Source organism: Lagopus leucura, unplaced genomic scaffold, assembly GCF_019238085.1.
Source record: "Lagopus leucura isolate 7727_CA_CO unplaced genomic scaffold, USGS_WTPT01 Super-Scaffold_100001, whole genome shotgun sequence".
In the NCBI taxonomy this organism is placed as follows: Eukaryota; Metazoa; Chordata; class Aves; order Galliformes; family Phasianidae; genus Lagopus; species Lagopus leucura.
Window position 1 is genome coordinate 95,687,818 of NW_024962262.1, and position 140,049 is coordinate 95,827,866.

The window sequence follows — 140,049 nt, forward strand, 5'->3', positions numbered from 1 at the left end:
AGACTGGAGGTAGAGTGCAAACCAAACAACAGACATAGGCAAGGAGTCGCTAAGATACCAGGACAAGATACAACATTCAATCTGTATTTTTCTCAGTCCTTTAGGCACTGTGCAGCTTCTAGTTCATCTCCTGGCTTAGGAACCCTGAGAATCCAGTAAGTAATCTACCACACCACTCCTTTGGTCCCCACTGAAGATGACAACCTCTCAGGTGTCTGCCATTGAAACTCGCTCTAACGGCTGCCTTATTCAGTCTGCCCCCACAAGATTCTTTAAAGCTTCTCACCTTATTTGCGCTTCCTGTTTTGATGATCTGCATCCCTAAAGCCCTAGGAGTAGGGACACCAACCCTCTAACATCCTCCTTCCTTATTTAACTGTGAGGTTAAATATTAGCCAGCAGTAGCTCAACAAGGATTTCAAATTACCATTTCGGTCTAATTACTTGAGGGAATTCCCGAGGAAGGAAGGATAAGCTGCACAGCTACTCCTGGGCACTGTGAGACTGCACGTGAACTTGTGGTTGGGTGCTGTCCTCCCATTGCTTTCCTCCCTTTCCTGGTGCAAGCATACAGCCCATGGCAGAGGTAGTGGTGAGCCTTCAGGTGAGATTTCAGGCTCACAGTCACTGCAGGATTGTACTTGCCCATCTGAGCTCTGAGTGAAGAGCAGTTGCATGACTGGTGAAGTCCATGCCTTGCATTTCTGTTGCTGTGCCTATTTTGCCTACCTCTGTTCTCTCATGTGCTCTGTGTCACAATAGGTACCCAGTATATAACAGTGCCCTGAAAACTTGCCCAGTAAAGATTGCAGCTGCAGCCAGACTGTGCTCAGAAAAAGGAAGCCCAAGTAAGCCACTTGCCACTGACCTTTGATTCAAATGCCAATGTTTAGCAAGCAAATATTTAGAAGCACACCATTAAGCAGGGAGGCACAGCTTTACCACAGTGAATGTCATCAAGGGGTGCCTCAGGAACAGGCTGACAGCTTTCTCTTTCTCTTCCTCTCCCAGTGGAGCAGCCTGTTGCAGCCACTGTCTCTGCAGTCAGGCTGCCTGCAGCAACTGGAATGAACTCAGTATATGCCAGCTCAGCCTTAGGACCTGATCCTAACCACCGTCTGTGGTTGGAACCCACGTACTGGGCAGTGTCCAGGAAATTAGTTGGTATTGGTCAGGTGCAGTAATAGGTTCAGCAATAGTGGGTATTTTTGCCTCAGGAGTGGCTTAGAATTAGCTGTGTTGGTCAGTTTATAATTAGATATTTGTATCTAACAGGATTATTTTTCTGTTAGGTGTTTATAGTTTTGTTTCTTCTTTTTTAAATATGATAAATAATCTTTATATATATATTTTTATATATATACACCCTGAAAGAATATCTATAAAAAGGGAGAATCCTTGTCGGGTGGATGCTGCAGCAGAAAAGCCCAAGCCACAGGCAGGGCAGTGGTAAGCTTCCCTTTTCCGAAGCCACTCAGAGGTTAACCAGGGTCTGTAAGAAAACAGCTTAGTGAAGGAACACAGCTTAATGCTGGGGCTGCCTCAGGGATGCCAGCCCCTCGTGGAGCCACTGGCACGAACACAAGGGCAGCCCTCGCCCTCAGCAGCACAGCAGGGAGCCCTTTGGGGAGGTCTGGGACTTGGCTGGGACTGAGGGAAGTCGCAGGAGGGAGTGTTTCTGTCTTGCAGGCGGACGCAGGCAGATGTATATGCATAAAAACCCTGGAAGAGGAGGGCTGTTGAACACACCCACACCTCCGTTTGCTTGGCAGCACTGGGCTGCTGAATGCCAGTACAGCATCGTACCGGTACCGAGGAGCTCTGCCCATGGGCTGGCGGCTGCTGCTGCTGCTTCTGCTACAGGCAGGTGAGTGCTACATCCCACACTCCATCCCTCCCCCCCCACCTACCCTGGACAGCTTCTCCCCTTGCTGCCACCTTTGCCTACTTCACCCATAGTATTTGCACTGCCTTTTTTTTTTTCTCTTCAACTTTGTAGTGTGGGACTGTGTAAGCAAGCTGTGTGCCTGTTTTGTTTCCATGGTGGCTTCAATAGCAAAAACACAGATTACTTTCTTTTGAGGATAATTTTCTGCTGCAAGGTTGCTGGTGTTGGTGTTTTTTTGCAGAAGTGCCTTCTTTCTATGTTTCTGCCCAGTGAGCCATCTTCGTAGAATCACAGAATGGTTGGGTTGGAAGGGACTTCAAAGCCCACCTAATTTCAGCCCCATACTGTGAGCAGGGTTGCCACCCACCACATCAGGCTAACCAGGGCCTCATCCAACCTGGCCTTCCTTTCATGCAAAATTCAAAACAAAAAAAAAATCCTTTAAGAAAAGCAATGAATCTGCTAACATAAAGACCTTGCACGCAATAGCATTGTGACAGTGAATTGTCTGAGGTTCTACCTGTGCTATCACTGTTGGGATTCATGCCCATAAGAACACACAGTCAGAATTCACACAAGGGTCTCTATTTTAATTCTGCACAGAATTAGGTGCCTGGTGATCCTTTGCAAAGCAAGTACCTCTTGAATGGAAGTGAGGTTATTTACATGTAGCTGTTAAAAAAACAAAACATTTTTCTTTACAGTATCTAATTGGTTACTGCATTTCAACTTCACTGGGAATGTGTATCATGGAGTGGAAGGCTATAGATTTGGGAAGGAATAGCTGCTGTCCCGCTTTAATCTCATCTCCTTAATGATAGGTGTATTTTTTAAATATGCAGTTATGCCTTAAAGAACCAGAAAGTGATTTATAGGACACTTTCTCATCCATTCTTTTTGATATCAACACATCATTGTATGTTTGCCATACTTGTGGCTAAATTGTTTTTCTCATTCATTTTTTGCATATCTGTGATCAACTGTTTATACTTGTGCTTGGCAAACTAGAATTTCCACCCTTTGAGACTGTTATGTCTACTTTCTTGTCCTGGTGGGCTGTATCTGTAGCACTGTTTTTAAAAAGCAAAACAAAAAAAAAAAAACCATTGCCTTAATCTACAACAAAGGCTGCTTGTCTCAAAAGGAAATAGCAGGTTTAAGTTGTCAGACCCACCTCCTCTGTCTCCTTGCAGGTATGCTCCCTGCTGAGGCTCCCCATTCATTGTATAGCTAATGATAGACCATACTTTAATGGGGGTTGTGGCTGATTTCAAGCTGCTGGGGAGACTTGTCTCTCTCACTGATTCCACACGTTTTGCTTAGCTGCCCAGCATAGAAAATGCAGTTTTGGTTCTGCTCCAGTTATTAACTGAACACTTGATAGTGAAATTGCTTTCTAAGGCCAGCCATCAGCTACAGTACCTTGCTGCCAGCTCTAAGCCCACCCAGATTTCAAAGGATAAGACAAACATCAGATGCTGCCTGAGTATCTTAATTATGTCAAACTCTCAAGGAGTAAAGCTTAAGGCCTTTCTTCTGGACTCAATTCCCTCTGGGTCCTTTTCTCTGCTTTCATAAGTAACTCTGTGCAGTAATTACAGTTCCTTGATCCTCAGAGATATCCCCAGAAGAAGAATAGTCTTTCTTCTGGGTGAGGCAGTTACCTTACACCAGCCTCTGTTTCCAGGCTGAGTCCAGTGGTCCCACCTTAAAAGGTCAGGAAAGATGGCTGAAAAATAAACCAGGCTCCTTCTCAGGAAGAAGGTTGAACACCTACAAAGAGGTTTCTGTTGGAATGTTTTTAGGTCTGCAGTCTAAAGCAGGTTGTAGAAGTGTGATTTATTTTATTTTATTTTATTTTTGCCTGAAATCCAGAGCAGTTCAGCAGTTTTGGTGGCGTTACTTGTGGCAGACCTGCAGCTTGCTGCTGACTGTGAAGCATCCACTGTTTGGACAAGGGAAACAGGTCACCACTTCACTTTCAAACAACATGGGTTTAATGTGTTTTTAGCACAAAAACTGAACACTCAAGTAGTGTTCAGGTGAGGGGAGTTGTTACTTTTTCAGGAATGTGCATTTAATCCCTGAGGAGTGCACTGGAAACATAAGGAGGCTGTGTGAAGGCCTGAGACAGGGGCTTCGCTCTTCTGAGCTGGCTGCAGCTAGCTGCTGGGGTAAAATGATGACAGAAGCACTGGGGGCTGGGCTGCAAGCCCTCCATTAGCAGAGAGGAGCAAATGGACAGATTGACAGTAATGGGGACAGACCCACATTGCCTTCAGAGGGGTTTGGATCAGACCCAGAAAGTGAGCTGGAGTACAAGAGGGTAGAGGCCCAAGAGAGGGGATTAGATGACTGGGTTTTAAAAGGAAAGTAACAGTTTTAATAATAGTATTGAGTCCCCGAGTGGTTTAGGGGATTAATTAACCCGTGTTTGCACAGTACTATAAAGAGGTCCAGCTCAGGGTCAAAGCCCTGCTCTGTGTTGTGAGCTCCTTCAGGCTCCAGAATGCTGAGAGCTCCATCCTAAGCTCAGGCCATGTAACAGCCAGGGGGCAGTGGGGCCAATGCTGGGGAGCCTGGCAGCACCTCCAAGGGGTTTGGTACCAGCAGTGAGCTGCTCAGCCTTAATGGGGATGGGCTGTGGTGCATGTTGGTAGAGCCCAAAGTACACTTGGTCGTTCATTGTGAGCCCAGGAGGGTAATCGCTAATCACTGCTGTTTGTTGCATTGTTATTGTGATAAGCATCAAAGCTCCTATCGAGCTTCAAAGTGATTTATGTGTTTGGGGCTGATACTCTTGGTTTCTGTAACAGTTTCTGCAACTAAGTTGGTGGTTCTCTTTATAAAGAAAAAAAAAAGTTTTAAATTAAACTTTTGAAATCACGATATTATTTGAAAGATCTGTAACTCAAAAAAACTCCAGATTGGCTTAGGTGGTTGTCTGAACTTCAAGTAACAAAGAACTTCTTGTTTTTTCCTGGTTGTTTTTTTTTTTTTTCTTCCCCAAATTTCTGCAGCCAACTTAGCATTATGACTTAAGTGGACTGTAGTAACAGAAACAAATGTGTGTTGCCAGTGCTTCAAAATGCTCATAAGAAAGCTAGGATGTGTGGATAATGGCTAACGTAGGCCCTCTGTCTTGAACAAAGTATGCCTTGCAGGCCTGAGGGCTTGTAGCTGTTTCTGGATGAAAGTTAGTAGTACTGTCAGCTCTGTATGATCTGGAAAACAAGTTAAAATATCATGAATAATACAAGGCATGTTGGGCAACAGAGAAACCTCATGGTTTGTTTTTTTTTTTTTTTCTGTGGAGTTAGGATGCAGTCAGGCAGTGTGGTGGCTCACTGCTGCTTCACAATGCACCAGGATCTTTGCCTAGCCAATATGCTCTGCCAGGTTGGGAACTCTACAGTGCAGTGAACCTACTTGGCTCTGCATGGAGCTTGCATAACCCCAGCCAAGATGAACTTCTCAGATTCCATAATGTGCAAATTTGGGCATGCAGCTTCAAATTGCAAGGTAGCTGCAGATGCAGTCTAGCTACAGTCACACACTGGTGCACCAGAGCAAGGAAGTCTGGCTTATCTGAGCTGCCTATATGGAGTATGTTTGCATATTAGTTCCCTTTGCAGGGTGAACATAATGGCTAGTTAGATTGTTGAGGCTCGATCTAAATAACTAGTCAAGGCCAATAATCTCCCTGTGAAGGTTTTAAGAAAATTAGCGTATTTTTAATCCTTGTGTGAAACCATGTCCTGTCTTTGCAGTTTGGAAAAGTACTCTGGGAAAATCCCATTCACTACACACCCGAGGAATCATTGAATTAGCAGGAGCTATATCATGTGGCACGGGACGGTCTCCCTTGGCATATATTGGCTACGGATGTTACTGTGGACTGGGAGGACGAGGCTGGCCTAAAGATAAAACGGACTGGTAAGAAGAACCTCAACTTGTACCTCTCAGTACAAGAAAGACATTGAGATTTTGGAAAGGGTCCAGAGGAGGGCGACTAAGATGATCAGGGGGCTGGAGCACCTCCCCTATGAGGACAGGCTGAGGGAGTTGGGCTTGTTCAGCCTGGAGAAGAGAAGGCTGCGGGGTGACCTCATTGCAGCCTATCAGTACCTGAAGGGAACCTACACCCAGGAGGGGAGTAAACTCTTCAAAAGGGCTGACAACAGCAGGACTAGGGGAAATGGTTTTAAGTTGAAGGAGGGAAGATTGAGGTTGGATGTTAGGGGGAAGTTCTTTACTAGGACAGTGGTTAGGCCCTGGAACGGGCTGCCCAGGGAGGTTGTGGATGCCCAGTCCTTGGACGTGTTTAAGGCCAGGTTGGACGGGGTCCTGGGCAACCTGATCTGAATGTGTATGTTTGGTGGCCCTGATAGGCAGGGGGGTTGGAACTACATGATCCTTGGGGTCCCTTCCAACCCGGGTGATTCTGTGATTCTGTGTGATTCTGTGATTCTGTGTGTCTCCAAAAGCAGTGTAGATCTCTATATTCTTCCCTATCTGCACTCCTGTGCCTCTAAGAACTCTCTACTGAGGAAATGTAATATTTGTCAACTATGAGCAAGGAGCCGTGTACCATCTGGTGTTTGAATGAGGGCCTTGCCACCTCCTGGATGAGAGCAGAGCTCCTGGGACCTTGTACTACGTGGGTGGAGGGCAAGGAAGAAACCAGGATATGAGCTCATTAAATAGTACATCCTACAGAAGGCAAGCCCTGCATGAAGAGATAGGAGTGATTAAAAGGTTTGGATGATTAATTCATGTCATCCTGAAAATGGCAGTGATGGGAATATTACTGGTCACCCTCTGGAGGGATCTAGAATTTTGCAAGGAGTTAATCAAACCTGTTGTCTTCATCACCTGTCTGTTTAAAGCAAATCAAGCAAGAAAAACAACAGTTTAGAACATGGTAGTACTTCCCCTTTTCCTTGCTGTGCTTTTTATTTCCAAGAGTAAAAATGAATTGATGAGATGTTGCAATGAAAGGCTTCTTGTACTTTGCAGTTACCATACATGTAAATCTTTAATGTGATGGACTTTGGTGTGCTCTGAGCCCTTTACGTGCAATCTGGTCTCATTTAAAACCTCAAAGGCAGAGCACGCAATTGTGTCTGCTTTTATCTGCAGTCAGCAAGTCAGGTGTTATCCACACACTAGAGCAGCTTTTTTCAGAAGGGAAGATAATGCATAGCTCACTGGAAAGGAAATTGCCTGAGCTTTCCAGGGTGCAAGATGCCTAGGCTAATGACCGGTTCCTCAGTGGGCATGAAGGAGCAAGGAGCCATTTAAATTAGTGCATCTCTCTTCATTAATGCAGGGGAAAGTTTCCCTCCCAAAGCCATTTTTTCACATCTTTGGTTTATGGGTGCTGTCTGTGAAACAGTCAACATAAGACTTAAGAAAAAAAAAATGAGTAGCTAGCAATGATGTGTCCTAGGTTTCAGGCCTAGAGATTACTGCTAATGTTTAATAGTACCTCTTGATATGCTTGTAACCATCTACAGCTGTGATTGTAAATATTTTCATCATTTTTGTTAACCTTTATAATCTCTTATCATCAAGACTCTTACAGTCAACTCTTTGAAGTAAAACATGACTTCACTAATTTGAATACTTCATTTGCTGAATGCCCAGATGGAGTCACCTAGAAGCCATTTTCCACAGATATTCACTGATACCAGGTTTTGGTGACATTGGGTGATGCAAGTGCTCAATACTCCTGAAAAATAGAGAGCAACATCTGATCAGGTATTCATTGGTGGATGTTTCTGCTGCTCTTTGATTTCCATGGGATGTGAATTTTATCCTAATGGCAGAAAAAGGTAACTCTGCAAATGGAAATGTCTCTAAATACCAGAGAGTTAGGTATTTAGAAAGCTTGATGCTCTAAGAGCATTCATTATTGTTGCATAGCAGTAATGCTTGGTGAAAACCAGAAAGATTTTTTAGTTTGATTCTCAGCTAGGAAGAATCAGCAATGACACTACATTTAGTTAGAAATGTTTCCAAGCTGTGTTCACCAGAGAAATCCTCTGATACTGCAAAAATCATTGTGGCTGAGTATCCCATGCCGGTTACAGTGACCACATTATTTTCCATATTTGCAATTCTAGAGAAGAAAGATGCGGAGTGGCAAAGCTACAGGCCTTGAAGGACACACACAGTTGAAAATGACTCACCTCATCTTTTAGGAGTTACCAGGAGTTTTAGGAGTCTCAGTAATAAACCTAGGAGTGATTTGCTTGTGAGTAATTCAGTCAGTCTGTCTAGACAGGGCTAGAGTGCTTTTCAGCATCCCTCTTTCATGGAGGAAGAAAAGGTGCTACTGAGTGGGTAATGGTTTTATAACGTTTATTCCACACTCTGACTTCAATACGGTGTTGCCAGTTTTTCCGTTTGTTCCATAATCTCTTCACTTCTAGTCATGATGGCATTTCTTTTCCATAATGTTGATAGTTTGGTTTCTCCTTCCCAGTTCTGTTCCTTGCATTGCTGCACCACAACTGAAAGGACTGCTGCCATAATGTCTGCATTTCCCTGGGCTTGTCGCCTTATTTTTTTCTCCTAGAAATGTGATGCATAGGATTTAGTGCACAGCTTGGACATGGCACCACCCTTCTGCTTGAGATTTCCTGGAAGGAAGCATCCACATTCCCACTTATGCAAAGCAAATCCATAGAAACCCTGAGGAGAGGTATTTAGGCAAAATCCATTTTGCTGAGCAGGACCCAAATGTGCTCAGAATCTTCCCGAAAGCATTAGTGACATGAGGGGCAAACTCAGTCCTGGCAAACTGGGAGATTTCCTCTCTGTTTTTTGTGTTAAAGCACCATGGGGATGGCTGAGCTGTTTACATGACAAACACAATGTGACAAATTCTTACCTTGAAGGTGGCTGTGCTCACTGCAGGGGTCAGATTGGGCCAGTAGGGTTGTTTGTAGTCACTAGGGCTGTCTGATCCCACCAGATGATGTGTCAGTTGTTTGTTAACTAGATGAACCCAGTTGTTTTTGTCTTTTATAATTACTGACCAGTGCTCTGCCATACTGTTGGCGGGCATTGTTTGCTTTAGTGTGACTGAGCATTAGCAGGCTATTAAGAGTTCAACGCCACATTCTGACCCAGATGCAGGAAAGGGCATTTCCAGATAGAACAGATGTCTGAAGATGGCAAAAGGATGATAGACTTCCTCACTCTTCATACCTTGACAGTCTTTTTAAAGCAGCTAAAACATGAGTTAGTCTTCTCGCTTTGTGTTGGTATCACTCTGTGCAGGAGGAAATGGTGTTAATGGAAGCAGAATTGTGCCCCAGTTCCTGTGGCCCTGCAGAATTCATGTAACTGCCCCGACTTTCACTAAAAGAGCTAAAAACAGCTGGCTTTCACTGCTAGCTGGCTTACCTCTTCTGCTCTCCTTTTGTTGTCTGATTTATAGACAATCTTCTACCTCCAACAAGATCTTGTCTCAAAAATCTATCTCTCGCTACTTTTTTTTTTTCCTGTTTATTCCTTCTGTGACTCTCCCTGAAGGGCAGTTTCATTCCTTTGGGTTGAAGAAAGCTGAGACTTTCATGCTTTCTACAATGAATTCTTTTCTCCTTTGCCCTTTCACTTCCAGCATCTTCAGGACAAGCCCAGGAGTGAGGTGCTCCTGGACCAACAGAGATCTGAGCCACATGGCCATCGTGCCCAACAGAGCTGGGTCCGTGGGCTGAATAAGCTTACCTGCTGAATTACAGAAACTGTTGTCACTCTTAACAGGAAAACCTGTAGGTATTTATATCCAGTAAGGCTGATTTCCATTCTGAAGCTCTTTGAGGAAATGTTTGTTCCTCTATAGCGTGCCCATAGGACAGCTTCTGGAAACAGGAGATGGCTCTTCCCTGACTCCAGCCTTTGACGTATCACTCTTGCTGAAACAAACCTTGTTACTCATCATAGAATTTCTTCAATTGCTGAATCTTTCACTAAATTACTGGAATAAAATTCGAGTGGGATGAAGTTTTCCTGTGTATTCTGAAGCACTTAGCAGAGCAAATGTCCTTCCTGAGTAGTCTTGTTGTACAGACAACAGCTGAGCTAGCCACCTTCAGCCTTCTCTATGGTCAGTGACAAGCAATCAGTACTTTCAAATGTGTTGTTTTTCACCTGTTAGGTCCCTGCAATATGATCATGTGAACTGTGCTCTTGATATGCACGAAGGGAGCATAGGTCAGTCCCTTGTGTCCCTTTATGCTTATGGTTGTAAAGTCAACTGCTATGAATCCCACTTCTGAGGATGATGAGTTTGTAGCCAGCTGCTGCACTGATGCCAAGGAAAGTGAAAATCATCCTGACACCAGATTCTGAGATGATCGGAACCTCAGCTGGTGAGCCATGGTCAGGCACCTCATCATAATGCTTCAGCTCCTTTCAGTATGGCAGATTACCATGATCTGGGGACTGGCCACACCTGTTTTTCTGAAGGCAAAATCATAGAGAAAGGAGAAACGTGTGGTATTCATGAGGACAAATATGGCATTAATATGCTCCCAAGACAAGAGAGCATTCATAGAAATGCCATAACATTGTTTGTTGATTTACTGACAGAGCTGTAATTAGCGGTGGGTGAGCGGAGTAACCTTGCAATGCCTGAAAACACCAGTGAGCAAAGTATGCAGGATGCCCAATCCCAAACTCTGCCTTTTGTTCTCCCTAAGGTGCTGCCACAGGCATGACTGCTGCTACGACAAGGCAGAGAGAGAGGGCTGCAGTCCGAAGGCACAGCGCTACCAGTGGGTGTGCGAGCAGAATGCCGTGCGGTGTGGTAAGGACACAGTAGCCTGTGTTAGTTCCCTCCTTCCTCCACAGAAACACTGACTAACACAAAAGCTTTGTGTGCCTCAGAGATGGGATTTTGAGGCTTTCAGAGTTGAGTGATTTCAAGTGCCACAGGCACATACAGTGTGTGTAGGCTTGCTCAGCTCTACAGCTGGTACCAGTCAAGGAGGTCTTGGATTGCACAGTAGCAGCCCGTCAGTAGTACACACCAGTTTGTTTTGACATGCACCAGATGACTTGAGTCTTAGAATTTGTCACTTCTAGTTTGAAGTCTTCCAAAAGTCCCTGATGGTAAAATCTTTTGTGTAGCTCTTTGAAAGTTTGAAAAGGAATGCGTGAGAGTAAAACCTGTCCCCATGCCATCAGAGCTACTTGCTTGAAAACTGAGTTATTTCTACCTTGCTAGAAGATCATATTCTTCCAGTACAATTCCCAGCCTCCCCGAGCAGCTGAAAATGCCAGCAGACAGAGGGTGTGGCACCACACATTCACTGTATATCCTTTCCCAGTTCAAGAACCATCTATTAAACTACGTACTGGCTAAGGAATATTTTGCTAGACATTACTGCTCTTTTGATTTATCCATTCTTTATTTTAGTAGCTAACTGATATTTTCTGCTAGCTATTTCAATATGTAACTCATCATTTTTGATGTGAGGGAATGATCCTGATTGCAGATGTGAAGTTTATCATCAAACATGTGAGACATGCAATGCTGTCCCGTAACAATGGGCTGCACTTGTTCCAGCCTGCCTCATAAGCTTTAGTTAAACAAATGCTGTATATTCCTTAACTGATGTCCAGGCAAGGCCCCATGAACAACTGGTAACTGTTCTCCCTGAATAATCAATAAACTTCACTTTCTCTTACATCCACGATGGAGAGGAGCAATGGAAATGTTCTCTGAAGGGTTATTTCCTACCCCAGGCTGCAGCAGGTTTCACTGAGGTGTGAAGGTGTGACGTCTTACTCAGTTCAGACAAAACAAATGAAGTGTTGTAGTCTGAGGCACATTTACTGGATCTAGAGGAATGATATCCAGAGAAATTACAAGCAGAATTGCTTTCACTGTGCATGCTATGAAACAGGAAATTAAATGCCTGTGGCTTGGCACTGGATCCTAAACTCAGATATTTTCAGGTAAATTAAACAGAAACTCATTTTACCTGGGATTTCTCTCCGTCGTTTGCTACTGCTATGCAGTTTTGCTTGTGAAATGGAGAGGGGGGAAAAAAAAAAGCAGCAAAGCCATGTATTTCAGTTAGGCCATCACACATAAGTATGGTAAATATCTGGAATACAAAAAAAAAAAGGGGTTGAGCTGTGGGGTCTGCTCAGAAAAAAATTAAAAGCAACATTGTGCTCTTAGAACTGGCTTACAAGGCAGTCTCTCTCTGACATTAGGCTGGCAGTGATTGGCATAGCACAGGAAGACCTCAAGAAGCAGTGGGCAGGGAGAAAACCAGGCAGTGTTGATAGCTAATTAAGAAAAGGACTTACTGCTGAGTCCTTGTGAATGGGCCCATTGAAACCCTTCAGCTGTAGACACATGATTCTCCTCGGAAAATCTTTGAAAGTAGGGACTCTGTGTATTTATTAGACACAGTGTTGATCCAGTGAAGTCCAGTGAACTCTGGAAAGATTTCTACTCATTAGAGTTAGTTTTGGAGCAAAGCCTGGGCACACATGCATGAAATTACACTTTAAACTTTGCCTACTGTAGGCTTTGGAGGGTGTTAGATAATCAATAGGACCAGCTTCAAATAAACAAGGCACTGTGCTTTTAGGTAATATCAGCTTAATGTTTTTAAGATGCCTATAGGTGGGATGGGATTTGTTATATGAAAATCAGTCCTTTGCAGTGCATCCACCTGAGCTAATTGCTTCTATGTTCCCTGTGCTCCTTACCTAGTCATGCAGTTGTATGATTACATTCTATATAGCTTCATGTATATGATTTGGATCAGCTCCTGTAGATTTTGACCAAAAGAAATCAGATAGCTAACCCTGCTGCTGAGTTCCTTGCTTCTTCTGCCTCCTCCCATGACCTGTATTCCCAATAAGAGCTTTGCTCACTCTTACAACTGCTCATCCCCTTGATCCAATATAGAATCTTTCATCTCTTGTTCATTTTCTTTTGCAGATAACCTGACAGACCCATGTGAAAAAATGGTGTGCCTGTGTGACCAAGAAGCAGCCCAGTGTTGGGGAACAGCCCCTTACAACCCACAGTTCGTCCTCTGGCCAGACTTTTTATGTGGGCAGACTCATCCAACCTGCCATTTCAGATATGGAGGGTCAAAATAGTTTTTAAAGGAACTTTCTTCTAATCCTTTGAATCTGAACACACTGGAATAAAATTTTACCTCTTTTACCAGAGCTAACGATAGCTTGAGAAAATTTCTTTTAGGCCATAATTTATGGGAAGGAAGAATAGGGTAAGATACATGCATCTTCTAACTTCTGAGGGAAGAATAAAACCCTACTTTCCTATCTTTTTTCCAAAAACATGTTAGGACACGTTGCTTGTCACTAAATGGCTGTTTTGTCCTTTCATAGCAACCTGATCTTCAGCTCCCATGCGTTTGTACATCAATTAGAAAATAGGTAGAGGCTTCTGCTGGACTTGTTTTTTTAAAAAAAAAAAAATGAGAGGGAAAAAAGTATCTGTAAAAAAAGATGATTTTGAAGACCCGGGGCATGTCAGTGTTGAAGTACAGTGATCCACTTTATCTTCCTGGAGCTGCAGGAGCAGAAACAACGGAAAGGGAGGGATCCTGAGTATCTGTTATGGGCACTCAGAGAAGTGGCTGAGCTGCTTCCTACCAAAAGGAAGAGAAGAGCTCTTGCTCAGGGTGCAGCTCTCTCCCTTCTTACAGAGTCCACATGTTTCTGAGCTAACATAGCCAGACATCTTCTGTCTTATGTTCTTGCCTCAAGGCTAGGGACACTTCAGGGGAGTTTAAAAGAGGGGTGACCTAGACTGGATATGAGAAGAATGGGTTTTTTTTGGTTTTGTTTTGTTTTTTATTGTAAGAGTAGTGAAGCACTGGAACTGCCTGACCCGAGAGATGGTGGGTGCTGTGTCCGTAGAGTATTTCAAGGTCAGGATAGACAGGGCAGTGAGCAACCTGATTTAGCTGTGGATGTGCCTGTTCATTGCAGGGGAGTTGGACTAGATGATATTTAAAGGTCCTATCCCACTAAAACGATTCTATGATTCTATGGTTTTCTATGAAAAGGTAAGCAAAGTCACACTGAAATATTTCTGGTGCATGGGTTTCTGACTTTTACCAGGAGGATCACCTACACTGTGAAAAAGAGCATGTTCCTCACATGTCATATGTGTGTGCTTCAGTCACTGATGTGCAGCTCTGCTATACAGTTATGGGCACATTCCCCTGCCACTGACCTCCTGGGGACCAACTGCTGTCATGTCAGGGGACTCAGGCTATAGAGAACATTATTTACACCAACCAAACCTTCAATATTTTTTCCTTACGGTTTATATATGAACACTGTGTTTCGTGCTGGAAGAGTAAAACTAAACCCTATTTTTTCAGCATGAGGTAGCATTCAAGTGATCCTTTGCCTCTTTGTTGCAGAACTGTAGGCTGGAGCAAGCCAACTGGACAAGAGCCTCTGCACCAAGATGGAAAAGTTTCTAGGGAGATGAGAACACCCCAGAAGTCACACATTCTGGGCAGGTAAACAGGGATACCCCTGGGCAGGTGTTAGCATGTGGAAGCTTTCATTCTGTTCGTTTTGAAGCAGCGCTGTCAAGCTTGGAGTACTTTTGAGATAATATGTAATTGTAGGGAAAGATCTGAACTATCCCATCAGAGTCCAGATAAAGAGATAGGTGGCCAGATTGAGTAGGCCCTCAGTAGATAACAGTACAAATTCCTTTTAAAAAGGTTGTTTTGCTCTTCACGGCAGGAGGCTGTGGGAAAATAAACATATTGCAAATGCCAAAGACAACATGTGCTGAGGCAAAAGCTTTTATTACGTCTAGAGCCTCCTTTTTGGCTTACAGGGCATGGTAAATTACTTTGTGTTTAGCCTTTGCATCTTCTGGTGTTTCGTGTAGCTCTGCAGATCAAGCTATGCTGAGTAAGAAGAAAAAGAAAGAGCCGGGTTAGTGCAGCACAACAAACTCCCCCAAGGCAATCTGGCAAGGCAGTGTGTTGCGAACTCCGCTCTCTCAGTGTTTTTGCAAAGGGCTGATGCTGTGTGGGCAGAAATGGACTACGCTGTGCTCAGTAATGCTGCGGGGAGAGGGAGCAGAGCTCCTGGCCGCTCCTATGTCCCCGTTTCCACTACAATGGCCATCAGAGGGCGGCAGCGCTCCAGTGAGGAGCGAGCGCAGCTCAGCGTGGCTTCTGCGCCTCGGTTTGGTTTGATTTCAGCAGGTTGAATCAGATTTTTTAGTGCTGGGAGAAGAGAAAATAAAAATGGGTTTTTCAAGAGTCCTGTTTAGCAAAGTTTCCAGTGAGCTGAGCTCATTTGTAAATGCTGACCGCATCTTGGGTTGCACAAAAGGGGAACTAAACTTGTTTTGAAATCCAGCCTTTGGTGTCAGCTTACTATTATTAGACCGGATGACTGACCTGGAAAATATAGGTAAGCTTTTGGGTACGCCAAACTCTCCTCAGGTGACCTCTGGCTAGTGGTAAGTAAATGTCTAATTCCAACCTAAGTTTAAAAAGGCGTCTTTGGAAGCAAGTAACTTCCTAGCAAGTTATGCCAGATTTTGTTTTGTGCTCCATACCTTGTTGAGAGCCTTGTTTCATGCAGAGGACACATCTCCTTAGCTGTGGGGTTAAAATGATGATCAGAACTCCTAGGCCTCCGATACCAGCTGCCACAACCCCAATGATTGTTCCAATAGATTCTTCTATACCAAACAAGCCTGAGGGACAAAAAAAGGCAGAGAGCAATGTAAAGTGTCTTTCAGGCAAGCAAATGCAATGCAGCTAGCACAATTTCTGCAGTGTCAATAGGGAAGCTACTTACTATGGTATTGATTACACAGATGTCTTGCCTGACATGACACTGCTGGCTTCCACACAGGAGAGAACGTATTGCACAGTGGAGTTGATTTTTTTCATTCCTTGGTAGGAAGCTGCTATGTTTTCTGGGGAATTAGTGATAGGACAGTTTCCCTTAACAGTCAAGTACTGTTATGAAACAGCATCTAAAGGTGTGCAGAGCTCTGCTGCAGTCCTTTCTTTTATTTGTTGTTCTTTGGGAACACGGTAGGGATAGAATTATCCCATTTTCTCTGAGATGCACACTGGAATCCTACCTTTGTTATTTGTTCAAACTGAAGGATGATTTGGGAAGAGCCATTGGTTACGTTAGCACACCAGCATGGTCTCTGACAAGGATTATGGAGTGTACTGTGAGAAGCACCTGCCCTGTGATGCAGAGCTTGCTAGAGGAAAAGTGTACTTGTAGAGAGAGGGAACTGGCTGGACAATGGCACAAAGACTGATCTGATCAGATTTTAAGTGACTGCCCTGTGGTACTCATTGTGCCAGGTGACTCATCCAGGAAGGATAATAAAAGAATACTTTAAAGCCTTTCAGTTTCATCTGCCCTTAGAATACAATCAGGCATTCATGATATATGTGAAACTAGTTGTGTTTAAGCTTCACGAGAAAAATTGGGTAGTGTTGTTAATGTACTGACTACAAGACAAATCCTGAAATCTTTCATCAGTTTTAATCAGCACTTAATTAGTCTAACTCAGGACACCTACCACCAAGTTGCACAGGCAAGACTGAGAAGAAGCAAGGGTCCGTACAGAAAAGATCCAACTGTTCTGGTGACCCTTGTCTTCATGCACATGCTTAAGACAGACCCACCAATAACTATAGCTGCATGCCCAGTCAGCAGTGATAACCAGAAATGAAAGCTATTGCACAGATTTCCAAACATCTGTTCAACCATTCATAGGAGAAGCTGCTACTCTCTGCTACCTTGATGAATAGATGCACACTCAGCTGCTCACCAGTGAGTGAGCTGTAGCTCACCAGTAAAAATCCAGCCCTCTCTTCCCACCTATAGAGAGGTGTCCTGCAGTTAAAGTTCATTTTTGCGGCTGCTTGTTGAATTGGAAGGACAATGGTGCTGTAGAACCATTGCTTTCTTCACTTCAAAATATACGTAATTTGCTTCACGTAATGGAGAATTTAACATTGTCATCTAATTTCTCCTTTTCATTTTAGATGAATTGGGGGGCAGTCTTGATCTGTGGCACAATTCATTTATTTGTGAATTATATTTCTCATGTTCTCTCGTCCCCTTAATTTAGCTGTAGTGCAGAAATGATGCATTTCATCTTCTCAGGAACACAAAAAGGCAATTACATTGGCCAGGGAGCAGACACTGCAATCGTAACATGCACTACAGAGAATATGAGATCAAGCCAGTGGGAGACCTCATAAGATACATGGTCAGGTCCTCATGCACACCTTGCCTTGTTAGTCATGTTTTAAATTGAGTAGTTACGTAAAAATTAGTAAGGGAAGAATTCAGGCTCAAAAGGGCAAAGGCCTAGTGAATATCAGTGAGTTAGAAGTTCTAATAATAAATAGTGGGGAAATGGCACTTGCATGATATGCTCTTGACACAGAAGGTGATACTTTTTTTTTAGTTAGATAATGAGATAATAAACCTTTTGATGTATTGATTTGTTGGGACTGAAATGTGCTTAGCCTTTATAAAAAGGAGAGCTGCTTTGACATTTCCAACTGATAAAGGCAAAACAAGCTATCTCCCTACTTCATATGCCTAGTGTATATTTGTGATGCTAAGAAAATATAGTGTGGCAGTTTTATAGCTACTTTGATTTTAATGGGACTGAAGTTAAGCAGAACTGATATAACGTGATCCTTGTGCTTCACTGTGAGATTACTTATGTCATCCAGAGTTAAGGAATGAAATGTAGATTAGTGCGTTGGGGAGAAGTAATGTCAAAAGAAAAGACTTGGAAGCTGTTTCCTGAGGTGATATCCTGATACCAGCCACTCAGAGGGGTTCTGGCAAAGAGAGATGTGTACACAAGAGAACTTTTCTGACAGTTTTGTTCTTAGTGCTCACTAATTTTAGTGACAGAACTATTTCTTCCCTTTTTACTTGTAAATGATCCTTGTTACAATAATACTTGTCTGATTGTTTCTAGGAGGAAGCCAATCAAAATTAGCTAGCCTGAAAAAAAAAATGAGAAATCCAACTATGTGGGGACATTCCATTACACTAGGCCATATGTCCTAGAAACCAAGCAGACTAATTTCACTCCTTTGGCAAGTGCTTAGACTAGTTTTGGAGGAGGAAGAGGGAGAAAAAAAAATATACAAATAACATCAAATATTACCTAGAGCCCTCCTGATCCTCAGCTTTGTCCCATCTCCTGTCATCACCTTCTCATCTGGAAGTGTAACCTCACAGAAATAGATACCGTGGTCACTGGTTGTCACATTGAGGATCACCAGGGAGACAGTCCCTTGGGACAAGTCTCCGCTCATGAAAACCCTAGAATTATTTGGCAGCATGGTCACATTGTTATCTAGCAGGTTTGTCTGTCCCTTTTCATCTTCTTTGTACCACCTCACTGACAGACCAGTCAGGGAAGGATGCTGTGGGCTGTTAAAGTGACAATTCAAGACCACAGTTTCACCCTCTTTGGCTTTTTCCTTGGCTGGTGTTTGAGTCACAGAAAATTGCCATTGCTCAGTCAGCAGTGGAGCCTGTGTTCTGTGAGATACCGTTGCATTCTCTTTGCTTGTGTTTCCATCACTAGCACCGACATCTGCATCAGAAAAGAGAAGAAAGAAGAGGGTTGAGGGCAATAGGATAATAGCTGTTTGTTCCTGACCCATGATCATGGAGAGGAATGCCTCCCAGAATTAGGACCTAAGGGTAGTCACTGTTATGGCAATAGCGTTTCTTTCCCTGGTTCCTGCTAAGATTATGTTCATGTGTGCAAATATGAATGATCCTCATTTCCTGCTATACTTGGGGAGCGCTATTGTCATTGTCCAATGGCTTTGGATGAAAGTTAGAATTTATTCAGAACTCTGGCCTGGAATTTTAACCTCCCACTTTTTACTCTTAAAGGTCTCAGGATCCCAACTGTTTTCAAGGTGCAGAAAGAAATGTACGTACCGTTACACAGAGGCAGTTCTGTTCTGACAAGTACAGAGAACTTGTGTGTGCCTGAATGCCTGCATCCCAAAACATAACGTGAAGTTCTTAGGGGTTTCAGCATGCACTTCCAGTTCCAAGATAGGAAAATCTTGGGACCAGAGGAAGAAATCTGCTTTGTTAGGGACTGAGCTCCCAATCGATGCTCTCAGCAACCTTGGGGATGGCATCTTAGTATGCTGCAGGTATTGATACTGAAAATACTGGTGTGAATGAGTTTTTCTAGAATGGTTATATGCTTTGCTCTCAGGACACAAAGATTTTATAATTCAGTAATTCCCAAAGACAAAGTTTAATCAGTTTGAAGAGAAGATTTTCAAAGAGGCCAAAATTGAGAAGTCAGCAACACTCTTTGCAAGTGTGAAAATAAATTCCTTGCTGAAGTGTCTGTATGAGAATATAGAAAGCTGATGTCAGAGGGAGAATTAAAGGGAGGAGAATATATGACCTGGGGAGCCAAGGGAAGCTGGTGGTGAGAGGTGCTGACTTAAGTGCATTACACATCTATTTTACAAATAGAGCAGGAAAGTACAAAGACGGGACTTGATTATTTGTTTGCCTAGCAGGAAGTTAGTTAAGCCATTCTGCCTGGGCAGTCCACTTTCTGTAACTATTTTTCAACAACTTAGAGCTACTGTGAGTTTTGTCCTGTTGGTTTCGATGTACAAGTTTTGAGCTGTTGTGAAAACACTCACTATATGAAATAGCCAACTCCATTTTGACAACCAACATCCTGAAACACATAGAAGGCACACCTGAAGACACTGCTGTTTTATTGTATTTTTAATTAAGAGGATTTCCGTCACTGGCTGACATCTATTCTCTGTGAAGGGATTACTTTATCCTGCTGCTCTTTGTTATAAAAATATAGATGATATGCCCATAATAGAGATTTAAATCTGCCTTCTTTCACACAACTGCTAATCATAGTATCAAGCAGGCTTGAGCTAGGAGCAATGCAAGTAGATCTCGTTTCTGGAACCAAGCCTGGACTGAGAAGATGAGAGGAATAGTTGCTGTCTCAAATCCCAAGCTGGAACAAAAAAGAAGGAAAAACAAACTCTTAACAATAAAACTACAGCATTAGCCAAGAAAAAATGCAAACCAATTTTTGGAAAAAGTTTTTTTCTGTTGTTTTTTTTTTTCCTTTACTCAAGTCAATGCCCTCCCTCCTGATCACTCTAGACCATTCTAGGTGAAGGTCTGGATTCCCCAGCACCCGGAGTTGTTCACTGCCATGAAAATGATGTGGGATGTTGTTGTCTGGGCCTGCTAGGGTTTCTCAGTGACAATAGTCTCTGTGCTTCAGTGACAAATGCCTCAAGGCAATGGAGAACCAACTCCACTGATGGTCGGTTTGAGAAGTGCTTGAATGGCTCCTCCAGGCATGGTTGGGTAGGAAATTACAGTTGTATTTGTAGCTATTGTCATTTATGAGCTGTATAATCATAAAGTAGGACTGACAGTTTCTGTCAGAAGGCAGGGTATTGTAGTTCTATGTGCCTTATAAAAGGATGATGTACAGCATTCACAGTTCAGTTATTGGACAACAGTTAACTCACTGATCCAAAAATATAGAAAATACAATCTAGCTAAGAAATCTGGAGGCAACAACACGTGATGCTTCTGCTCTCCTAGGATGGCTCACAGGAGCTGCCCACATAAGATGATAAGTTGTGTGAGGAAACCCCACACCATAAGGACCAGAAGAGAAAAAAAAGAAAGACAGTTTTCTGGAACAGAGCAATTTTGTGAGACAGTAACAGTTTCCAAAACCCTTTGGTCAGGAATGGGTTTCAACTCCAGGTGTTGAACATGAGGGAGAAGACAGATGAAAGTAGCACACCATCAAATTCATGAGTGGTTGGAAAGCAAATAATTAAGTTTAACCATATTCTGAGTGTTTTGGGTTCATTACAAATAGATAACGGGAAAAGGGATGGGACCAGCTGATGCCTCAGCCTGGCTCACCTCACAGTATGCCAGACCTGGTGTGCTAGGAGGGCATAATCCTAAGGGAGAGTATCACCTACACACCTGTCTGAGCAACTTTTGCAAGTAAAAGAAATAGACATCCTGAGAAAACTTCAGAGATGTATGGTGCTTTGTGCTATTAAGTCAAATGGAAATTTTTGGCCTAGTACCTGAATCACTGCTCAGTGGCAGCTGCAGCCTGAGAACCAGGAACCCAAGCACTAATGTAGTTCTGAGTCCCTTAAAATAAATAATTCATATCAAAAAGACTGGATGAAATATTATCCTCGTGTCTGTGCATTATCTTACCCATGAGCCCACTGGAGCTATTCAGAGTAATCTGTGGTCCAGATATTCCCTGTCCAACTGTACACAGAGATAGTGCTAAAGAGATCATAACAGTACAGGAACGATGTACTTTGATGGTGCCTCCGGTCATCATGAATTTTATTTACACTACCTTTAAGAAAAAACTGACCTTGTCATCTGTGTTACCCCACATCTTTGATTCAATAAATATTAACCTACAGCTTAATTAGGAAAATCAGAATACAAAAGGAGGAAGCTATCATTTAGTCGCAGCTCTGGGCAGTTCAATAGGAAGGTCACAGCACAGCTTCTATTTTCCTACTTTTCTTCTGTTTTTCTTTTGTAAGGTTACAAATCAGGAACATGCTAGTTCACTGGCATTTAAATACACAATGCCTTTATCATATTGGCATTTGGCAGCGTACTAATGCCAAATGCCTTGTTGAGTCTGCTTCAAAGCTCTTTCTAAGTTGGTTGCTTCATTAGCAGAATGATGTGTGGATCTCCTGTCAAGTGGGTTATAGGACTCAATCCCCCATGGAGAGAAATGCAAGGCTTTATGGTGAAAGCACTTAAGTTAGGCAGAGTACCTGTGGCATGAATGATCCTGTCAAGATCTTGAAAAATGATTAGATGATCTAATAGGTCACTGTAATATAAAGTCATTAATTCATGGCCAGTTTTCAGCCAAAGGGGTGAAAGCTCTCTGGAACTTTCTGTAATGTGACAACGTGCTCCACATTTTCCAGTCACAACAGGGCACCTACTAATCTGCCATCCTATCCTTTACGCAATCCACAGGTTCATACTTTCCCATGTAGGGTCATATCTTGGCTGTAACTGCAAAATACACAAAGCATGGTGATAGAAGGAAGAATTGCAAAGAAGTGATTAAAATATACCCATTCTCTCTTCTAGTCCTGAAACCTCTGACTTACTCCTTGCAAACTGGAGTACACCAGAGCAGCTGTGCAAGCTTTGCTTGCTAGCTGCCGACAACATCAAGGAAGCAAAATAGAGGCTGGAGGTCAGTGCACAATATGACATTTCTTGTTGTGCCTCCTTTCCTTTGTTCACACTCAACAGATGGAGAAGAGGGCAAACAGGACTTCCAAAACACATAAAAATCCTCACGCCCTAGAACGACCATATTTTGGATGGTTTTGTTGGCTTTAGAGCTCAACTTCATACTCTGCTGGTACCATAAGAGTGCTTTAGAAGATCTAACCGGTTCCCAATTGTCTGTGATTAAGCAATCAATGACTGTTCATAGCTTATCTCAATTTATGACTTCTGCCCTGCACTAGGATTGATCTTCACAAGTGGATGTGAATAACTACCTTGGGAAGACAACTGGTTGCTAATACATCAGAGAACCAGAAATAGAAATGAAACTTCTAACAATGATGATACGCAACCTTTCTTCTAGAAAAAGACAGGCAAACCTACTCTTTCTGGAAAGATTTCCAGAAAGAATTCTATCCTGGGGGTCAAATTCAAACACATATTGACATAAACACATATTAACTAAAAAACAATGTGCTAATAAAACATGTTTTAATGCAATGCCCAACACTGGATATAGATTTCCTGCATCCTGAGGGAGCCCTCAGAGGAGAGTGACTTTCTGAAAAAAAGGAAGAGAAGCTTCCAAGTCAATCTCTAGGAATAAACTGTATTTCTTCTAATGAAGGAAGGCATTTTAGTACTCACCCACCAGGAGGAAGAAAAGGAACAAAGTCACTGCAGATCCACAGGGCTTCCCAATGTGCTGGCTCATAGCTGCTGAAATATATGATCTTGCTAGTAGTGTGGGCAAATAAATATGTGTATGTTATTGCAACAGGACCTCACATTCTGCCCCGTGAATGTCACACTTACTAAAGTTACCACAGCTCTCTGCCTGCTGCCTGGATGGCAGCCATGTCTGAAGTCACAACAATGACTTCCTGGGGGCTGTCCTCATCTGTCTTAGAAAAGATGCCGAAAATGTTCAGAGAGCAGTGGGAAGATTATCTTTTTTTTTCTTTCTTTCTTTTTTTTTTTTTTTTAATTGCTTTGATGTCATTTAACCAGAAGTTTGGGCTTACAGAATATTCAGATGTTCAAAAGGAGATCTCTCTTTGGCTAAACTCCTTCATAGCAGAGGCGAGTAAAGAGAACAATTGGATTGATTTTTTGAGCAGTTGAAAAATAAGCATCCTTATTCATCATGAAAGGAAGTCATGGGAATTTAGTATTTATTGTGGACACATACATACTCACAGGTAAAATATATTACCCCTTTTTTTTTTTTTATTATCCCTCAGTGCCATCAAAAAGTTCATTACTTCAACTCCATTTAAGCAAAGCTTGTCCATGTCATCAGATGGAAGGGAATACTGGTAAAACAATTGGCCTACCTGCATCCAGAACTACTGCTGCACTCTGGAAGTGGAAATCTGAGCTTGCAGAAAGGCAAATACACAACACTACTGTGTGGGAAGCATGCCAGCAGCTCCAAAGCTCCACCTGTAACACTCAGCCTGGCCAGCAGCACAGCAGCTGTATGGAGCATATGCCACTCCAGTTAGCTGGCTGACACCTCTCACAGTGCACCTGTTCAGAAGCACACTCATCTAATGATTTTGTTTATCTTTAGGTCTCTTCAGATAATGGAACTGTACTTGAATATCCATTAAAAACTCAGCTCCACACCAATCAAAACACATACACTGCACTAGGATTACTGCTTTTCTTATTATTTTGAAGCAAAAATGACAAACGAAACATCCCTCCCCTCCCCCCCCCAAAAAAAAAACAACCCACATGTGACTACAAGACCCTACCACACCTTGAGGAAAACTGTCTGAAGAACCCAGAAGCAAGTATTTCTTCTGTGCTTTAAATGGGTTGGGGGAGTGGGAAGATCTGGAATTACAAGGTAGGAAGGGAGCTGGGTCTTTGTGCAGAACAACACAGCACTTAGCTGAACACAGTGAAAGCTAGATTGCAAGGCTCTTGTATTAACTAAGTGCTAGAGAGCAAAGAAAATATCAAGAAAGGATCAGGTCTTGGGAATCTGGAGAGGTTCCAGTCAACCAGAAGCTGACAAATGTTGTCACAGTTTTCAAGAAGGGCAAGAAATAAGATCCTGGTGTTTACAGAATGGTTGGTCTCACTTCAATGCCTGGCAAAATTATGGAGAAGATTATTTTGGGAGATACTGAAAAATACCTGACAAACAATGCAGCCATTGATCACTAACAACATGGGTTGACAATGGGAATGGTTGACATGGGTTGACTGACAAACTTAATCTCCTTTTATAAGTTTACCCAGCTAGCTAGCCAAGCAGAACTGGATGATTATTTCAGTAAAGAACTGTGTTTCTCACAGTATCTTTCTTAACAAATGTGCAGTATATAGCTAGACAAAAACATAGTGTGGTGGGTGAAGAACCAGCTGACAGGTTTGGCATAAAGGGTTATAGCAGCAAACTGGGTTATATCAAGCTGGTAGCAAATCACTAGAGGGCTTCTGAAAGTCTCACTTTTAGGGTCAGTTCTCTTTGTTTTCATTAGTAACTTGGATACAGGGCTCAAAGGTATACTAAGAAAGTTTGTGGATGATAGTAAATTAGTAAGACCTGTTGACTCCCTTACAGAGATCTTGACAAATTTCAGAGCTGAGTAATCATCAACCACGTGAAGTTTAACATGGTAAGTGATGGATTTTGCATCTGAGATGGGGCAACTCTCGAACTATATACAGACAGTGGGGGTGAAAGGCTGGAGAGCAAACCTGCAGAAAGAGATCTGGGGGTTCTGACTGATGGCAAATTGAATGTGAGTCGGGGCCCGAGGGAACGGCATGGAGCTGGGGTTAGGGACAGGGTCTGCACCAGAGGGCGCTGGGCAGTTGGCACGGACCCAAGTGCTGGAGTACAGGGACTTAAGAGGAATCAAAATCTAACAGGATTTTGAGGACTGAGTACTGACAGCAAAGTCAGAGGTAGATGTAGAGCAACCAGGGCAAAGCTACTAGCCGTGGCTGCATGGCAGAGAAGATGTGGGAAGACATAGCTGGATCAAAGAGATTCCAGACTCCATCTGATGTAAACTCAAGTACGTGTACACTTCTAAAAAAAAAACTCCTTAAGCATGCTGTGGTGGATGTTCTACTGTTGTTTTTGCAAATGGTGTTTGTGTTCATGTTATCCTGCGACAGTAATTCTGCCATGAATCCACCCTTAAATAGGACGTGACTGAGCAAAGCTGTCAGGCTGGCCAGTCGTAAGGGAATAGAAAGTGCTCTCGGTGCTGCTGGCAGCTGTCAGTTGAAGCTTCTCACATGGGATAACTCAGTGAGATTAAGAGAGAATTCCAACTTTCAGATGAAAAGGAAAGATGGTCCCCTGGCTGACGTTGAGAAGAGTTAGGAAAATGTGGATTTCGGGTGTCCAAATTAAGAAAGCAAGCAACAAAAGAGAACTAAACAATGTGTTCTTTATTACACCTTCTTGTACACTTTGGAGACTCTCTACTGTCGGCACACAGCTGTTTTGTCCGGGCCCCACGGCTGGGAGTGGACGTCGGTCACAGTGACTTCTTCCACCCCGGCTACGTCTCTCCCCCTGTAGGTGTCCCCCTGGAGCGAGCTGACCGTTTAACGCACAGCCCCGCTCCGGCCGTTACCCACAAGGGGGGCGCGGGGCCGGCCCCGCCCGTCTCCCCCGGTGCCTCCCGCTGTCAGGAGAAGAGGCAGCCGCGGCCCAGCCGCATCCGCCCCGGCCGCACTCCTAAACATTCCCCGACTCCGCGCAGCCCTCACTACGCTCCCTAAAAGCGTCGGTGAAGCTGACCCCGACCCGCGCGCGTGTGGGCAGGAGGGAGCGCAGACCCTCTCCGCCCACCCTGGCAGCCCCTCGACGCGGGCGGGCGGCCCCTAGCCCCGGCCCGGCCTCCCGCTGAGCCGCTCTTCCCTGGCAACCGCCTCCCGTCCGGGTCCTCGCCCCGCGGCCCGGCGGGCGCCTGCCCCTTTAAATGGCGGCCGCGGCCCCGCCGTGCGCCCCGCTCAGGCAGTTCGCGGGCGCCGCGCCGCTCTCGCCCCCCTCCATGGTAAGCGCCGCGCTCCGCGCCCTCCCCGCCGGCTCGCCCTTGCTCTTCTGCGGCCCCGCCGGCGAGCTCCGTGCCCCGGCCGTCGGCCCGCTATCCCGCCAGCCCCCCTAGGGCTGCGCAGGTAGGGGCGGCGGGGGTCCTTCCCTGGGGGACTCCTCCGCCCTTCCGGAAAGTTTTTGGGGGCGGGCGCGGGGAGGAGAGGGCCCGCAGCTTTGTGCCCCCCGCTGCGGCTTCGGCCTCCTCTCGGGGCTGCGCGGGGAGGCGCCGGCCGGCCGCCCGTGGACTGGCTGCGGGGTGCCCGGGGCTTAACTGAATTATAGAGCGGGTCGGGAAGTCTCTCTGTGGCGTTAAGATCTCTGCCTGCGGCGTGGGGTGGTGGCGCGGGACGGCTGCTGGATGCCGTGGTGAGGCTGGGCTCCCTCGGGGCTGAGAACGCGGCTTTGCCTTTTCTGTTGCCTCTCTAGATCACCGCTATGGGCGGTGGTTCCTTTTGCTCCAGTTTGCTGTGGGGCTTGGGGCAAGTGTCTTCCCCTTTCTGGGGCTCAGCTTCCTGTCGTGAAATAAAAGTGACCTCCCCGGTGGAAAAACGCTGTCAAAAGCGTGCTTATTTTTGTAATAAGTGATGCAGGTAGAAGTGTCTACCTGTGAAGCGCTGCATCTCATTGTAGCAAGGTGTGTGTGTGGGGTGGCAGTCTTCTCCCAGGTACATAGTGGAAGGATGAGGGGGTAATGGCTTCAGGTTGCACCAGGGGATGTTTGGGTTGGATATTAGGAAACATTTCTTCTCAGCAAGAGTGATGAGGCAGTGGCACAGGCTGCCCAGGAAGGTGGTGGAGTCGCTGTCTCTGAAGGTGTTCAAGAGCCATGTAGATGTGGCACCAAGGGACATGATTTAGTGGGCATGGTGGAGATGGACTGATGGTTGGTCTTGGCGATCGTAGAGATCTTTTCCATCCTTTCTGTGATTTCTCATGGCTTTTCTCGCTCACTCAAAGGCCCTTCAGATCTTAGAGATGCTCTGTATGTTATGTGCTGGTGTCTTGTGTTAATATTATTCTGGTGTTACATGCCTGTGTGGCTTCAGTGTGTAGGTTGAGGTGCTGCTGAGGAAATAATATACTCTGATAACAATGTAAGTAATAATTAAGTACAGCATACTCTGTAAAAACAATTAAAAGCCTGTCAGTTGGGAGTGTTTCCCTGCCACTCACCTAGGTAAATCTGGCATGTCAAGTTTTGTTTAACACACGGCTCTCACATGAGTTAAACGTCTTATTTCAGGACCATTCTCTTCCATTGTCCAACGACATTGTTTGCTTCCTTGTTCACAGGAAGTTGATGAAGTGGATCATGGTGTTACTAGCCAGCTGGTTGCAGATTCACAGGAGACTCACAGCTCGTGCACAGAGAAGATGCAGGTTCCTGCTCAGTATAGCTGGAGTGCTGACTGGAGCTTTTGGGTAATGTTTTTTCCCAGTTTGTTCCTCTGTCTATATCCATGTGTTTACATACTAGCTTTATATCCCTTCTTCTCAGGTTGCTTTGTTGTCATGAATTAGTGAAGTGTTCTCCACCTATGTAGTGAGGTAGATAATTTGTCATTATCAGTTTTCTAAAGTGTAAGCTGACACTGAGAGGGAATGAGGTTGTTTACCTGATGTCATGTATCAAGTTAGTGGCAGGACTTCAGACCTCTGTGCCTAGTCCTGTCTCCAAGTTCCTTGCATGGTTCATGAGCCTATCCAGTGTCCCTATGCCTTTAGAAAGGTACTGTTGATGCTTAGTCTTGGATAAGCTTCCTTTGTATCTGTTTCTTGCTGGGTAAGCATGTGTTTTTCATGAAAGTAGGCTTACTCTGTAGAAAAGGAATTTGTGAGTAGGAAGGGCAAAAGGGAGCAGATAGGGGAGATTCCTTTTGCTCTTCTCCAAGGTGCTGCTTCAGTGGAGAACGTAGTAAGAAATGCTATCTTTAACACTGTGTCCATGCTTTTAGTGGTTGTTTTTGTGGTTGTTTTTTTTGTTTTCCCCAGTATCTTGACAGAGAGTAAACTTGTAAATTGTGGACTTAACAATGTGCTTTATTGTTAGTTCAATGGATGGGTGGTTGTTGGATAGGAAGGGGGAGCCCTGTGTGTTGTATACAGCAACAGGTGTGGTAACACCTGATCTCATGAGGTGTTTGGATTCCTTTCCTCCAAGATCTGACAGTGTGACTCAGGTTCTGCATCAGGTGACCCCAGAGTGAATTATGTGCCTTAGCTTGTGCACAGGGACATCCGCTGGACCTTCACATCGTTGTCCTGATGAGTTCATCAGGGTGTTCGTTGTGCACAGCAGATGAAAGATGAAAGGCCGTGGGGAGTCAGTAGCAGAGCTGGGACCAGGACTGTGGGTTTTCTAACTCTTTTTTAATCAATCTAATTTGTCTTTTTATCGCTTCTTTTCAAACTGAGTGGATGTTCTCACGGTGAGAACACTGATTTCACATCTCAGATCCCAGTATATACCAAACTTGAGGTTTCTCTGAGTGGAACTTTTAGGCACGTATTTTGCGCTCGGTACATTGTGTGTCCTCACAGTGCCATTTTCTGCCTGCCCACAGCTTCTCCGGAGATCTGGATTCTTTAGTGCTCTGGCAGCCACAAAAAGAAGTGGGAAGTGTTCTCTGCTGTGTTTAAAAGGTTGCCATCTGCTTAAGATTTATACTTGAAGGCCTTGGTATTTGTTTGAAGTTCATGTTTATCTGGATAGATAAATATGACCTTGTACTTAAGAGGCAGATATTGACACAGTTCTCTTGTAAGGTAGTGCTGTGGCTTGTAAAGTTCTAACAGTGCTGTTCATGGCACTGATTAGTTTTAGAAAACCTCTATTGATCTGTTTGTGGGAGGCAGTGCTACTCATATTCTTAGCCTCAAGGGGACTTAGAAGTAGCATTAGTCAGAATGTCGCAGAAGGAAGGCAAGAAAGGTGTCTGCATCTTCTAATTAAAATGTTATGTCATTGGCATCTTTCCCTCCTCTTCTAGACAGAAAATGCATTTTAATAACTTGCATAGTTGATGATCAGCTGCTTAAGTATACAAACAAACCATTAAAACTCCCTGAGTACTGAGTCACAGTTGATGTGTAGGTGATAGCAGGGAAGGCAGCTTGCTGCAGTGGGCTAAGTGTGTATCATTAACACTTTACTGTGGATGATCTTAGTGTCATGTGGCAGGTTTGGATTTATTACTCTCATTCCTACCTTTGAGTCAGTAAAATTAAGAAATTGTTACAGTAGCAGGAATAGCCTATGGTGTACTCAGCTATCAGCTTTGTTGCCTGGCTTGTTTGCTTTCAGACACTCTTTTTTTTCTTTACCTGAGTATGTATTGTTGCTTCTCTGATGGAAGCCAAATGTCAATGGTAAAGCCTAACTGGTTTGACTTCAATTTTTCATGGATTTGAGTGGGAGTAAACTGTTGTGCCATGCCTCTGAGAGTCGGGCCAGGTATCATTAATTCTCTGTATGTGCTGTGAGCAGATGCAGTTAACAGCAGACTCTGATGGGAGCTTCTGGGTTATAATCTCTCTCTCCTGACTGTGGTGAGTGGGGAGAAGGAAGAAAGGGAAAGAAGAGAACATAACAAACTCATCCTATTATGCCCGTCTTTTTTCCCCCCCCCCCCATCTCTAAAGCAAGAACGGTCTGGACAGCTTTATTGGAAAAAATGTGAGAATGAATTTTCCCAGTTACTGTAAGCAATTCTTAAATTAGCAGCACTTTGAATCCTTTCTCCAAGATTTACAGCATTTAGTAGTGCTTGCAGTGCTTCTTTGAGGATATCATTTTCATAAATACCTTTTTAAAATGTTGTTTTGAGAATATATATATGTATATATATATATGGTGTTGTGGGGGTTTTTTTGGTGGTTGTTTTTTGTTTTTTTGGGGGCAGGAGTCTGTTCCCCAGCTAGAATTTTGTAATCTCATGGAGTAAGAAAAAAGCTCACTTGGAAGTTTCATCTGAGGATTTTCCCTCTTTACTGGAACCTATAAGACTTGCATCTGTTTTTGATTATGTGGTTCTGGTGTCTGCAGGTACAAATGAAACTTAACTTCCAAAGACTCTTTGATTGTCATCATCTGGAAGTTTTATCTCAAGACTGATTTTTTTTTTTTATTTTTTTTTCCCCACCCTTTTTACATTCTTTGTGTTGAAATATAATTAAGTTTAACATCCTTGGAAGAAGAAATCTGTTTGAAGTCTTGACTTTTCCTATTGTGATGAACAAAAAGATAAAGATGGACAAGGAAACTAGTGAAAAGGATTATTGCATCCAAAATGAGCATATTCTGTCTGGGAACTCTGTTTTCTATTAATAAGCAGTCAAAGAAAGTTCATATATGTATATCATAAGAAGAATGCCAATGGAAAAAAGGAATAAAAAAGTAAGTTCTTCCCTTGTCACAAAATGTTTGGTAGAAAGAGCATCTCTCTGGGAAATGCTTTTATATGGGAGGCTTGTTTAAGAGCTTGGAAATGTGAGTGCAAGAGAGGTGTTGTAAAGAAAAGTAGTAGAAGATGTTTTGAAGAAGAAAACTTGAATGCAATATCATGTTGAAAGAAGTGGTCAGTGTGAAGGCATGTGACAATGGTAGCAAATGAGTGATGCAGGGAAAAGTTAAAACAGGAAATCTTTTATTTTTCATAATACCAGAACAAGCAAGGTTGCACAAGGCTTGGAAAAGGATTTTGAAGTTTGGCAAGTGTGGATGTAGTTGATACAAGGAGCTAATGTATGGGAGTGTGCACATATGTTCTCAAGAATACAGTAAATAAAGCTCAAACCTGCACAGGAGGGATGCAGATACATACATAACATCCAAATGATAATGTGTTGCAGCACAGATGTCCACTGAGATACTTTGGGGCCTGAGACTGGTAAGAGTTAGCTGAAGTAACTAGAGATGCAAAAAATAGTTTAATACTCCTTTCTATGCAGACTCATGTTCACACTAGGGATGAATTATTGGGCTTGTTGTATCAGTAAATATATTTTGGCAGTCTCCTATTTAAGGTCCTCTAGTCACTTCATCTCCAATGTTGTGTACTTGACATGATACTTTCTTTTTCTAAATAAAGCTTTCTGTTCATCTGTACCTCTGAATGCTTGGCTTATGAAGAAGAGACATCTCTGCTTGTGACATCAGGGGAGGATTTTTAGTTGCCTCATTATTTGCTGGTATAAAGCATTCTGGTCAGGAGAACAAGAATTAGATGTAGATCTCTGAAGAGAATAAAAAAATAAAAAAAGTCTTAAGCTTATGCTGTTTTCTTCTGAAGTGCCATAATGTTGGTACAAATAGCTTTTGCTTTACTTCTAGCCCTTTTAGTTGTGTTGACTTACCTGGAATCTCTAGAATAGATGCTTTTAACCCTGTGATAACACTGCTTATAGCAGTATTTTAAAAGAGCGAGGAAAAGGCAAATTGTATTTCTAACTGGCCCTTGCACATTGTTTATTAGGTTTGTGGGGTTTGTTTGTTTATTTGGTGGTTGTTCCCCCACACTGCTTATTTTCATCCTGGGAATCGCTCGTTGTTGTTGATGTAGCTCCAAAGCGAGCCCTAGAATAGATCTGTCTGCCAAAGAGTTTCAGCCTGTTCCGAACAAAGTCTGGCAGTTAGTACCCTGTCCAAATATGCCTTCCCCAGCTACAGTGGTTTAAAGCTATATCCAACATGTATTGTCACACTCATCTGAAGAATTAACTGCCCAGTTAACAGATCAGGAAGAAAATACTTCAGATTCATGTGATCTATTTATTAGGTCACTACAAACAAAACAATTGGAAGTGCAGCATCGTTTAGAAAATCAATGTAATGTTGGTTGAATGATCATATCTTTTTAATGGAAAAGAGCCTCACAGTTTGAGGAGTGAAAGCTTTAAAAGAGCTCTAAGAGACAGAAGCTCTTGTAGGATCCTTTTGGAAGGGAAGAGGACAGATAAACAGAACTACATCATGTGTGGTTGTGTAGTGCTACACTTAAGTCCTTAGCAGCGACTGGTGGAAAAATCTCTAGGAAGCGTTTAAGAGGAAAAAAAAATCAATCTGGAATCTCATGTAGGTGTTTAGATGATTTGGGACACGGACTTGCCTTTCTAAAAGCATAAAAATGTTCAGGGTGAATAAATGGTTTTGGTGTTAATGATGACTCTGGAAATCATACTTTGTCTCATCCTATGTAACAGATGGCTATGTCTCTTTATGTAAAGACTCATTAGTGATATCAGCCATATTTTAGAAGTTATACGGAATAAAAGTGCTTTCTGAGTAGTGCTTCCTGAAAATTGCTTGTGAAGTCAGTAAATTGGGATTTTCTGTCACAGCTTTTAAGTTTGATCATGTGGTAACGGATATGCAATCTGATCACAACACACCTGTCCTCCTTCCCTCCCTTCCACTCCCACTTTCCCTGAAATTCAAGGAAATGGGAGTCATTCAGAACTTCAGCTTGCTTGTGGAACTTGTCAACTCCTCCTGTTTTCTGTTATTTCTGCCCAGCAGAACCCAAGATATCAGCCCTTGTTTAGAGCGAGTGGAAGTCTGTGATCATAAATTGTGATCATACATAAGCTTCCGTAGCTCTGCTTAGCCTGTACTGACAAAAATGTCTTCTGATAGCTGACCCTTTACATTCCATTTTATATAAAGGTGAAAAACTGTGTTCTCTCCTGGTGAGAGTGATTCGATCAAATCCAGTAGCAGCTCTTAATGTAGCAATGGGTAGAATCTGCATTTGACTTATGAGGCAGAAAAGGAAGTCAAATTAGATATATGAAAAATATCTGTAGGGTTAATTCAGTGTTATTTTTCATGCAACTTCAGATGCAGTAGAGCTACTCATTGGCTAAATGAGATGACCACTGTTAATTACAACATCATAATTGCTGTAGTATTCTGTATTCACTATAGCATAAACTACAGCCATTTACATAGTCTAATACGCTTCTGCAATCTCTCACTATTGTCCTGATCCAAAATATTTATATATCCTTCTATGACTTGCTGAAAAGCAAATGACAAAGGTCAGTTAATGCATCTGTGCTAAAGGAAAGCAGAATTAATCTTTTGAAAAGTCATCACCTCTTTTTTCTGACTTGAATACAAGTTCAGTTGCAGTCCCAAAATACAAATTGTAGGTGCCAGAGCCCAGTTCTGGCAAAGTAAGGGTGGAAAAGAACAACTGAAGTATGAAGGGGAAAGGATTACTTGAATCTTTTAATTACATCTTTGTAATCAGGAAAATATACAGACTGACAAACTTCTCCTAAACCAAAATGAGGATAGGCACTTAAGACCCTTGTCAATTTGACTTCTATTGGTGTATTGGGGAGACAGTGTGAAACATCACCTCTAGAAGAAACGTTATAGGCATAACTTTACTACCAGATCTAAAGAAGTTGTTGCCAATCAATGCAGTGTGTTGATGAGGTTGCTGAATAAATCAGATCTTGCCTCCTGAAAGCTAAAAGCACGTCGGGTTTCTTTTCAGAGCTGGCAAAAGTATTTTTTTTTTTCCTGTGGAAGAGTCCAAATCTTTGCTTAACTTTCATCTTTAGAAATCAAAGTGTTTCATCTGACCTCAGAGATGTTTTGTAGTAGTTATATAAATAATTATAGTTGAAACTGAAGTTCCCATCCTTATTGTGAAGTGGGTCAAACTTCCATGCTTAGGTGTTTAATCAGATGGTGACTTCACTTTATCAACAGGAAATGAATGCCCTTAAATTTCTTTGTACTCATGCTGCTTCTGAGATCTGAATCACACTGGCATCCAGTGTTTGGCAATACCTTTCTGAGGAAGACCAGAGGACCTAAAGTGATCTATGAGGAAGAAATTGCCAGCAAATATTTTCCTTTATAGCTTTTCCTCTCAGTGCCTTGCTGCTCTTATAGAACCTTGAGATTCCCTGTTACGTGTCTTATCTTTGCCTTGGGAAGGGAGAAGAGTTGCCTTGTTTTTCTGGTGAAACCAGTTCCTGCTATTTGCTCATGCAGCTGATCTTGACAAGGGGACTGTGTGCCATCCAAAACGTCACCACTCTAGTAGGTGCTTAAGAGCAGTGTGTATCTGTGGTTTGTAAAATGACTGGAAATATGTGCCTATTGTATTCAGTTGTCTTCTTCTGCAGGCATTTAGATTTCAATCTGGTTGTTAGAATGATAAAAATGTGCTGAGATCAATTTTTTTTTTCCTCTCAGTTCCCTCAGTAGCACTGCACTAGGAGAGGGATGTCGCTTTGGTGAGTCATTAGTTGCATCTTCAGCCAGGTGCTCAAGGGTATCTTCTCACTCACAGCCTAGACTCTTATACAGTGTCACAAAGTCATCTGCCTCTTGTCTTTTGTCTTTGAAACCTTATGAGTATTACTGTAGCTTTTTGGACAGAATGTTGAAGCTGGGGATGCATGGCTGATATGTAGCCAAAAAGGGCTGTGCAGACTCTCCACACGTCAGTGGCTTGCTGGCAGCAAGTGATGCTCACAAGCAGCCCATCCTTTTCTTCACAGTTGGGTTTTGCTTCCAGAACGTCTCTCTGCAGAGGTAGTCAAAGCCTGACTTCACATCATTACCTGCAGAAATGCAACAGGCAGGCCCTAGATGGGACGGGCAGAAAAATATAGGGAGTACAAAGGAAATAGAGTAGTTATGGGCCTACTATTCCCCTTTGGGAGCAAATGGAGAGTCCTATTGGGTATGCATAGCCCTATAACTTCACAGCAGCTGTTCTATGCCTGTGAAGAGCTGAGCTCCAGGCAGCAGTGTACTCATTTTGGCAGCTTGGCCCTGTGTGAAGCATGCCTCAGTCTTCTCCTCTGATCCTCTGGAGCTCTGCCTGAGGAGGCTTCTTAGCAAGGCTGTGAAGACTTAAAGAAGCAGGCAAAGAGTGGGTGTTGTGCCAACCTAGGTTTGGTTGCATACTAAGTTAAGTGGTGTAGACATGGTCTGTCTTTTAAGAGTTGTGTGCAGCTGGTACAGGGATTGTAGCTGTCTGATGTAGAGAGGAGGAGCACTGAGGACCAAGTGCTCCTTTCAGAGTTGATGTTTCCCTGGTGATGGTAGTTTCCTCTGCTGTCCCCTTTGGGACTTCTGTGAACTTGAAGTGACCTATGCAACTTCAGTCTGCGTTCCAACGTCTTTTTAAGATTATGGCCATTTCAGGTTGGAACTGAGTGGCTTTACATGAATGTAATTGCTGCCTCATTCCCCTTAAGATTTGACTTCTTTTTGTAGCATTTCTGTGCTAGTTCTGCAAAGCCAGCGTGTTTCTGCCCATTTTCCCTGCTGGTGTGTGAGCAGAGGCTGGCAGAAAGCTAACTGGTGCTGCTGGCTGGTGTCCAGCGCTGGCTCTGAGAGAGTGGGTGAGGAGAAGAGAGCTGCAGAGACTGCCTGAGTGTTGGCCAGGACACGATTGGGCTGCAGTTAGCTAGAGGAGGAGGTATGTGTAGGCATGCACTTCTTCTGCCTTTACATTAGCTTCATGCTTCAGTCAGCTTTATTTCTGAAATTGAACATATGCTCTGCTCCTCGCTGTACATGTCAGACTTGAGACTTTGCATCCAAATCAGAGTAGTTATAAAAGTACATTGGCGTAGGAAAGTATATCGCCATTTAGGAATGGTTCAGAACACTTCCTTGCATAAAGAAAATACTAAACACTGCAAAGCAAGTGCTTCAGGGTAAGCATGGAGTATTTTCAATCTAAACAGTGTGGTTGTGTTTGTTTTGTTTTTTCCCAAGGAGAAGTTTATAGTGTTCCTTATGATAAGAGGCTCTCTCATATTGATAAGAAGGCATTTCCATCTGTAATGTGTTCCCAGCAGGCTTTGTTTTTTGTGTGCTTGAAGTGTATTTTCTTTTGTGTTGGCAAGATGCATTATTCAGTAGGCACTGTTCCCTCTGGATAGCGGGCTCTCATGAAAACTAGGCTCTGGTCTGGTAATGTGCATAGTTAAATTGCTTCTTTATTGAGCAGAGAATAGAGCCCCATAAGGTTAAATATAGACCTTGTTAGAGTAGCTTTTTGCTGAGTCCTAATTCCCTGATATATTGTGGCTGGTGAAACTAAGCTGATTCTGAAAGGAGTCCTGAAGGAGGAATTTTGCAGAGGTTTTCACAAGTTCTAAACTGAAACACTTTGTTTCAAGATTCTTCCTACTGTTCTTTGGTGGTTACTGGGGGCAGGGGAGGAGGGAGGAGGAGAAGTAGAAAACTTATCTTTAGTTGGCTGTGCATCTGTGAAGATCTTTTATCCCCCGTCTCTTAATATCAAACCTTTTGAGTTGCCTTTCTGCTTTGGAAAAAAGCCAGGTTTCAATTTTTATTTTTTACAAAAATTGCAGCTTTGATTTATTTTTAATTGTGTAGCCTGGCATTAGCAATGTAGTTTGCTGTAACTTGCGTGGTGCTAAGTTTTTTTTGTCTGTGGGAACTGTAGTTATGATGACTTTGGTTTTGGACTTCATAGACTGTTTTCCAAGCTGTGCTCCAACATGATCTGATATTTATATTGTATAGGCACCTATCAAGCACGAAACCTTCTGTCCTGCTCTTGAAAGGAGAAGGTGGTTGGTGGAATACAAGAGACAATCAGACCTTTGTGAGCAGGATTCCAGGCCAGCTGTGTTCATATCACACCACATGGTAAACAGTTGTGATACAGCCTTCCTCTTGAGTAGACAAGCAGAACTGCTTTTCAGAAATGCGATGCTTTAGTCTGCATCAGGTCAACAAGGGCTTGATGCCTGCAGTGGAGCTAGGTAGGGCTGGACTGCTGTTTGAGATGTGGGGCATTAGTGGGTGAACTGATGAGGCTGGGGGACATGACACAGAGCTTCTAATGTACTTGACCCAGTTTTTAGTCTCGCTCCAGAAGTACCTAATTCAGCCCGTTTAATGACACTGAATGTTTTTCAAATACTTCTTGAGAGTTTGTCCAGTATCATGGAAGCTCTCCATAATGAAATGCCTCAATTTTCTTGCTATGTGTAATTTTGGAAGCTACTCATATTAAGCAGAAAAAATCAGTCATCGTTTTTCCTGTGCCTGTCTTATACTTCTCTAGAAACTATTTAATATTACTAACACTTATTTTAAGGGGAACTAGGTACTGCCTTGCTTATGCTATCTTAGTTTTTTGTTGTTTTTTTTTTTTTTTAAAAAAGCAAAAACCTAGAAAATAACTTGATTCCTTGCTCTTTAAATATCCCTTCTTTGAGATGTTACGTGGTGTATTTCCAACAGAAGGTGCATACAGCACAGTGAATTTCTCTGCCTATACTCAGATGCTATGGAAAGACTGACAGTGATTTGCTCTCTGCTCAGGCACTAAGAAATTTTAAAACCTGTTTCTCATTCTGCCTCTGCAAATAAGAATGGGGCTGGTCCACAGAAGGGGACATCACGACCCAGTGCAGGGCCATGTGTCTGCCAGTAGCTCAGAAAAAGAATGCTGTGTGCTTAGGAAACTCTTCTTGCCAGAGAAGATGAGTGAGTGAAGAAGAGCATAAAATGAATGCAAGTGAAATTATTTAGGCTCCTTATACTCTTCTTCCTTCCCATTGTGATTGAGCTAGTTTCCATTTCCTTGAGAGCATGGGATTTTGTGGGGAGCAGATACCTATAAATTATAATAGTTAAAGTGCCCTAGCAACTTGCTTTTCTTCTTATTTGATGTGAATCATATGACCTATTAATTAAATAAAACTGTGTAGATAATGAGGTAAGATCAAACAGTTCCTTATTTAAAAAAAAAAGTAGACTCTGTACACACTGAGTCCCAAAGTACACGATGTACTGTACACATCACAGTAAGTCACCTGAAGTCCTGTGACTAGTGCTTTCTCTGTGCAGGTTTAATATCTTTGTTAGCAGCAAGTTACTGTTAGTAAAGCTTAAGAGCACTCAATAGTTTGGAAGTCATTTCTAACCTAAGATTTGTCTGTGATTCTGTTAAGGTCTGATTAGTGTAACTGGATCACTGTAGAGGAGTGGATCTGTGCTGTTTGCCCTTGATAGGGTGAATTGTAGAACAAGTCTGGCATTCAAAGTACAGCCTCACACTCATTTTCAGAAGAAATAGAAAACTGTCCCAGGATCCTGGAAATATAAGAGTCTAGTCGTCATGTGAACAGTGAGCTTCCACTGTGTTGCCTAGTAGCAAACATGAGCCTTGGATATATGTGTTTGATGGGATTCCTGCAATGTTGTGTGTATCTCAGTAGCTTACAGCTAAAGAAGCAAACTGAAAGTAAGAGAGAATTCAATAGAGCATGTAAACAAGTCTGAAAAAAAATCTTCTTGGCAATAGAATAGAGAAACTTAATGTCTTCCAAAAGAAGATAGAGGGTAGCTTTCTTGCAGCAGTTCACAAGATGAAGGTAACATTCAATCTGTAGCTAGGATAGATTCTCCACCAGTGGTGATACTACTTATATCAAGAAGATAAAATGAGTGTGTAATTTTTTTCTTTCCCAAGAGGAAATTTAATCATCACGGCTCCAATTTTAAAGCAGGGGTTTTAACAGGAAAGTTGTGGCTTGTGCTTTGTAGGTTAGATTGGATGGTTCTAATGAAGCTTTTCAGACTGAAGAAATGACTGTCGTGGGATTGGTGCTTCATAGATGAAAATGCTTGTTAGCCTCAGTGGAGGGACCATTGCCCAAATGTGCTATGGGAATTGCTCCATTTTTTTATAGGTAAGTTTTGCCTGTATCTGCTTTGGAGGAAATAAAGTCCTAGTTTGGTTGCATTCTTCTGCTAAATGAGACTTCTGTTCAGGGCTGTTGACACAGGTAGGTTTCTCATAGCCTAATGAAACTTTAGACTTGGAAAGTTTAGTGTTGGATTGCTTTTTACATTTCTCCTACAGATAAGTTTCAAAAATACTTCTGACTTTTTTAAGCGCTCTTTGTGTAAAATTCAACTCCTTTCCCACTGTGTGTTGTCTTCCTGGAGACTTTACTCTTGATATTAACTAGAATTTTAGATATAGCGGAGGAGGAGAAAACCGTACATTCTTTAAGAATACAAATATTTTACCAAGGATAATTAATGGCTCTTTTAATGTGCTAATGTAGGATTAAAAAATAGTTTATTTTCAGCCACACCTTGGAACTTAATAGGAAAGAATAGGTCAAGTTTGTCTGTACTTGGGGAATAGCACGTCGGGTGGTCTTTAAGAGAGGTGGACAGCATTAACTCCCCTTGCTTGTGGACTGGAGAGCAAAAGCAGTAGTCTCATTGGCTGTGTTTTGATGCTTAAGTGAGGCTTCTGAACATAAAAGGAGGAAGTCAGGCAGCTTGTTCACAGGCTTATTTGGATGTATGACCTCAAGCACATGACAATAACTGTTTCCAGGACTGTGAAATTCATTGGAAGCTTGTGTGGATCTCTTAAAATCAGGTGATGTCCAAGTTGTGTTACTCTTCGTGAGGTCATCTGACCTGTGCTCTCAGCTTTTTGTATTTACTTCTGCATGTCAAAAACACAAACTGCAAATTGTCAGGTCGTGTGTAGTTTTGTGGTGTTTCAAAACAAGGGCAAAATGTTAACAAAGCATATGCAAAATTATTATTGTCATTAGTATGCTTTAAAAATGTGTATGCAATTCTGCTGAGGTTGACTCTTTGCATGCATAGCTATATGTGCAAACTATTTCCTGACAAGTAGCTTTTTTTGTGGTACCTTTGGGAGAGGGTTCAGCTTAATTTTCCTCCTTGGTTTCCTAAGTGCCTCAAATTATTTGCATTGTCCACACTTTGATGTTGTAAGTGTGAAAGGACACTGTTTTTAACAAGCTTTCATCATATAAATAACTCAGGTTAGTCCTGTTTAGGTTGACCTTATTTCTGGAACTTGGCTTAATATAGTTGGACTCTGGTCCATTTCTGAACAAGGTGTGTTAATCTCTTGGTTCAGTGTCTTCAGGTAGTACCTGATTCTTAAGTAACTGCCTTTATAAAACTTTCTGGATGATGCTGAAGAGGTTTTTCTGCTTATGTTGTTTTACAGACCTCTGGTGTATTTTGTGGCTTCGGATGAAGAGTACTAGTATGTTGTTGACTGGACTTAATGGTTTGCTTAGTGATCAAATATAGCGTGCCCAGAAATGCCTAAGATTATCCTGAGGCAAAGTGTTTGCCTGATGACTCATAATTAAACTTAGAAATATACACGTATTAAAAACTGCTGTTTTCCTCTGTTAAGCTCTATAGTGCAGCCTAATGTCAGCCTTTCTTGTTTTAAAATCTGATGGTAAGTTTTGTAACCTGGAGGGGTGGCAACCTGCCTGAAACACTGCTGTGTTATGAATATTTCAGTGGTGATATGAGAGATGCTATATTCACATAAATGCAGATGTCTGTTTTCTTCTTTTGAAGGAAATTGGTCTTCCCAGTTGTATTAAAAATGCTCCTTTTGTTTCCAGAGTCCATTGACTGATGTCTTAATCACCAAGCCACATGCTGAGCGCATAATAATTACAGATCTAAGTGAGCTACTCTTCATACAAAATAAGGAAAAGATAAGGTTAAAAAGCTTCAATATGCTCATTTTTCTTCTGCTGATTAGATAAGGATTTGGAGCAGGTTCTTCATAAACATTCTAAGAGCTTCATAGAAAAGTACAATTAATAAGAGTGTTTCTTATTGCTTATCACTTGACAAAAGACACTCGTCAGTGGCAGTAAGGGATTCTCAGACAAGTTGTAGCAGGTTTTATGCTCTACAGAAATTCCATTTCTAAGTAAAACTCAAGATTCTTGAGGTTTGGGTTCTTACAGCTCTTGAACTGGCTGATTCAGGCACTGGTATAAAAGTGTTTGTGATTCTGTAACAGCTTGATTCTCTCTCCCTGATTCCTTTTGTCTTGTAACCACAGAAATGGTCGATTTTGATATAGCTCAGTTCTGAGAAAGTTCACCTTCCTTTAAAACATGGCTACGTATGTCAGACTGGAAGACTTTCAATTTTCTTCTGTTCTCATGACAGATGAGTTCTTTCCCTCTTCTCATATTTGAAGTAGTGTTATCGAGTTAGTGTTATTGAATAGGTTCAGACTTCAGTCTGACAGTTGTGGCTATGTAACGTGTATCTCTGCAACTATAGGTGGAAACTTCACAAATTCGAGGTAGCTTTTAATTCTTTCCCATGTCTTTTTTTTTTTTTTTTTTTTTTTCTTTGGAGTAATTGGAAACAACCCTTTCTTGATGGGATGCAGTCATTGCATATCTGTTTCAGGTGATCAGTGAAAAGCGTGTTTCATAGTATGATGTGACAAGGCCAAGAAACCACAGCTCATCTACGTTAATAGATGACATGTACTCCAATAATACAGCACTTATAACTTCAGAAATAGCTATAATGAAACTGTGTAAACATACAGCTTAGAGGACGTGCCTTAGATAGCCCTGTTGGGGCTCCCCTTTTGGGAGAAGTATCTATTTTCTCTGTCTCCCTCACTGCCTTTTTCATTACAGTGCTCAGAATATTAGTGGACAGCAAGTGTGTGCTCTCTTGAGGTCAGACATAAAGACTTTCTGTTATTAGAGGTAATATGAGGTAATATTTAGGATAATTTACTCAGTTATTATTTACTCAGTATCTTTTTAAGGCTAAACTGAGTTGGAAACTTCGTCCTTGGTATATTTTATTCACTTAAACATCCGTACTTGTGGCCTGCGAGTTGCGTTCTGAACTGTAAAACTGAACTGTAAAAGCAACCATGAATGTATCTAAAGGGTACTGACCAACTGCTGTGCTGCAGGAGTGTGCCAAAACTGGGTGTCTTCTAGTAAACATACTCTAAGGTTATATGGTCAAAAGTGGTTCTTCTGCTGCCCTTCTTCCCCCATCCAGAAAATAAATAGCCACTGATCTCTTAACAGAAATGAGTTTATGATATATGCCAGGTTCTAGAATGAGAAGGGTGCTCCAAGGAAGAATAGCAGCTGTATGCTGTCAAGATTTTCAGAAAAGCTTAACTGAAATCAGACTGTTTAAAAAACAAACAACAGCAACAAAAGAACTTGTATTGCTTGAGAGTGACTTCTGCCTGTCTTAGCTATAATTTGACTGAAATGCTGACTTATGCAGCATTTCATCAGGAAGACCTCTAGAATAAGTGGTGAACATCTGTTAGGGAAAAAAATGAGACCTCATTATGTACAATGAAAGCTAGTACAGTGAAAAATTGGGCTTTTACAGCAGAATTGTTTTTGGAGAACATGTGGAGGTTTTTTCATTTGAAAGGGAGCGTGGACATTGATTTATAAGAATGAGAAGTTAAGGGCCACCTGGCTGGATGTGTTCTGCTGCGAGTTTACCACACAATTTTCATCAATGATTTTGATCTTATTTTAAAATGCATGATGAAGTAGCTCGGGTCTGATAATCAAGAAGTGACAGAATGGTGCTGATGGTTGTACATACAGAAGGAAGCTTTGACTTTTATTCCTACAGGTCTAGTTATAGCAACTAGCAAAAATCCCTTTTATAGTAACATTTTTCTTCAGTGGCACTCTAATTAGAAATTGGTGTTGTAGGTGGTGTCCTGTCCAGCTGGTGGCCTGTGTGAGGACCTGATCTGCTCTGGCACCTCTTGTGCTGTGATTTTGCTCTCTCTTCACTGAGTCTATGCTAGAAGAGACTTAGCCCTGCAAGGGCTGTCTTGTGTTTTTGAGTGGAATAGGTTGACATCAAGCAGCTGTAAAATGCCTTATAACCGGCGTCTGGCCTCGTACAGCGTGGATCATCCTATCCTGAATTCTGGGAGCACAGTCTTGTATAAGGGAAGATTGTGGCTGAGACACTGCCACATTTAGATACCACCTATTCCTTATTGCTCCTTTGATGTTAATTTGGTCTTTCAGATAAAGTTACAGATCTAGTACGAAGACAGTTAATGGCTGAAAATAAATCTGTTTGTTTAACCTTTTGCCGTTCTTTGTTGCAGCTCTCAAGTTCCACTTACAAATACAGGAGTGAGGAATTCAAGAGGCAGTTTTCTCATCTGCCAGATTCAGAGAGACTCATTGTAGGTAAGACAATGACACCAAAAGCTCTTATGTTAGGCTGATAATTTCTGACTGCAGCTGTACCAAGGCTTTTTTTGAATGGCATATTCAATCTGTAGCTCAGCATTTTCTGTTCTCCTATCTCTAAACTACTATCAAATACCTGTAGGGAAAGCCTGGCCCAAAGTCCTTTCATGTACTGCCTACTTTTGGAAAAGCTGGACTGTTGTTTGGGTTGGGAAGTGAAGAAAAATATACAGAATTATCTGGTTCATCCGTACATTGGGTGAAAGCTTCTTGGTTTCTTTTACTACTGCTACTTTTTACTGAGTGACAAAATACCCACTGGAAGTGGTGAAGGTGTGACTGGTGCATGTTAGCTGACAAGCTGGGAAGAAGGGGTTACTCTGTAGGATCACGGTGAGCACTTAGCCTGTGAGTATAATATGCTTGTATTGAATTGTGCAATGCAAGTGTGAGAACAGAGGTAGAAGTAAATCCTAAGAGCACTGGATTGTTTTATGTTCTTTTCAGAGTGAATGACCGACTTGGTAACTCTTGAAGCATTGTGATTACTCATTTTCCTATCCTTTGAGTGCGTGAAGAGTCCTCTGTATCTCTTTGAAGAGGAAATTAATTATGGTTGAATTAGTTGTTACAGACGTTGTGAGAGAAGGTAGGAATTCTGTAGTTGTACTGGCTTTGTTTTGAGGATACAAAGGCAAGGAGTGTTGCTTCATTGACCCAGTTAAGCAAGTAGATCATCCATTGCCTATAGCATTTCCTTTGCTTTCTGGAAATAAGCCTGAGCCATTGTGCTTGACACCTTGACTGGTGCAGATTCCGGGACTGAGAGTGACATAGTGGGCACCTGCAATTTAGGACTCTGAAAGACAAGTACCAGCTATATGTTTAGAAGACAGAAAAACTGGTAATTGAAAGGAAAATAATTGATTACCCTTGGAAAACCAAAGACTTTTTTTACTGCCCAAAGTAGCTTATCCATAAGCTGAGCCAGCAATGTGCCCTGGTTTCTAAGAAAGCTACACTAAGCAGAGTATTGCCAGCAAGTTGTGGAATAAGACCTTTCTCCCTACTCAACGTGTTGCACCTGGAGTACTGTGCCCAGCACAAGGCTTCACAGTACAAGAGAAACGTGGACTTACTAGAAAGAGTACAAGGGCAACCAAGATGATTAGGGGATTTAGAGCACCTCTCCTTGGAGGAGAGGTTGGGACTGTTCAGCTGGGACAGTTCAGGGAGAATCCCTTTGATGTCAATAAATATCTGTAGAAAAAGACAGTGTAGCCAGGTTATTTTCAGTTGTGCTTGATGCCTGGACAAGAAGCAGTGGGCAGAAGCTGGGGCAGAGGAGGTTCTTTCTAAACGTTGGGAATCATTTCTTTACTATGTGAGTGACTAACTACTGGCACAAGTTGCCTGGAGAGGTTATGGAGCTTCCCTCCTTGGAGATCTTCAAAAGCTACCTGATATGGCTGTCTCTGCTTGAACAGGAGGTTGGATCTAGTGGCCTCCAGACTTCCAATCTTAACTGTTCTGTGGTTCTGATGACATGGCTGTAGGAGTAGAAGTACAACTCAACTCAAAGTAGGAGTAGTGAGGAGCGTGGTGCAATGTGAGGTGTAGGGAAAGAGAGGCATCTGGCAAAGAGTTTTGGCCTATAGTGTCTAACTTATCACTACTTTGCTTCTTCAGAACTCTACCTGCCTGTTTTGCTCCATGAAAAAAAAATCAAAAGGTGACAAGCATAAAATTCTACCTCCTTTCCCTGCAGTGATGCACTTTATTCCATTTTTATTTCTTGCCTTGCAGGTGAGTCTATTTGTGCTGCCTGAGCATTGAGTAACAGCTGCACTAAGAGCTGAGCATTGTTTTTATACAGAAGCAGCATTGTAGCTGTTTCTAAAGTTCACATCTCATCTTTTGCAACCTTCAAGGCAGAGAGTATTGAGAGGCAGTATATGCTTGTTGCATGCCAAGTTCCTTCCAGGTTAATGAAAGAGAAATTAGGGCTTTCACTTGCATGGAAATGGTTAAATCCTTGTATTCTCTGTCAGCTCAGGAGGCAGTTACACTCTGAAATATCTTCCTCGTTTAAAAATGTTGAAGTTCAGTACAGAAGTAAGACAAAAGAAAGCATTACTTCCAAGGTTTGATTTGATGATCCTCCTTGCACAGGAGTGATTTAGAAAGCAGTGGAGCAAATTCTGAAGCACAGTTTCAATCAACAGAGTTAATTAACAGTTAAATTATTTGGTAATGATTAATGTCAACAATATTGCATTTTTCTCTCAGATGCAAAGTTACTATTTTATAATTTTTTTTTTTTTTTTTGTTACTCTATAACATGTTGCCACTTAACTCTTGCATTTTCCATGTTACGAGCTGTTCTTTTGCTTGATTCCGAGAAAGATATCACAGGCTTTACACTCCTCAAAGAAGCTGTAGTTCATCAAAAGAACTGTAATGATTCCTGCTTGTAACTTAACTGTTTTAAAAAGCCAAATGCATGCAACAAAAAAAATATTCTGCTGTAATGAGCAAGAACTGCTCATTAACACCATCTATTTTATTATGTTGGCCCACAGTGTCAGAGGTGAGTGGTGGTATGGCTGAACCTTCCTACCAGTATTTCCTTACATATTGTTGCCATGAGGCAGATGGCAGCAGAGGGGCAGTCTGACAAAATGGCATCTGACATGGAAGTGTAGATGAAGCAAAGGTGAATTTCTCCATGTGAGGGGAAAAAAAAGTCACCTATTGACCTATTCATTGGCTTGCTGAATATTTATGGGAACTAGACAGTGAATTTAAGGCACAGTGAGGCAGTGGGTGGTGCATTTCAGCAGTAGTGACTGCAACATGAAATATGGTCCGTGTTCTGGATCAGCTCATCAGTGTGAATCAACGGGTTGTGCCCAGGAAACTCTGTAGAGCTGAATCTCAGCTTCAATGTATTAGAAACCATGGTGGCAATGTTGGAATATCACAAAGTTTGCACCAGGTGAATCCCGTGAGTGTTTACCCAGAGCAGAAAGAACACTGTAAGCAATTTGTCAGGACCTCTTGAACCAATATGAGGCTGAAAGTGAGTTTCTGGGTTGCATCATTACTGGTGTATGAGATACTGGTAAGCCACTATAAGCCAGAGTCGGAACTACCATCTGTGGAATGGTGACATATGAATTCCCCACTGAAGGGAAAAGTTTAAGATGCAGCTCCTGGTGAGTAAAGTGATGAGTACAGTGTGCGTACCCTCTTCTAGGGTAAGAGGGGGATAATCCTTCTGGGTATCCTGCAGCCTGGACAAACTGTTGGTGCTGACTAAGCTGAAAGCTCTGCCTTAAAGAGTCCAGCCAGAAAAGATAACCTTTCTGTTGCAACATTGTAACATCAGGCCTCATACCAGTTTGAAGACTGTGGAGCATGTTGCCAATCTTGGCTGGGCCATTCTGTCACGTCCACTGTATAGTCTGTCTAGTCAAATAGATTTGGCACCTTTCAATTTTCATCTGTCCACACTGACGTGGGCAACGTTTTCCTAGTAAAGATGCTGTCACAGAACGTGTGAAACAGCAGGCCATCTCCTTGATGCAGATTTTTGAGTGCAGCATGCAGGCTCTTGTTCATAGCTACTGAAAATGCATAGCTAAACTGTGGTGACTGTGCTGAGCAGTAGTGTTTTGTAGCTGAGAATTTGCTGTATCAAAGTGTAGTTGTGCTTTATAGCTGTTGTAATGTTCATGGAAATAAATAGGAAGAATTAATTTTGGAGCAAACTTTCAAAGATCATATGAAATCATTCTATGATAATAAAAGGTTTAGACTTTCAAAATGGGAGTTTAAAGGAGTGCCACTAACTTTAATTTGTCTGAAAATTATTGTTTCCAGGTAGCATCTTAAGTTACTGGATCTGATAACACAAAAGGAGAAATGCTAACCTCTTCCTTTGTTTTGACATTGTCTTTTGTAGGTAGGTCATGGTGTTGCTTGTCACTCGCCCAAGCCTCCCAGGGGAGTAATTTTGTGCTAGCTCTGCAAGAAAGGAGGAGTATTATTTTGGATATTGTTTCTAGTATGGGTATCTGGCTAGTATGTGGATGAGGAAAAAGTAGTAAGGTGCTCCCATAAGGTGCTAGATAGTACTTACAGGTTTAAATAAGAGCCAGTCTTCCAAACATAAAAGTTAGATGGAAACGTTTTGATATTAGTTTCTGGAAGTCCTTAACCTCAGACTCTTGCTGCCTTCTCTGTCTCTCCAGGACTTCGGTTTTGGACTTTTCTTGAATTTTAAACGTGCACTTGAAATGTATTCATTTGGAATTTAAGTTTGTGAAATTGTTTGGGCTTGTACATATGCTTCGTGCATCTTGTGAGAAACTTTATTTGTACTCACTTGAGGGAAAATCCAGGAGATTTACCATTAAGTTAGTGTGATGAGAGACTTCTGAACTTCTTGCAGCTTGGACAAGAACCGTGTTCATCTTTTTGATGCATACAAAATAAAAATGATAGGTTGGAAAATAACAAAGTGTTTTTCAGAATAAAAAAGGAGAAACACTTTGATACTTCTACAGTTGAAATCATTCTGTGTGAACAGATGCCTATTATGTAAGAAAAAACAGAATGTAACCTCTAGGTTGTAGCTTTCAGAAGCGGTCTGTCTGTCTGAACTTTCTTTCTGTATGACTAAAGAGAACTTTGACATTTATTTCCATATCCTCACTTTAGTGCTGAGTGCTTCTGGAAGAGTTTGAGTCTTCAGGCTCTTGATGAAAATTCTCTCAAAGACTTAAAAGTGCAAGCAAATCCTCATATCTCAGTTTTGATCAGCAGGTATCTGATGATGGGTAATTGCATTCCAGATGAAAAATATTCCTTAGTAGGGATGTTTTGGCCTGAGGCAGTATCATAATAAAAACAACAGTCAAGTGATGAAAATATCCCCTGCCTAAAGAACTGGATTGCTTCAAGCTGTCTTTTAATGTCTTACTCTGCAGATAGCTTTAGCTAGTGATAGGATCTGTTCAGTGGAAAAATCATTGCTGTACTACAATATATGAATAATTGTTACGTAGGAGTTGGTAGTGGAATCTGTTATACTATAAATTGTCTGTGTATTGTTTTATTTAGGCTCTCTAATGCTTGACTAATGTTTGTGACTATTTTTCCTATGTATTCCTACTTCTTCTCTGAAAACACAGGATAAGGCACAGGGGGTCAGTGTATGAAATATTGTCTTTATACAGGTATTTCTATTGACTCTGACTTTGAGGTGTTTCCAAACAGTAGTTTGGGTGCAACCCAACGCAAGTCTGCCATCAGAGTTGAAAAGAGTTGAAGAAATGCATTTTGATTTGTATTGTAATACCATTATCTCCTTTTAAGTTAACATGCTTGGGTCTACTGAACTGCAGTAAGTGAGTAAACTTGCTCTTTCTCTCTATATGCAGATTATGCTTGCGCGCTCCAGAAGGATATCCTGCTGCAAGGACGCTTGTATCTCTCTGAAAACTGGCTCTGTTTCCACAGCAACATCTTCCGATGGGAGACTACAGTAAGATTTCTTAGCGTACTTGAAACCCATTTCTTTGTCCTTGTAGTATCAGGATGTAAGATCTGTTTGAGGGACTTTTATCCTGTCCATCTCGTGCTGAGCCTATATTCCTGAGTGGAAATGCAAATCTGTTGCACCATAAAATGAGGGTAGTCTTAGAGATGTCTGAGCAGAAATAAGCCTACTCAGTCATTCAGTATAGGAAGACATTTGGCAATTGTTTTCTTCTTAAAGCTGATCTTTTACAATTCTTTAATGATTTGCCTTGTCATATATATTTGTATATATAAAGTATCAGCATCTAAGAATAACTATAGGCAATCTGAAAAATAACTTTGATACAAGTTCTCACATTGTGGTGTGTAGCTTTTGATCAGTATAAGCAGAAGTAGATATTCATGATATATTGGCTCTTTTTCTTGAAATTAGCTTAATGAGTTAAGTTTTCATGAAAGCAGTTGTTGCAACCTGCTGAATAAATAGCATAAAGAAGTGAAGAGAAATGGAAGGTAGCCTAGGTAAAGGTGATGGTGATGTATCAAAACATGCAGCTGAGAAGGCTGACAACTTAATCTCTTGAATTCTATCTGCTTTGACATATATATAGTGCAGGCAACAGGTAGTTTGTGTACTTAAGAAGGTATGGAAATACTCAATTAGAAATCAAGCTTAATTTCATCAAATCAATTTGATGATCAAAATTTTCTTGTAGACCTGATTAAAAAAAAAAAAAAAAAATCCTTTTGAAATCACAGCCTGTATGGTTTTATATAGTTGATATTTTGCCCTTCATTGTGGAGTGCTGCTGCAAGGGTGGAAGGAAAGAAGAGAGAGAACAACTTGCTTCTCTAATCCTAATATGAAAGAAGAAATTGTTCTTAAATCAACTTAATTTGCTACAAATTTGGGATGCTTGCTGTGAAGGTTAGCAAAGGGAGACAACTGCCTTCAAAATCTTATTTGTATTTCATTCTGGTGTTTGGGATTAAAATTTGAATTCTTCTTGTGTGTTCTATGATTCTGTAAATTGGAAAAAAAGCTTAAATTTAAAAAATGTATTTATTCTCTTCTGCTTAGATTTCTATTGCTTTGAAGGATATCACTTTCATGACAAAGGAAAAGACTGCTCGGCTCATTCCAAATGCCATACAGATAGCAACAAAAGGAGAAAAGGTGAAAACCTGAATCTAAGTACATTTGCCTTTTAAATGATAATTTCCAGAACTGAGCACTTCTGGTTTTGAATATGTAGCTTTCCCTGACAAGTTTTTAAACATTACTAGAATTAGAAGGCAGACTTGAAAGCTGGTGTGCAGAGAGACCAAACTATCAACTCTAGCTTGATTACAAACCCCACTGATAACACTGATGCAGTAACCTGAAAGGGGAATTCTTGTCCTACTGGTTATCAAATTCTACTTAAAAACTAAAAATACAGGAAATGAATTCAGAATGTCTTTGGATTTGTTATTTTTGTGCTCTCATCAGATTTAAATGTTCCATAAGAAATTGCTGAAAGTGAAAGGACTGTGATACATGGGCTTTGAGTCATGGAGAAATCTACATGTAAACTATCCAATTTTATTTGGTAGAAATAGTTGTTTTCTGGGACTTGAATTTGGATGAAACTGAAAACTGTGATGCAGAGTGCTCATGTCCAACGTGTATTTCATGATACCTCTTCTGGCAGTGTCTCAAAAATGAGACTTCTTGACTAGATACAGAAGATAATTTTTCTAGGATGATTCTGGAGCTGTTCTCTCTGAAGGGGCTATGACTCCTGTTGTTCCACATTTGGCTGCTCCCTCTCAATTTCTTCTAAAAACATTAACTTCTTTCATCAAAGAAGATATTTTTCCTCTACTGAACCAACTTGTAAATAGTTAAAACTACAAATGACACATTAATTTGATTTCTGATTTTAATTATTGTAATTTCATGTCCCAGGTGAAAAGATTTAATAAAAGGAGTATATAGAGGTAGGATGGAAAGGGCTGTGACCTTTAAGAAATAGGCATATACATCTGATTTGTTTCACTTCCCATTTGGAAGTGGATGAAAGCCTTCGTGTATTTAGTTGAGGGGTACAAATGGTTGCAATTGAATGCCCAGACAAGCAAGAGTTTTTATATGCTCTGACTACTGGAGATCTAATTCTTGCTTACTAGAAGCGATTAAGAAGTGTTCAGTGTGAGGAATATGCAGTTACTGAGCAACATGCAATTACTGAAAACGTTAGAATGTTTAAGGTGAAAGGAAGCATTGTGGTTTTCTTAAAATACCTACAAGTGAGATTTTCATACTTTTTTCCTACAGTTTTTCTTCACATCGTTCAGTGCAAGAGACAGAAGCTACCTCAGTATCTTTCGTTTATGGCAGAATGTGTTGTTGGATAAGGTAAGCTTCTAAGTGCTGGTGCCTGTGGTTAAATAACAAAAGAATCTTTGGTAATATATGGAGATGCATCTTGAGGGAATGAGAGACTTTCCTGAAGAAAAAATTAACTCTGTCTTGATGTGGAATTCTAACCTCATGGTCTCCTTTGCCTCCTTGTACTTCAGATGACAAATAAGGTTCTTATCCTTTTTGTTTTTATACTGCTGTGTTTAGCTTTGCTGGTTATTTTTGAAGAAAAAATAAAAGAAAACTTTCTTTTCCTTTTAAGAAAAAAAAAAAAAAAGGCCAAAAGTCACCTTCTCAGATAAGTTAGAACCTTTGCCAGCCATTCATTAAAATTCCCCTGACCTTGAATAAATGTGACAAAAGTAGGCTGAATGATACAGGAGTGTATTTTGGCAACTCCTGTTTCTTAGGTTGATTTATGTTTCAATTTGTGGGCACATAAGCTAATCTTTGTAAAAATGTACTGATAATTTTGTTGCAGAACATCAGTGTAAGTAATGCAATTTTTGGAAACAGTCTCCTTCCTGTTTATGGCTCTCATTGTTTAAATATTCCAATGTATTTGCAGTTGAATACTGAAATATCTCTTTCAGTCTGTAGCGTAGTGGTACCCAAAGGCTTAAATCTGTTGCAGTACTGATACAGTTGCCACATACATTTTGGTTAAATGAGTGTTAAGGCAGCCCAGAGGCACTTCTGTAACCAAAAGCTGGTAATCAAAGAAAATGCCAATTAAGGCAAAATTAATCTGTTCATGAAAATCTTTACTGCTTATTCAAACTAGATCAAGTTACAGAGAGGCACTGAGTAGATGAGCACATGCCCTCACCAGAGGGACAGTATACATTTGAAAGGTACGTCTTACCTCTGAGGCTCTGGTGTGGTATGCGGTGCTGTGAGCCTGGTGTTTCTGGGAGGTAGTTGTCAAAGTGATCCTGTCAGGATCTGTGATGCTTGTGACAATGTAATGATCTCCCTGGAACTGTTTCCAAAAGGAGCTGGTTTTAATGTTTCTTCTGCTAGCAGCAGAATGTTTTAAACCCTATGGATAATTTAATTATTCTCTGGAATGTATCTACCAGTCTAGGCAATGACGTGGTACTGTTAAATTATGAAATAAAGTTATTCGTGTCTCATCAGAAGGAAACTCTGTAAGCAACTGTTACAGTGTTGGTTTGCACCACGTTATGGTAGATAATCCCAGAGTTGCAGATTTTGATCCTGGGGTTTGGAATTGCATGTGCTTCAAATTGTGTTAGCACAACTGTCGATTTCAGTTGCTAGCTGTGGCCTTTTCAGAACTTCCTAGCTGTTGAGTTTGTGTTACACAGTCTCACTTCTTCTAAAGAGCGACTTACCTGCTTTACCCAGTATACTCTAAGCTTTAACCCCCTGCAGAACTTCTCAGGAGGGTCAGCATGCTCTTTACCAGATCTCCATCTTGTGGCCATTTTGCCTTGTACTTAAGTGTCATGTTCATAGACAGTTCAACAATTAGTCTTCTGTGAAGTCTGCCTTTTGGATTAGAAATAGCATTATGTAGGAGAAAGACATGGAATACGTGTAACCATTTACTCTAAGCTTAATTAGGCCAAGATGCTGTCTTCTAACTTCTTCATGGTCTCGTAAGGATTCCTGATCACTTTAGCTGAGCTGCAATTCTGTAGCTTGTAGCTTCTCTGTACTTGATGCGGTTCACCTTTGTTTCCTTTTAAATCAGTGGGTAGCCTCCTCTTAAGATGGCACTTTTCTTTTTAAAATGTCCGTGTAAAGACTTCTGTTTGAGGGGGGGAGGGGGGGAAAATCCACATTTAATTCCTGTTGCAAAATGTAGTCAAAGTGAACCTTCTAGGTTTTTACCATGCCACTGTTTTTGAAATGCTTCTGTTTAGAAGGGAAGCATCATGGAAAATAAGGAATCGTGAATGTAGGTCTGGAAGAGACATGACACCAACCTTGATAAAACAGATAGCAGCTTTCCCATCCACTGAAGCTTTAAATAATGCATCAGTTTATTAAATCAGCAATGATTCCTGCTTTTCAACAGGCTTTCCAAATTGGCAGAAACAATTTTAGTCATGGTTTTTAATGATAGAAAGAGCAATGGCATTTATACTATCGCTTTTTTCTCCTGAAGTTCATGGATGTCAACTATCCCTCCAGTTTGAGGGAGAAAGAACAAATTAAAATATAATTGAGCAGATTATTCAAATTCCAAACAAACACAATGTTCCTTATTTCTAATAGAACAGGCTCTTAACTCGGTCTCAATTCCCATGAGTCCTTGTCCTTAGAGTTGGATTATTTTCCTTTTATTCCTTTGCTTCGCTTGATAGAGATTTGTGCCAGTCTCCAGGTGCTGAAGCAGATAAGTCTAAGGGTGTGAGAAGGGACCAGAACTTCAATTGAACTGGGGTTCTTGTGGCAAACATCCTCTGGGGCAGTAAATCAACCAGATTCTAAGGCAAGGTTTTGAAAAAGACTTGTTGCACCTTTGCATTCAGCAGAGGTTGTTTTAAAGATCAAAGAGGGCTGAGTTCGATTTTGACCTTCATGTTCAGGCAGTTTTAACTGAACTGAGTATTCGCTGTTACCCTTTGCCACTGTAATCAAGAAATTGGGCAACATTCCATGTTAGAGTTGCTTGGTTTGAGAGTGTGTTTGTGTGTGGGGTGTCCCTGGATTAAACATTTGTGCAGTATCTTGTCTTTACTTTTGCACCTGTCTGCTGGGGTAAAAGTCAGTAGCTTTGCTTACGGTATTTTGTAGAACAGCCTGTTTGATGCCACCACTTTGACTGGTGTGACATGAAGTACTGATACTATGTTCCAGGCTGAAAGGACAAAAATGTGCACCACTGCTGCTTTTAGCCTTTTTTTTTGTTTTCTTTTAAATATAAAGAACTGAGAAATAATCTAGCACAGAGCATCACCTTGAGTGGGCAGAGTAGTCTGGATTTAGTTTCAGCTTTACAAGTTTCAGAGCCACTCCAGACTGCTTCTGCTCAGAGACAGAAATCTGAGCCAGAAAAGTCATGCCCTCTTTGCCTTTAGAACTAATCTTTTCTGATTATAGTACAGCAAGTCTGATTTGAAGCTGGGCTGACTATTAATGACTTACTGTATCTAACTGAGCTAGAAATAATTGAGTAGATTGCAAGAATCCTGGCTCTAGAAACAGAAGTTAGTAACATTGACTTTTCAAAACCACAGGAAACAACTTTACAAGCTGTGCATTTTAGTAATCTATAGTTTTTCTTTCTGTGAACCAGTGAGTTCCTTGTACAAGAACGGGCTGATAAGCCTGCAGACTGATGCAGACCGTGCTGATGAGCGTATTGGTGCTTAGCCATGGCAGGTCTCTTAGGACTGGAAAAAAAGCTGGGGAAGTACTGGGTAACAGAATGAAAGCAGCCGTGTGCCTGCCATTTAATGTCTGGTGGACAGGTGGGCTCTCAGCGTGTACCTCAGTCGTATTTTAAAAACAGGTAGGCACTGTCTGTTTTCAGCCAATTAAAGAGAAAGCTGAAGCACACACAGTGTCCCTGGAAGGAAGGTGAGGCAGCTGTGCGTTTGGTGCTTGCCGAGCACCGTGGTGCCCCGCAGGAAATCTCACGGGGCAATGGAGGCTGGTGCTAGCTGTTAGGACCCGTGCGGTACCGGCCCGGGGCAGCCCCTGCGGCTGTGGGGCCGGGCCAAGCCGCCGAGCAGGAAGTGGGAAAGGGCCGGGGTGGCCCGGGAGCGGCGGGGAGGAGCCGGGCGGCGGCTGCGGGCCCGGAGGGTGAGAGGAGAAAGTGCCGGGCTGTGTGTGTCTGTGTGTGCGTTGGGCGGGGGGAGCGTATGGAGCGGGGCCGCGACCCGGCGTGAGGAACCGACCGTGTGTAGGTGAGCGTTTACCTTGGTGCCTGTGCAGCGGCCTTTTTTGGGTGGCTAAAAGTGTAGGTGGTGTAACACTGCAGGCAGAGCAAAGAGGTGGAGAGGATCGCTTAAAAGCCCTTTAAATAATGCACGAGTATTTAATGTGATCATTTCATGCAAATAGTAAGCAGACCTGTGTTACTGCCTCATTAGCATGGTTCTGTTCCCTTGATCAATATGGATCATGACTGCGGCACATTTTCCAGTGTAACGCCTGGCTTCTTTGACTAAATACACAAACAATATTATTGCATTTCTTTTTTTTTTTTTTTTTTTTTTTTTCTTTTTTTTCTTGTTTGGCCCTTTCCTGCCAGAAAAAGTGGACTTTGAAACTAGCTGCTTACTTTGCTGATATGAGTTGGCTGTAAAACTCATTTCCCTAACTTTCCTGATGGTCAGAAAGAATGTGGAATTCATGGAGCTTATAGGGAAAGAGAAGAGCGGCTAGCTGTGAGATGAGGTATTATACCTATGGAGCTTGTGGCAGTGTCCCACCTGCTGCCCCACCTTGGTGAGATGGACTGCTGGCTGAGCTAGCACTAATGTCTGCAGTGAGTGAAGTGCTAGTCTCTCTCTGCTGGTAGAGTGGTCTGCACATCCCAAGGAAACAGGCATGGATCTGTAAAGTTTGTTCGGGATCAAAGGGGGAGGGAGTGAGTGGCTGTCTGCTAGCTACTGGTTTTGTGCTGTGTCTTGTGAAACTCAGGAGGGGGACGCTTTGAAGATATTTCTGAAAACGCTGGTGATAAATGAAGGCGCAAATACAAGCATTTTTTTCTTGAAATGCTAGTTTTCTTAATGTCTGGCATTATTGGTTGAACAGTGATGGATTGGGAACATGAAGTAGATGGGAGTTCAGTTCCCCAAAATGCTGAAATCTAATCTTGAAATGTGATACCTAAATGCTTGCAGACCTTGTCAGAAGCAAGGTTAAAGGCTGTGGCGTAATTCAAACTTCTTACTGTTTTACCTACTGTGCCTTACTGCTCCACAGCATAGTTCTTGACTAGCTGGCTTTCTTTCAGAGGCTGACCAAGCAGGAATTCTGGCAGCTGGTGCACCAGAGCTATGGCTCTGAGCTGGGCCTGAACACTGAGGAGATGGAGAGCTTCCACTCATCATCTGAGGACAATGGGCAGTGTCGGTAAGGGGAGACTATAAAGCTTATTGATATACTCATGGGGAAGTAATGTTCTCTTATTTTAGAAACTGCTTTCCAAAGTGCTGCTGTAGCCTTACCTGAAAGGTTAAGCCTAGAGTAAAATTATGCAGAGAACTGAACAGCGTAAGCTGAATATGCATAAAAACTTAATTGTGTTCATTGCTTAAAAGAGGAACACTGCTGAGGCCCCTTATACAGGGAGATAGGAAGACCTTGATGCCCCTGGGTTTGCCTGGTGGGAGGGCAGGATAGCTTAAATATCAACTTTTCCTCCTGATAATGTTTGGTCAGGATCTATATGCCCTTCAACAGTTTGGAAGGGCTGAATGGAATGGAGCTATATCTGCTGTTCAAATGCTTTTCCTCACTCTGTGGAGACTAAAATACTTGCTTTGTTGTCCCTATGTATCTGGTCTTAGCTTATTTTACATATGATACTCAGGTTGAATTAGAAGAAAACTGTATATAGATATCTTTCTGAAATAGTTTTATTGATTTCTTGGAATAAATATGACCTATATCTTATGAACAGTCAGTGTAATCCTAACAGTGGAGTTTTAATTTTGTATCTGCATGTAAATGACTTTGTAAAATTGAACAATATAACTGGCATCTCTTTTTCATTCCTGCATTATCGAGTATGTGTAATAGGAAAAGAAAACAGTTCACTGCAAGCTTCAAAAAATGTCCCATTAAGTATTTCCTGGGTTTTATCTGTTTTAAAAATAATAATAATAAATGCAGTACTTTGCAACTCAGGAATAATGGATGCAGGAAAAAAGTCTCAGTGTTTCTTCAGATACTTTTTTCTAAATTCACTCAAGGCTACCTCTGTTCCTCTGCAGAGTGCATGCTTTCTATCTCACCTGTGCTTTGTTTTTACTAACAACATAGGCAAAAGCTGGATTTATTGAGGTGGTTATGGTGAGAAGCATGGCTTGAGAGGTTAATGAGGTTGATGTGGGAGGATTTAGCTGGTAGCTGTTAATATTAGCAGAATAACTATTGTGTGAGTGCAGGAATTGCTCATTAAAAGCTTAAAAAGGAGATGCGAATTGCATTGTTCAGTTTTACAAAGCCAAGTTTATTTACTTACAGATACATATGTGGCTCCAAATACATCTTATTTCTTCCTTTGGACAGATCTAGCATTTGTGATGAACCTGGAGAAAGGGATGACAAACTACCTAAAACAGCTGGTTTAGTTCGGGAATCCACACTTCAAACAGAAGGAGAGTCACTCAATAGACACGTGTTGTCAGGCGTAAGTGCTGACTCAATCTTTCTTGCTATTCATAACTGATAAGAAATATGCTGAACTTGTCTATCTGTAAACATAAAATGCATGGGAATTGTAACTTATGAAATTCATTGAGAGTTTCTGATAGCTTAAAAGGTTTTCACATCAGAAATTGGATATGAATACTGTCAGGTTTCAAGAATATATTTGGGAAGCAAACTTCAGGATAAGATAACATCATTGGTGTGAGTTTCTAATTCACTGCATAATGCTGAGGTTTAGGCCTTGGTCTTCCCAGCTGTAAAAACAAAACTAATCATGTTTTGTCCATCTTCCTATGCACGCTGTGCATTTCTATGTAAGTGCTTTATGAAAGCAGTACTTGTGTTAACTTCCAATGCTTTTTTGCTTGTGCTATTTCTATTTAAAAAATCTCCTCAAGGCTCTTTTGCCTGCTATACATGAGGATTATTAGAGGGTGAGTTATGCTATGTATCCCTGCCTTCAGAGTTCAGCTAGTCTTCTGTTGTGAATATATGAAACCTCTTTTCTTCCACTTTACCCCTGCTTAATTAAACTTACGGGGATCATTTAGAAAGCAGGAAATTAAAAACAAACAAACAAAACAAAACAACCAAAAAACAAAAACACCCTTGGTTAGGATGAGTTTTCCTCATCCTTTCAGGTGATAAAGAACTGAACAAATGTGGGTGGTTTTGTGGTGTTGAATGAATTTGTAAGTGTAATTCTCTATTTGAGAGGGCAAATGCTTTAGTAACGGTATCTGAGTTGCGCACAGCATTTAGCGTGGTTCCTGGGGCTACTATGTGCAGTTATAGTCCTAAACAGTTACGGGCATTTTCTCTTGGTTAATAGATACCCCAAGGGAGAGAAAAGCAAACAGAGCGCCAAAGCCTGTCGCTATTCTCAGATCAGCTACTTAGTTGCTGTTTCAGCTTTGGAAAAATTCAGAGGGAAGAAAGGAGATGCTTGTAACAGTGCTTACTATCATTGAGGTCTTCTGGCTTTTGTTACTTCGTAAAACTTGTTTGGGCTTTTAAGTAGGCTTTAAATGGTTCAGTGGAAATGCAGGTTAGTGGCTAGAGACTGATACCCAGTGAACAAAACCTGTGTTAAAAGCTTAGTTACTACAAAGGGTGTCCCTGAGTCCTAGGAGTCTAAAACAAGAGTTTTTGGAAAGCTGAAGGGGAGGCTTGGGAAGACTGTGGATGCTGCTGGAATTCTGACTTTTTAGAGTAAGTAAAATTACCCAGGTAGCCTTGATTTGGACTTGTTTAAATCTTATTTGCACAAGAGCAAGTCATTTTAAAGTAATGGCTCTGTGTAGAGAAGTGTTTTGTTTGCCTACTAGGTGTTGCTCCCAGAGATGTTAGTTGCAGGTGCTAAATCTAATTGGGCGTGTAGGTAAGCAGAAATACCCAGGGATTTGATCTATGAGCAGGGTTAATTTTAGGATTCTTTTTGGATAGTCGCGCTTCAAAAAAGTTGTTTAATTATAATGTAAGGCAGCAATCTTGATAAATGTGATTATTATTTTAGTGTAGCTAAAATACATAATGCTTGTGTTAAACATTTGGTGTTTCTAAAGAATGCGTACGCTCTCCCCACAGCCCAGGATTATAGCAGATATTGTAGAAGCACAAGGGCAGTAAGAGGAGAGGGCAGTGCTTAGAAAGCTTTTATCAAATATCATTGCACTGATGATGCACAGCATAATTGCCTTCCAAAGGCTGGAGAGAAAAAGGCTTAACTCCTTCCTTACTGCTTTGACAGACAAAAGAAATCCACAAGCTCGCTTCAGAAAGAGATCTGAACCAATGAAGGAGTTGGCTGGCATCACTTGGGCTGTCTTGGAAAAAGCTATTATCAGTAGCTGTCTGTGGTTGATGAAATGAAGTCTGTGTAATGCCAGCTGTGGCGTGTCTGCTCTAAGTGCAGGTCATCTCTGTATGGAAACCACCTTGCTCCTGCTCCTCTTTAGAAGGCTCTGTAAGGTTTTCCCTATCCTGTAGCCTTCTCTTGGCAGGTCAAAAACAGAAATGCATTGGTACAGAGCTCAGCAGTACTGGACACTTCAGCACTACTAGTTCCTTTCTCCTTTTTTCGTGTGTTGATAGAATGTTATCATTGAAATGTTGGTTATTATCCTCATTTCCATTGTGTACCTGAGTATAACTTCAGGCATGTAGCTCCTTTCAATAGCAGCATTTGTTAATTGGTTGTGTTTGCTGATGCAGTATTTTTTTTTTTTGACCTTTGGGGAATATTTTTGCTCACTTATACTGTGATTGAATTTGCATTTGTCTGTTTTCCAGCCACGCACCTTCTGCTAATGGTTCTCTGTTGCACAAAATAGTAAATGGTCTGTCTTTTGAAAAAAGTCAAGTAGTACAGGAAGAACACGATGATTATTCAAGCAGCGGTTGCTTTTTTTTTTGACTCAGTGCTGAATAAATCTTTACTGCAATTAATTGGAGCTACTCAGTTAAGGAAACCTCATTTAATACCATCTGTGTGCTACTGCCTATGGGGACTTCACTGTTCTTGATCCCAGTTCTTTCACTGAACGCAATGGGAGCTTTAAGGGAAGGCTTAGCATGAGAACTAGAACTCTTAGACAAACGTTTTAAGTGGCAGTTTGAAATGCACAAACCTTGTGTATGTGGTTTCACTAGCAATTTCTTCTCAAGGTGTGTGCAAGCTGAACACCCAGTAACTGTAGCCCATGATTCAGAGCTGCATCACTGAGTCAATGGCTGGTGTGGTGGGGCATGCTCTGCTTCTATACTGGAAATGGTAGATGATACCCCATTGCTTTATTTCTAGAAGTAGCATTTTGTGTAGGTAACATGACTCTATGAAGTGCTTTTGTTTGTTTTTCTTTTATTTATCTTTTTTTGCTTTGTTAAAAGGTGATGAAGCCCTACAAAGTAAGAACGTTTTTCAAATATTCAACTGAGGTGACCAAATGTTAGTGAAAAAGGGGTGCTCTGCCTGCTCACTGTGCTTCCCCTTAGGATTGTTGGACTCTTCAAATGGTATAAAAACGAATCTGACAAATGGGAAGTGAATTGCTGTGTTAGATTAATGAGTTTATAAATGCCAGCATTGATGCAGGGAAAGGAACTGTAATAGGGAGTAAACTGCCTCTTTAAGGTGGCTCATGGTAAGAAAAGCTGATAAACAAGTCTTGTTACCAGGGTAAAGTGAAAGTCTGAGATAAAGAGTAAGGGAGGCTGGCTGAGGTGGAGGAAATCAGTGCTTGACTGTGTGGTAACTGAGCAGGTAGAATTTCTGGCTTTGGTTGTATTGTTTTTCTTTGAAAATAACTTTTTCTTTTTTCAGTGGCCTATGATTATTAATGATTTTTTTTTTCATATTGCTTTTTTTTTTTTTTTTTTTCAGGTGGAAGAGTCTCTAAATGAGAAACAAATAAAGAATAGCCCCCTTCCATCTTCAGAAAGGAAATCTGTTAAGCTAGTCAGAAGCAGATCTTTAGAAAAATCCTTGGATCTGAATGAGAATGAAAATCTTCAAGAGAAGAGCAGTGCCTCAGACAGTGAAGAAGGTAATTTCTTTTAACTGTTTGGAATCCATAAGATGGCCTTATTCTTGTCCCCTTTCACTTGTAGAGTAAGTTGGAGACCTTTTTGATTTTGTTAAGCCTTTTCAGTATTTCACAGAGTTGAAGCAAAAATGTCTTATTCTAGGAGGAGAAAAAAAATGTTGGAGGTGTTTAAAGTGAAAATTTTGATTATACTTTTTTCCCTTTGGTGGGTAAAAAGTTGCTAATATCTTATATTAAAAACTTTTTGACAATGTAATGTTCACTTCTCATGCTTTCATGGGCGTGAGAGGTTTTGCATGTCCTAGGGAGAGAGTAAGGCCAGAGCGTGCCTTCCACCCAGACTGGATGACAGTGACACGTGTGCAAATGAAGGACAGCAGAGCTCAGCTTCTGAATACACTGCTAATTTTCTTTCATACGCAGAGGAAGAACTTTCATCATCTGCTGGCAGGAAGTGTGAGGCCAGCTCTTAATCTGCCTTTTCAGAGATGGCAATTGAAGGTGCTTGTAGATGCTGTTAGATTGGGATCATTGGAGTGTCTAGGAAAGCTTTCAAAGTAATCGATTGAATTGGCCACCTGCAAGTTGTGATCTTTGCCCGAGGATATATTTATATTTCAGTTAGCTTTCCTTTTGCTCACCAGTACTGCTTCTGTTTTCTTGAGTTCAAATTCAACTCAATACATATCAAGCTGTATCATTTTTGTGAGTCTACATATTTGGGCAATTTGCTGCTTAATCCCATACATGTTTAACAGGCTTTACAGATTGTTTACTCAATCTCAGTTGTATCCTGTAAAGCTGCAGAAAGCTTCAGCCTTCTGGTGTTGAGAGATTTTGCAGTTTTTCTTTTTGTACTGCCTCTTTCAGCCTCTGGTAGTAAAGGTATGCAATGAAACAGACTGAAAATAGTCCTGTTGTCTTTGTGCTGCTGTGTGCCGAAGTGATAGCAGCAAATAACAGCTGTCACCCCTGCAACTGATGCTGAGCAAAGAGAGCATATTAAACTGGAGGTGTCTCTTTAAAAGAGAACTGAACTTATGCTGCTTTTATTTCTCCACCCACCCTCAGGATAAATCTCTTTCATTCAGAGCAGGATTTTCTAGTCACACAGCATCAGTCTTTTCTCACAGGTTCATTTCTTCATGCTTAGGATTTTTTCTTGTCTGTTTCCTATTGCAGTTGCCCTATACTTTTACAAGGTGAATTCCTTCATGCAGATGAAATTAGCTTACCCACATGGCAAAGGTTTACCCATGCAGTTAATCTCTCTTGTGTCCTGGCAAATGAAGTGAGGGGCAAATTCAAGGCTGTCATTCTCTACCTCCAGGCCCACCTGACACCCAAAGCTGGAATACCAGAGCCTTGGCAAGTAGCTCCCTTGTCCTAGGCAGTTTTCACACAGCATACTAGGGAAGGGAGTCTCTTCCTGTACACCACTAGCTTTGCTACCTGCATCTTGGTGCTTTTGTTTAGTTTCCTATATTAGTGTGATAAACTTTGACTCATGACAAACTCTTGGCTGAACTAGAAGCTAATATCTATAGTCTCAATTATAAATTTCAGAAGATAAATTTTAGCACAGAATATGTATTCCCAAAATAGAAGCAGCAGATTCTGAGTTGCCTCAAAGGACTTTTTTGTATGTAGAGTTTCTATGTGTGGCTATGAAGCTCAGCAGCAGAAAATACTTCATACAAAGAACGAGAAATAAGATGCTGGAAAACAGTCTTTTGTGATAGAAAGCTTTACTGTGGATGGGGACATCATAAATTCCTGATCTTCTTGAATAACTTTACATGCTGTTTTGTTTCTATGTGTATTAATGACCACCTCAAATGCACGATCTGCAGGAGCATGACTGTGAGATGAGAGAGCATAATACTGTGAGATGGGTGCCACAGTAATTGGACTTATCCTATAGATAGGGATATGTGGTGCAGAAAATGTTGAAAATAGTTTGGTTGAAATTAGTCCTGTTCTTATCAAGAGGTGAAATTCTGGATACACAGCCTTGTATACACAGTGGTAGCAGTGTTGCCTCGTTAACATTTTAATCAAAATCCTGACAGCGAATGTTCTGTTAAATGTATGGCTACCAATAATTTGTTGGCTAGGCATTTGGAGAGTTATCTGTCCTGAATTGTCTAAAGACAGGAGGTTTAAGTTTTATCTTGTGAGCAGGAAAAAGATAACAGTATTTCTCAATACATCCTCTAAGCTAATTTAACACTTTGGTCTTTGAAAAGATAGTAGAATTCTACTATGATGGCAAACACTGCTGTGCAATCTTCAAATAGGTGGTGTCTGGAAAATGTTCCATCTAAGATTGGTCTTACTGACTTATTTTGAAGTGCATCTGTTTTAAGTTTCTGACTTGCACATTATTCACACAGTGTGCAATTTTTCCCCAATTCCCAGTGGCACAGAAATCCCAGGCAGTGCCAAGAGCTGTGTATATACTTTATTTTTTCCCCTGACCCTCCCTCATCTCCACTGAGTAGAAGAAATCAGAAGTCTTGGTAATTTGTCAGATAGCATCTGTTCTAACTGGTTCAACTCCTTTAATTTGCTTGCAGCATGTATTTAGCTTCATGAGCTGTTGGTTATTAGTGGGAATTTCAAGACCAGAATTTTCTTTCCTGGACCCTTTCCCCCTGCTCCCCTCTGGTTTTCTGGCTCTTCCTTGTCTCACACTGCAGATGTTTTCAAACCTCTGCAATCACTGGTGCGTAACGGTATTATCTGCAAACAGTATTTCACAGCTTGCCTTGCAGTGATGGAAGTGACCTTATGAAGTGCAAGGCAGTAGTGGGGGAGGGAGCAGGCTTGCTACCTTTTTGTAGAACAAGGATACTCAGGGTAATGTTTGCTTCTGGATTTTTGGGTCCCTGGGGATCCTTAACCCAAAGTCAGGGTAATTTCAGATTCTCTTATCAGATAGTATCTCCGATTCATCTATAAATGTTTTCAGACTGAGAGGTAGCAGCTGGCAATTGCGTACCGCTAAGGGGGTGGAACAGCACTAAAAGCTAAGGGATTAGACTGATATTTTTACAAGAAAATAATCATTTCTTATAAATAATATTTCTAAGCCAATTCTAGGTAAATTGCTTAGAATTGTGGTAAGTAAAAAGTAGGTATGCTTACCTGTGAGTTAAACCAAAGGAAACAGACAAACATGATTTCTATTTGTAGCAAAGGTGAGCACTCGAGCTTCCTGTTCTGTCCAAATTGCAAGTATGTAATGTGCGTGCTTATTCTTCAGCTATGTTACTGTTTGTGCTCACTGCTTCCTGGAGGATTTCTGTAGATGCTCTGAGTAGCCCAGATGAAAGTGGCTTGTCAAGCTCTCGGTACCTGCACTGACCAGCTTTTGCTGGTGTGGAGTTGGGGTGTTAATACATGCATGTTGCAGACCTCACATCTGAAAGGTGTCCACGCTTCCTGAAAAATAGCTGTTGAATCCTAGCATCTAAGTAGCTAACTAGCCTGATATATCAGCCTAGTTTCAGCTTGGGTTTTCTGAAAGTGTTGTTTTGTGTGATAATGCCATCAATTTTCCAAGAACTGAAAGAGATTGTGAGGAAAAACATCCCTCAGTAGATATTACCATGTACTTGGCAGCTCATTCCCTAGTCGTGACTTATAAGGAATGGATTTTTAAAACATGTAGGGAAGCCAGCTAACGGGAATCCATCCATAAATATGAATTTACATTACAAGACCCATGGATGCTCTTAAACTTGAGCCTCAGTATAAGAAGGAGAGATTCATGCTTGAAAAGGAAAGTATTTCAAGAGCAAGGTAAGATCTTAAAGTAATAACACTTGGTCTTTGGATTATCTACTGTCTGGCTCCATATTAATTAGCTGATGCATAGTAGTTGAAGGAGGTGTCAGCATAAGAATGTCTGAAGCTTCCCCCCCTTCTTAGCAAAGTATGGAAAGTGGGGAATGCTTTTTGTAGTAGGAGGCTTGCAGTGTTGGAGCCTTGTTGGCTGAGGTCAGACAGACAAGTTTGTTTTGTGTTTTGGTAGGTTCAGCTCTGAGAGGAAACTCTGAAACTTTCGATTGAAAACTGGAGCTGAGCTTCTAGCTGTCTGCAGAATGTTTCAGTACAACTGACTTTGTAGTCGAGCAAATAACTACTATATATTGGTTGGTTCAATAGGTCTTAAAATATGTGCTTGCTACTTGTTCCACTTGGCAATTATATAAGCAGAACCTAGCGCAGGGAGTACATCTCTTGTGCAGGCATAAAGTTTTCACTCCTACTTCAATTTTGGGGTTGTATAATGTAGCCTGCCTGGGTCAAAGAACTATTCTGGGGACATGTGTATGTGTAATGGGGACTTCTAGAAGGCTAGAAGCAGTGCTAGAGCAGAAGCCTGCTCAGAGTCAGATCTTGTTTTCACTGAGGAGCTCTGTTTTGGTATTTACTTCATGTACTTGCATTTATCAATACTGACTGCTACCAGATAATAGTGATTTAAGTGCTGTAATCTTAGCCTATGGGCACTTTGTGAACTGTAGCATGATATTCAAACTACCTTTGCATTGTGTGCTGGCAGTGACCTTTTGCTAGCTCTGAGCACTTATTTATATCAATTGAAAGGCTAGGTGTCCTATCTTTCTCTTGCTTCATGAGCTTTATTTTCAGGATTTTTGGTGAGGATGGGTTTTCAGGTTTTGTTTGGCTTTTTTTTTTTTTTTTTTTTTTTTGTTAATTCCCTGACAACCTGAGGATGGACTTTTTTCCTAAAACACAAGCAGACTGAGTTGGGGTTGACATAGGAAACTGCTTTCCTTCCAGGATAACAATTCTGTTCCATATATCTTGTGAGAGTGGCTGAAACAGCCACAAAGCAGAGCCATTCCAGGAACCAACAAGCAGCAGAAATAGCAAAGCTCAGTGGTGTACACAAAACAGCTTTTGGGTGCTTGTTGGTAGTTTGAAATAGGGGAGGATGGTAAAGCATCTCAGTGCATTTGTCAGGACTGCAAAATAGAACAAGGTACTGCTTGTGCTTCCCATGTAGTAGTTACTGGGGGAGGAACAGTTTGAGGAAAGCTATTTGAGAGTCTGTACCTGGACTATGAGACTGTTAGAATGTGGATGCTGCTGGCATTATAGACTTTAAAAGCAGAATTTTGAAGCTAGCCACAACTTAAAAGGAATGCTAGTGTGGTTGTACTGTCCCCTTTGCTATGCACGTGTCCTTCACACAAGAGGCACGCATTAAGGATTGTGGTAACACTGTCTTCTCCAATGCTGCTTGTAGGATCCTGAAGGCCAAAGGTTCCTCCAAGTGATGGGACCTTGCATTGTTGATTTATCAAGTGCATTATCAAGTGCAAAGAAACAATGAGATGGGGTCTAGAAAATCAGCTCTTGACTTTACTCCTGAAAGCCATCTTACTACAAAATGATGTGTTGCTGTCACTTCTGAGTTTCTGGGAATAAGAAGCAATTACTGATGCAAGATTAGAAAGGATTTGAGCTGTAATAAAGTTTAATACTATGAAGAAACTTCATAATGTTGTGTTGTTCTTTTTGTTTTTTAACCTGATCCCTCTGCCTTTCTTTAGCAGTGAAGGAGACTGCCTCTGAGAACGATCTCTATGGGAGACTTTTTATAAACAGAGTTTTCCACATCACTGCAGATAAGATGTTTGAAATCCTCTTCACCAATTCTCACTTCATGCAGAGGTTTCTCAATTCCAGGAGTATAGTAGGTAATGTACTCTTCTTCCTAATGTCTGTGTTGCAATTTACCTTGAGAATTTAAACCTCTGATAAATGTTAAAGCGAACCGAGTTGAATTTTGTTCCTCCTGCTTTAAAAGAATTTTGAAGCTCTATATTTTCTCTGTGAAAGTAGACATTGAAAGCTAGCTTGTTTCTGTAGATCAGTGATGTTTCTGAATAAAAACTTTATTTAATGCTGTTTAAAAAAAAACAAAAAAAAAAAAAACAAAAAAAAACACCACCACCAACCATCACTTGATGCCTGAATTTTGAGCAAGATATTAAAATGTTGCATTCTGTGGGGTATTTCTGATTCCATTATGTCCCAGAAATAGTGAAATATGTAGAGCTAGTGCACAGATGAAATTATTGCAGCCTCCTAAACGGCACTTGCAGGCTTTAATTTTCCAGATGAGTAAGCTTTATTCATTGAGATAATAAGGTAAGAAAACTAAGTTAAAAGGGTAATATTTATTCAGTATTAGCTTGGAAGGCAAAGTTGCAAAAGCTTTTGAATATCACTAAGTGAATCTATTCAACTTTTAAGCAGATGGGAAATAGCACGTTTGCATTTACTTGCTTACTCTTCTCCGCACCCTTGAGTTTCTTTCAGTAGACTCAGATTCAGCTACTTACTACCTCACTTTTTGCTCAGTTAGTGAACTAGTTTTCCCTTTTCCTGGGGGGGAAAAAAAAAAAAAGAACCCAACTGCTTGGAGTCTGTTTTTTCCTCTCTGCACTGTTCTGCAGTTTAAGATATGACAGGGCAGAGATGATGCCATTCAGGCAACCTGCATGTGAGATTTAGCATTATTTGTCATTTAGATGCTGTGTCAACTCCTTGGAATAGAGATTCCAGCGGCAATCAGTTGAGGACTTTGACGTACACTGTGACAATTAACAATCCACTCTGTGGGAAGTTTACGACTGCAACTGAAAAGCAGGTACCTGTCTGTATGTGTGTCTGTTTGATGCCATTTAAAGCAAGGGAGAGCTGTACAGTCTGTCAGATCTGGCCGTGGGCTGGAGTTCACTGAGCTGAATCTGGATCTCCAATTCAAACACAGCATCTCAGAAACTGTTTTTCCATCCCTTTCACTATTACTGAGTAAGTGCTGATGAAATCAAAGGGGCTTTTGAATTTCAGCATGGCTGAACTTCTACTGAAAACTCTGGGGAGAGTAGTATTGACCGCTTGTATGAATTAGAGCAGTCTGAAAAATATGAAACAAAGTGCTTTCAAGTGTCCAGTTCTGGGCTCCCCAGTACAAGAGAGGGCGGTGCTACTGGGAAGTGTTCAGTAAAGAACTAGAAGATAAAGGATTGGAATATTAATTCTACAAGAAAAAGGCTGATAGGGCTGGGATTGGTCAGCCTTTGGAAGGGAAGGCTTAGACAGAATCTTACTGATGTACATAAATACCTGAGGGAAGAGTGGTAAGAAGATGGAGCCAGGTTCTTTTCAGTGGTGCCCAGTGCCAAACCAAAAAGCACTGGACACAAACTGGAATACAAGAGGTTCCTTTTGAACATCAGGAAGCAGTCTTTTTACTGTTACCAGGCACTGACATGTTTCTTAAAGAGGTTAGAGTCTCCTTCCTTGGGGATCTTCAGAAGCTGCATGGACATAGTCCTGGTGTACCCGGCTTGAGCAGATGGCTTGGACCAGATCTAACCTTAATATTTCTGTGACTGTGGTTTGGGAAAGATCTCATAACTCAATCCTAAAGGACTGTGGTCAAGAGTCAGTGGCCAGTCTTGCGTTTGGTATTTGAAATCTTGGAGAAGAGGAAAAGCAGGGAAGAGGAATGGCGTACTACTACCTCCTGTGCTGGCTCTGGCTGGAGACATCCCACCTCCACTACTCTTACCATTCTTAATTGATTTTTGTCATGGTTGTTCAGTCTTTCTACCTATTCCAGTTCACTTGGAGTTGGCTGATCCAACCTAAGCAGTCTGGTTTGAAATTAAAAAACCAATAAATAATCTGACTCCATGAGTATAGAATATACCTATCCATTTCTGTTATCTCTTGTGGTAGGTCCTGCACAAGCAGAGCCAGAAAGGTCAGTCTTATCAGGTGGATGCTGAGGTGCTGACCCACGATGTCCCCTACCATGATTATTTCTACACTGTGAACCGATACTACATCAGCCGCACGTCCAGTCACAAATGTCGATTACGGTGAGCCTGAGCAGTGTGCAGTGGGAGGGGAGGGAGCAGGTTGCTGAAATGTGCTTACCAAAAGATCTGCCTGCAGCACAGGAAAGGTTTGCTTTCTATTGAAGTTGGAAATTTCTTCTGGGGAGGAAAAAAAAACAAAACAACAAACAAGTGTGGTTTATCTCCTGTCAGATGTCTACTGTACTTGGATCTGATTAATTCAGTGAGACATGAACTCTTACACTGATACAGAGCTCATCTCCAGGGCTGTGGGCTGGTCCTGCCCAGCCGTACGTTTTCAAATGCAGTCATGTAAGTGTGATAAATTAGAACTATGCCAGATGTTTTGTAACAAAGTTTCTGAGATAGCCTTGCTAAAAGCCTGCAGGGGAGGATGATATTACAAGGTGAAGAAGCATACTCATTGTCACAGAGAGGCTATTCAAGCAGATCAGGCTTTGCTGTTACCATCAGGGTGGATGGAGGAGTCTTAATACACTTCCTTCTCTTCTCCCGTTTGTTGAAAACACTTGAAGTGGTGAAGTTACTTGTCCACTGCATTTGTGTGACAGACTATGTAATCTTTGATAGTTTTTCTTCAAGTCTTTTTATCTCAAACTTCATCAGAACATAAGGTAAGGAAAGGTAAGCAAGCCTAATTTTCCTTCTGACTTATCTTGGGCTATAAAAGTATTGAAGACTCCCTCCCTCACTGGGTGGAAAAAGGAGAAGTCCTTGAACAGCCACTCTGAATGACTGAGTGAATCATTACTCCTTTTTGATGGCTGTATTTGTTTTACTGAGACAAGACAACACTAGGATAAGTGCAAAAGCCAGGGTTTTACTACAGTCTTTGTAGCATGCTTTTATGGAACAGAACGTGCATGCTGGTATTACAGCTGGCTTTATACTGTTTGAAGTGGCTCAAAAATTAATTGAAATGTGCTGTTTTGTTAGAGTAGGAGCTTGGCATGCATATGCTGATTGGGATGATTATGTGAAACAGTCGGAGAGAAGTGTGCATTCCAGTAAGGTTAGTGTTCTTGATTTTAATAAATAAAGATTGTGGACTATTATTTTGTCCCTTTATCTTTATGAAAAGCTTTGGGATTCATTCAGTTGTTAGAACCTTGCGGAGGGCTGCTTCTAGTTGAGTATCTTTCCATTGTAGAAGCACTGTTGACTAGCATAACCTGAGAAACACAAGATAGGAATGCCATTTCCTCTCTGTGCTTCCTTAGAGACAATTTATCTACTCAAGGTACGTTCTTAGTACTGGATGCATAGTTGGTAGTGATGAGTTTCACATGCTTACATTGCTGTGCCCCTCGTATTATACCATGAGTGCGCATACAGAGTAAAAAGCAGGACTTTGTAAGGCTATTTTAAATGCTTGTTAAAATCAGAACAGTTCACAGAAGGGAAATTCCCTGTTCCTCTGAGCCTGAAAACAAAATCTCTTTCCAGATCCTGGAAAGGTCAGATCTCCTGAGGTTTTAACTGGATATGTTGTCTTTGTGTGCATCTGTTTCTTGCATCAGTTCAGTATAAGAGCTGCTCAGCTGGAAAGTTAAGGCAATTCCAGTTGGTATTTCAGGCTGTGGAGGTAAGCTGGAGGCTTCCCTCTGATAAGAGATTTCTACTGTCACTATGCTGTCCTAACACAGCACTATTGTTTTTCTTTTTTTTTTCTTCCTTTCTTCACTGTTGCATTCTGTTTATTAGGGTTTCTGCAGAAGTAAAGTACAAAAAGCAGCCCTGGGGCCTTGTCAAATCTGTAATTGAGAAGAACACCTGGGGAGGGATACAGGAGAACTTCAAACAACTTGGTGAGGCATTTTCTTCTTCTACTGAAGTAAGGAGGCTACCTTTTTTCCTTTGTGTGTTTTCATGTACGTCAAACTTGATTCCTTAAATAATGGTTTGAAAGGAAGGCAGCACTCAGAAGAATCTCCTGTCATCAATATACTTTTCAATTCTGGAGTGTGTAAAAATAAATAAATCAATAATCCTGGTAGCCAAGAACTCCTGTACACCTTGTCAGCAATTGCTTTCTGGAAGACACATGAGGAATGAGAGAAAAGCTGTTACTCTCAACTGTGTGCCCCTGTCTTTAACACAAGTATTTCCTTGCTTGTGGGTATGAGAAGAGTAGTGGCACTTGGCAGGCTCCTTGGCTATGTCTGTTAACAGCCTGGTCAGCTCTGGCTGCTGGCTCGCAGTCTAACACAATTCCTGGTTTCAGTCTAACAGTGTCTTGAAGCATTCTTCCAACTGCTGCTTAATATGTCATTAAACATTCCTGCATAGACTGCACCTACATCATATTTGAAAAGCATACAAGTGCCATATAGCAAAGAGGACAGACAGTGTAGGTTAGGGTGTGGTAGATGTGCTTTTTCTTCTCGTTACCACCACAGATACGTCACTTGCAATGTAAGTGCTAGGCTTTTCAACATTCCTTTTCAAAGTTCAGGAACCTTATTTTTCCACTACAGAATCAGAACTGCTAATGGAGGAGTATGCAATTAATCAGTCCATAGAAGACTCTGGAAAATTAGTTGCCCTGAGACGAAGACGACGCACTTTACACCGGAGTCTGGCAGAATCACTTCCCAAACGCTCTTCCCAGCACTCCTCTGGTGACATGGGGCTAGAGTCCCAGGGTAGCATCATAGGTAGGAATTCTTATGTTTGTTATTTTCAGTAAGGTGTGTTCAAGAAAGTTTAACTTTTATAATAATACAAGATTAGTGCTTGTGCATATGCTGCTCTCATCTTTATCTAACTGGTGTGACAGAAAATGTGTAGACTGTTCAGCCTTGCATAAAACAGACCAAGAACAGACACAGTCACCATTATGTTGTTACATGTCATGAAATCAAACTTAATCCTACCTTCTGTCTTATGAGAATGGATTGAAATTCTAAAATGTCGCACTGTACCTGCATAGTATTGAAAATGAGATGGAATGAGAAATGTAATCTGAATTCTGCTAAGTTGCTGAAAAATTGCTATGCATAATTTCTTCAAGTTGCACACCCAAGTCATTAGATGATTAAATATTGATCACCTCTTGATCCTATCACTTCATACTTACATTTTTTGGTAATGTTAAAGAGTCCATTTCCTGTAACTTCCTGCAACTTCTGGGTCACTGAAACATTTCTTGGAATTCTTTTGCCACTAAGGGTGACAGACTTAGCCTCTGTATTGTACAGGCATTTACATTATTAGCTACACTCAAAGAGATGAGGAACATCTGGTTCACTAATGTTTACCAGAGAATGGTGGATTTCATAACACAAGTTGAACTGTAAACTGAAGCAGGAGCAAATGCCCTTCCCTAAAGGGGAAAGACAGTACTGAATGTAGCAGCAAGAGAGCATTTGGTTCAACAGCAGACATGGTGGCCTCTTTCCTCAGGTGAGATTACTTCCTGAAAGCTTAATTTTGCCACTCCTGCTCCACCTTTTAAGATGATTGTGTGTCTCAGTGCATGCTGCAACATGTTTGACATATGTCCCTCATTTAGAACAGGAAATGTCAATGTAAGGAACTGTTCAGGAGATCAGCTTAATTAGCTTAAAAATCCACCTGCTTACATAAATAAGTGACTGCTACTCAGCTTGGAGAGGACACACACACTTCCTGTCCCCATTAGCTTTAGGTAACCATTGTCTGACAGCCAGTCTTCTCAAGAAGAGTCATCAGGTCAATAGATAAATGTAGCTGGCCCAGACTAGGCAAGTTGCAGGAGAATTTGATTTAGCATTACTTGGCAAAAGACTAATACGGCCAGGAGAACAACTAGAGGAGAGCCATGTTGCTGACCATCTCTACTAATGTGTGTGACTAGGGGTGTATGTGCTGAATGACGGCAATGGGTGCACTGTAGCATTCTCAGGCTATCTGAGTTTGATGTTAACCTATCCTAGAGCTGTTCTCTGCAGCATACTAAAGTGAGGGAATCCTCTTTGTAATAAAAGAGGCTTTCTAGCTGACTTGTCTGAGATGGCTACAGAAGTGACTAGGTGCATCAAGTGCATTCTGGACAGGCTCTTGTGCACCCAAGTGATCTGCTGTGTCACGCTACTCTGTATAAAATTCTGAGCACTGATGTGTATATGCAGACATGCATTAGAAATGTTCTTCAGTACTTTTTAACCACCTTCTCTTCCATGCCCTATAGGAAGGAAAAGAGATGCTATTAGTAGGACCACTACCATCATTGTAGTAATGAGTGTCTTGTAAGTACTTGCATTAAAACGTGGCTTAATTCGAGCTTATCCTGGTTTTTATTTGCCTGTACCTACCTCACCTGCATGTTGATGTTCCATGTAGCCATGACTTGACTGATCCTAACCTATAAGGAGTGTAAATACAGGAGCTTGTGGGTAGAAGAGAGGAGTGGATTGATTTCAGAAAGGACATGCAAAATTAAAATGCTGATTTGTCAAACTGGCCTACTTTTCAGGTCTCTGTATGTCTGAGCCTACAAAAAATTTTTAGAATTTATTCATTCCTACCTCTGAAAGGTCCAAGAGGAGGCACTATTGTCACTTCCTACAGGTTGCATTACACAACTTAAAGTGAATTGCTAAGAATTATTTAGATAAGCTTTTACTTTCAGTATAGCACTGGAGCAGTTATTTTTGCCCCAGAAGGATTTTCTTTTCCTAGTTGTTTGTAGCCCAGCTCTTCCTTCTGTAGCACTGTAACAGTAACACAAACTTTGTCTGACTTCATGTTTCTGGTCTCTACAGTTTGCTGCTCTTGGTTTTGCTCAATATAACACTGTTTCTCAAGCTGTCAAAGATAGAGCATGCAGCTCAGTCCCTCTATCACGTCCAGCTTCAGGAAGAGAGCTCTTTGAAGTAAGTTGAATTCTTAGCTCTCATTCTTCCTCAGTTTATTGCAGAATCTGATAGAAAGAAATTTCAAACAGTGAATCTTGGTGGTGAGTTTTCAAAAGCTGCTGTGACTTGTTACTTTTCTGTAGTCTATGCTGATATCTAGTGACATCTCTGATTGCATTGTCCTTGTTAAAGAAAAAATGTTTTTCTTTGTTTTTTTTTGGGGGGGGGAGTGTTAACCTTAGCTTGCATTTATCACATTCTTGTGACTCATCTTCTGTGAATATCATATTGCTGAACATTGAACTGAATTACTTGCTTCATCCTGTGTGAAGCCAGCATGATCTCAAATATAATGTTAAAGATTCACTTAGCTTCTTAGCTTCTGCTTTTGTGCAAAATTCCCTCTCCCCTTCTAACTTTGTGTTAGATGACTTTTATTTTCAAGCACATGGAATAGGCTTAGATGTTGCTGCTTGTCATTTATTTGCTTATACTACATGCATAAATTATTTCCTGGTCTTGAGTATGGAGACAGTGTAGTGATCTCCCATTGCAAAGATCTCAGAACTGATATGAGTAACTTCTTTCACAGAAAGATTTGCAGGCATTATGTGAGCACATCTGTTTCTGGTGATTGTCTGCAAAGGGCTGAGGCAGTATCTTCAAGTAAAAAGGAACTGAAAATCAACTGCTGACACCTTTTCTGCAGCTTTTAGAAAAATGTTTTCTTTTTTTTTAGCAATGTCACAGTAATGGTCACAGAGCAATTCTTTTTGGATAGGAAGGCACAGAGGTGCTTGTTTCATGTTTCTGATGCGATCTCAATCTCTTCCAGCATATCCCCAGAAATGGGATCGAAAGAGGAGATTCCTCAATATGATAAGGAACAGGTTAAACACGTGAAGGGAGTACTAAGAGACTCAATTGAAATGCTTGAGCAGGTAAGTCTGCCCAGCTTTCCTTGTGATACTCACTTTTTCAACAGCTCAAGTTTTTTCCTTTTATGCCAGAATAGCTTTTGTTTTAATGTTTTCTGATACTAACTGAAGTCTGTGCCTCCTTGGCCTCAATTTTGTCCTGTGCCTGAATTTGGTGTGAAGGAAATGTTCATGTTTCTGATGGGTCTGTCTTTGGACTAAAATTAAATGTTCATATCAATTTTCTTAAACCTGTAAAGCGCCTTTATTGATGAGGTCTGTTGAAGCAGTTCTGAATCATGACAAAGCAAGATTGGAATTATTCAAAACAGATAATCTTTTCTTAAGTCTCAGAACATAACTACTTGCTCACCTCATCACTGGGTTTCTTCATGCAGGCTAGTCTGAGCTTTTCCTTCCCACTGTTGGTGAGAGCTTTTGCTTAATCTTGGTATCAGAGAGCCATGTAAACCTTCAGTGAAATGTTTCTAAATAAATTCTCCAGACTATATGCTGAGAGGCTCCATAGCCATGGAGTTAATCCTTTCTGCCAATGACTTGCATTTCCAGGCTCTTCTTGTACTACAAACGTTGTATAAAAACTGCTAATAAGTTGTGGGGTGAGTCTCTGGTCCTGAAGTTCAAGACAGCTTTAAACCCCTTGGCTGAAATTGCAGTTCAGCAAGTGAAGGACAGTAAATGCACACATTGTTTGTATTTACAGCCTGTGAATATTCTGGTTTTCAGTTCTTTTAATAAATCTTAAAATGTGGCAGAAGTAATTATTAGATTAGGAAAGCTGTGGAGGAGTTCACATGTACCTCTATCCATCAGCAGTTGGCTCTGTGTTCTCCCACACAATACAGGAGAGTAGAGAAAAACACTTTTTTTTTCTATTTCTTGTTTAGACATGTCTCTGCACACAAAATTGCTATAACTCTGTTAACCCTTTTGATCACAGCTTCAAACGCTTCCAGTGCTGAAGCACTGCAGAAGTTAATTTCCTGGTTTCCTTGCCCTTTGGGGTTCTTTGCCTGCTACCCAGACAATTCCAAATTCTGAAGCATTACCCTTTAGAATGCAGGCATGGAGTGAAAACCTCTAAAAGATGGAGTGAGATCTCGGCCACCTATTTCATCCCAAATAACGTGTTGGGAAGTTGTGACACATTACTGTTCTGTTACCTTATTTCCTTGGAGGTGTCAGTAATCTAATTGCAGCAAAATGCACTGGGAGGGCTGGGTATGAAAATATGAAAGCTGATGTTCCATGAACATCATCTGTGACTAAAAATGAGTGGGGCAGATTATTTTCCATGCTATTGTCTAGTGGGATGTTAAGATTTATCATGTGGTACTGTTAGTAATTATAAACTGCACAGAGCATGGCTGTTAAGAAAGCACACTACAGCAGCTCTTAAGCTCTTTATAGGAAGAGGGAGGAGGAAATCACATGGAATCCTTAAAAGGAAAGAAGCAGGGAGACATGAATTTACCAATACTCCTGACCCTTGCAGCAGACAGACTTAACATATTGTGCTCCCCAATTATTTCTCTTCACAGCTCAAGCTCTCCCTCTCCATGCTCCAAAGAAGCTTTGATCACTTGAACAAGACACAGAGCAGCAAGACTGAGAGTTAATGCCCACGGCAAGTTGCGAGTCAGGACCTCAGAAGAGAAGATGTGTGTTTAAGGACTTGTGGAGAAGGGACTGTAACCATCTTTGGACTCTTTTTTTTCTATTTTGGCTCAAAAGCTTCCATGGAATAAAGGTTTCTAGAAGAAGTAAGTGGAGCTCTGTGCTCCTGTAGCTCGGTGATTGGCCTTCACTGCCAGCCCTGTGCTCAAAGCAAGATCTGTGGGTAGCAGACACTCAGAAGGCAGCTGTGCTGCTGGTTACTGGAGGAGAGGGAAGGTCCTCAGCAGTGCTGCCTTTGTGCTGGAGGAGTCGTAGTGGTGTCAGCCTGAGCCACGGCCAACCAGAAGTGCTTTGGAGGAGAGGAGCAGGCAGAGGTTCCACACCCACAGGTTACTGATATCCCTTTTCAGACAGGTGGAGCCTGTAACAAGAAGTCACCATCTCCAAGGACGAGTATTTCTATAATGAATTAACTGAGCAGGAAGGAGGAGGCGTGGATCAGATGATCTCTGGAGGTCCCTTCCAATCCCAACTGTTCTGTAATGTCGATAACCCTACCTTCTTTGAGCCCTTTCCTTCCTCAGCGGCTTTCCCTGGGGGAGGTTCCCTGTAGGTCCCCAGCCCCGCTCTGCCGCCCTTCGCTCCCCCCGCCTTCCACCCCTCGGCAAGCTCTGCCGCGGCCGCCACCTGTTGCGCTGTCTCTTTAAGCCAGGTGCCGTCACGTCACGGCGGCCCCGCCCCTCTCGTGCCGGCATTGGGCCGCCGCGCCGTCAGGTGGACGGGCCCTGAGGGAAGGGGGGGTCCCTCACCCCCCGCCTCCGCGCCGGGGAGGGGCCGGGGCAGCGGGCGGCCAATCGCGGGGGGCCTCGGCGGGAGGGGGCGGGGCCCTCGGGCTGGAGGCGGGGGCGGGCGCGAGGCACCTGCGGCGGAGGGGTGTGAGAGGTGCGGCCGCGCCCCTCCCGTCCCTTTCCTTCCGTCGGCTCCGCGCCCTCGGGCCGGGGCGAGGCGGGCGGAGATGGAGGAGCCGCTGTGTTGCTGCGAGTACGTGGACCGGAGGGGTGAGCGGAACCACCTGGCGGCGTGCTGCTGCGACTGCGAGGAGCTGGACGAGGGCTGCGACAGGTAGCGGCCCCGCGCGCTGCTCCTCAACCGGCGGCCGTTGGGCGCCCTCGGGGTTCCGGCAGCCCCGCGGGGCGCGGGAGCGGACGGCCGGGAGCCCCTTTCCTTCCTTCTGCGTACGGGGCTGCCTTCCGCGCTCCGGTGGAGGCGGGTACGGAGCGGGGGCTCGGCTCTCAGCGGCCGTCGGGGAACTTTGCGGCCCCCTGCGACGAAGGAGGGAACGAGGGGCGAGCGGCCGTGAATCAGCGGGGAGAAAGACGGGCTGGGTGCGCGGTGGCGGACCCTGGGATGGGATGGGAGCAGAGGGAACGCCGCAGAGGTACGTATACACGTCTGCCTGCCCGCCCGCCAGCGACGCCCCGCGCTTTTCCCGAACAGGTGGCTGACCTGCAGATCCCTGCCCCCAGGAGCGCTGGAGAGAATTGCCGACACCGTTGCGGATCGGTGCCGCGTCCCTTGGTTTGCCGGGGCCGTGAAGATTAACGTCAGCCTTGTGCCGCCCATGGTCCTGCTCCCCGTCTTCCTGCATATCGCAGCTCTGCACTTCCTGCTGGGGCTGGTGGTGCTGACATCGCTTCCCGCCGTGGTACTGTGGTATTACTACCTCACGCACAGGAGGAAGGAGCGGACTCTCTTCTTCCTGAGCCTGGGACTGTTCTCCCTGGGCTACATGTACTATGTTTTTCTCCAGGAGGTGGTTCCTCGAGGCCACGTGGGATATTCCCAAGTGACGCTTCTCACCTGTGGGCTAATTCTTATGCTTGCGGCTTTGTCGCGAGCCAAGAAGGACCCTGGCTATCTTCCCATCTCAGCAGGTGATGACAGGCCATCCCAGCAGGCTTTTCCCAACAAGAATGTTCGAGGGAGCTCCAATGGGCTCCATGGAGCTGCTGCCAGTGGCCATTCTGTGAATGGGGAGACCAAAGGCTACTCCAGAGTGCTGGCTGAGGAGCGGGAAGGTGTGAAAATGGACTGGTGTGCCAAGTGCCAGCTGGTCAGGCCGGCCCGAGCAGGGCACTGCCGACTGTGTGGCAGGTGTGTGAGGAGACTGGATCATCACTGTGTCTGGTATGTTTGGCTTTGCTGAAGATGTGCGTTTTCCATTTCTTTTCTTTCTTTTAAGATAGCTTTATTTATTTTTTTTTTTTCTCCCAGACCCTATGAAATGGGGTTGCTTTTCATGTGTGAAGGGAACCCAAAGCTGTCATCACTACAGCGTTGTAACCAAGGAGCAGCAGGGTATGAGTGTTTCAGCTATGGATACCTGAAAGTTCCTGGGGTACACAATTCACCACTCCTGCCTTACTGGTCTATTGATTTGTGCCTATAAGCTTTCTATAAAAAGCTATAAAGCTGCTTTGAAGCTGCCTGTGTTGCGGTGAGACCTTAGAAATCAGGTTCTCTGATGATTGGGGGAAGGAGGAGGAAAGAGAAGCCAGCTTATTTTTTTCCCCCTTAAAGTAATCTTTTTTTCTTTCCTTTCTGGAGGATTAACAGCTGTGTAGGGGAACAGAACCATCAAGCATTCGTCCTTGCACTGTTCTTCTTCATGCTCACCTCTCTGTATGGGATTATGTTGACTCTGGACACCATCTGCAGGGGACGAACCCCATTCACAGCATTGTTCTACTGCCCTGGGGCCTATTCTGACTACAGGTGAGAGAACTGGGTGGGGAACTCAGGCCTGACCAGGCAGCTTAGCTCCTTAGCTGTTCTTCATTTTGTTCTTAGGGCCAGTGCTATTGGCTGTCAGACCTAATCTAGAAGTGCTCCTTAAATGGCTCTGGAAAGCAGGGATGCATCTCTGCTTTTGCCAAGGGTGGGAGCCTGTGAGAGAGCTCACAATTTGAGCAAATTGGTGAAGAAGCTTGGACTTAAAAATCTTTATTTAGTGTCCTGTGTAGACAGACACTTTAGATGTTTGTTGCCACTTAATGCCAATAGTCCAACAGTCTGGATTCGGTATGCTGTCTCACACTGAGGAAGGAGATGGCATTTGTCTAATGGCTTTGTCACTTCAAGTTATCTGCTCGTGCAGCATTAACGTGCCTTGTCTGGCTGGGAGCAGGGTGAGGAGCTTCAAACACACGTTCAGAGGCTCGTTCTACCACTGGTGTATAGAGTACGGCAGCACGAGTGACTCTGCCTTCTTCTGTACTCCATCATCTGTCAAGCGTGAGCTCTATTGTTTCCTTAAGTAAGGGCTTCACAGCAGTAAGAGCGAAGCGCTAGGTAGTACCAAAGGAATGTGCAAGGGTAGCTCTGCTAGCACTAAAAGCTGTCATTAAATATGCCACAAAGCTTTAATTTTGAGAAAGCCTTCAAGGATTATGTGACGAAAGCAGCAAAGTGAGATCACTGTGGCAGATGTAGACAGGGATTTGAAAGGCTAGTGATTACCAGGGAAAGTCACTGTAAAGCAGCTGCTCCAAAACTAAATGGCTTCCTTCCCATCTTTTTCCCTGCTGCCAGCTCTGCTCTGTCGTTCACCTGTGTGTGGTACTGTGCAATTGTAACAGCTGGCATGGGATACATCCTCCTTATCCAGCTGTTGAACATCAGCTACAACGTGACTGAGAGGGAAGCTCGGCTGGCTCTGCGGGACAACGCTGGGCGCAGGCTCCTGGGTGGGTTAGTGATAGACACTGGCCAATATAACAGGGGCTTTCTATGCAACTGGGGCCATTTCTTGAGTCTGGGCTCTCCCCACCAGCAGCGCTCTGCTGAAGACATTGTATGACACCCTTTTTTGTGCAGATGACGTTGACTGACTTTCCTTAGCAGGGGAACAGCCCCTTCCACTAGAACTTCCTCCTCTACACCTTTCCTTTGTGGTCGGTGTATGGGCTGCCCATCCCATCGCAGACATCAGAGGCTTTCCCAAGCAGAAATGGTTCTTTGTGTGCCATCAGCCAGCAATAGGATGCGGAAAGCAGTAAGCCATATGCACAAACCTGGAGACTGGGAACCCGCTGCCTTTTTGCACTGTGGGAAACTTTGTGCAGCTCGACAGGAAGAAGAGCACAAGGTTATGAAAACTTGAGTTTTCATTAGGTATGAACTCTGGCATCAGTGGGAACCTGCTGTTGGATTTCAGACTGTACGCTGTTTTTTGCAGCTTAAGGAATCTCTGGCTTGTACCTACATGCAACGCTTCAGTGTTGTTAGAAGAGCAAACTTTTAATATAGAAAACAGATGGACTGGTGCAGAAGCCATGCTGTTTAGTTGGGGAGAAAAAAGAAAAAAGACTGCTCAGGCAGTCACTGAGTGCTCCATCATCTCTGGTGCATTTTTCTTTTTCTTCCATCCCATCTAGCTGTATACATGCTATTGCTTGTATTAAGTGCCTTTGTGAGCAACATTCCTGTAGGGTATTGTAAGATCCTCTTGTCACTTGACCTGTCTCTCTGACTGGGTGAGAAGAGTGTCATCTTTGATCTCATCATTCTTTTTTGTAAGCTGAGTTTGTGTTGGTTTGATGGCTTGTCTCATCTCCCTCAAAATATTTCTGCTCTGATTGTGGATGCTGACGTGAGACAGCAGGTGTAAATAGGCGGAGTAAGAAGGAAAATGTTTTGAAGAAACACGATGTTTGATTGTGAGGGGAGAACAGACTGCTGCCTGATGCTGTTGTTTTACAGGAACTGCCCTACTCCCTCCCTCTCAAGGAGGAGAGAGTCTGTGGGAGAATTGACTTTGTTGCTAACAGTTTTTGTAAGCAACATTTTGATTAGTTGTGTTGCTAATAAGAATGATGTGGTCTTTTCTGAACCCAGTCACCAGGGAGTTGCCCTGGTGCCTGACTTGTGGTTTTTTTCAAGCCAGGAAGCTGAGGAATTTTGGTGTCTGCATATGTAAAGAGTTGGAGAGGATGCTTTGGAGCTGGCAGCTTTTGGGGTAGATGACCCACAGGTGCACGTAGATGAAAGCATTAACTCTGTTCTGCAAGAAGGCTGCATGTCCTTCAGCAGCCTGCAACTGTATTATTGCCTAGACTTGAGCTTCAGCTGAAATCACAAGGCTTTAGTGGTGATGGCTTCTACCCTTTTGGGGGTGGGGTTTTTGTTGTTTTTCATCTTAAATCCTTTCTGTGTGTTGACCCTGCAGAAACGTCTGGCTGGAAAAGTCTGGGGCTGTGGCATGAGTTATGGCTTAAGCCTAAGATGCAGAAGCAGCGGTAAGAGCCTCATCTTAGTTAATGATGCCTTCAGATACGTGTGCAACTTTCACAGATCAAACTTGCCCTGCTTCCGCTTGTGTGGTAAGCAATTAAGGGGTGTTGCTTGCGTGATGCAAATTCAGTGTGCACTGTTGTGCATATTCCCTAAAGAAGAGATGGTACATGGTGCTAAGGGACAGCAGAACTGGGACTGCCCCTTGAGATCCCTGCCATATTTGGTGTGCATGCTCCTGAGTATGTGTCCCAGTTTAAGGTAAAGGGCATGCACTTTGCACTGTTTGTTTTCCTTAAGTGGCACCTACAACTTCTATAACCAGCAGATAACCAAGGAGCAGCTGCGCTTGGAATGTGGCTGTTCAGAAACAGCTACTGATTTACTGAGCATCCTTTGTTTCTTCTTACCCCTTTTCAACTAGTGAGCAGCTCTTTAAAGGAAGTAAAGGAGGCACCTCTTGTGCTTCCTGCCTCTTGTCTAACACACTTAGATTTCTGACAACTTCCCTGGCACTAGTGTGAAGTGAAAGGCACTCAACTGGACTCTATTTCTCTGGCAGCTAAGCATGACCTTCTCATTGTTTGGAGCTGGAGTCTGACCTTAGAAGTTTAGCTTTACACAAAGATCTCTCCTCTGTGTGAGTTGTCTGTAAATGCTTCTGTAGAACATATGCATTTTGCAGTGCCTGCTGAGATGAGCTGAAGCTTGGCAACCCTGGAGCCAGGGTTAGCAGGCTTGTGATCTTCCCAAACCTTGTTCTGCTGCCATGTGGGAAGATGAAGCCAGAATGAGCTCCTGGACTAAACCCCTGCTGTGAAGGTAGCCAACCTTTCTGCTCCTCTGAGTTACACACACAGACATCAATCATGCCTGTAAACTGAACAAGCTCTGGGAGTGCTCACAGATCTGAGATAAGTGGTTTTTCAGAGTTCTGCTCTGGAAGAAAGCAGAGCTGGGCAGGTGACAGATTCATTCCCCTGGCAGTCACCTGACCCTGTTGTACTTATTCTCTCCCATGGGTGGGTTTTCATTATTTGCAGCTGCACATCAGTGTAGCCTTGTCCCTTGCTTTTCAATGAACTCTGGTGTGGGAAAATTTAAACTACTTATACAAAGGCTTTCTCAGTGGAATTGTCAGTGTGAGCTTGAGTGCAAATTAGGTATCAAGGACCTTGGACTACTGTAACCCTGCCAAGCTTGATCAAGCCCACTCCAGTATATAGGGTAAAGTGCTTAAACTAAGTTCTGTTTTTGCATCCTATCCAAAGAGAGTCAGAATCATTCAGGACAATAAAATGCTTGCAAGACCGGGTTTTTTGTATGAGGAGAGTGCAGTGCTGACTTCCCAGTGAGCAGGAAGCTCACTTCACTGTAGTCTGCATAGCAGTGGTGGCTTTTCCTTTAAGGACATGGCTATTATTTATCCTCCTGGCTTCTTGCTGAGAGAATTTACCTTGTGCATACCTTTGGAGATGGTGGAGATCTGAAAGGGTGGAAGTGTTGAAAGCTTCAGATGTATGCACTGGAACTCTCCTTTTAATAGCCTTCAGAATTAAGAAGACCTTAAAGGGCAACGTTTCCTGTTTCACTTATAAAGTAGGCAGACTGCCGTGATATCTTGTGCACGAAAGGGCAGTTTTTGTTTTAAATTTTATTGCTGAGCTCAACGTTGGCTGTGCTGGGAAGAAAATGCTAAAAACTAGAGCAGCCTGGTAGGGCTGGAGAGTCAGTCCATAAAACCAGTAAACAGCATGCATCAGTGTGACAATAAGAAAACAGTACGCTGCTGGTCGTTTCAGAGAGTACCAGGGACAATAAGAAGCAGGGAAGTATTTGAATGGTATCTAGCCTTGATGTTTCTTCACCCAAACTTAGAAATGGGTGGATCTTGCTTTAACCATGACCTTTTGTTGTTTCATGACTGGTTTGGTTTTATAGAAGGGCCAGGGTTCTAATGTTGCTGCTGTCCTAGTGTTAAGCCCCCTATGTACAAATACTAGCACCCTGTTGTTTGGCGACTGTACTAAGAGCTGTACATCATTAGATACACTGTGTAAATGGTGGCTTGGCACTCTTAACTTTGTCATCTTAAACTGAGCTGCTCATTGTAGACTAGTCATAGGTCCCTACGTACATTGTTTCTCCGTTTAACTTGTCTTCAGATGACAAGAGTCACTGGTGAGCCCAAGTTGGTGCTGCTTGTGATTTCTTCTCATATTTAACCTTCATGCTATGATGGTGCTTTTCTGAAGTAGGTTGCTTTCAAGTGTCTTAATGGAAACCATTTGCTATAAAAGTTCTTCTAGAGTGAAAATGGATACTGCCTCATTGCCTAATGTCTTAATAATGTGCTTGACATTTTCCTTCTATATGAATGTATATTGCCTCGTTAGGGCAGAAAGCGTGTGTGATTATGGATGTTTTCCTATATTGCTTTCAATGAAGAACTCTTGTTTTATTAAGATTTTCTTCTTCTAGGGTGTTTGTACAACAGAAATCTTTGGACAGGTGAGGTTCTTTCTGAAGCCTCCCAAAGTCTTCATGCATTTAATTACAGTACTAAGAATGACATGCTGTGGAAGAACTGTTTGCCTTGGAGAGTGGAGTGTGTCTTGTGAGATTTTTCTTGTCTCTGTTTTGCTTTTTCTTTCCCCCTTGCCAAAGCTTTAGGAAGAATTTCCTGAAACATTTGTGAGCTTTGTTGAAAGGACTGGTGTGTGTGTGTATGTGTCCATAGTATACTGTATCCAGTGATTTCAAATAGATGCAATGATAAATCAAAATAAACTATCAGACATTATCTGTGAAGTTGCCTCTTGATTTATGCCAACGCCCACAGCCAGGTCAAACATCCAAAATGTGCCACCATCTCCTGGCTACTTAGCTATAAAGTGGACATAGGAACAAGGGAGCAGCAGGCTAAGGAGGCATTTGGAAATAGATATTCTTGCAGTTCTTCAACTATTGACATTCAAATCTTTTCATGTTGGGATGAAACAGACTTGGCTGGCTCTCACCACAGAAGTTAGGAATACTCCCTCCAGTGGGGGTTTGAACCAGGGCCTTGAATTTAGAGTAATGCCATCCAATGTCTTGGTTTCTCTCCTGTACCTGCCCTTGTAGTACATCTAGAACCCTGAAAAGGAACTGTTTTTTCCTTTGTTTGAACTCTTTTCTAAGCCATGCTTGGAAACAACATGGATATTTTTTGTGCAGGTAGTGGGGAGACGTGTCCCAAGATTCCAAAAGGATCAAATGACACATCTTTTGAAAGGCAAGATGACTTCTGATGAATAGAGTAACAGGTGCCTTTGATTGTTCCCAGAGCTCTGCTTTGATTTGCCTGGTGGCATTTCTCTCAGCTGTTCAGCAGTGTCTCTTTGAAGATTGCTTTGTGCTTGCTGACAATGAAGACTTTTCAGCAGCAGTAGCCAGACCTGTGTTGGGTGCAGTCAAGGATTTTTGGGAAGACATGAAAGAACTCAGCAGGGCAGGTGTTGAATGGGGATAAGGAGAAGGGCAGCTTGTGATCAGATTACAGTTCTGAATTTGCTGTTATACCGAAGTGAAAATGCCTTTTTCTATGGGATTAGCTGCAGCAATGACAAAGCGGGTGCTGAAGTACACCTTCCTGGATCTTCTTTTGGCTTTTTGCTGCCAGAACAATACAGAAGAAGAGCATCTTGGGACAGTGGGAGAATCTTGGTCAGAACTACTAAGAATAGAAGAAAACCCCAGAAGATAAGACTGGTCTTTGTCTTCGGTACTCTTCAAAAGCAAGTGCTGACTCACCCTTCATTTTCCCCCCTCCCCCTCCCCCCTTCCACCTAAAGTACAGTCATGCTCTACAGAAGCAGCATTATTTTCATGGCTGGTGAGTGGGCACAAAATGCACAACTATGGCATTGTTGGAGGAAGAATCCACAGTTCAGTAAACTAGATGCACTCCTGAGCAGCTGGTGATATGCAGTACCCTTTTAACATGTGAGAGACTTAGCTCTGCTTAGCCTATGGCTAGCCTCCTTGGCTCAGTCCTGTGCAAGAGATACCATCCTTCTGCAGTGCCTATTTTCCCCCTCTGCAAGATGAGTTATTCTACCCTCTCAGCTTGTAGCTTCCTCTCACAATCTGCTTTTAATGCAGCCAGATGGTCTGTACTCGCCCACGCTCTGTGTGGGCACCTTCAGCTCCCTGCACTTGGATAGCATGCTCATCTGACCTGGTGGTGGTCAGGTCTGTCATTTGCCGTAGGGGGAGTGGTAGATGTTAACATTCTTGGGAGGGAGGCAGGCTGGGCATAGCAGACGTCTTCAGAAAGACACTGAGTCAGTTGGGCAGCCCAACTTGTGTGAGAGGGGAGGCTCTCTGGACAGACTATCTTCTGAAACTAAAGCTGCTTAAGCTTTGGAAACTGGCCTATCCTGCACTGCTTAATCAATTAATCAATAGTGCTTAGCTCTGGTCCACGCTCCCTAGACACAGACTCCAATCATTCAGTCAGCTTCTGTCACATTGATACTGAAAACCTGGTTATGTTCATTTCAGATTTGGGTTTACCAAAAATGTTCAGTGCATATACAGGATTAAGAAAATTACCCAGTACAATGGGTAACGGGAAACTGCCACCTTCCTTGCTTTGCCCTGGTATTTTCCATATTGCCAAGGTATTTTGGAGACAACTTCACCTGTCTTGGGGGGAAAGCATTTCCAGATTCCTCCCTTATGCTACTGCTGAAGAAAAGACATACCGTACCTTAGCTACATTAGTGTATTTGCACTATGCTGCAGGTTAAGGTTAGAGTTAAGAGAAACCTTCCTTTTGATTATGTCAGTTCTAGCTTATGTAAAAACAGCGGTTTTTTTGTTTGAGGTATGGGTCAAGTGAAAGGGCCTAGACAGACTTGCACAATGAATCTTTAAATATTACAGTGAACCAGCCTGGAGAATGTTTATGTGACAGACATGAAGCAAGAGGACACAACAGAAGGGAGGGATGCCATCCAGAGGGACCTAGACATGCTTGAGAAGTGGGCAAATGAGAATCTAAGGAGGTTTAACAAGGCCAAGTGTGACGTTTTGGGAGAGTGGCAATCCCATATACAAGTGCAGACTAGGAGAACAACTTATTAAGAGCAGCCCTGCGAAGAAGGACTTGGGAGTCCTGATGGACGAAAGGCTGGACATGAGCCATCAGTGTGTGCTTGCAGCACAAAAGGCCAATGGAATCCTGGGCTGCACCAAAAGAGGAATGGCCAGTAGAGAGAGGGAGGGGATTGTTCCCCTCTACTGTGCACTCACAAGGGCCTATCTCCAGTGCTGTGTCCGAGCCTGGGGTCCCCAGTATAAGAAGGATGTGGAACTGTTAGAGCAAGTCCTGAGGAGGGCCATGAAGATAATCAAATGGCTGGTGCACCTCTACTATGAGAGAAGGTTGAGGGAGTTTGGCTTGTTTGGCTCGGAGTAGAGAAGGCTCTGGGGAGACCTCATTGTGGTCTTCCAGGAAGGGAGCTTAGAAGCAGCAGGGAGACTGACTTTTTACACAGCCTGATAGTGACAGGACAAGAGTAATGGCTTTAAACTAAAAGAGGGTAGATTTAGGTTAGATGGTAGGAAGAATTTTTTATTTACTCAGAGGGTGATGAGGTACTGGCACAGGCTGCCAAGAGAGGTTGTGGATGCCCCATCTCTAGAGATATACAAGGCCAGGTTGGCTAGGATTCTGGGCAGCCAGATGTGATGGCTGGCAGGGGGTTGGAACTAGATGATCTTAGAATGGCTTAGGTAGGAGGGGATCTTTATCATAAGAGGTTCATAAACCTGGAATAACCGCTTGCCACCAAAATCAAAGCACCATGCCTCTGAACTGGACAGCACTACAAACTAGACAGTCACTGTAGAAGTCCAGGTTTTAGACTATCCATATTTGATGCTGTGATCTAGTCTGTTAGTAAATAGGATTTGCACAAACAGCTCTTCTCCTCCCATCCAAACTTCCCTGGCACAATTAGCTAAAATCTGTTCTTTGTGTGGCCAAGTTCACAGCAGTGGTTAGCAGGGATCAGCTGATAGTCAAGTCTGTTTGCTCTCTGGTCAATTTGTCATTCTGTGGAGTACTGGCAACAGAAAAGCACCAAGGTTTCTGCTTAATAGATACATCTCAGTTCTCCGCTTCCTGAGCTGGGGTGGATTAGCGTCAGGGCTGCAGCTTTTGAGTGCAGAAATGGTCTCAGCTTGAAATGCTGTGGCTACCTAGGCCTTGCTGCTACCAGCCCATAAATCTCTATGGAGACTTCATGATGGGAGGATCTCATGGGGAAGAATTCTCCCTCAAGTCCAAAGTAAAAACATCAAACTAAGTTCCATATACGTTTGGTTTGGCCCCAGGGAACTTGCTTTGGCTGTAAGACTACCATTTTCACTGAACAGAACTTCATCTTGAATTTGTTTCATCTGGAAGAAAGATAGCACTGAACAGAATGAGACCTTTTGTCCATTTTCCCAGTCTCCTTTCAGTTTCTTCTGTCATGTTTGGAAGTCAGGAAGAATTTCAGCCACCCTCCTTCGTAGCTGGTTCCTCCTTTCCTCTCTCTCTCTTTCCTTTTTCATCAGTAGTGGGTACTGCCTCCAAGCCTTGAATGCATCAAGCATGAGTCTCCTGAAAGAAATGATGAACATAAAGAACAGTCCCTAGATGTTTGCTTAGAGGACCAGATAAAAGATGACCTCTATTTGAGGGGAAATTCCCCGGAAATACCTGCGGGATTTGACCTTTCTGCAGCTAGTTAGAAATGTGACACCTTGAACGTGTACATGTATGCCATTTCATTAATATGTCAGTCATCCCAGGGAAAAATAACACATTGCCATTCTCCATCCTTCTCCCACAAGGATTTCGCTCTTCTCTCTGACAAGATTCATTAACTTGTGTGTGCTCAGCGCTCTGAAGACAAAAGATGTTTCTTAAAGAATAAACAGGGTCTCTGAAAGCAACTTATTCAGAAGTGTGAATGGAAATTATGGGTTTGTTCAGTTCAGGTCAACTGTGTGAGAACACAGACAGTTGGACTCCATTTCTTATCTGAGTTTAAGCACCTTACCAATGTACTTTGCTTTGGGTTCCCACGTGTTCTGTGGAGAGCAACCATCCCTTTTAAGGAACAGCTCACTGCTGAGCTCTCAACTGCCTGTTGCCAGCCACTGGAGGAAGAGGTGATGAGGCAAACCATGTGACTATGCTCCTAATGCAGGTCATGCTGTAGAATCAATCCAGGCTCTTCCTGCATCTGAATTCTCCTTGACTCCTCCAGTTTGCTGGTTTGTTGAGTTAAACCATGCCTTGTTCTGGCCCTACTGACTTAGCAAGGTGGAACAGCTTCGCTATATTATGTAAGAGGTGATCCTGGCAGATCCTGTTTGAGGTGTACACAAGTACATCCCTATTGGTGACTGTGTGGCTGACGTGCATTCGTGGTCAGGTAGGTAAGCATGTTTCTGTTTTCTGCTGAACTTTGACAGTAGTTCTTTTCTTCCTGTTCAAATGCACAGTTGATGCAGTTGTGGGACAATGAGTGAAATAGCTGCATCTAGCTCCAATTGTGATCGGTAGAACTGTTTGCTGTGTTTTTTCCTGTCGAATCAGGCTCATGATGGCAGAAACAGAATGACTCCCTAAGTAGGGTTTCTAGTTAATCAACTCTGAATTTGTAAACCAAATCATTCACTGTGGATGAAACAATATAATGTAATTCCCGCACAATCATTGCTTGGTATAACTGTACTTAAAGATTTTCTGAGTTTAGAGGAAGCTGCATGGCCCGATCTGCTAATTAGCTTAGAAAGTTTCAGCCACTTAACTGCTTTCACTGTATTTTCTTCCAGCAGGTTTAAAAGTCCTGTAAAGGATATGACTAAACTTCCTTCTCTGGGCTGTATGGACTTTTTTTTTTTTTTTACTATAAATCTCTGCTGATGTTGTCTGTTTATATCACAGAAACAAAACACCAGCAGTATATAACCCACTTCACATAATGTTGGGGAGAGGATCATTGCCCCATCAAAAGCAGAGTCTCTAAAATATTCTGTGGGGTGGAATTAAACCTGTGTATAAAAAAACTGCTGGTAAGGGAATGTGCTTACTTGTTACAGTGTTCAGTAGCAATCTTTAGCTTCTCCTTTAAGGTGCTTTTTTCCTCCATGATCAGATCAAACCATGCCCAGAAAGACTTCCTCTTGAGGCAGACTGCATGGAAAGCACTTGCTTTCTTCTCCAGAGTGGAGAAGTAATCTTTGTACTGGGGGAGGAAGACAGAAGGAGGTAAGAATGGCAGCTTCTTCACAATTCCCCATCCCAATAAACACATACAGAGCAGCACTGAGACAGTGGCTGTAAAAGGTAACAGGAACAGGAGTCGGATGGAAATCAGTGGGTAACAGGGATAGAGTGTGTAAAGGTGGATGCGGGGAGTGTAGGAGCGTCCTAAACTGAAGAGAATGAGAGAGAGTGTAGAGCTGAAAGAAGGTCTCTGAGCATATCCCAGCAAAGGCTGGGCTGCAGGACTGTAAACAAGTGTGTGATGATGGGAAAGTATGGCAGCAACAGGCTCCCTTGGTGTTGTTTCTCCGTTGTGGAGAAGGCAAACCTTTAGCCAGTTCCTGAAGCACCATCTGATCAATGTGTGGGAGAAGAAGCCCTCAGCCCGAGACACCTTCTCCATGAGTCTCTCCTGGGTGTGCTGGAACCAATTCATCAGGCATTTCCTCTGCAGACTTGAGCAGTAGTGCCTTTGGGCCACCTGAACAAAGGCAACAGAAAAGGCAGCTGGTTACTTGGAATAGTGCGTGTGTCCTGAAAACCAGATACAATATTATATTACCCCAGCTCTTGGGGACCCCTAAAATGCAGCTGTCTGACAATTGGAGCAACTTGCACGGTAAGTTCCCAAAAGCAGGGAATGCTGAGTCTTTCCTAGATAAAATCCTTTTGAATTTGATACACAGTTTCACCTGTTGTTGAGCAGAGGCATTGCCTAGCAATTTAGTCTAACCCAATCCTTAACACTGAACAGCAGGACAGACTTCCAGAGCATCTGCTATCCCTCTACTTCTTCCCAGCTGGACACCTATGTGAATTGGATTGAATACTGTAAGTAGCTCCTGTGACTAAAAATGGAAGCTTACCAGTTTAGCCCTGGGCTTTGGCTAAATATTCAGGATAAAGCCAACTCAGTCACATACAGAAATGTTTCATTATCAAGATGTATGTGTCAGGATCTCAGAAGCTATTAGTTATTCTCCACTGAAGGTGTGGCAAGGCTGGAAGAGGTGACTTTTGGTCACTTGGATGATCACATGTGTCTTACCTCAAGCAGTACCCCACACTGTGTCAGCACTGCTGCCAGGGACAATGAAATTCCTAGTGATGGGCTGGCATTAACTAAATACAATGGCTTGGCAGTATCTTACTAACTAGCTTTGCTGTGATCTGTGGTGCAAAAGAACTGACAGGCTCAAATCGTATGACTTCAATTTTATTTATTTTTTTGCTTTATTTTTTGGGGGGGGCTAAACTAACTTCTACTGTGTTACTGGCATTGAGTTAAGTGGCAGTTGAGTTAATTGCAGGCAAGTGTAAGCTAACAAAAGACGACTTTTCATTAGATTGAGATTTGTTCTTTTCATTCTCCTCTCGGCTCCTGTTTAACCAGCTATAAATGAGGACATATAAAAAAAAAAAATCCCACAAGTGTGATGACCTTTCATGATTATTGTCATATGAGATCATTTAAAGCCTCAATGTAGGGCAGAGTGTGCAAGAATTTTTGCTTTGTCCTAAAAGCCCATTAAGGTTTCTGCTACATCTGTTCTTTTTCCCTTCCTCCCATGGCATCAGACCTTTCCTTTATTCACAGTGCTTACCATCATGCTTTTCATGGCCTGCTCCCTTAGCTTCTTCCATGGCACCATTCCCAGTTTTCTCAGTAGGGCCTTCTCATAGTGATCTCTGGCCTTTTTCTGGAGCTGTTGCTCTTTCTCCAGCCTTCTTTGCTTCTCCAGCTCTTTCTACAATATGAAGAGCAGTAGTTATAATTCAGTCTGGATGAAATGAACCTTAAGGTTGCTGTGTTGGAGCTGGAGCTCCTGACAGGAAGTAAGGGTCTGTGTTATCTTTAGCAGTGCAAACTAGACACGAACCAGTAGAAGAAAGCAAGCTGTCTTGAAAATCCTCATGGAAGAAGATGATATATCTAGACATTTCCTTGGGCCATATGTGAACACAGGGCCTTCCCCCAGCACTGCAGTCTGGTGTTACAGTAACATTCCATATAATCTGTGGCTGCCAGCAGTGCTGAGGTAACAACCTCCTTCTGCTGGGCCCTCATCAAAGTGAAGAGAGGTGAGCTCAAAGGGTAGCTATTTGTGTTTATGAAACTAGACTGGAAACCTGTACAAAAATGATTGTTTTATCCATGGAACCCATCACTTAATCTAGCTTAAACACTGAAGAACAGAAGAATAGGGAAGGTATGTGGGTATTACGTAACTGTACAGTATTACTTTTGGTTGAGACACAGAGTTAAAGGTCAAACATTCTAAAACGGTCCAAGTAGAACAGTATTTATAGATTGGATTCCTGTGGGATTTCAAGTGTGGTGCTGTTTGGGTTACTAGGGCAGCTCATTTGTAAGTAATAAGATTGATGTGGGGCTATTCCCAGGCTGCTGGATATTGCGAGCTCCAAGGTGGGGATGCTTCTCATTCTTTGGATGGAAGGTTGCCCTTCATACATCTGTCAGGCTTGTTTATTTCTAAATTGTGTCTTTGTGATTGGTATTGTTGTGTTGCTGGAGGAGCCTACAATTAGAAGGAACAGCCTGAGGATAGTCCAAACACACCCCCTCTTTGCGGGTTACATGGCCATGGCTCAGCACTGGACATTCACTATGTGGGACCTTTAGTCTGGTTGCTGAGATGGGGACAGTATATACCTCATGCATATGGCCAACAGCCCTTCTAAAGTTGCTAGAAAGGGAGATGGTGGTGAGTTGATGCATTTGGTGCTGTGGAATGCTTCTCTACTAACAAAGATATTTAGTTCACAGCACTGGCTGCTGACTGAGTGCAAGCGAGTAATGGCTCTTATTCCCTATCCTTGCTGAAGTTGGGGAGACAGATGACGTGTTTGATCACCAGCTTCTGCTGCCTCTTCTGCTCTCGTCTTTTTTCTTGCTGAGCTTCCTTTTCCTCAGCCTCCTTCCTCTGATGTGCTTCCTCTTCAGCCTTCAGCTGGGCCTTGGAACGCATAAAATAGATACAACTTAGTTCAGTGTCCCTTTTTGGAGAACACGGGCCTCTAAACTTCTCCTGGACAGGCAGTATTCTTCTAGTACTGACTAGTATCTGAAACTCCAGAAAGAAGCAGACTTTGTCTCATACTAGACATGATGCATGCTGGACAAAGAACTGTGTGGAAGAGAGAGGAAGGAAAGATTGTTCTTTCTACTACCCGTATGTGGCAGTCTTTCTTAGTTCTAGGTTAATATTCACCTATGACCCTTGTCAGTCTCAACCTGCTTTCATTCACAAAGCTCTTGCTCTTGGCATATGCATCAGAGGTCTAAAACCCACACCACCATGCATGATTGCAATCACTGTGCTTCCTCTAATCTCTACGATCACAACAGCAGTAGCTGAAGAAACCTAACCTAAAGCTTGTCTGCCCACCCTATGGTTAAAGCGATATCTAATGCTTGCTTAAGTTTCCAGTATGCATGTGCATCCTTCTTGCTTGAAGAAGAAAGAAACACTGGTTGTTTTAGGATCCTGGTACTTAGCTTTCTATTCCTAATGCAAATTAGCATTAATGCTCTCAGTAACAGATTTAATTAATGCCTTGAAGCTAAGAAGGCTCCTCTGTTAGATGTGTATCATGGAATTTCTATATTAACTATGTAAACATTATCAGTATCTTCTCCTTTCAGCAGAGATTTGCTAGAAACCAAGATACAGGATTTTTACTAGGTTAGACTGCATGTTTTCAAGCTGCATGTGACCAGAAAGGAAAAGCAGGGAAAAGGAACACCCATCATTTACCAGGTCCAATCAAGTGGATCTCTGCACTCTTCCCATCCTTGGCAAGGACAGTTAAGGTCATAAAGTAAGTGTGAAAAAGTGCTGGAGGGTGTTGAGGGAGACTGCTTCTAGAGTTGCAGCTGCATCAACACAAAGTGATACATGATATGGAAAGGCTAGTGGGTTCCCTGAATATGAGTGTAGCAGGAACTTTTTTTTTAACGTATGCTGGACGTTTGCTTTCTGACAACCTGTAAAACTCCATTTAGATACTAAAGGGATTTTTCTTGGTCCCTGGGTTTTTGAGGTTAGAACAGCATTTCTTGTCATTAGAATAGTGTGGAATGCTTTCATTTTTCCCACTGTCCATACCAATTTTTCCTCTTCTCTTTGTTGTTTAGCTTCTTCTAGTTTCCTCCTCCGTTCTGCCCTCTGAATTGCTCTCTCCTCCATAGCTACAGAAATGGAAACACAAATGAGCTATAGGGTAATGGTACAAGTTTGGTGAACATGACCCCTATACTGCCAAGTCCCCTTTTGACCTGGCAATGGCAGCACTAAGGAACTTGTTTTCAGCTGCCCCTTAAAGCTGTCAGTGTTATGAAAAAGGAGCCCACAAATCCGTATAAGACTCAGGACTGCCCCAATTAGTGTCATTCCACTTTCCTTTGTTGTCAGTCACAGCAATGAGGCTGGATTATGAAAGCAGCTGTGTCCAGAAGTTTCACCCCAGTATTTCCTGTTTGAGGGCCAAAGATCAAGGAACTATTTAGCAGCAGTTACAGCAGGGTCGCCAGGAAACTCCAGCTGCTTATTTAAAGAGTGACTGCATTATAGAAAAGTGCCTCTGCCATGGTGACACACAGGTACTCAGTCCCATTAGTGTGAAACTACTGCTTAATTCTTCTGGAAGGTAAGTTGCAGTGCAGCAGTGTTGCTGGCTATCAGTGATGTTATTCTGACATGACATCACAGAACATGCACTGGAGCTTCCCTTGCAATCACAAGCAAAGCATAGGCTGGAGCAGTCCATAATTGTTTGGATGTCAACAGGTTACCTCAAGTTCTTTTTTTCTATCAGCTGTGCCAGATTTCTCTGCCAAGGGAAAATATCTAGTAACAACTTTGCCTCTAATTACTTACGGATCTCTAAAGAAAAGCACTTGAGTGCTTCGGAAATACTCTTATTGTCCTCAAGCTGTACAGAGCTCAAAGAAATCAGAGTGATGGCTTGCACTAAGAAGCTGGGAACTGAACAGAGTCAGTTGTAATGAAAGATACCTATTAATGCCTAGCCATCATAGCCAAAATTGCTCTGGAAATTCTCAAGACTGTTGAAACATCACATAGCAGACAATCTTTTCTGCAGACTGTGACCACCCCTAGGTTAATATGGAAAAAGATAAGTTAAGGACATAGCAAAACGTGATCTTAATATACCCTATGAAAGGCTGTGTTGCACGTTTAATGTGTGCATGCTGTTCCAGTATGGCCAGAGATGGGGAGATAACTCACAGAAGACAGGAATCCGATGCTTCTTCTCCACTCTACTGTTGTCTCTCAAAATCTTAGGTAGGTACTTAATTTCCCTGGGAATTCCTAATACTTGTGTATGTCAAAGTTAAGTTAAAATGAGCAGTTAGCTTAAGTGTTACTTGAATGTGCAGTGAAGGGAATGATAGCAAAATAACTTGTAGAGCTCCATTCAAGTGATTGTTTCTAGTCTGACTAGACTCAGGTGTTAGTTAACAGCTGCTACAGCATACTGAGCAAGAGCTTGCAGTAGCCTAAGTTCTACAGATGCCTGATTTAGCCATGAAAACAGCTTACTCCCTCCCAGGGGTGGCCAGGCTAGAAAATAGTGTTGAGTTTTACTTGCATACCATTCTCAACCAGCAAAGTTGAGGTAAATAAACACAAGTTTACATGAGTTTTTGAAAAAAGCAGCCTAGAATGGTCTTTGCTGCCTAGAAAAATACCTTTCACTATGGGATGAGCTGACCTCTTGCCTTGCGTCGCTGCCTTTGCGTTCTCTGGCTCACAAGAAACAGGTAGACTACGAAAAGAAAGAGTAAAGAAATTCATCAATAAATATGGTAAATGTTGTCTCAAGCTTACCACATATGACTGAGATACAGGCCTTATAGTTTCTATTCTCCACTGTGCTGCATTTTCATTGTAGGTCCCTGATACACCTTTCTTCTGCCCAAAACGTGGTTAGTGATGCATTCTTACAAAAGAGATGAGTACCCAGAGCTGTTGCATATTCTGAAATACTGAGTATGACAATCTCCTAACTAAATAAATCCATGCTGCTGCTATGTGTAACACTCGTTGCTTCTTCTAAGTAGACCTTGTACAGATCATGTGCTGTCAAGCAATTACAAAAACAGAGGATGGAGAACTGTGGCCAGACTGACACTGCTTGAGGCTATCACTGTTAAGAGGAACAGCAGATAGCACTAATATGATGGAAACATTCCTGTCAATTTGTGTTTCTACTTGAGTAGGGATGAGACATGATGACTAACTGAGCCTGCCTTATCTAGGACATATACCTCAAAGGAGTTGTATTCTGGCATCTGGATTGTTTTCTGCTTTTCAGTTTTTTCTCCTTGGTTTGTGAAGCAGAGTCAAGTGCCTGGGTTGCCACTGTAGCTTGCACTGCCTCTTCGTTTGCTCTGCTCAGCCTCTGATTTTCTTGCAGTTCAAGGATCAGCTCTTGCTGTTTCTGAAGCTGCTGCTTTTGCTCCTCAATCAGATGTTGCTGGAAGGTGTGACAATACTCAAAACAGCTACCATAAGCAGGAGCTGTCTTTGGGCTGGGTGCTTGAAACTGCTTGGGAAGACCAGCTATTTCATTCCTGTACATAACCTGGTCCTGGGCACTCGGGGCTGCATGTTTGATGGTGTTCTGCCAGGCAAACTTGGGTTTTCTATAAGAATGAGACATGTGAGCAGCATCCCCACAAGAGTGGTCTCTGATCTGGTCAGGTTCTTCCTGCAAGAGGCATGTTTTGGTTGGCTGGGGAAGGGGGGTGGGGAAAAAAAAACCAAAAAAAAAACCAAAAAAAAAAAACAAGAAGGAAGATTTGGCATTAATTAAAAGCAAGCTTTCTTCTGATACACAGTATTACTCTAATGAAAATCTAGCAAGATTCCTGATAAGTGGAACAATCTCAGCTATGCAATCTTTATCTAGTTCCTAGCCAGGGCAGAGGGGCCTGGGTATGCACAAAATGGGAAGACGTTGGAGAAAAAACTATTTTGAGAAGCTCTCTGCCATTTCTCTGCAAGGAGGAAATCCTGATCAGGAAAGAGTTCTGGCAGGAATTTATCTCTATTTTGTTAGGGAGCACAGTGTGGGACAACTGATTTCTCAGGGGTTAGCTCATCTCTCAATTACCACACTCCCTTTTGGACTTTGCTGTCTCTTTTCAATGCTCTGCTCAGACTGAGGCAAAACAGTTGTTGAAAATGAAATACGAGTGATCTACAAGGCTGATCTACTTGACAGATCCCTCGTGGATGGGAGAACAGTCTACAAAGGGCAGCTACATTTTGCCTCTTCTCCAGATTTGATCAAATATTACCATGACACTGGTGCATGGTGAGGAATTATGCTGTGCCTCCTCTGGCACCTGTTTTTATTCAGAAGAGGCATGAGATACCTGATTTGCTTACTGATTTCTAGGTCAAACTCCAAATTTGGTTCCATCCTTCCATCACAACAAGCCTCCAAAGGAAAGTACTGACCTATTCTGATAATATAAACACAATGGAAAATCAGATTTAACGGACACATGAGCTAATGAAAAGGTTGACTTGTAAAATATGTGAATGTGTCAGCTTTCATATGGGTCCTGCCCTATAGGTTTTACAGACAGAAAGGAAAGGCAGGCTCTGAACCAACGAAAGAGAAATTTAAGGAAGCAACCTCTGATTCTCCCATCTCCCTGTGATGTGCATTACCCTTAGATACTCACTGACACCTTTTTTTTCCCCACGCTTCTGAAAAGCCAGAGCGCTGTACTGACATGACAAAAATCTCTTGCCATGCAGTCAAGTGTTATTCTTTTTCAGTCTAAGCAGGCATTAAAGATGTAACTAATCTCTCAGCAAAAGTGATCTGGGGGTGGGACTGCGACTCACAGTACATGAAGGGTTGTTCTCTGGCAGCATAAGAAATTAGTTATTTTTAAAACTCATCCACTGTTCTTCACAGTTGCCTCTGCTCTTTAACAGCTTCCCTCCTGAACAGCTGTAGGTAGGTACTGGGAGGTCACCCTGAACAAGAAGCCTTCCTCTGGAACAGCGTGCTTTTTATTTCAGATTGCACAGAAGTACTTTGTGAATGTACTGGAATGCCAACAGACAAAATTACACACAGGACTTTACCTCGTCTTGCTGCAAAACTTGATGCTGGTTTACTTTTGCTGTCTCAGACTTGCTAACCTCCAGTGTTCTGTTCAAGCCACTCTTCCCCAGTGACACTGTCTCCAACAGCTGTGCCATCTTCCTCTTCATCTCCTCTCTCTTGAGCTGCAGCTCTCGTTTTTCAGCCTCTGCTTGGCTCCAGCGCTGCCATGCCAGAAAGCAGGAGCGCAAAAGCCGCCGCTGGTTATGCTCTGCTGACAGCTGGTTTTTCCTGAATGAGAAAGCATTTGTGTTATGATAGGAGTGAGGCATCTGCCAAAGCCCACCTGGAACAACTCTATTGAGTACAGCAGGCCAAGACATGTAATCAGGCTCCCAAGTCTTTTTGTTACTTAACTCTGGAGGCCTTCCAAAGCTGTGCTGTTTCTCCAAGGAGGAATGAGAGAGCAGAGGTAATGCTCATTACTTTGAAGTAAATCTCCCTCCCTGGCACTTTGCATTTTCCTGTCATCCTTGGGCAGCAGAATAGGTGCTAAAGAGGCATTCTGTTTTCCTGCCAGCTGCAGAGAGGGGGAAGCACCAGTGCCTTGCCCACAGCCTCTGCAAGAACAGAATTTTCCCCTGCTGACAGGGAATTCATCCAACAGCCTCTTTAATGAAAGGTAGTGGGCAAAATGATTTTGACTGTAATATCACTGAAGTAGGCGATAAGCCATATTTACTCCTGATTAATATATTTTTAATATTAGCTGGGGCCCCGAGCCAGCCAGAGTGAGATTTCCAGGAAAGATACCTAGACAGAGAGAGTTGCAGACTTGTTGAACAGTGCTCTTTCTTTTCCTCTGCTTTCCTTTGCATCTGTGCCACAGGCCCTCTAGAAGACTGTAGGCAATGTAGCAGTTTTCTCAGCAAGCTACTGTTTTCCTCCTGTTGCCTAACAGGATCACCACCTGGAATACTTGCAGTAGGAGGAATTTCAGTGTAGGGTCATTACCTGTTTTGATCTTGCCAATGAACTTCTAATTGCTGTGTCTCCCGCTCTATTTTCTGGGCCCATGTGTAGTTTCTCCATGCTCGCAGGACCTTCTGTTGGCATTTCCAGTCAGCAAGAGCTCTGGCTTTCTCCATTTTAATTCTGTGCTCCAGAATGAGTCTGAACCAAGCAGAGAAATGCCGCTGCATGCACTGCGTGGGAGAGTTTAAAAAACAAAAACAAAAAAACAGTGAGCAAGATATTGACCAACACAAACACCAGTCCTTTTTCCATCATTCCCCTTATCTGACTTTGCTTTTGAGATTTTTATTTTTATAATTCCCACTTTCTACAAATACCTTGAGGGTAAATATAAATAATGCAGAACAAACGTAGCCTAATGCAAAAAGTGGGCTAGAAATATCATGGGGCTCAACGCTTTTGAGTGAAATGCTCTCAGTTCACGAAATGTAAAGGAATAAAATGAGTAAGGAATATGGAAACAATTTCTAGAAACAAGACAGATGTTTAAACGTTTAGAAAATGTCAAAGATTCTATAGGTAAAGGTGCCTGATCTGAAAGCAGTCAGCAACTAATCTATGGATATATATGAGGGTTTTTTTTTTAACTTAGATGAAAATCGAGATCCTTCCTAGTGTAGATTTATAACATGACCTAAGCTCACCTTTGTTCCAGAAGGAAGCAAAACCATTCCTCTATTGTGTAATTAGAGTCGCTGCCTCTGGGGGTGATTTACATTGTACAGAACAGAAATTTGCTATCTAATCTCTCCATAATTCTAGCCCTGCCACTGCAGACACTGCTCATTTTGATCCTCCAAGTGGGTCAAGTCACAAGACTCAGCTGTTCCCCTTTTGTGATAATGCCCTGTATTAATTGCATTCTTCTCGGTCACTGAAATCTCCAAATGGAGACTTAGAAAAGGACAAATGTCAATGCATTAGCTATTTCTTTCTGCTATAAGAAAATAATCAGAATTGCTATTGCTTAGCTCAGTTAAACAGTGGCTTTTCATTTAGGCTTATCTTCACAACTTCAACTGTGCTGGAAGGAGACTGTGTACTGCTAAACTGCAGCCAAGCTTGAAGTTGGTACGTGAGCAGATGAAGTAAGCTGGGGGATAATCACTGTAAAAGCTATGGGATTCCTTGATTGTGGGGGGAAAAAACAGATGATGTTAATTATGACTGCTGTTTTAATTAAGAATGTTTCATGATGGATGGCATTCATACCTGAACATGGGAAAGTTTATTTCCTTTGCTGAAACTACCCACATAAGATTATTCAGTACAAAAATATCTCTTTAATTGCAAGGATGTGATACAAGTACATATAAATCCCACAGCTGGCTGCAGTATCACAAATGAGCAGGTGCATCCGTGTTCCTTTTTTATAAGCTCTCAGGATGATGACATTGAGAAATACAAAGGAGAATGTTGGAAATCCCCACATTTATATACCTATCTTGGTGAGACAGTGTAGGTGATTTCAGATGGAAAGCACTCCTGTGATTTAGCTATCAATGAAGTGAGTTACTATGGTTTTTCGTCCAATCAGTTTCTTTAATCTCCCAATAACAAATCAGTGGTTCAGGGTTCTGGGAGATTTGTGTTTTTATTTCCCTTCTGTTTTGAGATATTTTTGAAAATAGGGTATTAACAGTCAATAACAAGGGTAAAAGAAACAGCTTCCTACTAAGGATTATTGAACTCTGCATGATTGTCCCAAGCTGTTGCAATATTGCAGAATATCCTCCTGACCCTAGTGGGAGTGGATCCTCAAAGAAGCCATTACTCTAGATACAGTGGCATGCTTCAACTCTTAGAGATGCAGCTCAAGTCAGCCTAAACCCTCAGTACTTCTCTTTCCTACTCCTTGTTCCTGTACTAGGGTTTTCAAGGCAATCTTTAAAGTATCTTCTCATACCCTTTTGCACCACTACTTCCCCTCTTTTTACTTCCTTCCTGCAGCTGTTCTGGATGTGACATCTTTTCCACAGTTTTAAGCAAAATCTCCCACAGGGTACACTTGAGAGCTAGATGCAGTGGGTATGAGGAATCAAGATTTCTTGCTCCTGGTCTTACTTCTCGCCCTGGTTTTCTACTTTGCTGATATCTTGGGAAACTTGGGAAAAGTAAAAAGAGATTTAATAACCAGGACTTTTTATTTCAATTCTGCAGAGTAGCTGAAGGCAGGTAGTTCAAAGCCCTAGATAAAAGGATGGCGATGCTTACTCTCTGTTTATTGGTGTGAATTCGGCTCAGCAGCTCCTGAACCCTCCTCTGTTTCTCCTTTCCTTGCTCTTCTTTCTTCAGGTCCATAGGTGGTGACACATTAATAGATACCTCCTGCACTGACAGCTTCTGGCTTTTTTCTTGTTCCCTTTTCTGTTCCCTGCAAAGTGAGCAAACATTGAGATCTAATACAATGAAGAAAATACTATAGTACAGGTCTTATCTACTTTTTGTCAATCTGATGATTGAAGAGAGTGACCAGTAGCACTTAGCAAGCTGCTATTTAACTCAGTCTTCATAGAGAACAGCACCAGTCAAGGTTTGGGATCTCAATGATTATGCAGTCTGGAGCATTTCCAAAAATAAAACATGAAGAAGAAACTAAAAAGAGCTCAAAAATGGAACTGTATGAGAAGAATTAGGATGTGAGGGCTGCCTGAGTAAATAAGTGGCATCTCTGCAGGTCACATCTCTGTGGCAATCCAAGCTTAGCTGAAGCAAAGAACATCTCTCTGCAGAATTCTTAGCCAAGAACGTAATTTATACTCTTATAGGAGAAAAGGTCTATTAAGTGATAGGCTTTCAACATAGACTATTCTAGGTAGGCCAGCATTTCGTTCATTTACTTTAGCATGCTGGCTTTCATGCTGTATCAAGGACTAATAAGGCTGGCTATGGCTGTGCAATTGATGGAGAACGCGTGGTATTACAAACACACTCCTGCTTTGTGCTTCAGTCTACATAACGGTAATGGCTGGAGGGAGTCTAACAACATCTTAAGCCTGTCTTCTCTCTAATGATAAATTCTGCCACTGAAGTAACAGAGGAATAAAAGGTTTGGGGATGTATGAAGACAGAGCGATCGAAAATGTTTCCTTTGGGACCACTTCTCTTACGTTTACCTGAAGAAGCTAAAAAGAGTTGCTCTTCCATATGGTGCTTTCTATGTCCCCTCCCCCCCCTTACATTCTCCATGCTTCTGCCATAGTTTGCCTCTTCTCAGCCATTTCCTTTCGTAGTTTCACCATTTCCCTTCGGATCTCCTCCTCCTCCTTCTTTGCCTTCAGGGCCTTCCTTCTGTCCTCCTCCTGTATTTGAAGCTTGGCCTCGCACAGAATGGCCTTCCTCAGAGCCTTTTCTTGTCTCCGAAGCTCTAATGCCTTCTGACGCCTCAGTCGATTTTCTTTTACCTGAGGAGGAGGAGGACATTGGCAAGAATCAAAACAGGTGAGAAGGGCTCAAGAATTTGAGCTTCAGAATTAACAGGATGAGAAGCATGCAACCCTGTCTGTAGCTGGCAGTGATTGAACTGGTTGTTTTGAGACCACCAAAAAACTCAGTTCAAGAGAGTGGTATTAAACCAGCATTACTTGATAGGAGCATACTCAAAAGTGACAGCTGTGTTGGCTTCTCCTGTCAGTCTTCAGGAAGGAGGAAAACCTGAATAGATGAAATAGTGAAAGTTCACCTGAACAGTGAAAGCTGACCATGAACGCCACTGTGAATGGCTAACATGCAAGCTGAAGCACAGTAACTTTTCAGCTCCATCCTGGAAGAGTATTGCAGTGTATTTGCCTCCAAGACAGGGATTTTTGTGGTCTAGGAGAGACTACCTAACAAGTGTCACTGAGCATTTACTCTAATCCTATAATCTTCAGTCTTACTCCTTTTAACTGTGCTGCTTTGCATGCACACCTGCTTGTGTCTGAGCTCCATGGTTATTCGTGGATCTGCAGGTTTTTGTTTCTTGATGTCTTCAAGTCTGAGGTTTTCCACTATCCCACAGTTCACAATTTCACTCTGTGAAAGATGCTGTAGGTACTCTTGGACAGAAGAACTTTCCAATTCATGTTCCAGATAGTTGTACAAGTCTGAAATGAGGAATTCAGATGATCTCAAACTAGTCTGAAATGAATAAATCCCTGCATCAGATTACAAAGCCTAATATAATTAAAGGGATCACTTTTCCCAGACTGTCAGTGCATTTCTGATGAAAGCAGACATACTGACTGCACTCCATGTATCCCCAATGAGGATTAATCTAGTGTATTCCACTGAATGCACGAGAGCAATAACAACATTATGTCCATTTTTTACTGCCTTGCCTCCAAGCATCTCAAATTGCTGTATAAATCTGACAGGCCTTGAACATACCCACAAACAACAGAAATATAATTTCTTTTACAAGGGAGACATAACCCTGGCCATTCTGTGATCAGATGTTTATGAGGTATATTTGGGCATCCCTAAGGCCAGCTGCTTTAAGAGCTGGGAGAGAGAAATCATCACCCATAACGTGACTTGCACCTGTCAGTCCAGAAGCCATGAGCCCCATCTCCCTTCCCCACTACATCCTCTACAAACGAGCCAAGAGCTGTTTTGCTGTGCTCTCACCATCAAACCGCTTATACTTCAGAAGGGCTGTAGGATTTTCCAGGACAGAGTCAACTTCTGCTTCTCCATCACTTGTCAGCTCCAGCTGCAGTTTGGACTTAGTCCAGTTACTGAGCAGTTCTCGGGCTATCACAAAGAAAGAGACTGATGACTTTAAAAATATACAGGTAAGTGCCAACTAGCAAAACTCTTTCCCTGGGACAGTTGTATCACGTGCTCGGAAAACATTCTAAAATGACTGGAAGCTGATCTACAAGAGAAAATGGAATAGGACTAATAATTCTGTTCTCATATTCTTGATCTATAAAAGAATAGGATGGTGGCAAACGTCTTCCCTGTCACATGTATCACAAATGAATTCTTTTGCATCTCATTTTTTCCTACAAGATTCTTTGGACATCTAGATCACCCCAGTGATCATTATACCATTCATCAAGGAGAGAAAATGTACACAAAATAATTCATATCTCAGATAGCTTTACAGTGTTTCACCACTGCACTTGCAGAACACAGTAAACCACAAGGCATCAGGAGCAGCTGCATTAGTGGAACCATCCATGCGGTGAGGATGGGCAAAGGGCAGGAATCTTGCCAGCTGCTGCAGTGCAGGGCACACCTATAACAGGAGTGTAAAAAGAGGAAGCAGATGCTCTAAATCTCTAGTTCTAACTCAAAATGGGGGGTTGGACTCGATGATGTCTGGAGGTCCCTTCCGACCCCTACAATTCTGTGATTCTGTGAAAATGGTGATATTCCAAGCAAACCTTTCTCATTCAAAGGCAAAAATGCTTTTTAAGACTTTTTTTAAAAGAATAACTTTTTTTTTTTTTTTTTTTTTAGAAAAAAATAAATCCTGTGTTTACTGTCCTTCAAATCACTTTTTTTTTTCTCTTGTAATCCATCATTTCAGCTCAGGAACAAGGAAGTAAATCTGATATGAGAAAGAAGAGAGAAAAACTGTGTATCATTCAGAGGAGTTATACCTTTCTTTGCAAACTGAGATACATGTAGATAATACTGTTAATTACTCTAATAACAGAGTCTAGATAAATGGCTTCCAGTTGTGCTTGGAACAATCCAGTGAGGTTGATAGCTATTTTAAAAAATTAAAAACTGAGTAAAATGAGCATAGAAGGACAAATAAAAACAATAAGGAAACAGGAGGAAAGCAAGAGCGCTACCAGCTCTTTACACTGCAGATATATTTCCACTATTGATGGGAAATCATTTTATAATGTACCACAGTTTTAATTTTAAATGTCAGTAAGCACTTGTGGCTGCAGATGGTGCAAAGGGAGTATTTAGATAGTTAATTAGTAAGCAAAACTGCGTGGGAATTAAAGCAAGCCCACACAATTATTCATAGATGGGGAAGTCACACAGGGCCAATCCATTTTCACATTTGGCCTGCTGTCAAAAATATGCAGCTAATTTCATCCAGTTTCCTGTGGGCCAGTAACTTGTATTTGACCAGATCTTCAAAGGCAGTATTCACCCGTCTCGACCTGAAAATTCCAGGAGATGGGGAGCTCATCACTCCTCTAAGTCTACTAACTGAACTATGTTGAACTCTACCAAATGATTCTTTTATACCTTTCCTCCTCAGATGAAAGGCTCAGATCTTTACTGCCAACTGTTTCTCTTGGTCTACAGCTTTGTAACAGCCTGTCCACACCAGACCAGGGTGTTGCATCAAGAGGGGTTCATCCTAGGCAGCATATGGCTCACCTTCCAGACATGCCTCATCGCGCTCTTGCAGCTGTTCCGTAGTTTCCAGCCTCACTGCAGGATCACAAAGCCCTTGCAGGTACTTGGGCTTTTGAAGGGAAAAAGCTTCAGAAACAGCATACTCAGAGGCTTGCTCCACTCTCTTTAAATTAAAGAAACATTTCTAAGGGTTGATGTATATTCATCGAGAGAGAACAAGCATCAGTGGGGCTGTCACACAAGGCAGTATGGCCGTTAAAAGAGATTCCTTTTGAAACACATTTCTGCAGCTGCTCTTGATTGAGTGGAGAAATTTCACTCAGAAATGATTAAGCGATAAGCGCTCATTTGGCAATTACTGCCAATCACAGCCATGGGAGAACGCGTTGGGGGAATGCAAACACCCAGCCCCCTGGGGGTCGAACGAGGACTCGCCTCGTTGCTGCCCTGCAACCAGCAATGAAAATTTTGTCACAGCCATTGCCGGCCAGGAAGAGTTCACGCAATCCTCCTCGGTATCAGATGGCCAAAGCAGCAGCAGAAAGGCTCCAGGTGCCACTTCCACCTGCCCTGCGCAGCGCTGCTCAGCAGCCGGCTCTGCCTGACCCACGGCTCCGCGTGGAGCAGGGGCAAACCCCACTTACGGGCGAGCTCCCCCGTAAGGCAGCTGAGTTACTGCACCTTCATCCAGTATTCCGCGCTGTCGGAGTCAAACCTGGCCTGGAAACAAGATAAAGCAAACCTTACAGTCATCAAAATACAAAGCGCATCACCTGCCCGCCACGAGCACCGACCCCGCTCCGCCCGTTAGAGTCGTTGGTGCAGCCCCTTGGCCACCCGGCGCCCTCTGGCGGTCCCCGCGCCGCTCCCCGCTCTCATTGGCCGCCGCCGCTCCAACGCGCTCCGCCCCGGCTCGGCGGCGGCCGCCCGGCGGCGAAGCCCGCTGCCCGTTACCTGCGGGCCGGTCGGGGCGGCCAGGCGCCGCCAGCGGAACAGCCGCGACTTCCCTCCCGCCAGCGCCATGGCCGCCCGCCGACCCACAGTGCTCCGCGGCGCCGCCATGGCAACTCGGCGCCCGCCCTCCGTCGCTCGCCGATGCCGTAGCGGGAGGTGATTGGGGAAAGCGGGGGAAGCGGCGAGGCTCGCGTCTTCCTTCCTCCGCCGGCTGCGGCTTTCGGGATGCGGGTGAAGCTGTGCGGGGCGGCGGGCGGGCGGCTGGGCACGCTGGCGGGGCTGGGCCGGAGCGGGGCGGCCGCCTTGGCGCTGCCCGGCTGCCTGCTGTACACGCGGACCGGCACGGCGCCGCACCTCACCCGCGACACGCTGCGCGAGGTCGGCGGCGTGCCTGCCGTGGCACAGCTCACGCTGCCCACCATGTGAGTAACGGCGGCGGGACGCGCGGCTCCGCGCCTGCCTCTGCTACAGCGCCCCGCGTGCCTAATGCGTCTCTGTGTCTGGCTGCAGGGCCGAGTTGCACGACGTCCTGGAGGAGTACAAGGAGGGAGCGGCGAAGTTTATAGGTAAAGTGCGGATGTTTACTGCTTATAGCTGCCGGGAGCTTGGAGTCTGTGTGGACGAGGAGCAGAAACGATCACGAGTATGTGTGAGAAGGCAGCAGTATGACACAAGCATGTCCAGTGTGACAAACTGCTGTCAGCAGAAGGCGAGGGGAAATGCCCCATAGCTGACTTTTAGAATCCTGCAATCATTAAGTTTGGAGAAGACCACTAAGATCACTTACTCCAGCCGTCAGCCTGTCCCCACCGTGCCCACTAAAACATCTCTCAGTGCCACATCCTCAACGGTCTTGAACACCTCCAGGGATGGTCACTCCACCACCTCCCTGGGCAGCCTGTGCCACCAGCTCACCACTCCTGAAAAGTTTCCTCATATCCAGCCTGAACCAGTTCTGGTGCAACTGAAGGCTGTTCTGCCATCATTTCACTAGTTACCTGGGTGACGAAAAATAGATGGAACAGATAACCAATTAGAAACTGCAGAGAGGAAAAGTTCAGTAAACAGCGGCGTGTAAATATTCAGGGGTGTACTTGCTTTATGGCGGCTTGCCAGGCTCCTAGTTCTGCACAGAATTAAAACGAAGCTTTTACGTGAATTCTGACCTTGTGTGCTTACAAGCCACGTGTACAGACTCAGACCTAATGAGGGACGATGCGTGTCTGGGGGGAGATGGATCTAACTGGTGTGTCTTGAGATGCAAACACTTAGGTGCAGGCTTTCTACATTTATGCATTCTCTCAGTCAGAGTGAATCTAAGGAGGACTTAAAATATTTTGTTGCCAACAGTAGGGCCAGAAATCCATCAAACAGAGCGTGAGAATATGTAGTTCTGCTTTACTTTTTTCTCCCCTAATCTTTGCCGTAGAATTTTCAACACTGGCAAGAATGAGCCCAAGTCAAAATTTGCAACTAAAACTGAGAGAGAAGTTACAGTAGCCACTGTCAGTTGGGGGGGCTACAAAAGGATCTTGCGAAGTGCAATTTCTAACTAGTCATGTGAGGAGAACATTGCCTTGAAAATAACCTTCTCCTGCAGCTGTCTAAATGATTCTCTGAGAGTATCCATCTTCTAATAAGCGCTGCCATTTTTTGGTTATCACAACGCAGTTGGTTTCATTTAAGCCCAACAGAAAGTTTTAATCCGGCATGAAGATTAATTAAAGAAGAAAATTTAAAAATCTTCATCCATTATGAGGAACAGACAAAACACCCTACGTCAAATCAGTCTCATTGAGTGAATGCTTCTGCCTCTAAACTAATCTTGTTCTGAGAGAAGGGGCCGTGTTGGATTTGCAGGAGCTCTGAGAAACTAAATGAGCAGCTGGAAATCAGTTTTCCTCCTGTTCTTTGTTCCTTTTAGTTTGTCAGATTGTACTTGCACTGATCCATTCGCCTTCCATTTTTTCATGCTGAATGGTCGCTTTTAGGAATACATCCAAGTAAGCTGGAATATGAAGTAAGTGTTGCTGCAGTCCTCCGTTACTGCACTGAGCCTCTGTAGTTTTTATCAGTCCCTCTATTACTGGAGCAGTTCATGAATGAAACCTTTAGCTTGGTGCTAAGAGTGAGCACAGACCATGGTTTCTGTGCATGCAACAGTTGTAGGTTTTTTCCCTGTCAGTCATTAGGGACTGCTAAAGGACTGCCCACATGCAGTGCATCACCGAGATCACTGTTTTTGGACTCAGGTGGTATAGGAACCTGAGAGTGCAGTGAAAGCAGAGTTGGCATCTTGAATGAACATTCAAAGTATTTCTATCTGGGAAGGTAACTCAAAGAATGGTAGGGTGATCAGCTACCATCAGGCTTACTGGGATGATTTGTCCAGGTATCTAGGGCTATAATGGCTATATGGTAAATCCTGTTGAAGTGGTTGAATGTCTATTTAATTTCAGTAACATTGACAGTTGTTAAGATAGAAATCTATTGGACAGAGTTTGTTTTTCTTTAAAAAAAAAAAAAGGTACTTCAAGATTTTGGACATTTATTTCATTACATAGCAGAGCTTTGGCTTGGATTTCCAAAGGAGATTTACATGCAGCTTTTGATAATTGTCTTGGGACTGCTTATTCCATCCAGAACAATCGTAAGTCCCTTCTATCTGAAACTTCTTGGAGACTTTACCAATTTCAGTGCCTGTCTGCGAAGAGAAAACTGTGGCATTAAGACATACAAGCTTTATGTATGACATTAGAAACCTCTGGTCTAGCAGAGATGAGGCTCTCATTTCTGTAGTTGATCTCCCACAGTATGTTGTCTTTCCTATACAATAGTAGGCTTGAGGCTGTTATTCTGTTTAGATTGTCGGATGTCTCCCAGTGTACCTGTCAAGTTGTCAAGTGAGTTAGCTACTGTGTCTGGCAAATTTTAGTAGTGGGTGTGTTAATCAAGAAGAAATAATTAAAAAAAAATCTAAGGGGCTGTGCAGCTTGCAGAAACAATGGCTGTTGTTTCCTGTTTCATCCCAGTACTGTGCTCTGTTCCCTGCAGCTGGTAAAGCTGAGGAAGAAGTCTGGCTACCTTCTTTGGTACTGAGAGATCAATTGAGCAGTATTTTTCTTTATCTGTCCTGTAGAAGAACTGCAGAGGAGGATTGTGAGATTGTTTGTGGGAGGAAAACATATTCCATTTTGCAAATTCGTAGACCATCCCTTTACATTAGCCTTGTTTTGGTTCATGAAGCTCTTCTCTGTTGCTTTGCTCCCAGGTATGCCAGATACAGTGCTGTACTGCTCCCTTCAAGATCCAGCTGCTCCTTGTCCTTCTGGCTACAACACCAACAAGGTACAGTAACTGTAAAGTCTTGAAAGAACCCACTTAAAGTTACCAAACAAGAGCTGCCAGTCTGTCCCCACATTTGTGTGGATGTGTCTGGAAAGCAACAAGATGATGTTCATGCACTGTATAGAAAAAGAACTCTCTGTAGTAAGAAAAGTGACGCTTGTGTGCTCATAGCTCCAACTAAATAAATCTGGATATTTCCTTACTGGAAGTCTCTTTCCGGAGCAGTTAAGAGATGATTCAGACAGGGCAGAGATCTCTGGAATCTTGTGCTGTTAGTATGGCAGTAAAGGAAAAATCATGCATTTTGGCTTACGTGCTGAACAGGCTTGCAGTGATGCCACTGCACTGATTGCAGTAAACCTGCAACCCTGTCTTTGTAGTTACAGTCTGATACAAACCCACAGAAGGAAAGAACATAGTATTTCTGCAGGAAGAGATGTCAGTAACCCAGGAGCCTTGTGAGCCTTTGCCAGTTCCATCCTAGAGATGTATCAATTTCCCACACAGTACATATGGTACATACTGGTTGCTGTGGCACTGGCCTGGAGGGGCAATTCCTGGTACTTGCTTACATCTGGTCAGTTCTGGATCCTGCTTGGATATGACAACTTATCATGAATGGCAGGATAAGCTTCACCATGTAGTTTTTTCCACTGCATATTCTTTGCTGTTAGGAACCAGCCTGAGTCCTCTCCCTGTGCAGGAACGGAATTACCTAAATCTATAATTCTTTTCATTTTTTTTTTTCTTCCAATTCTGCCACTAATTTGAGTGATAAGGCCAGCTGTTCCATGTCAGAGACTTCCAAACACCTTGAGGAGTTGCTGTGCTACATGTGTTTGATGGTTTCATGAAGAGTATCCTGGAAATCCCAACTTCGTCGTTTCTCATTCACTCATTGTATCAAGGAGAACTGAATATCTGAGCCATGCTGCTGTAGAACTTATCTCTTCAGTGTCTTTCCAGTATCTGGTGTTTCATCAGACTTCTCTCCTTTGCCACTTGAGATCCGTTAACCTTTGCATGGTCTTTCAGTCCTATTCTTTTCTTGACAGACAGTGTCCCTGTGGGGCAGCTCAGGACGCATGGAAATGACAGCTTCCAAGTTCATGGACATACAGCGGGCTATCCAGCCTGACTGGTTCCAGTGCATTGCTGATGGAGACACTATTTCTGGAGAAGTTACTAGAAAAAGGGCCAAGAAGTCTGTGGACAGATCGCTTTCCTTCCTGGATGTATGCCTTCAGCTGCTGGAAAAGGCACCGGTAAGGTCCCAAAGATGTCAAGACTGTAGCACTGCAGCTGCTTTTTGGCCTATGCTGCACTGTGTGCCAGTTCCAGGATGTGATTTAGTAGGAGATCTTGTCACACATATATATCAGAGGATGTGCAGGTGAAAGTCCTGGAGGAGGTAAGATCAGTAGCACTGTGGGATTTCCTTCTGCCTTTCTCTTCTCTTAATAACTTGTCTCCAGCTACAAAACAACAATTTCTACTAGTTTGAGAGAATTCTATTTTTTATATTATTCTGCTTTTGGACTGTAATGCATTTCTTTTCACTTTCCTTCATGCTGTGTACTCTGGCAAAGTAGGATCTTCTCATTCAGATTGAGACAAGTCTTTTTTTTTTCCCCTGAAATCTGTTCAATTCCAGGTGAAGGAGGACTTGCCAGAATTTGCCAGTTCTATCATTTATTTTCTCCAGATGGTTTAAAACTTCCTTCCCTTTTGGTGAAAGGGAACAAATTATTCAGGTGTGCATTACAAAGGAAAGTGGCTGCAGGAACCAATACTATCATCTCCTGAAGGGCAATAGAATGTGAGCTCTGCTGTCTGGCAGCCAAGGTGGTTTAACATGCTTTGTATTCTGGACTGACATGGAGTGCTGAGGGGACACCTCCAAAAAGCTGTGTACAAAGATCATCTGTTGTTATTACTTTCTGTGGGGAGGTGGAAAGAATGGATCTGAAATTCTCAGTGAATTAGTGCTGAGGCTGGAAACAGAATCTTTTCTCTCCTAATTCCTTTCTACCTCCCAGTTGGACTTCACAGTATCATTTGAGGGTTTATCTTACATAGGATGAATCACTGTGGCTCTTCCAAGTTCCTGTGAATGCATGGTTTAGGTAGCAAGCATCTGTAGTCTGTGCTGTGAGATCCTGCATGTCTTTGGCAGAACTCTCTAACGCTTGTTGCTTTCTTCTGAGCCAGGAACTACAAGGAAGTGTAATGTTTGGGACAATTGAAGGTGGAGATGTCTTGGAAGAGAGGCTCAGATCAGCCAGGGAGACTGCCAAGAGACCCGTGGGTGGCTTTCTGTTAGATGGCTTCCAGGGACATGCCATGGCAAAGGAGACCAAATTGAACCTGATTTCTTCTGTGACAGCAGAGCTGCCAGAGGATAAGCCAAGGTAAGTTATATGGGTGACATCCCAAGAAGTTCACCCATCTTTTTACAAGGCTGCTGTGCAATATCACTGTGAGAAATAGTCACCCTCTTGCACAGTGCTGTGTGTGTGTGCCAGGCCACGGTCAGGCTGCAGGCTTCAACTGTTGTTTCAATTTTCAGTTGAAACTGACACCAAGCTGTGTTCATGTTCTAGATATGAGCATTCCCCACATCATCAAATTTGAGTTCAGGACTTCTTTGCTTTCTTGAGGAAAAATTATAGATGGGATATGTCTAGGCTATTGTCTGAACTTGTTTGCATTTGGCCTCTGAGGCCATGGTTTACTGTAGGTTCAGCTAGAACAAAAATTATCAACTCATTCTACAGGGACTTCTAAGAAAAAAGGTCAGGTTTGCAGTTCTCCAGGCTAAGTTGGAGAAGAGTAGAGAGGGGTGCTGACAGAAGTGCTTACATGACCAGCAGGCTCTGACCTAGTACCTAAGGTGCTGAGCCTGTAAATTACCAGAGCTCAATCAGCCTGGACAAGAGAAACTGCATTCTCTGGATTGACTGCATTCTCTGGATTGGTATAGTGTGGGAACTGTAGTATATTCTGTGTTGTTGGTTATGCCCACCTGATTGATCCATGTCAGAGTCTACAGAGTAGTTTCATCATTCTTGACTTTTCCCAATCATTTCCTGAAGGGAATGACAAGGGCCCCTTAGTTTTTCTGTAGCTGTGTTGTCCTCTGCTATCTGAGCATTGGTTTGAACAGGTGGTGTTCAAAAGAAAGGATGTGAAAGTGCTGTCATGCTGCAGCTTGTTCATGCTAAGGGGTGCCCAGGGTTTGAATTTCCTTGACAACTAGAAGCCTTGCTGTGTTGTTGCCATCTTGTCTGGTTTAACTACTTAAAAAGATCCCAAGAGCATTAAGTCCAATCTGCTCAGGTAACCTCATTTGTCAAATAGTTTGCTTGTCTGAGTAAGACAAGTGTTTGTGACCCCTATGTAAGAAGAAAGCTGGTTCGCCTCTGGGGTCTTGTAAGTACCTTGAGTGAGTGTCAGACAGTCCTGCTTTCACCCTTGCTGTTCTGGCTGGAGAAGCTGTTTTGCAGCTGTCTTCCACTCTAATGCGAAATCCTCCAGAAGCCAAACACTCTCACCCTCACCTGAGAAGGAATTGCTTTTTGTGTTAGTGAAATGATGTCATGAATGTGATCTTTAGGGTCCTTTCAGGAACCTAAGGTTGTAGAAATCTCTTATTCTTTTTTTCTAGTAGGGGTGGAACCCTTGCAAGAACAAACTTTTGTTCTTGTCTGTACAAATTTAAATTCTAGCAAGGGTTTTGATCACACATGCAGAACTACTGCTTTAGCTATTGAACATCAGTTTCTCCCTTTCATAAGAGCCTGAAGCAGAAGACGCTCCGCAGTAAATCGTTCCCCATCCATATTCTTTGCTCATCAATTTAATTCAGGTACTTAGAAAAGTGACTAAAAATGGCACCTTGTGACTTCATTTATCAGCCCCTGTGTGTTTTTCTAATTATCTGTTTAGATCACTGCCCTACATTAGCTTTTACTGCCTTCAGCCCAGCCATGCACCTGCAGGAGAGCAGGAATCACTCTGTTCTCCTCTGCTTCACCAGCCCTCAAGGAAGCTGCCAGCTAAATTTGGCTAACAGCAGGATTCCTATTACCACTGATGGCAATCCAGCTGGGCTGTTCCTGTCTCATATTGTATCCCAGTGGATGTTACTGCCCAGTTTTTTGACAGTCATTTGTTTGGGTGAATCAGAGACATTTATAGAATAAAGGGTATCAGTGAGGGTGAAAAGGTAGGCTTGACTAGGAAGAGTGTGGAGAGGAAGGAAGAAAAAAGCAAGGAACTTCTTTCTATTTCCAGTTATGTTTCTCCTTAGTGCATTTTGCTCCAGGCAGTTCTTGAGATGCTAGAGAACTGTATACTGCTAGAAACATCATCTGCTGTTTCTGCTGGTCTAGGCCAAGTCCTTTCAAATTGTTTCCTGAGCAATTACCGAGTAAAGAGGTCAGTGTATCTGGTACCTGGTAGCTATTTAGGGCAGAAATATGACTAAGGAAAATATCTGTTCTAAAACATAGCTGTTAGGTGAATTTTATAAATGTATTTTATTCACTTCAAACATGAGCGGAATGAGATTTTTCTTGGTAAATGAGTGTTTGTGCTGTCTTCTGAATGGCAAAGGAGGAAAAGCCTCTTGTGTACTGGATTGGTTAGGGGTGTGGAAATAGAGCTGTGCAGGGCTTGGAGTGATAGACTGTTGTATGCACTTGATTTGTGTTTAGCAGTTCCAAGGTTAACCTATATGTGTTCCACATGCCTCTTTTCCTTGAGATATCTGTTTGCTTCTGCTTGGGATATTCTCAGGTTTATCTTCTTATGCATCTCTTACAGAATCATCCACGGTGTGGGCAAACCAGATGAGGTGCTTGAGTGCATTGAAAGGGGAGTGGACATCTTTGAGAGCTTCTTTCCCTTCCAGGTGACGGAGCGAGGCTGTGCCTTGGTGTTTGGCTATGATTACCATTCAGATCCCAAAGCAGCAGGTAGGATGTGTCCGTATCAGCTGGTAGTGTGGCAAGCATAATTCATGCTTTGGAAGAATCTGTTTTTGAGGGTTCTTTTGTCCTTGATTTAAGCCAAAGATTTGAATGTCTGCTTAGGCAAAATGTGCATAATGATTTCTCTAACACTGAACACAGTTGTTTCTGTAGACTGAACTGTGTATCTGTCCTCTGTTTGACACCATTTACAAATGTTTCTGTTAGTGCTAGCGGTGCAGGCTGGGCAAATTCATATGGAATTCTACTATGATACTCGATTTCTACATTTAACTGAGTATGTGTTTGTTTGTTTTTAAAGTTTATTTTGAAGTCCTTTTCCTTTATAGCTGACCAAAGTTAGGGATGCTGTTTCTCTGGGTAGCTTTCCTCTCAGTTTGTGTATTCATATGAGAACAGAACCAAGATGTTCATAGTGCATTACCTCATTGGGCTGTGAGAGAGGAGCAAGCATAGCAACCATTAAAGCAGCTGTTAAACATTCTTCAAGCAGTCGTCTTGTTTTGGACTCAGTAAATGTTTTTAATATGGAAAAAAGAAAAAAAAACGTTTTACATTTTTCTTCCTAGGTGGAACTTGGTTTCTTTTCATGCCTGGATAATTCAAAACCAGATAAATAGAACAGAAGGAACATCTTGTTTCCTTCTGTTTGCTGTCAGTTTTTTTCTTTTAAACCATTCTCTTTGTTTGTTGTTGTTTGCCTCATCTCATCTTATTACTAAACCAAAAGAAATTACGGGTAGGAATAACCTCTTTGTTCTGTTCCTATGCAACACTCACTAGATGTGGATTGTGCAAAAAATAATATTACTGATGTTTCCAGAAACATCTCCTGCTCGACAACAAAAATGCCAACCTACAAAATTATGGGGTGTTTTAAGGTAGACTGTGAACATACACATATGGAATCTACATCTCCTGTGTCAGTGCTATCAGCTTCTTTTGTTTCAATTGTTTAAGAAAAAAGAAATCTAAATCTTTGAGTTGGGTGACAGAATGGAAAGTAGAATGATTGAATGCAGATCAGTAGCCTGTTTATTCCAACAAAATCCCAATAAAATCAATTTGTTCAGGTGACTGCATTCTAGTCAGCATGCCGTTCAGACTGGAAACATTTTATTAAGAATTCAGTTCAGCAGAGCAGCACAAACTTGTGCTGTTATTTCAGCTCTAACTCTTCATTAAGTCTGATAGATGAGTTTTCACTTGTCTCTTGCTGTTCTAATAATCTGAAATTCTATTTTTGTTAACTAATCTATGATAATTAAAGAAAAATGCTTGCTTACCATAGGAAGGAAGTGGAAACTTGTGGCAAGAGTTTTTTCTTTTGGCAAGAGAGTGGCAGAAATACTCTAATGTAGGATATTACAACCCTCCCTGTGCTCTTGCTGACCTGTTGATAAAAAGCTGTTGTCTTTTTGTTTCATAGCAGCTTTAAAACAAAATGGGGCCCAGGACCTGGAGAAAAATGGTACTGAAGAAGACGAGGAGGAGGTTGTCAAAGTTGACCCAGAAATGACACCATTTGAGATATTTCTGAAGGAGAAAAGGTATTTATATTTGTGAGGAAGGAACCTGCAACTGTACCAGGGAATACTATGGTTTTTGTCCTCTATATTTTCATGTTGTCAGTAGCTGGATGGGAAACTTCATAAAATGCAAAACCACTGGAGGAAGTAAAGTAGACCTAGACATTGAATTAAGTGTCAGGTAGTCATTTTAGCTTGATGTACAGAGCAGTGTATGAAAGATAGCTGAAAGTGCTATCATTTCTCTGATCTAAAGCCAGAGATTTTCAGATTGCTTATCCAGCAGAAATACTGTGGCCACAGCAATGTTCCAGCTGGAAAACTAGTGTGACAAAAGCTGTCTGAGGATCATTTTGTTCTTCTGCATCTAATTAACTTGAGTCATTTTCAGAAGGTACACAGGTCACTCCAAAAGTAATGCCTCCTATTTATTTCCATGGAAACTACAACAGAGAGCAGAATAACACTGAAGAGCAAATTCTCAGCTATGAAACACTATTTTTCAACTGTTTTTTTTTTGTTGTTGTTTTGTTTTGTTTTTTTTACAGCTTATTAATCAACTGTGTTGATTTGTTCCATTCTCTGCCCACTTTGTGAGCATAGTGCATCTCACAGTAGCAGGGAATACTATTCTGTGAATCTTTGTTTCTGGTAGCTTCCTTCTCTGCAGACTGATAGCTGACACGGTGAGTCTTGAGCTGCAGCTTTTCTGTGAGGGAAGGTGCAGATAAGCCTTCTTGCTACTGTTAGTGGTGATGCAGTCAGAATTATCTTCTGACTTAATTGTGTGGCTTCTTGGCTCCATAGTGAGTTCCTGAATGCTCTTAAGAGTCCTTTGTGTCGGGCTTAGATGCAGCACGTCTTAAAGAAACTAGATTCCAGCCCTCAGGGCTCAGGTCCATGTAGAGGCCATAGAGTAACTAGATAGTCTTTGTTACCTGAGTGAGTCGTCTGACTGTTGATGTAACCAAATGTGTCTCCCTCCTTAGATACTATGATGATTTTCGTCCTTTGCTGGAAGGATGTAGCTGTTACTGTTGTCAGAGGCACACTCGCGCATACCTCCATCACCTCCTTGTGAGCAATGAGCTTCTGGCTGGGGTCCTGCTCATGATGCACAACTTTCAGCACTACTTCAGCTTCTTCAGTGCCATCCGAGATGCCTTAAGAGACGACAAATTGGATCAGCTGAAAAAGCTCATCTTCAGTCAGGCACTGCAAGGCCCAGAAAATGCAAAGATAGACGAGTGAGTTCAGAGAAAATAGAGGTCACAGCTTACGTCCTTACCCAGTGGGACTGCTGAAACTTCACTGCTAGCAGAATCACCTGTTAGGTACTAAAATGCCTCCCTTCCTGGAGGGACTGTAAATGGATGTTTTAAGATCTCACTTCCAGGCAGGGAAGGAAGATTTTACTCAATCATCCCTTGAAGTTAATTGGCTTGGTGCATTCTCAGGTTATAGAATAGTCTGAACAGCTCATAAAACCAATATGGACAGCTTTGTTTCCAGTTATGCGTTGGTGGCTTTCCATGTGTGAGAACTCTGAGCGGAAGCTCAGCAGCTGTTTGGGTCTTTTGCCCCTCTTCCCCAAAAATGCCTGTGATGAGGTTGTCCCCTCATGCAGCTCCTTCTGAGATCCTGCCTCAGCCTAGCACACATGCTCCTTGTGAACACTGCCAGCATCCATGTCCCCAAAAAGAAATGGTTGGAAGTGTGCTGTATTTAGTGGCACAAAGACACCATACCCATACTTATGTTATTCTGCAGTGCAGAATGCTGTCTGGGCTCTCCACTTCAGCCCTTTTTACTCTGTATCCTTTACATCTCTATGGATTAAAATTTCAGTCCTTTACCGGAGTATAAATGATTGTGTGCCATTCTTTCCAGCTGTCCTAGCACTGGACTTATAGCAGGCTCCATTAATGCCAGTTTGAGATGGAGCTGTGGAAGGGGTGTATCACAAGAAAAGGCATTCAGACAAGATTCTGTTTGTTTCTTTGTTTTAAGATTTTGCTTTGTTATGTCACATTCCTTTTATTCAGCTCTCTTATGCCTCTGACTTTGTAATTATGGATTTATTCTTTTTATATTGCAAAGCAACAATAAATTCTTTTCTTTTTTTTAAATTCCACTGGTACATTATGTCCATCACACCTTGAGGAACAGGGGAGCTTGAGTGCAGCACTCAAGGTGGTATCTCCTGGGAACATGAACTAGCAGCCTGACAGAGAACAACGACCCATCTGGGATTAGGATACTGTCACTGAGCAGAGGTCTCACTGCTTGCTTCAGAAGGAGCCATAATAGGCCTGAAAATGTTGAAGACACCTACCCCTCCCTTGAAGTTTAGAAAAATACTGCAGTTGCTGATTGTAAAGCAATTAAGTATTAATCTGCAGTTTTATGCTCTTCACTGTTTCACCAAAGTACAAAAATGCATTATGCCTCTTTCAAGATCAAAGCAGGAAATGACAGTAATGTTGGGATGTTGCAGTGCTTGTTTCTGCAGTGCCAGTTTGCACAATGCTGCATGTGTCATTGGGAAATTTCACAGGAGGGAACAGTGGCTATTAAAATTTCCTCACTGCATGCACAACCCTAGGCACACACTCAAAATAAGCAAGATCCATGAGTGCCCAGCATTCAGGCACCACAGTGCCTGTATGGAGGAGATCTGTCAGAAATGTTCTGCAACACACTGGATGACAAGGTATGTTAGCTACGTTGTTCTTGTCCTCTTACCTGCGTTGTTCTTGAGTTGGCTGCTCCATCACCAAGCTTAGAAGTGTCCTTCTGTGCCCTTTAGGAGTGAGCTCTGATCAGTCTCCTCATCCTGTCCCACCTCTGTGACTTAGGCTGTACTCATTTCCTTTGTTCACCACCCTGAGCGTGCTGACAAGCTGCGTGTTGGGATCTTTGTGACCAGTCTAAGTGCCCATAACATGCCAGTCTTAAAACACTTCCGCTCTTTCTCCTCACCATCCAGTCATTCCATGTTGCTCTGTTCCTGTTAATTCTCCAGTGATGCTCATGATTTTTTTCATTGTGATTCTCTGCTTTGTGTGTGTGCATGTGTGTGCTACAGCTGCAAAGCCTAAACAACTTCATATTGGGCAAAACTGCATTTGGTCACCTACATCTGCTCTTTATCTAACACAGTACTGATCAGCACTAATCCTGCAACAACCCCGATGTGTTATATTTACATGCTGTCATTCTGTCAGCACTTCTAATTCAAATTGTAAAAGTTAAGCAACATTTCTAATGCCAAATTAGGAAGTTTTTTATTTTATTTACAAGCAGAGAAGTAATTTATTTCAAAAACAGAATTCTTGCCTAAACACGCAGTTTTCTTCCCCACCTTCCACGGAGAAGCAAAAATTGAAATGAATAAAGAGTAGAAAATTCCCTGTTCTTAATTAACTTCACACAGCACAGAAAACTCTGCAACAACATTCTTGACTGCCTTCCATTCCCAGATGGCAGAACACAAAACGAATACAGAAGAACAGAGCAGAGTACAGAAGAGGTGGTGTGTTACAAAAACATTAAACTAGCAACTTCTAGTGTAACTTTCCCCTCGATGAAGAAAAACCTGTGTTCTTCTATTTCTGATGAGAATAATCAGCAGGCCCATATGCTAAGCGTTAAGTTCTGTGCCTCTCTGACCACTTCATCAGTATTCTGCTCAGTAACTTACTCACTGCAGAGCTATTTTAATATTGCAGACTCCTTAGCAGTTTCAAAGGTATGCCTTAAAATGTATTAAAGAAAAAAAAAATAAATCAAATTTGGTCTACCAAAAAAGGTTTTCTCCGTTCCTCCAGGTATGACATTCCTGCTCCTGGACATTCAAACCCTCCCCATCCTGTAGATTGCTATGACACTGACCATGACAGGTTGTACCAAGCCCTTGTCTGACAGTTTCTAAGTCTGCTGTTCCATGGCTCTGCAGGCCTGCAGGAGAGCTGTTGCAGCCTGAAAGTGTTCCAGCAGGATGTTCCATTTATTTCTAAACCTCTGAGGCCCAGATGGCTTTCAGATCATGGAACTTTTATAGAAAAACATTTTCATAGAAAAATTGGTTCCAGACTTGTTTCAGCAGTGCTTTTAAGCACTGTGTAGCTGTTTTTTGTGGGTTTTGTGTTGTATTTTTAAGTCCCTGAACTCTGATTTTTGATTCATAACCTGCGTTGGCGGGCAAAGGGCCTGTTCTAATAAAATGTTTAAGTCTTTATCTCAGTAATTTCAAAGAAGCTTCCTCTGTGATAGAGAGGACATACAAAATACATGGCAGTGCAGGCCTGTTCCACAGCCTTATTTACAATACTCTGTCATGATCTGCACAATTCACTACATACTTAATCTCTGTTCTGCTAATGCACTTCTGGCATGAGCTCCTTCTCACTACTACAAGTTCAAGCACATCACCATCCTTAAGCATGAGCTGTTGGCATGACAGGAATTTCCAAACAAAAAAAGAATGAAGTTAAATCCACTGGAGAAGCTGAACTGGCCAAGTCAGTACTGGCACAAAAGTGGTTAACTTCTTCCTGCAGCAAGATGCTTCTCCTCAAATGGTGTTAGTGTGAATGGCTTCTGTCAGAATATGCCTTGTCCTCCCCCAGAGCATGCTGAATAGGAAAGGCATTGCCTTTCCTGCATTACAGTGAGGTGACCATGAACTGCCTGGCTATTTCTACATCTGTCATTCCTACTATGTAATTAAACTGGGAATTGTATGTGCAACACAGTGCAATGCCCTGTTGTGCTTCTGACACACCTTCTCACAGAACCATCGAATCCTTAGAGGTGGAAGGGTCCTCTCAGTGTTATCTAGTCCAGCTCCCCTGCAATGAACAGAGACATGCACAGCTACATCAGGTTGCCCAGGGCCTGATTCAGGCTCACCTTAAAAGTCTCCAGGGACAGACTATCAACCACACCTGTGGGCAACTGTTCCAGTATCTCACTACCCTCACTGCAAAAGACCTTTTCCCTGTATCTAACCTAAACCAACCCTCTTTAAGCTTGAAACCATTTTCCCTCATTCTGTCACCACAGACTCTGCTAAAGAGTCTGTCCCCCTTCTTTCCTGTAGTTCCTCTTTAGATACTGAAAGGCCATTATTGGGTCACTTCGGAGCATTCTCTTCTCCAGGCTGAACAGCCCTAGCTCTCTCAGCCTGTCCTCATCAGGGAGGTGTTCCATCCCTCGGATCATTTTTGTGGTCCTCCTCTGGACATGCTCCAGGTCTATGTCTCACCAGCACTGAGGACTCCATATCTGGACACAGTTCACCAGGTGAGGCCTCAGCAGCACACAGCAGAGGAGCAGGATCACCTTCCTCCTCCTGCTGGCCACGCTTCTTTTGATGCAGCCCAGAATATGGCTGGCATTCTGGCTGCAAGGGCACACTGCTGGCTCATGTCCAGCTGCCACCCATCAGTATCTCCCAGCTCTTTCTCAGCAGAGATACACTCAATCCATTCATCCCCTAGCTTGTGTTGGTAGTGGGAGTTGCCTTGACCCAGGCACAAGACCATGCATTTTGACTCGTTAAACCTCATGAGGTTCACCTGGTCCCACTGCTCAAGCCTGAGTCCCACGGGGTGGCATCCCATCCCCCTGGTGCATCAACTGCACCCCAGAGCTTGGTGTCATCAGCAAATTTGCTGAGGGCGCACTCAACCCCACCGTCAATGTCACTGATGAAGATATTAAAGAGTATCAGCTCCAGCAATGACCCCTGCAGAACACCATTCATTACTGATCTCCATCTCAGCCACCACACACTGAACTTGATCCTGCAGCCAGTTCTTCATCCATTGAACAGTCCACATTTCAAATTTGGAGAGGAGGTTGTTGTGGGGTACTATGTCAAAAGCCTTCCTGAAGTCCAGACAGATTACATCAATAGCTCTTCCCTTGTCCGCTGATGCAGTGACTCCATCATAAAAGGTCACTAAGATCATGGAATCAGAATTGATCAGGTTGGCGAAGATCAAAGATCATCAAGTTCAACCACACTACCCTAACAACCCACCACTAAATCGTGTCCCTGAGCTCCACATCCAAACAGTCTTAAACACATCCAGGGATGGTGACTCAACCACCTCCCTGGGGAGCCTATTACAACTCAGTAATAGGAGCCTAGTTCAACTCAACAAGTGCTTAACAACTCTTTTTGTAAAGAAATTTTTCCCTGATATCCAACCTAAACTTGCCCTGGCACAACTTGAGGCCATTTCCCCTCGTCCTGTCATCAGTGAGAAGAGACCAACCCTGCTCTCACTGCAATCCCCTTTCAGGTATTGGAAGAGAACAGTAAGGTCTCCCCTCAGCCTCCTCTTCCCCAGACTAAAACAGCCCCAGTTCCTTTAGTGGCTCCTCATAGGGCATATTCTCCAAGCCCTTCACAAGCCTTGGTTGCCCTTCTTCGGACCTGCTCCAGCATCTCAGTGACCCTTCTGTACTGAGGTGCCCAAAACTGAACACATTACTCAGCATGGGGCCGAGTAAAGGAGCAGGATGACTTCCCTAGTCCTGCTCACCACACAATTCCTGATACAAGCCAGGATGCCACTGGCCTTCTTGGCCACTGGGCACACTGCTGGTTCATACTCAGCCAACTGTCCATCAGTACACCAAGGTATCTTTCTGTCAGGCAGCTTTCCAGCCACTCCTCCCCAGGCCTGTAGGGTTGCTGTGACCAAAACGCAGGACCTGACACTTGGCCCTACTGAAACTCACAGTTTACCTTTACCCATCGATACAGCCTATCCAGGTCCCTCCGTAGTGCCTCTGGCAGATCAATGCTCCTTCCCAACTTGGTGTTGTCTGCAAACTTAGTGAGGCTATACTCAATCCCCTCATCAAGATCATTAATGAAGATGTTAAATAGGAGTGGACCCTGTACTAAGCCCTGGGGGACACCACTTGTGACTGGCCACCAACAGGATTTAACTCCATTGACCACAACTCTTTGGCCCTGGCCATGCAGCCAGTGTTTCACCCAGCAGAGCATATGCCCATCCAAACCATGGGCAGCCAGTTTCCCTATGGGGATGTTGTGGGGACAGTGTTAAAGGCTTTACTGAAGTCCAGGTAGACCACATCAACAGCCTTACTTTCATCTACTAAGCACGTCATCTTGTCATAGAATGAAATCAAGTTTGTCAAGCAGGATCTACCATTCATGAACCCATGCCAACTGGGCCTGATCCCCTGGTTGACCCTTAACTGATCCACAATGGTTCCCAAGATTATCTATTCCATAACCTTCCCTGACACTGAGGTGAATCTAAGACTGCAGCTACCAGGATCATCTTTGCAGCCCTTTTTGAAGATGGGCATCACATTTGTCAGTCTCCAGTCCACCAGGACATGCCCGGTTAGCCAGGACTGTTGAAGGATGACAGACAGTGGCTTGGCAACCATATCTGCCAACACCATCAGCACTCCTGGGTGCAATCCATCTGGCCCCATGGACTTGTGAGTGTCCAGCTTTCAAAGCAAGTCCAAAACCAATTCATCATGGACTATGTATGGCCTATTCTGTTCCCCATCCCTATCTTCCAGCACAAGGAGCTGTGCACCCAGGGAACAACTAGTCTTACTATTGAAGACTGAGGCAAAGAAGGCATTAAGTACCTCAGCCTTATCCTTAGTCACCATGTTTCCCTCTGCATCCAACAAGGGATGGAGATTCTCCCTAGCCCTCCTCTTACCTTTGATGTATTTATAGAAATACTTATTGTTGTCTTTCACCTTAGTGGCCAAGTTCATCTCTAGCTGGGCTTCGGCCTTCCTAATTTTCTCCCTGCACAGCTTCACTGCATATTTGTAACCCTTGTAAGCTGCTTGCCCTCTCTTCCAAAGACCATAAACCTTCCTTTTGTTCCTGAGTTCCTGCCAAAGGTCTCTGTTCAGCCAGGCTGGTCTCCTTTCCCATTGGATCATCTTCTGTGACTTGAGGATGCTCAGCTCCTGCACCTTTAAAATAACTTCATAAAGTATTTCCACAGCCTTCCTGAGCTGCCATGCCCTCCAAAACTACCTTCTAAGGAACTCTCTCAACCATGGCCTGAGAGTGACCAAAGTCTGCCCTTCGGAAGTCCAAGCTAGCAGGTCTGCTGACACCCCTCCATACTTCAACAAGCATCAACAAATCTATCCTTTCATGATCCCTTTGCCCCAGATGGCCTCCAACCTTTACATCCCCCACAAGACCTTATCTCTTAAGAAGCAGCAGTCCAGGAGTTTCCTTCCCCTGTTGGCTCCTTCACCAGCTGTGTCAGGAAGTTATCTGCCACACACTCTAGGAACCTCTGGGACTGTTCCCTTTCAGACGTCTGGGAAGTTGAAGTCCCCCACAAGAACAAAGGGTGAGGTCTTGCAGTCCCTATCCAAATGTCTATATAGTGTCTTGTCCACCTCTTCATTCTGGTTGGGTAGCCTGTAGCAGACTCCCACAACAATGTCAGTATTATTGGCCTTCCCTTTTATTCTGACCCATAAGCTCCCAACCCTATCATCACCATCATTAACTTCCAGACATTCACATTTTTTATTAACACTGCCTTTCCTGCCTTGCCCATCTCTTTTGAAAAGTTGGTAGCCATCAATCACAGCACTGCAGCTGCGAGTCATCCCACTATGTTTCTGTGATGGCAACCACATCATAGTTTTCCAACCACAGAATTACCTCCAGCTCCTCCTGTTTGTTACCCATGCTGCATGCATTAATGTAAGTGTACCTAAGCTGCGTCACCTTTTGGGTGGAAAAAGTCCTAATACCCCCTAGACCATACTTAGGTGTTTCCACAGTAACCAGCCTCACACCAACCCTTGTATTCTTCCTGAAAAAATGGTGTCACCCTCCTCCTTCACCAAGACACAGAACTGTGGGATCTTGCCAGCACATCCTCCTCTCACAAGTGCTGGCATGTTACATTCAGGCTCCTTTCCAGTGACCCCAGTTTCACTTCCAGCCCCCCTCATACCTAGTTTAAAACTCTATCAATGAACCCTGCCAACCCCTTTCCAGCAGTGCGATAAGCTATTTCCCATTGGTTGCCAGCAGGCCTGGTCTCATGTAAATTGAGCTGAGGTCAAAAAACCTAAATCCCTGCTGGGCACACCAGGCTCAGATCCAAGTATCCAATCTGTTGGCCCATCGTGTTCAGTCCCTCATCATTCCCTATAACTGGAGGGAAAGAGGAGAACACGATTTGTGCACCCAAATCCTGACCAGTCGCCCCAAGGCTCTCAAGTCCTTCTTCATAGTCCTTAGGTAAGTTCTTCCTATTTCATCACCACCTACCTGAAACGAGAGGAGATAATAATCTGGGGGCTATACTAAGGAAGGAATTTTCTTCCTTACATCTTCAATGCGGGCCCCCAAGAAGGCAGCAGACCTCCCTGTGTAGTGGGTCTGGTCTGCATATTGGACCTTCTGCTCCCTTCAGCAGTGAATCACCACCAACAACAACCTGCCTTTTTTTTTTTTCTTTACTGAGGAGGTTTTAATGCTAAGGGTAGTCTGGTGATACCTTCAAGCAGAAAGAACCATCACCCCCTGTACTGCCCAGTTGTCCCTGCAGAGCACTATTCTGCAGGGGCAGCTGGGGAGGTAGGGGACTTACAGGGCAGGTGTGCCTGCATCACCAAGCAGGGACCTTTTGCCATTGCCCCCTGCCCCCAGTCTATCAGCAACTGCTGTTGGGGGGGATAGGGGGTGATATACTTCATGTGGAGCCTCAGCTGGATGCTTAGATCTCAGAGCTGGCAGGGTCTGGCACCACCAATCTACCTCTCTCCCAAATCCCTAATGCTCCTCTACCTCTCCACCTCCATTTTCAGGTCAGCCACTAGGCTAAGTAAATCATTCAGCTGACCACATCTAACACAAGCGCTATCTCTGTTGCCCTGCAAGGGCCAGGCTCTGGCACCCACTGCAGCCACAGACCCGTGCACAGACCCGTGATTTTGCAGGGCCCCTGTCTGGGTCTCCACATTTTTCCTGGCAATAGCCTTCCGCCAGGTTGCAGCCACGGCAAACCAGCAGACTCGCTAGCACCATTAGGGTAGCGTTAATGGGGTGTGACTCACCCGTTCTTCCCCGTTGCCGGCAGCGCTGGCTCCATCTTGTCCTGTTCCCAGCCCGTTAGCAGGTGCCCTGCACTTATCACTCGTTGAACGGTGAGACAACACGCCTCCTCACTATGTAGTCACATAAACGGGTGGCAAGCGGTTTCTCCGCGTTAAATAGCCCTCGGTAGCGCCGGAATAGCCCCCAACTCGAGTAGGACAGACCCAGCCTAACACACTGCCACACTCACCGAGCCGCTCCCGCCACCTCGCCGTGCAGACACGAGAACGGGCGGTTCATGGCTTCTGCGCGCTTGAGCGGCCCACGTGACGCGCACGCTCCTCCCCGTGCCTGGTGGGCAGCGACGCATCGTAGCTTTCGCTGAGGCTTTCTGTAAGGGAGGACGTGCGGCCGTCGTTGCCTCGGCAACATTCACGTACACCGGCCTTTCTCCCGAGAGCTGGCGGCAGCTGCGGGTCAGGAAACTGCAGAAACCCCCCCTGTACTTTGGTTGGTCAAGCAGGATGTGCCGTTGGTGAAGCCGTGCTGGCTCTCCCATATCATTTCCCTGCCTTCTTTGTGCCTTAGCGTAGCTTCCAGGAAGACCTGCTCCATGATCTTTCCCAGCACAGAGGAATTCAAAATGGGTGTGCTGTTACCTCTTTTTCAGTCGATAGGAACTTTACCTGATTGCCACCACTTTTCAAGTATCATTGAAAGCAGCTTGGTGGCTGCATCAGCCAGTTCCTTCCGGACTCTGGGATGCATCTCATCGAGACCCACAGACTTGTGGATGTTCAGGATCATCGCTTACAGTGGGAAAGACGCTGCTTCTCCTGTGCCCTCCTGCCAAACCAAATGTTTGCAGGCTGTTAGCAGTTAGCAGAGAAGGCAAACAAAGTTGTTAAGTATCTCAGCCTTTTTCTTGTCTGTTGTTACCAGCCTGCCTGTGTCATTGACTGCGGGTGAAAGCCCTCCTGGATTTCCATTGTTTGGTTGAGGTATCTGTAGAAGCCTTTCTTGTTCTTCTTGGCATCCTTTGTCAAGTTCAGCCGAAGCTGGGCCTTGACTTTCCTGACCCCATCCCTACACAGCCCAGCAGCTTCCTTGTACTCTTCCACAGTACCTATCCCTGTTTCCACTGCCTGTGCGTTTTCTTTTTGCTCTTCAGTTTGACCAGCAGGTCCCAGCTCAGCCACGCTGGTCTCTTGCTTTCCTTTCCCAACTTCCTACAAGTGGGAATGGAGAGCTTTGTGCCTTGAGGAAAGCCACCTTTCTGATCTTCCAGCTCTGTTCCAGACCTTTGCCCATGAGGACACCTTCCCAAGATGTTCTGATGACTAACTCCCTGAAGAGCTGGAATTTAGCTTTCCTAAAATTTAGCTTGCTAATTTTACTCTTTGCCTGTCTCATATCTCTCTGGAGCATGAACTCAACCATAGCATGGTCACTACAGCCCAGGTAGCCTCCAATCCTGATGTTACCAATCAGTTCATTTACACTGACGAGCAATAGTGTTTGCATCCCCCCTGGTGAGTTATTCAAGTCAGGAAGCTATCTTCAATGCATACCAGGACCCTCCTGGGTTGCCTACAGCTCACTGTGCTACTTTTCCAGCAGATGTCTGGGTGGTTGAAGTCCCCCAGCAGTATGAGCACTTGAAATTGCAATGCCTCCTGTACCTGGAGGTAGAAGGCCTCAACAGGCTCTGCCTAATCTGGTGTCCTGTAGTAGACACTGGTCACAAGGCTTCCCTCATTGACTTGGTCTCTAACTGTCACCTAGAGGCTTTCAACTTGGTCTTGAGTATTCTTCAGGAACAGCTCTTCACACTCTGTTCCCTTCGTGATGTCGATAGCAACATCCCCTCCCCTCCTTCCTCATCTGTCCTTCCTGAACGGCTTGTAGCCATTGATAGTCACACTCCAGTCATGAGAATAATCCCACCAGGTTTCGGTGATGACAACTATATCGTGGTTTTCCAGTAGCACAGTAGCTTCCAGTGCCTCCTGGCTTTTTTTTTCCCCAAACTGCATGCATTGCTGTAGAGGCACTTCAGCTGGGCAGCTGGTCTCCTCACTTCCTTAACAGATAACTCCTTAATGCCTCTTAGGTATATCACTTGATTTTCCCCATTGCTTTCTCCTATTGCCCCAGGAATCACTGCCTCATCATCATAGGATTTCACATATGCAGCAGTGTTGCTAGCACCTCTCAATGCAGCATATCCTTCAAGGCCCCTGCCAGCACCTTATGCCTCTAAAATGGCTATGCTGCCCCACAACTCATCATGGGAAAGCTCATTATCTACCCAAGATCTGCCCAGATTTTTTTATATTTTCCTTCCCAGTCCAGAATGGAGCCATATGCAATATGATGTCACATTTAATGTCATTATGTGCTGAAAAACAGCTAGGGAAACCAACCTTTAGGAAAGGCTGATGTTCAGCAGAGCCAGGTGAGCTGGGCTGGGGGCAGATCACAGGAGGCTGGCAGGCAGCTGAAGCCTTCAAAGAGATGCAGGATCTTCAGGGAAGGGGGAGTGGGAGATGAAGCAGAGGCAAACAAGATTATTAGCACTTGGCAAGGCCAGCAAAGAGAGTAGCAGGAGCTGTGCATGATATCCAGAGCATTGGTAACACTGAGCTGCAGAAGACACTGGCATGAGGCCTTTCACATCCTTTGCTTCATGCACATCTTGAGGAGGAACGACCATCTTGGTCAGGAAATTCAGCCATGGCTGCTATCCTCCTGCTCACCAGGAAGCAAAAGGCCGAGGAGTGATGCTGGTGGTCTTCACACCTGAGGCTCTGTGGTGTTGGCCTCACCCTGACAGTTAGTTGCACCACAGAGATACAGCTAACAAGATGTTAATGCTGTGGAACTCACAGTCTGCCCACCTCCCTCAGCATGTCCTTCATGGGCAGACAGGAATGCTGCTGCCTCTCTGCTGGGACAAAGCAAGGTGAGCAGCCTACCTACATCATGGCCCCTCGGCAGAGGCACAGGGTGGCAAAGAGACACACAGTCCCATAGCCAGCATGCTTCTGCCCAGAGAAAAGTAGTCCTTATTGTGCTGTTTGATTAGCATTGCTCACAGCTGCAGGATAAAACTTATTAAAACTGACAAGAGTCCCCAGGGCAGGGAACCGGAAAGGTCTCTCCCACATCACCAAGCATAGAGCCGGCTGGTGCTTGTCTTGCCAAGATGCTTAAATCATTACTCTGAAATTAATTTTTAATTTTGCTCATTTTCTTTTTTTGACTCTAGAGGTTTTCTGTTTCTTTGTTTCACATTTCTAGAGGCATTTTAGGGAAGAGCTGAGAACAGTGTCTAGCAAGATGGGACTTGCTGATGTGCACTCAGAATCATGAGGGATGCTCAGGAGAACTCTTTGCCTGGACCCAGGGGGAGAGCATCCCTACTGGAGAGAGGCATGGCTGATGGGCTGCGGTTCTGGCAGCTGAGACTGAAACCAAAGTGATGTTTGATGTAAGAAATGTCTTCTTTAACCCAGAGCAGAAGAGGCTAAGGGGAGGCTCCATGGAGACCTACAGCTTCTCACAAGGGGAGCAGAGGAGCAGCACTGAGATCTGCTCTCTGTGACAGCGACAAGGCCCGAGGGAAAAGCATGGAGCTGTGCCAGGGAAGGGGCAGCTGGGTGTTAAGGGACAGGGTCTGCACCAGAGGGTGGTGGGCATGGAACAGGCTGCCCAGGACAGTGGGTGCCATGGCCCCAAGCTGCTGGAGTTCAAGGAGTGAACTTGAACACTGTGCTCAGACATAGGGTTTGGATTTTGGGTGTTGCTTATGTGGGGCCAGGAGTTGGACTCAGTGATCCTTGTGCGTCCCTTCTAACACAGTTTGTTCTGTGATTTTATGATTCTAACTCCTATTCAGTGTCATAGGAGCTGGCTTTGAAGACATCGTCGTCATTAGGAAAAGTTCACTTCAGTTGTTCACTAGACGGCTAATTCAGATCTGGGATACTTGTATTGGTCTGAAGCAGAATTGGCATTCCTGCTCTCTCCCTGGGAGATGTGACACCACACAGGTCAGGAGTATTTGCAGGCTGCTAGAGCCTGTCATCGTATCATGAGCGGACCTGCACACAGGTTCTCTGACTGTCCACAGTTCCTGCTCCTAGTTTTCTGTGTATCACCAGTATTAGTAGCCTGCAGCCCACTGGTCCTTCCTCCAAATGCTGGCAGTGATTGACTGGGTTTTTCAAAAGCTGTCAGATAAGTAGCAGGTCTGAAGCAGAGCTTTGGTTTGCACTGAGCTTAAACAAAGCTCTATCTTATGTAAGGCTGCCCTGCCAGCATAGCTGCTGGCCTGAGTGGTTGTGCTGACCCCAGCTGTCAGCAGAGGACCAACTTGAGGAAAATAGGAGTGCAGCTGGCAACCTGGATTCCCTTACAGGCTGAAATACAGCAGTCTCCAGGTGTTCTTTGCCCAAGCAGGAGTTGCTTGTGCTTCGACCCATAGCAAGGTGCAGCTGAATAGCTGACCTGCCTGTCCCTTAAGGAGTCTAGGGAGCATTCATTGTGGGGAAGAGAGATTTTCTGCAAGGCTTTGCAGGGTTTTGTCCTAACTGTAGCCTGAACAATGGTTTATTTTCAAATATGACTGTATCTGAGACTGTTTAGATGACATGTCCCACAGCTGGAGGATAGTAGCTGAGCATGAGCACTGGCATAGCATGATGGCTGACACACAGCAGCCTGAGGAGAAGTCACAGACTGGGAGGCATCATGGAAGACAGGTTCTACCTGAACAAGGCATGGCAGTATGTGGGCTGCAGTGGCTTAATCACAGCCTTTTGTGGGTTGGGACTAATGTCTGCCAGGAGAAATGGTGGAGAAAGGGGTAAATGGTATTTTTCTGTCAATTTTTTCATGTGCCACTGCTCCAAGTTATGTCTAGATAGGCAGTGCTTGGATGTCTTCCTCTTGCCTTACTGGGCAAACTGCTGTTGTTCCCCATGGGTTTGGGTTTTGCCAGCTCCCTTCTGTCTCCAGAGGCTGTTAACTCTCCTTAAAACCATCACAGAGATGCTTTCTGGCTCTTCTGCTTGCTGGCTTGATCACAAATGGTTTCTAGCACAGGGGACCTTTAGTATCCTACCCCTGCTACCACGTGGAGCACAGTGAGGGTGGGCACAGACTGCACAGTACCTGGCTGTGCCACGTATCTGTTGTGCCATGCCAGCAGTGCAGGCTTCCCAGTTCTGTGGATTATGTGCAGCCTGTGGCAGGCTCCAAGCTCCCTCTCTACCTCCGTGGGAGAGGAGCTTCTGCATCTTCCAAGGGCTGATGCTGGAGTAGCAAGGAGTCCAACAGATCACAGCACTTTCACTTGCTTCTACTCCTTGGGCTTTCCTGCAAGGCTGCTTGTGTTCTTACTGCCATGGTAAGACTGAGGCATAGAACTCAAGCAGTATTTGAGGGAGGGAAAAAGTCACTGTTTTATTTTGCAGCTGAATTTTTTGTGATTGTGGGTGTATTTTGTGATGGGTTTTGCTTAAGGAAAAGGTTCAGATTCAAGTAAGATTGGACTGAACATAACAACTGAGAAATGCTAGGCCAGTGTCCAAAATGGACTCAGTCACCCTTTAAAAGATCTGTTTCCTGTTTTCCACTTTTCTGTCAACTCTGTAAAGAAACCAAAGCTGGTCTCTGGTGGTCTGTGTTGACAGCATCTTAATGAGAATTACTGGGGCAACAATCTTACTACAGGTTGATTCACTGGATTTATCCCCAGCATATCCTGAGTGCCTCCTATGCACTCCAGCACCTCTAAGCAGATGGAATAACACCACCACATGCCTGTTTAGCACAGCTGAGAAATGAATTTACCACATTCTCAGAATTTGTTTGCGGGAGGTGTTTACAACAGGCATTGATTTCTTTCCCAGTTTCACTAGTGCTTCACTGTCTGAGGCCTGGAGAAACACTTCCCTGCTTTGTTCTGTATTAGTAAAAGGCAAGCACTAATAATGACCTTGTGTGGATGCCTGGGAGGATGACTGCTTCACAGAGGGAAAGTGCTGAGAGGGCTACCAGTGAGAAAAGGCTTTATGGCAAATGTGGCAAACAGGTCCCACAAAAGCACCAAAACATCCAATTTGATATGTGTTTTATTGGATTACTGCAGTTACAATACAGGATGAGGAGCATTTCTCCACGCAAACTATACATGCTGTCCACTAGTGTCCCACCCCAAAACCCATCAAACAAGGGAAGGACAATGCTTTGGCTTTAGTATTAGGAAAGAGAGAAAGCACTGCTTGGATGGAGGAGCCAAGGTGTAGAAGGCATAGACAACTTGTAGTTATGCCCAAAGCTGTCAAACAAGCGTGGCTAACAGCACTGCTAAGCCAAGGCTTGGGAGAAAGAGCTGGGGCCCCTGGTGAGTCTCTCTGGATCCTGTACAGTGAGAGGGGAAAATGGGAGAAACATCAGGACTGTCCCAGGGTGGGTTTTTCTGAACAGGGAGAAGAGCATTAGACTGCTCTGGCATGAGACCAGCTTATGTGGCCTAGCAGGACTCATCTGGTGTTTTGACCTAGGAACTACTGGGAGATGGATTTGTGGAATATCACAGGGAAAGGAGCCCATGGAAGTACTGCTCCAGAACAGCTGTGGCAAACTGGGCCAGCCTGCATGCTGACATCTGGGTTGACAAGGGGACTGATGAGCTGGCCTGAGGTGCTAGTTATTTCTTACCAGATGGATGTTATCAAAACCATCTCCCTAGGGCTGTGCTGTGAGAGCAGGTATTCCAGCAGTCAGGATGAATCCTTATTCTGGTCGTACTTTGGATGAGGTTCAGTGCATTCCTGAACAACCAGAAATGCTGGCCCTTCCATCAGCAGCAGAGGATCTTGAGGAAGGCTCTGCGGAAGTCAGTGTTGAAGGTGGTGTAGATGATGGGGTTGAGGGCGCTGTTGACATAACCAAGCCAGGTGCTGGCACTGTATAGCCCTGGGGGCACATGGCAGGCCAGGCAGTGGGTGTTGAGGATGTGAATCAAGAAGAATGGCATCCAGCAGACTATGAATGTCCCTGAGTTTAAAGAAAGAAAACAAACTCTGACTTCAGAGAGAATCAACAATTTGGAAAGAGGGCTACACATGTGCCCTTATCCCTGACCCTTTCAGTATTTCCCTGCAGCCCGGTACACCTGTCTGCCTTCGGTAAATGCAGAAGGTGACATTAATTCCTCATAGAGAGGGACCTTGCAAGAGTTCAGGTTCCTCAGAGTCAGTTATGTGAATGAGTACAGTACTCAGATAAGTACAATACTTCAGATGTGGCCTGCTGACAGTGACCAAAACTTAGGAGGGAAGACTACTGCCTTAGCTGTTTTAAAGAGTTATGATGAGGGCTGCTTTATTTCCCTGTTAGTACTCAGTTAATGAGGGGAACTGGCTCTCACTCACCCAGAACAATAGCCAGCATCTGTGTAGCCTTCCTCTCCCGAAGCTGGATCAGCCGGGGCTGCTGGTGCGCTACCTTCAGAGAGCTGACAGTTTTCCCATTACTGAGCCTCTGTACCTCCAGCCCAGGGTTCTTGCTCTTTCTCCTCTCTTCCAGCCTGTTGTGTTGTGGAGTCCCAGGTGTCTTGCTGAGAGATCTATCTTGGCAGAAGCTGCGGTACTGCCGGAGGCTGAAGGCGGTCAGCAACTTTCTTTTGGTAGACATCTCGTGGTCTGAGCATTTGAGCTGGAAACAAGGGGAAAATGGGCCCTGGCATCTGTTTGGCAAAGTTTTCCTCTTGATGTGTTCCTGCAAAAGAGGATGCCACAGAGGAGCTTGGAACCATCTCATCTGTTCATTGGGTCAAAGGATGAGGAGAGGAGTTGTAGGAGTTATCCTTAGCCTGTATCATTTATTGGGTGCTAAGACTAACCTCTGGGGATGGCACAAAATCTAGTGATTGGAACTGGCCTTAACTTATCTGAAGGATGAACCATAGTGTGGCAGCTCTCTGCCTCTATCCCTCCAAGGAGAAGCATGAGAACAAGAAGAGTTGAACCACCTGCTCTGCTAACATCTCACTTCTTGTGCTGTATTGGCCCTGATACCTTAAATATCCTGACCCTTTCCTAATGTACTTCACTCTGAGAAAATGGTTAAAACAAATGGGCTTGCATGGCTTGCGTGACCAGGTGATCCCTTTCAAATTACTGTGTTGGTTCCCTTGAGCATTTTGAACTTTTAAGTGTGATGAATAAAGATTTTTTATTAATGATCTAGGTCATTAAAGTCTGTGAGGCCTCAAGAATGAAATTTCAAAGAGTAAAAATCAATAAATGAATAAATCAGTTTCGTTGGCAGAGAAAGGACAGCTCAGAAGGAACAGGGGGGTGGAGGCTGTGCTCTTTTCCAGTTGCCTGGATCCAGAGGCAGAGATATACTTAAGATATCTTGTTTCTAGAGTGCTAAAAAAGGACTTAACCAAAGATTCTACAATTCAAATACCACGGTGTATTAATGAAGGATGGGATGAAAAGATGTCATATCCCTTTGTGCTTTCGATTCTGTGCTTTGACCCTCTGAAGAGATGATAAATGCCCTGTCCTTTTTGACAGTTCCTACTGTGTTCATGTGGATCTTACTTTGTGTGTAAAACATGGTTTGGTGCTGGCGTTGTAGCTGCACTGCCGAGTGAGGGTTCTCTTCTTTTGCCTTTGTCTTAGCACGAGGTAAATCCGGACATAGAGCAGAAGGGTCACCATGAAGGGGAGGTAGAAGGATACCAAAGAGGAGTAGATTATGAAAACAGGATTGGATATTGAACAGACACTGGGATCCCCTGGGGAGGAGAAAAAAGAGAGAGGAATGGCTGAGCTGCTTCAGTTTATTGGAAGGAGGCTCTGGTGTACTGGCAAAGCAGGTAATATGCTGGCTGAGGGACAAGGGCAGTCTAAGGAGCACAAGCATCTCCAGTCTCCTTTATCACAAATTATACTGAGGCCTACCCAGTCACCGAAAGGGTGATTAAAACCAGCTCTCCCTCAGACCATCTAGCATCTGCTTGTTCTTCTGGCCAACAGCTGTGCCCGCTTCTCTCACTTCAATTTCCATTCTTCCTCAGATCCTTTCTCCTTTGTCCTTTCTGCCATTCCTGACATCTCCTGAGATGCTCTTTCCAGTTCCCTAAAATTTCCTATAGCTTCAAAAACCTGCAAGTTCCATGCTAAATAACCTGGCCATATAAAGGGCAGCTCCACTGCCAGCCCGACCTTGTGTGCTATTGTTCAGGATATCACTTACCTGTAGTATTGAAGCCAAAGAGGAGAGGGCATGACACTGCGAATGCCAGCATCCAGACTACCACGATCATGAGAGAGACCCTCCTGCAGGAGCTCTGCCCTGTGTTGTACTGGTACTGCACTGGTTTCACCACTGCAGTGTATCTGTGAACCAAACCAGCTCCAAAAAAAGGAGAGGTAAGAATGGCGGGAGGAAAGCATCAGTTTTAAAAGGAGGAAGGAAAGCAACATAGGGAATGTGATGGTAGAAGTGATGAAGAGATGGAAGAGGAAAGAAGAACAGATGATGGATCAGCAGTTTGCAGAAATGATAAGCAGGGTATTGTGGGGAGGAACAAAGGAAAACAGAGTTAGTTGGCAGCACTGGGGAGAAATACGCGCAGAACTGCTGGCATGAAGCTACAAGATTTGTGGTACCAGATGGACCCCTCAGCCCCCCAGGGTTACATGTGCACTGCCGGGAAGGAGCACTCTCTGGAGCAACTGTGGCCCATTCTGCTGTGCCTCAGCTGCCCTCCCATGTGTTGGCCACAGCCAGATGATTGCACACCAGTGTGTATTCAGAAACATTTGGGTACCAGGGTGCCCTAGAAAACAGCTCCACAAGCCTGGGATTTGGAAAGCTCAGGAGTCTTGGCTTGAGGAGCACCCAGTGACAGAACTGAACTGAAACAGGAAAAGATGCTCCTATGGAGAAACATTGGTCCATCCCATTGCTGAGAGCTGCCTCTTCAGTTTAGCTTTGAACCAGAAATTACAAAGGTACAGTATGTTATGCTTCTTCCTTTCCCTCCTGATCCCTGTAAAGAGGAAGTTTAGGGCCTAACTGGACCACATGTGCCAAGGTCTTGGCTCCCAGCTCTCACTGCTGCCTAGAAAAAGCTAAATTTTAAGACAGAAAAACAGGACAGGACTGAAGATTATGCAGCAATAATCTTCTCCCCTCCGTACGCATATGGCAGGACTTCCTTTAGTAAATCTTCCGGGGGGAATATCTCTACTCAGTGGGAACCAGATGATTGTTCTGGTTTCTACCTTCAGAAAGAATGAGGATGTGGCTATCAACACATAATGCTTTATTATTTATAATGCTTGTGTATCTCCACCTTTTCTTAAGTGTAGACATCTTCTAGCACATAGTGGGCTAAGCCATATTCACAGCTGTAGAGACAGTGACAGACTTGATGGAAAGCTTATGTTCCTGAGGATGCTGATGCTGCCTGTGCAGATCCCTCATCCACATCCTTTACATGGTTATCTGGGGCCTACACCTCTCCAGACTATTCTCCTGTATGTACCCGGTACTCACCTGTCAATGCTGATGGCACAGAGGTTTAAAATGCTGGCTGTGCACATCATGACATCCATGGTGACAAAGACATCGCAACACATGCGGCTGAAAGTCCAGACTCCTCCAGTCACCTGCATCAGGAATCACAAAGCTGTCAGCCCTGTTCTTCATCAAGTTCTAAAAAGTTACGAATAAGAGGGTGCTCTCCTCCAAGCACCTCAACATCAAGATGAATTTGTATTCACTGTGATGCTCAGGGTGAAACTGGTGCATCTATGTTATGTTCTGGATAACGTGATAAGTCACAGAAAATCCAGGAGCTGAATTTAACTGCTTTACTTACTCTTACAGAAGGTGGCAGTGTGCAGAAATAGATAGCAGCTGTCCATTTTCTTATGGCTTAGTATGATAAATTGAATTAACTATGGTATCACTGTATGCCTTCTTTGATTAAGAATTATCCAAGGAAATCTAAGGGCTGAAAGTGTTCCTCAACTTAGCTGTTGGAGTTCTGATGGAGTTTTTTTGTAGCCACTGAGCTTGAAAAATGCTGAAAATCCTATGCATTTATGCATGAAGCAGAGACCTGAGACCCGAGGCTTCTCTAGAACCTCATCTGGATTCTTATCTCAGTTATAGATTTGATTATTAGATCTGAATGAGAGTAAAAAACTATTCAGATAAAGGGTTTTTTTGGGTCACTACCTTGTCTAGTTCTTGTTCTGCTTGCTTTGAATTTTTAATCAGGAAAGCTTAGCTGCAGCCAATCTTTGTGATGGAGAAATAAATATTTGGCCCAGGTATTGTGATCTTCGCAATTGATGTTTTCATCTGGCAACAGCATGCTCCAAACACTGTGTGGCACTGCTGTGCATGGGTCAGCTCTCCTCGAGGCTGCAATGCTGGCCTGGCTCAAAGGGAGGTGGTCAAGAAGCACCTGCTCCTTGCAGGAGATGAACAAGGAAGCATCTTGCTCTAAAACAGATAAGCCTAATGAATGAATACAGCTAAGATCTGAAGTAGTGCATGTAGTTTTGGGGCCCAGAATAGGAAAGACACTGATGAACTGGACTAAGGCCAGCAGTGGGCCACTAAGATGGTCCTGAGGGGCTGAAGGACTTGTGAGAAGCTGAGGGAACAGGCCTTGATCAGCCTGGAGGAGAAGTGACTTTGTGGGGACCTAGCAACAGCCCCTCAGTATCTAATGCGAGGTATTAACAGAGTTGGAGCCAGATTACTGAAAAGCTAGGCTTTTCTCAGCAGTGTGTGGTAAGAAAAAAAAGAGACAACAGGCATTCACCGAACGAAGAGAGGTTCAAAGTGGTAATGAAGCAGTGGAGCTGGTTTCCTGGAGAGGTTGTGCAGGCTCCATCCTTTGAGGTTTTCAAGAACCAATTGGATAGAGCCCCAGGCAGCCTGTTCTGACCTCATGGTTGACCCTGCCTCAGGTTGGAGTGGGACCAGAGGTCCCCAGAATTGTCCTGTGATCTTGTGAATATGTGCCAGCAACCTACCCGTCAGGTCCTTGGGGCCATGCAGCATAGAAAAAAGCTGATGAGGCATGAAAGGTGTAACAGCTTCTTATAAATGACTTTTCTTAGAATGGGTGTGTGCTCCTCCTTCAGCTCCTGCTCCCCCATCTACATCACTGATCTTAGCTTAAGTCATTTATTGTATACTATCTCTCTTGGGAGATTTATATCAGATGAAATGGGGAGAGGGTGATGAGACGCTGGAACGGGTTGCTCAGAGAGGTTGTGGATGTCTGATCCCTGCAGGTGTTCAAGGCCAGGTTGGATGGGGCCCAGAGCAGCCTGATCTGGTTGGTGGCAGTCCTGCCTGTGGCAGGGAGTTGGATCTGGATGATCTTTAAGGTCCTTTTCCAACCTAAGCCATTCTATGATGTTTATTATGTCTTTGATGATGTCTAAGACAAGAGCTAGACACTTGAAAATTCTCATACCAGGACAGGTTGGAGATGGTGCCACATGGGATGCCTTTTTCTTGTAGGTCAATGGGTCAACACTGGCAAGCATTGGTACCTGAGAGGGGTGCAGCTCACTGCAGAAAGAAACAACACTAATGCACTCTGTATGGTTTTTTTTTTTCAAGGTTGTTCAAGAAATCATCCTGAGAAACTGTCATGTTTTTGGCTGTTCCTGTGCCACCACTCCTGCACACGAGCACAGAAACTTGCTGAGGTGAGCTTTGCCTTCAGGATGTTCTCTGCTGGGCCCAGCTGCTGTATGTCAGAAGTCAGGCACTGAACTGACTGCCAGAAAAACATTAGATCCCCTAGCACTGAATGGGTGCATGGGAGAGAAAAGGAAATCAGCCTACAAAACGCAGACAAGAACTGTGCTTTCATCTTCAGTTTTCTTATAAATTTTCTAGTGCTTTTGGGGCGCCTTTGTTTCCTTTTCAAAAAACAGCAAGCAAAAAAGACAAACAAAACCTACCTTAGAGATTTTCTGCACAATTGGAAAGCTACTAGATGTACGAACTGAAGGCTGCCCCTCAGAGACTTGATCAGATAGGTTCCTTTTTTATAGGAAATCCTACATCATTTGTGCATTAGCTGCAAATTTTGAGACCTGCTTGCCCACTTCGAAAGGGTGGTTCTGTAGTGTGAGGCAAAATACAGTGCAGTGTGAGTGTTTGTGTGTGTGTGTGTGTGTGTGTGTAAGAGAGAGAGAGAGATCTGTGAAGTCTGAAGAATATCTCACCAGGAATTGCTGGCAGGTGTTTGCATGAAGCCAGCAGCTGCTATACTAGCAGATGTGCAAGCACTTAATGGATTGGGTTTCTAAGGTTCTGAGCATATTTGAACACAAAGCCCAGAGAGGAGCTCTGGGAATGTGGACCATTAAAACTGAAGAAGCCGGTG

At 43.3% G+C, this 140,049-nt stretch overlaps 7 protein-coding genes across 10 annotated transcripts in view; 4 read left to right on the forward strand and 3 right to left on the reverse strand.

The window, feature by feature from the left end:
- Positions 1-774: 774 nt before the first annotated feature.
- LOC122177803 (phospholipase A2-like) lies at positions 775-13,102 on the forward strand. 2 transcript variants are annotated; one of them, XM_042867524.1, is made up of 5 exons: positions 775-1,449; positions 1,690-1,867; positions 5,659-5,824; positions 10,603-10,709; positions 12,867-13,102. In XM_042867524.1, the coding sequence occupies exons 2-5, from the start codon at positions 1,828-1,830 to the stop codon at positions 13,028-13,030; spliced, it is 477 nt and encodes a 158-aa protein (XP_042723458.1). In that variant the 5' UTR covers positions 775-1,449; positions 1,690-1,827; the 3' UTR covers positions 13,031-13,102. The 2 variants fall into 2 exon arrangements, with proteins under 2 accessions (XP_042723458.1, XP_042723459.1); XM_042867525.1 differs by having other exon boundaries at positions 775-1,242.
- Positions 13,103-14,708: 1,606 nt separating this feature from the next.
- LOC122177995 lies at positions 14,709-23,124 on the reverse strand. Its single transcript, XM_042867874.1, has 4 exons — positions 22,931-23,124; positions 18,105-18,539; positions 15,495-15,635; positions 14,709-14,832 (listed from the first exon to the last, which is right to left on the reverse strand). Exons 1-4 carry the CDS (start codon positions 22,995-22,997, stop codon positions 14,828-14,830), a joined length of 648 nt encoding a protein of 215 aa, XP_042723808.1. The 5' UTR covers positions 22,998-23,124; the 3' UTR covers positions 14,709-14,827.
- A 3,117-nt stretch (positions 23,125-26,241) lies between these two features.
- GRAMD1C (GRAM domain containing 1C) lies at positions 26,242-76,744 on the forward strand. 2 transcript variants are annotated; one of them, XM_042866406.1, is made up of 18 exons: positions 26,242-26,316; positions 27,648-27,776; positions 43,322-43,406; positions 48,857-48,960; positions 50,038-50,133; positions 51,277-51,357; positions 56,306-56,424; positions 57,586-57,706; positions 61,109-61,271; positions 66,863-67,009; positions 67,847-67,965; positions 69,063-69,205; positions 70,910-71,013; positions 71,683-71,862; positions 73,377-73,434; positions 73,951-74,061; positions 74,879-74,984; positions 76,523-76,744. In XM_042866406.1, exons 1-18 carry the CDS (start codon positions 26,242-26,244, stop codon positions 76,598-76,600), a joined length of 2,019 nt encoding a protein of 672 aa, XP_042722340.1. In that variant the 3' UTR covers positions 76,601-76,744. The 2 variants fall into 2 exon arrangements, with proteins under 2 accessions (XP_042722340.1, XP_042722341.1); XM_042866407.1 differs by having other exon boundaries at positions 66,866-67,009.
- Positions 76,745-77,550: 806 nt separating this feature from the next.
- ZDHHC23 (zinc finger DHHC-type palmitoyltransferase 23) lies at positions 77,551-84,693 on the forward strand. 2 transcript variants are annotated; one of them, XM_042866408.1, is made up of 4 exons: positions 77,551-77,720; positions 78,096-78,785; positions 79,206-79,373; positions 80,190-84,693. In XM_042866408.1, the coding sequence occupies exons 1-4, from the start codon at positions 77,614-77,616 to the stop codon at positions 80,455-80,457; spliced, it is 1,233 nt and encodes a 410-aa protein (XP_042722342.1). In that variant the 5' UTR covers positions 77,551-77,613; the 3' UTR covers positions 80,458-84,693. The 2 variants fall into 2 exon arrangements, with proteins under 2 accessions (XP_042722342.1, XP_042722343.1); XM_042866409.1 differs by having other exon boundaries at positions 81,826-84,693.
- A 2,811-nt stretch (positions 84,694-87,504) lies between these two features.
- Positions 87,505-106,731, reverse strand: CCDC191 (coiled-coil domain containing 191). The gene is made up of 17 exons (XM_042867633.1): positions 106,624-106,731; positions 106,351-106,389; positions 105,691-105,832; positions 103,963-104,088; positions 103,264-103,439; positions 102,535-102,758; positions 101,569-101,728; positions 99,334-99,524; positions 98,361-98,610; positions 96,521-96,987; positions 95,942-96,018; positions 94,335-94,417; positions 93,081-93,182; positions 91,809-91,952; positions 90,533-90,685; positions 90,030-90,184; positions 87,505-88,548 (listed from the first exon to the last, which is right to left on the reverse strand). The coding sequence occupies exons 1-17, from the start codon at positions 106,729-106,731 to the stop codon at positions 88,416-88,418; spliced, it is 2,730 nt and encodes a 909-aa protein (XP_042723567.1). The 3' UTR covers positions 87,505-88,415.
- A 117-nt stretch (positions 106,732-106,848) lies between these two features.
- QTRT2 (queuine tRNA-ribosyltransferase accessory subunit 2) lies at positions 106,849-118,628 on the forward strand. The gene is made up of 8 exons (XM_042868393.1): positions 106,849-107,045; positions 107,134-107,189; positions 109,895-109,971; positions 111,027-111,236; positions 112,183-112,382; positions 114,799-114,950; positions 116,395-116,515; positions 117,484-118,628. The coding sequence occupies exons 1-8, from the start codon at positions 106,849-106,851 to the stop codon at positions 117,743-117,745; spliced, it is 1,275 nt and encodes a 424-aa protein (XP_042724327.1). The 3' UTR covers positions 117,746-118,628.
- A 14,833-nt stretch (positions 118,629-133,461) lies between these two features.
- Positions 133,462-140,049, reverse strand: part of DRD3 (dopamine receptor D3) — a 9,893-nt gene continuing 3,305 nt past the window's right edge. The window contains exons 2-6 of the mRNA XM_042867878.1: positions 137,181-137,293; positions 135,873-136,015; positions 135,215-135,411; positions 134,036-134,381; positions 133,462-133,658 (exon numbers count right to left, since the gene is read on the reverse strand). Coding sequence (XP_042723812.1) covers positions 133,462-133,658; positions 134,036-134,381; positions 135,215-135,411; positions 135,873-136,015; positions 137,181-137,293 — 996 coding nt within the window. The remainder of the gene's footprint in view (positions 133,659-134,035; positions 134,382-135,214; positions 135,412-135,872; positions 136,016-137,180; positions 137,294-140,049) is intronic.

What these genes read in the sequence shown, in the direction of transcription:
- LOC122177803 (XM_042867524.1), top strand. Translation starts at nt 1,828, where the DNA reads ATGGGCTGGCGGCTGCTGCTGCTGCTTCTGCTACAGGCAG. An exon ending in GCTGCTTCTGCTACAGGCAG is followed by an intron (nt 1,868 to 5,658) that starts GTGAGTGCTACA and finishes CTGTCTTTGCAG; the next exon opens with TTTGGAAAAGTACTCTGGGA. An exon ending in CCTAAAGATAAAACGGACTG is followed by an intron (nt 5,825 to 10,602) that starts GTAAGAAGAACC and finishes GTTCTCCCTAAG; the next exon opens with GTGCTGCCACAGGCATGACT.
- LOC122177995 (XM_042867874.1), bottom strand. Translation starts at nt 22,997, where the DNA reads ATGAGCCAGCACATTGGGAAGCCCTGTGGATCTGCAGTGACTTTGTTC. An exon ending in CCTTTTCTTCCTCCTGGTGG is followed by an intron (nt 18,540 to 22,930) that starts GTGAGTACTAAA and finishes TTTCTGATGCAG; the next exon opens with ATGTCGGTGCTAGTGATGGA. An exon ending in GAGGATCAGGAGGGCTCTAG is followed by an intron (nt 15,636 to 18,104) that starts GTAATATTTGAT and finishes TTTGTCCCTCAG; the next exon opens with GCTTGTTTGGTATAGAAGAA.
- GRAMD1C (XM_042866406.1), top strand. Translation starts at nt 26,242, where the DNA reads ATGGCGGCCGCGGCCCCGCCGTGCGCCCCGCTCAGGCAGTTCGCGGGC. An exon ending in TTCAGAGAGACTCATTGTAG is followed by an intron (nt 43,407 to 48,856) that starts GTAAGACAATGA and finishes CTCTATATGCAG; the next exon opens with ATTATGCTTGCGCGCTCCAG. An exon ending in CAATTCCAGGAGTATAGTAG is followed by an intron (nt 67,010 to 67,846) that starts GTAATGTACTCT and finishes TTTGTCATTTAG; the next exon opens with ATGCTGTGTCAACTCCTTGG.
- ZDHHC23 (XM_042866408.1), top strand. Translation starts at nt 77,614, where the DNA reads ATGGAGGAGCCGCTGTGTTGCTGCGAGTACGTGGACCGGAGGGGTGAG. An exon ending in CTGGACGAGGGCTGCGACAG is followed by an intron (nt 77,721 to 78,095) that starts GTAGCGGCCCCG and finishes TTTCCCGAACAG; the next exon opens with GTGGCTGACCTGCAGATCCC. An exon ending in GGGGCCTATTCTGACTACAG is followed by an intron (nt 79,374 to 80,189) that starts GTGAGAGAACTG and finishes CCCTGCTGCCAG; the next exon opens with CTCTGCTCTGTCGTTCACCT.
- CCDC191 (XM_042867633.1), bottom strand. Translation starts at nt 106,731, where the DNA reads ATGGCGGCGCCGCGGAGCACTGTGGGTCGGCGGGCGGCCATGGCGCTG. An exon ending in GCTTCAGGAACTGGCTAAAG is followed by an intron (nt 90,185 to 90,532) that starts GTTTGCCTTCTC and finishes TTCCTCCCCCAG; the next exon opens with TACAAAGATTACTTCTCCAC. An exon ending in GCTACTGAACACTGTAACAA is followed by an intron (nt 88,549 to 90,029) that starts GTAAGCACATTC and finishes CATTTCTTTCAG; the next exon opens with GAGACTCATGCTTGATGCAT.
- QTRT2 (XM_042868393.1), top strand. Translation starts at nt 106,849, where the DNA reads ATGCGGGTGAAGCTGTGCGGGGCGGCGGGCGGGCGGCTGGGCACGCTG. An exon ending in CTGCCAGAGGATAAGCCAAG is followed by an intron (nt 112,383 to 114,798) that starts GTAAGTTATATG and finishes CATCTCTTACAG; the next exon opens with AATCATCCACGGTGTGGGCA. An exon ending in TTCAGATCCCAAAGCAGCAG is followed by an intron (nt 114,951 to 116,394) that starts GTAGGATGTGTC and finishes TTTGTTTCATAG; the next exon opens with CAGCTTTAAAACAAAATGGG.